Source organism: Pyrus communis, chromosome 2, assembly GCF_041283825.1.
Source record: "Pyrus communis isolate YQ-2024b chromosome 2, ASM4128382v1, whole genome shotgun sequence".
In the NCBI taxonomy this organism is placed as follows: Eukaryota; Viridiplantae; Streptophyta; class Magnoliopsida; order Rosales; family Rosaceae; genus Pyrus; species Pyrus communis.
Genome location: NC_142566.1, coordinates 1,493,329 through 1,610,946, shown reverse-complemented (window position 1 = coordinate 1,610,946; position 117,618 = coordinate 1,493,329). Strand labels below are relative to the sequence as shown.

The 117,618-nt window shown below is 37.9% G+C and overlaps 11 protein-coding genes and 1 pseudogene across 14 annotated transcripts; 6 read left to right on the top strand and 6 right to left on the bottom strand.

Moving 5' to 3' along the window:
- Positions 1 to 1,785: 1,785 nt before the first annotated feature.
- LOC137747391 (zinc finger CCCH domain-containing protein 53) lies at positions 1,786 to 7,212 on the bottom strand. The gene is made up of 10 exons (XM_068487496.2): positions 6,258 to 7,212; positions 4,624 to 5,805; positions 4,326 to 4,508; positions 4,031 to 4,210; positions 3,804 to 3,895; positions 3,439 to 3,684; positions 3,163 to 3,352; positions 2,841 to 3,053; positions 2,655 to 2,747; positions 1,786 to 2,548 (listed from the first exon to the last, which is right to left on the bottom strand). The coding sequence occupies exons 2-9, from the start codon at positions 5,601 to 5,603 to the stop codon at positions 2,669 to 2,671; spliced, it is 2,163 nt and encodes a 720-aa protein (XP_068343597.1). The 5' UTR covers positions 5,604 to 5,805; positions 6,258 to 7,212; the 3' UTR covers positions 1,786 to 2,548; positions 2,655 to 2,668.
- A 31,814-nt stretch (positions 7,213 to 39,026) lies between these two features.
- On the bottom strand, positions 39,027 to 40,702 carry LOC137748838 (basic leucine zipper 23). Of its 3 annotated transcripts, none has more exons than XM_088680465.1 (3): positions 40,655 to 40,702; positions 40,132 to 40,300; positions 39,027 to 40,042 (listed from the first exon to the last, which is right to left on the bottom strand). In XM_088680465.1, the coding sequence occupies exon 3, from the start codon at positions 39,981 to 39,983 to the stop codon at positions 39,246 to 39,248; it is 738 nt and encodes a 245-aa protein (XP_088536591.1). In that variant the 5' UTR covers positions 39,984 to 40,042; positions 40,132 to 40,300; positions 40,655 to 40,702; the 3' UTR covers positions 39,027 to 39,245. The 3 variants fall into 3 exon arrangements, with proteins under 3 accessions (XP_088536591.1, XP_088536581.1, XP_088536584.1); XM_088680455.1 differs by having other exon boundaries at positions 40,440 to 40,656; XM_088680458.1 differs by lacking the exon at positions 40,655 to 40,702 and adding an exon at positions 40,552 to 40,630.
- A 15,408-nt stretch (positions 40,703 to 56,110) lies between these two features.
- On the top strand, positions 56,111 to 59,586 carry LOC137747522 (pheophytinase, chloroplastic). The gene is made up of 6 exons (XM_068487651.2): positions 56,111 to 56,293; positions 56,697 to 57,465; positions 57,824 to 58,050; positions 58,251 to 58,442; positions 58,541 to 58,697; positions 59,165 to 59,586. Exons 2-6 carry the CDS (start codon positions 56,713 to 56,715, stop codon positions 59,390 to 59,392), a joined length of 1,557 nt encoding a protein of 518 aa, XP_068343752.1. The 5' UTR covers positions 56,111 to 56,293; positions 56,697 to 56,712; the 3' UTR covers positions 59,393 to 59,586.
- An 861-nt stretch (positions 59,587 to 60,447) lies between these two features.
- On the top strand, positions 60,448 to 62,844 carry LOC137749064 (Excinuclease ABC, C subunit, N-terminal). The gene is made up of 3 exons (XM_068489247.2): positions 60,448 to 60,803; positions 61,657 to 61,763; positions 62,388 to 62,844. The coding sequence occupies exons 1-3, from the start codon at positions 60,580 to 60,582 to the stop codon at positions 62,579 to 62,581; spliced, it is 525 nt and encodes a 174-aa protein (XP_068345348.1). The 5' UTR covers positions 60,448 to 60,579; the 3' UTR covers positions 62,582 to 62,844.
- A 459-nt stretch (positions 62,845 to 63,303) lies between these two features.
- On the bottom strand, positions 63,304 to 64,794 carry LOC137749046 (acyl-CoA--sterol O-acyltransferase 1). The gene has a single exon (XM_068489233.2). It carries the CDS (start codon positions 64,726 to 64,728, stop codon positions 63,502 to 63,504), a length of 1,227 nt encoding a protein of 408 aa, XP_068345334.1. The 5' UTR covers positions 64,729 to 64,794; the 3' UTR covers positions 63,304 to 63,501.
- A 3,565-nt stretch (positions 64,795 to 68,359) lies between these two features.
- LOC137748304 (serine/threonine-protein kinase-like protein At3g51990) lies at positions 68,360 to 70,336 on the top strand. The gene has a single exon (XM_068488440.2). It carries the CDS (start codon positions 68,534 to 68,536, stop codon positions 70,034 to 70,036), a length of 1,503 nt encoding a protein of 500 aa, XP_068344541.1. The 5' UTR covers positions 68,360 to 68,533; the 3' UTR covers positions 70,037 to 70,336.
- A 2,903-nt stretch (positions 70,337 to 73,239) lies between these two features.
- LOC137746715 (protein transport protein SEC31 homolog B) lies at positions 73,240 to 84,088 on the bottom strand. 2 transcript variants are annotated; one of them, XM_068486719.2, is made up of 22 exons: positions 83,297 to 84,088; positions 82,620 to 82,674; positions 82,377 to 82,499; positions 81,752 to 81,848; positions 81,623 to 81,659; positions 81,415 to 81,520; positions 81,290 to 81,347; positions 80,431 to 80,528; positions 80,173 to 80,292; positions 79,618 to 79,660; positions 78,638 to 78,738; positions 78,434 to 78,561; positions 77,750 to 78,308; positions 77,503 to 77,595; positions 77,097 to 77,282; positions 76,777 to 76,990; positions 76,400 to 76,509; positions 76,111 to 76,284; positions 75,444 to 75,569; positions 75,088 to 75,355; positions 73,880 to 74,118; positions 73,240 to 73,785 (listed from the first exon to the last, which is right to left on the bottom strand). In XM_068486719.2, exons 1-22 carry the CDS (start codon positions 83,614 to 83,616, stop codon positions 73,693 to 73,695), a joined length of 3,348 nt encoding a protein of 1,115 aa, XP_068342820.1. In that variant the 5' UTR covers positions 83,617 to 84,088; the 3' UTR covers positions 73,240 to 73,692. The 2 variants fall into 2 exon arrangements, with proteins under 2 accessions (XP_068342820.1, XP_088536558.1); XM_088680432.1 differs by lacking the exon at positions 75,444 to 75,569 and having other exon boundaries at positions 83,297 to 84,060.
- Positions 84,089 to 87,509: 3,421 nt separating this feature from the next.
- Positions 87,510 to 99,030, bottom strand: LOC137748080 (glyoxylase I 4 pseudogene; annotated as a pseudogene).
- On the top strand, positions 91,329 to 97,302 carry LOC148698336 (uncharacterized). Its single transcript, XM_088680429.1, has 2 exons — positions 91,329 to 92,766; positions 97,232 to 97,302. The coding sequence occupies exons 1-2, from the start codon at positions 91,341 to 91,343 to the stop codon at positions 97,300 to 97,302; spliced, it is 1,497 nt and encodes a 498-aa protein (XP_088536555.1). The 5' UTR covers positions 91,329 to 91,340.
- A 1,313-nt stretch (positions 99,031 to 100,343) lies between the features above and the next one.
- LOC137748761 (uncharacterized) lies at positions 100,344 to 102,299 on the top strand. Its single transcript, XM_068488942.2, has 2 exons — positions 100,344 to 100,583; positions 101,951 to 102,299. Exons 1-2 carry the CDS (start codon positions 100,440 to 100,442, stop codon positions 102,071 to 102,073), a joined length of 267 nt encoding a protein of 88 aa, XP_068345043.1. The 5' UTR covers positions 100,344 to 100,439; the 3' UTR covers positions 102,074 to 102,299.
- Positions 102,300 to 106,232: 3,933 nt separating this feature from the next.
- Positions 106,233 to 110,163, top strand: LOC137747362 (protein PNS1). The gene is made up of 5 exons (XM_068487460.2): positions 106,233 to 106,565; positions 106,685 to 107,098; positions 107,375 to 108,295; positions 108,908 to 109,141; positions 109,302 to 110,163. The coding sequence occupies exons 1-5, from the start codon at positions 106,548 to 106,550 to the stop codon at positions 109,479 to 109,481; spliced, it is 1,767 nt and encodes a 588-aa protein (XP_068343561.1). The 5' UTR covers positions 106,233 to 106,547; the 3' UTR covers positions 109,482 to 110,163.
- A 4,501-nt stretch (positions 110,164 to 114,664) lies between these two features.
- Positions 114,665 to 115,651, bottom strand: LOC137748287 (N-terminal acetyltransferase A complex catalytic subunit NAA10). The gene has a single exon (XM_068488416.2). It carries the CDS (start codon positions 115,520 to 115,522, stop codon positions 114,872 to 114,874), a length of 651 nt encoding a protein of 216 aa, XP_068344517.1. The 5' UTR covers positions 115,523 to 115,651; the 3' UTR covers positions 114,665 to 114,871.
- Between the last annotated feature and the right edge of the window lie 1,967 nt (positions 115,652 to 117,618).

The following is a 117,618-nucleotide window of genomic DNA, read 5'->3' as shown; positions in this document are numbered from 1 at the left end:
TGTTATTAATACTCAAGGACCTTGATCAAAAATTAAAAAGAAATAATATTTTAATCAATGAAATAGCAAAAAGAATGATAAGAACGTAATTTCTCCTTTTTGATACTACTAACTCTCCTAACTAGCAAGAATTTAGCAAAACTATTAAAGATACTCTTGTGTCATATAAATCATTCACATTTTAATCAAATTATCATGTACTTGCTTTAACTCCTTTTACTCCAGTCACTGTCAATTTCCACAAACGTAATTCAATTTAGACCTGGTTTGGTACTGAGTTGATTCTGAAAAAAACTGCTATCAAAAAAAGCTGGGAGCTGTTTTTATGTTTGGTAAACACTCAGCTTCAGCTTTTTTTCACAGTTTTGGATAAAAAAAAGTCAAAAACAAGAAGCTGCAAAACCTAGCTTTGAAAAACCGGCTTTTTTTCACATCTGTTTTACATAAAAGTTTACCAAACACTCTAATACTGCTTTTTTTTTCTTTCAAAAGCACTTTTATAAAAAAGTTTACCAAACACTCTGCTGCTTTATTTCACAGCTGCTTATTCTCACAGCACAGCAGAAGCAGTTTTTTTTCAAAACACAGCAATACCAAACCAGCCCTTAGTCTACCGGAGTTTAAACAACGAACCCAAAAAATGTCTTAGTCAGAAGGGACCAAAGACTTTTTAACATATTAATTACTCATCCCTTCATTCCAAAAACCCTAATCATAAATTCCCAAGAAACCAATTGGGAAAAAGCGCAAGGATATGGTAAAATAGTAACTTTGCAGTTACCGAAACATTTTGCCCAGCTGTTTCTCACTCGAGAAATGCCTCTAAAAAACTTTCCACAAATTCTGTCACTTCGTAATTTAATATTAATTTTTATATTAATATTATAAAATATTGTAAAAAAATTATAAAATAGTAAAGAATCTAATAAGAATTTCACTTTTAAAAGAATTTCATTAGCATGTCTCTTCTCACTATATTTATCCAATGTAATATTAAAGAGATTAAAATTTTAAACTAAATAATATATTATCAACAAAAAAATAAATACATTAATCACGTAATAATAGTCCAATATCTATCACACACGACATTTGATTTATAAATTTATTTTAAAAATTTTAGCGTCTTTAACGTTAACCATTCATCTAACTTAAAATTTTTTCACTGGTCAAGTACGTTAGCTACAAACTCCGAGGGAGGCAGTAAATATTATCTCTCACAGCTACTGCCAATTTAGTCGCGCATTCACAGGAAAGGCCACGGAGCCCAAAAGATTCGAGTATCCGTGCACCTTTGTCATACGTGTGGGCATTACATCTGCTTTCACATCTGTGCATGTCCTCTCTCTCTCTCTCCTGTCAATACAAAGAGAAAGAAAGTAGAGAGAGAGTCCCATGGCATGGATCACTCACATGGGTGGGGTTCTTGGTTTGTGTAGTAGGGACCCATCCCCAATCTGGCATTAGATAAATGAGCAGGACCCGCTTGCAGCGTCAGCTACATGGTGCTTTGCGGTCCCCACTCAGCTTTAGCTTTTGGCCCCTCCCTCCGGGCCCCCCCCCCCCCCCCAACCCCCAAAAAATAAAAACAAACAAGAATTGAAAAATTAAAAAGACAGTATCCCACCACTTACATGCAATGGAGGAGAGTAACTTACGTGACATACCGATCTAAGAACCTTATGCTATTCGAGGTAGAACTCATGAGAATATTTAACCATACCACACTCCCGATGATGAACATGTTTTATATAAGTCGTTATCATAGAGGCAATGAGACTATAATTAGAGTAAAAAGTAAAATCTTGACTTGTTTCCTTTCGGATTTTGTTCCTAATTAAACTTTTCTTACTGTTTGATAACTACAAGTAGCAGGAACTCATGATCGATAATGGTAAAACAAAAAAGCTTCCCAATATCTAACTGGAGCTCAGCTGACTAATTTCTCCTTCTTCCCGAGCTTTTCCCTTCAATCAGTGAATCAGCCATGTAGTTACAAATTTACTTTTTACTTCTTTCCTCAGCTAGCTTCTTCTGGGTTCCGCTGCTTCTGCTGTACAAAGACTTCGAGTACACTAGAAAAGACACAAAACTAACAGTACACTAGATTTTTCGGCAATTGTTTTCACTTCGAAGGGTGAAAATTGAAATTACAGTGCCAAAATTTGCAACAAACAAACATATTTTTTGACCGTCTTCTTTTGTTTTTAACCTGTGGTACTACGATTTCTTCCAACTTGATGAAGCTACTACATAAAATGGGGGAGTAGATGTTGATTGATCAAAATAGTACAAACAAGAAGCAAAGAAAGAAAATGTAATGGGATGGGGACCCAATTCTTTCCTTTCACTGCCTTTTTACGTAAGCATTTTGTATGGTAGTAAGTAGTATTGTTGGTATTTGGAGATGATGATATGATGGTGGTGGTGCTGCTGCTGCTGCTGGTGCCGGTGATGATGGTGGTGGGGAAAGATTTGATTTCTTTTGATTCTCTACAGATTTTTTATGGTGGTTTTTGTTTTGTTAAACTAAAACATGTTGATCCTCCTGCCAAAAAAAAAAAGTCAAATTATCATATAGATTACGTTATCTATATGTTTAAACAAAACAAAATACAACATAAACAAATTTTAGATTTGAAAGTAACTTTTACCTAATTAAGCTTGATTAGGAAGTTCCTACCGGGCATTTTGGCCCAGCTCCTGTGCCGGCGTACATCCCTATGGCTCCGTGACCGGAGTTCAACCTGAAACTCAATAAAAAAACCTTCCAAGTCTAAATATATTTCACTTTACACAGTGATCAAATGAACAACTTTACAGTAGGGAATTAGGGTTACCTTGGAATTTGGCAGTTGAAAGACTTTAAGGATGCCATGTCCAGGGATGAAGATGCTGGAAGTAGGGAAGTCGCCAAGTTAATGTTAGCGGCTGCAAATGAGGCATCCGAGCCATTGGCCTCGCTAGTCACGTTGGGAAAGGCGGAGGATGTGTACTCTCCGGCAGCCTTTGTTGGAGACGCAAAAGGACTATCAGGAAGATTGTGCTCCAAACTGTATGCACTCAATTATAAGATCCATTAGCTTCAACACATTGTCCAAAGTCCATAAAATCTTTCACTATGGGCATATATCAACAAAGAATATGCAAAACCCGGCTTACCCTTCAAGCAAATCACTGATATCGTCTTGGGGGCTCTCCTTACCACTACCATTGCTACTTCGGCTACCACTACCACTTTCGTCATTGTTGGCCATCATATCTTTACCTAGAACAGCGGCAGCTGCTTCCTTAAGAAGCTGATCAGCATCCACTGCTGGAGTCATGTGTGGCATCGGAGAAGAACAGTTATCTGCAATCAAGAGCATATAAACATTAGCAACTGCATTGAACCATGAAATCGTTTTGTAATCACTGTATGAGTGACAACATGAGTACCGTGGGGAACTTCTTGGCCGTTATGAACCGAAGGAAGCACTAGGTTTCGACTGAACATGTTGGGAGACTGGGTAGGGGAGTGAATCGGACTGCTGGCAGAGAGCGCGCGGTGGTGATGCTTCTTGACATCAAGTAGCTGCAGGCCCATCAGTCTTCGACTTTGAATTTCAAGTGCTTGCAACTCAGCTTGCTCCTCCAGCTTCCTCCTCCACAGCATGTCTTGAGAATTGTAAAACATCTTTGCTCCTATAATTCAAAATAAATAATTTAACTAATTTAACATGTGACTGAAGGAATTCATATCTTCCATGCGTCTGGAAATTAATAAATAACAGAATGTAAATAAGTTTGTTTAATTAGCTAACCTAGCTGGAGATCGTAAGGGTCTCTACCATCCAGCCCAGTAGGTGTACCACAGGGAGACAAATCTCCTCTTTCCACTTGTTGCTGTTGTTTCCTGGAAAATTAATAACATGCAAACACCATTATTAGCTTATTATCCACTAAATTATAATTAATTTTAGGTAATGATATAATAACTAGTGGAATAAGTAGAACAAGATCAAACGAGATTGTGAGAGAGTAGTTGTACTTTTCATGAGCTTTGCCCTTCTCCTTGTAAGGCTTGACAAGCACTCTAGCATCACAAACAAAATGAGGGTTCCCTTTGGCCAAAATCAGCTTCACCGTGTCCGGGTACAAGAATGTAACGAATCCAAACATCCTCTTCTGCTGGTATGGGATTCTCACGTCTTGGACCGGCCCGTAAATGCTTCAATTTTTTGGCAATTAACAACAGCAAACTAAGTCAGCAATACGAAAACCTGTTTCACCATGACCTTCAAATGACACTAATACAGGTACACAAAATCAAGTAAAAAAATAACCTGAAATAGTTTGAGACATCTTCCTCTCTGAAAGTGCTATCGGCCGGGAAAGTCAAATATATCTGCCTTGAAGCCGGGTTCACAATCCCCGCACCGCCATTCATCGACAAATCGGATCTTTCGAGGCGGGATCGGCTGAACTTGTGCATATCATCACCCATCATCAAGGCAGCTGCCGCAGCCCTACAAATACAAAGAACAAAAAAGATCAACCTAATAATTATTCAACACAAATGATTAAAAGATAGGAGCTTTAATTAATTTCCAAAAACGTTAAGAACTTCAGTAAATCATGCACCTTTGGGAATCAGTTTGTTGCTGCTGAAGAAGGAAGTTCATGCACTTGGAGGAGTAAGGGAAGGAATTGGCTGACGCTGCCATAAGCTGAGATGCAGCAGCAAGCCTCTGCTGCTGAGCGGTTTTAGATCTGAGAAGCGCTTCATGGTCCATCATTTCCAGCTTGCTCGGCGACCCAACAACCACCTGTCCACCGCCGTCGACGACGGGGTCTCCAAGCCCGCCGCTGTGCAAGAACCTGCAGCTGGCTCCGTTCTTGCAGTAGCCTCTGGCGAAATACAGGCAGGGTTTCCACCCAAACCCTGAGTTGGGGTCCTCCAAGCACACGTCGCTGACTGAGCAACTTCGTCGGTCGAGCGGCCCACCACCGCCACCGCCTCCACCACCCCAATTAGCAGAGCCGTGCAAGGAGGAGAAAAGGTTCGGATCAGAAGCGGTGGTAGGACTGGAAGACAAGTTGGACTGTGGGTAGAAAAAATCAGGCGACTTGGGTCCCACCATTGGTGGTGGACAGCCATCGTTGAGGAAGGAGAGCTGCTCTTGGAGCTGAAACTCATCCATCACATCAGCTGGAACTCCTCCATTACTACCTCCATAGAAGCTGCTGATTTCTTCTTGGGTTCTGAGCTCGGAGAGAGCAGCCCAGGAAGCGGAGGAAGAAGAAGGGTTGGGGATAGTGAGAGAGAGCCTCGAGGCGGAAGAGCAAGAGTTCTGCCTGGAGATAGCGATGGGGTTTGTGAAGGGGGAAGGAGAAGGAGTGGAAGGAGTGGAAGGAGAGTTTGATGATAAGGGCACTCCCAGCTCCTTCCTTGACTTGAGAATGACCGAGTGGAGAAAGGCTTCAGGTCCAAAAGCTAGCCTTATCATTTCCTTCTCGCCATGGTCTTGTATCAGAAGCAGACCCATGATTTTTGAAGCATTTTCTGGGTCCAAATTTTGGATCCTCGAGAACACAATTCTTGTAGCTTCATAGGAGTCCATGGCGGATAGAGAAGTTGGGTTGGTGTGTGTGTTGGAACTGGAACTTCACTCCCACCACCAACCCTAAAAAATTTGTGTTTCTTGAGAGGAACAAGCGAAAGTTTCTTTTTCCCAACCCTTTCACCCACCAACTTGTTTTTGTGACGAGTGGGAGGAGGCAGAGCACAACAGAGAGAGAGTGTTTCTTTCTATCTTAATGTTCCTGCAAAACCCAAGAACGGAAGAATTAATTAACCAAAGGTATAGAGAGAGAAGAAAAAGAAAAGAAATATATATATATATATATATAAATATATATAAAAGTTGGAGTGTGAAAAGTAGTATTCTCGTGTGGTTTGATTGATTAAAAGGAAGGAACAGGCAACCAAGCTGAAGCTGGAGAGATGGGGGAGAGAGAGAGAGAGTTATCCTTCAATTGTTGAAAGGAAATGAAAGGAAAACAGAAAAAAGAAAGAAGCTTTGGGGGGTGTGGGGGTTGAAATTTTCTCCAAGCAATTAAAGTGGAGGAAAGTTGGGAGGACTCGGTAAGCATAAAGAAATAGCAATAAAACTGAAAGTCTGAACCCAAATGAAATGAAAATCCCCAACAAATAATCAGTCACTAAAAATAATTTGAAACTAAAACCAAAATCTGAGACTAAAAGTAACGCTTACCCGCTAAGTACGAAAGGAGTAAGAGTGTTCTGGTTTCTCTGCGTCTTCCTGCAGCTCAACTACTTGAAACATATTATTTGCTATAAATTGTATAAAATCCCAAAGCTTATAGCTATGGAAATCCCAGTCAAATTTTTACTACAAAAGCCAAACCACCGCCTTTTCTTGCTAGTTTCTAGCCCCTCTTTTGCTGCAGCAGAAGAACCATCAATCCCTTCGCTGCTGCCACTGTTTCTGCTGCTGCTGCACTACTGAGTTTTTGGGTTCTGAGCTCACTTTCTCTCTCTAGCTTTGGTTCGGCTTGGATTTTCTTCTCCCTCCTTGTATCTCTTTATTTCTCCGTTGCGTTTCTCTGGCCCTTGAAGTTTACAGGGGACAAAAACCGACTGATGAGAGACAGAGAGAGAGATAAAGTATTCGGGGTGTCCGAGTCTGGTGTATTGAGTGGGATCCAGATCTGTGTGCTTGCTTCAAATACTGCACGTTCTCTAGCCCCTAACCTCTGACACTCTCTAAAACTCTATCTCTCTCTAATTTCTCATTCTAATTTTATTTTTATTTCCCAACCCAGAAACACCCTGGTTTGACTCCACGCGATCGTGTGGGGAGGTCAAGACACGCGCCAATGGTGATGACTTAGAGCAGTTCCACCGCCCAGTACCACCGGGGCTGATGTCAGCCACTTTTTTTTTTTTTTTTTTTTCCTTTTTTTGGCGCCAGAGAGGGAGTTGTTGTGGAGGCTGATAGCAGAGTTGGTCGAGGCGGGAGAGGTGTCGGGAGGGAAGGAGCCACAGAGGGAGAAAGACGGGAGGACAAAGAGGACGATGAAGAGGTGTGGAGATGCAGTAGTTGAAGCTCGTTGAGGGTGTAGAGGACCTTGTTGTTGAGGTCGGCTTGGGATTTGAAGGACAGGAAGGCGACTACGTCGGAGGATGGGAGGAGGAGGTTTGGAGGCGACGATGGGAATGGAATGGAAGTGCAGGGGTGGACGGCAGTGGGGACAAGAAAGAGGTGGAAGATGAGAAAATAAAAATATTTTAATAATATTATTATTAGTTTATTTTTTTATAAAGTTAGAAATTAAAAATAAAATTATTATTTTATATTATTTTATAATAAAAATAATAATATTTTAATAAAATTGACTAAACTATTTTTTTGTTAGAGACCAAGATGCATTTGATCTATTATTGTTTGTTAATGTCTATTACTATTCACTAAATGGATTAAATAAGCTGGATAATGACGTATTTTTTTAAGGACAGATTTGCTCTCAAGGGCGGGACCAGGGTTTGACAGAGGGAGCATCTGTATGGTGATTGCAGTGTGTGGTTGCACGCTCTTGGGGTTTGGTTTCATGGACGGATTCTATCTGTGTTTTGTGGGTGAGTCAACGTCTCTACAAAAGTTTGAAAGTGAAATTAGAAAAATTAATAAACTATCAAGCTTTATTAGGTTGATTGATCTACAAATGGGATTTTCTGGGTGTCTTGTTTGGAATTGGGTAAAATAATTAAAAGCAATTTTGGATTACCGAAAAACATTTGTTATCATAACTATTTGAATATACTTTTAAATTAATCAAAAACGTTTCAGAACATCAAATTCGCTTCTAATTATGTTTAACAGAAACACTTTTACTAAAACTGATTTTAAACGAGCTTCTTTCAAAGAAATAATTCTAAATGATCTCTTAAAGTGAGTTTTCAAAAAATTACATGTTTTGTTAAAAAATTGCTTTCAAACGAGGTACAAAAGTCAAAAATTTTGCCAACATCTGGCTCATCATTAAGGGTCACTGGTGGTCATGTCCCACTCTCTTTAAAATAATTGACACATTGGTGGTGGTTTATGATACTATAATGCCTAAATATGTGACAAGATGAGAAATTTTTCAATATATTTAGATTACAATTTTATACAATAAGTGTTATAATATAAGTGGTTAAATTTTTTTTTTAGTATTCAACAATTTTTTTATGATACTTAATGTACCAGATTGTATTTTCAGCACACTAAAAATTTTCTCCAAAAAGAGAGAACGGGTTTTGAACTACAAAAGGTATGGGGATTTGTATAGGATAGGGAGGCATGGTTCTAGCTCTTGCATTTTTGCTCTCTCACTTGTTTTTGTTTTTTAAATTTTGAACAAGATGCCCCACAAACAAATAAATGATGACTGAATCCATCCCCTATCTCCTCTCCTTTTTCTCACTCATCAAACACCCAACTCATACCACATTATAATTTTGAGGCAATGAGCCTCAATCACTTTTCTCCCCAACCTTTTTTATGTTTATTACTCAGTTATATGCACAAAGAAAGATAAAGGAGGGAGCACAAAATTGTTGCCTCTTGGTTGTGAGTAACAAAAGTAGTTGGGACTTGAAAAGTGTTAGCTTTCCTTAGAGAAAGATAGGGAACCAGGAAGCCTCCACATGGGGTGTGTGACCACTCTCATAATTCTACTTTCAAGCAAATATTCATCTTGTGTGGTTATGTATTAATGTACCCTTTTCTAATTAACATGTGGGAGATGTATGTCAATTTGCACCACACATTTTAGTCTTACATTATGAATGTATTAGGTATGGTGATGGAAATGAGTAAGTTATAGATATCATGAAATCGTCAATTAAATTTGTATGGTTTATTGGCTGAAACAATCAGTTATACATGCTTATTATTGAAACGGTTACTTTTCAATACTTGGTTCATATATCGTCTGGATTGATATGGCATGTGTACTTGATTTTGACCAGTCCAGCAGTTAAGATTTATAAATGGACCGTTTCAGTCAAGTTCTCAAATTATTATTCACGTAATTAGTATGAGACTTACAATTTGATGACATAATATATCAAACTATTCAAGTAAATGACCACTAATGAGGAAAAGTAAAGTGACATTTAATAATTAAAATAAATTCAGAATACAATTTCACGATAATGTAACTGAAAAAATATTACACAATCAAATAAGAGATCATTTCCAAACATGCACACATTACCAATACCAAAATGGTGATGATCCTTTTTACAAGGAGTACTTTATGCTCCATGACCTTGTCTTTATTTTATCTCCCTAAATTCAAAACAAAACAATTGCATGTTTTTAGCTCCCTAATCACAACATTCTTTGCTTGTCCATTCCGCGCGTGACATTTTGAAGCTTATTACAAGCGCGTGGGAACTCATACACTTTGTTTGTATAATCTAGTGTATGATTGCCACTGGCCCATGAATGTATTTTTAAAATTTAATGTGCTTTGGTGGTGGGGTCATATGTATCAATTATCAAAACTGTTCTCTATCATTACCAGGTGCAGACATAAAATATAAAAAGGTGCATTTTTGCGTATTATTATTTAGTGTAATGTATATTTATTATTCTATTTATTATTGTTAGATAAGTTTGAATTTTGATATTTGTACTTATTCACTACACAAATCTCTAAATTCAAAATCATCTAACGGTGATAAATAGGATAATGAACATATACCACACTAAATAATGGTGAGCAAAAATGCTCTTTAAAATATAAGAGCTTATTTGAAATTATTAAGGAGAAATGGCAAGAGATTATATCAAAATTTTGATAAGACTTTTTACAGATTATTTGTAATCTTATATTTTTTTGAAAAAAAAATTATTATCAGCACTTCAAAAATTTCATTCTACACTTCTCACAAGTGTATTTTTCTTTCTAATTATAGAAAGTTTGAAGTGCCAAATGAGATTTTTAGAGTGATAATAACAATTTCCTTTTTAGATAATATTTTATGAGTAATGATATAGAGATTAAAACTTTAAATTAAATTTTGTAAATCAAATAATGTGGATGTTAATGATTAAATTATTACTTAAGTTGTTGATTAACGTACTTATTTTATATTGGTGAGACTTCATTTGATTTGGAAATTTGATTTTGGTTTGAAAATTAGATTAAAATTTTGGTCTCCTGAGTGTTATCCATATATTATAATGTTGCACATAAATTAATGTTAAATTGTGAAGTGGTTGGGAGTCCATAGAAAGATCCACTTTAAGAGAGTTTCCTTATCAATTCTCATTACCAAGTTGCATTTAGAAGTACAAAATTGTTATTAGCTCTCAAATAATCTCATTTTGCACTCTAAACTTTCTATAATTAGAAAGAAAAATACACTTGTGAGTAGTAGTTCCCTAGCCACTTTTTTTTATTTATTATTTGGTCAATTAGTTCTCTAGCTACTTAGTACTAGTGATATTCCTCTTCACTTGTAAGTGAGAGGTTTTAGGTTCGATTCTCGTCAAATGCGAGTTTGAACTACAGTATTGCTAATTAGGCTAAACTCACCACTTCTCTCTTAGTATAGATATTATCGTTTGTTGAAAAAATAGCAATTCTCTAAAAGTACATTGTAAATCTATATTTGCATATTGTCATTTTAAGCTCTTTTAAAGTATTTTATTTTAAAACAAGTAGTGGAGTATTTTGGTGGTTTAATTTTTAATCCACTGTGTTTAAGAAGTTCAAATTGTCTTCTTTATCGAAGTGTAAGTTAAAATAATAATATTGCTTGTACTAAAACAAATATTTTCTTTCTAAATGCCCTCAAGTGACTAAGTTTAATGAGTCATCTAACTTTTTGTCGGAAAACTAAATATTTTATAATTTAACCCTTCTACAATTTGTGGACCAAAATGATATTAGTTCAATTCTTTGTTCGACCTTATAAACTTACATGTCTGTTTCATCAGTCAAATTTTTATTTATAGAAAATTGTTATTAGTGTTGACACATTACGACTCCGATATTTCTAAATATCAGGTTCGATACGCGTTAGCCGACACCCGAGGGTGACGAAGCTATTTTAAACATGCATACAATTAAAATATGTAATTAGAAAGAAATGCATTAATGCAAAATCGTGTTCAGAGCATACAACTAATTAAGAATAATGTGAGAGAATTATAAAGATACGAACAAATAAATGGGTCCTAAACAGAGAAGACTCAAAGATACCTATGCGGAAGTGCCTTGACACCAGGATCAGATGCCTCGATTCTAACTCCTGAAGGGGGCGCAAAACAAAGGGTGAGTGGACTAAATTTTATAATACTAATACTATAATAATAAGAAAACCATTTTATTTATAAACATACTAACCCCTTGTTTTGAAAACACATATAGTACTACATAGTAGGTTTGTTGAAAACTCTAACGTGCCATGAAAAACGTTCATAAAACAAGTACGTGTAAAATAGTGCTCAGTAATGGGAATATTGCCGCCCAAAGACAAAACCCATGAATCTCATAAATCGAAACAATAGTATGGTCAACTAGAGGTATCATAGTCGCCCGAAGGCAGTACCTGTCCATCACCCGAAGGTGAAGCTGTATAAAATATAACATCACACATCAACACTAGCCGTGGCTAGTGAAGCTGTCCGACATTGGTTTCGCCAGTGAAGCTGATGGTATGTCATAAATATCTTTAACTGTGTCATATGGCCATAAATGTCTACATACTTGTGTTGTGTGGATGTGTTGTATGATAACCCACTAGATAAGCACTGAAAACATATTTCAAAAACTCGTATTAAAATGTCGGAGCTCAAAAATTCAAAACCTCATTTCATAAACCATGATAAATCATATTCGTAAATCCATAGAATTTCATTTACGAAAATCGAATAACTCTTAACCTTTAATGAAACGTAACTTCGATAAATCATAAATATTTCATAAAAGCAATTTACATAAATCATAAATCCTCTGTAAACCATAATTATAGAAATCTGTAAAATATAATATAAAACGTATTCAATTCATGAAATATGAAATGCATGCAAGCCTAATATTTTATAAAAACATGCAATTCGAGAAGGGGTCCACTCACAAATATTCTATTGCCCGGGTTTGGCACATCGAAAACCTAAAAGGGGACCTCGGGTTCCCCCACTTGCCGCCGTACGAGTCGAGATGGGTCGCTAGAAAATTCGCTAAAAATTCGCTGGCACTACAATACCTCCGGCGAATGCGCGTGTGCCCTACACGCTGGCCATGACGCGCACCCACTCGTGGCCCACGCATTGACCCTGGAAACTAGGTATTGGGTTCGGATCGGGTCGGGTTGGATTTGGGCTTTGGGTTGCTGGGTTGGGCCGATTGTTAGATTAGGTCTGGGTTGCTGGGTTGGATCTAGGTTAGGGTTAATGGGTTGGGCTGGTTTAGATTGCAGGTTAGGTTTAACCCGTTTGAACTCGCAAATTGATGGACCCAACGAAGGAGAACACTGGTTTCTGGGGATTTTAGCCGGGAAACCTCCCTGGCTTTGGTTGGCTTCAAATTTCAACTAAATTTAGTAACCCAATATATCAGATTGAAGCCTAAGAGACAAGGAATCGAAATATACCTTTGGTTTTCTCGACTGTGGCCAGAGAATGGCTCGAAAGCCGTCGAACCTCGCTAAAAATCTGGAAAACGTTTCCCCAAGTTGTTTTCTGCATTAACTTACCTAAAGCTCGCGTGTATGCTCAAAATCGAGCTAGAAATATAAACTATAACTAAATAGAATGACATGAGTCCTTACCAAGGCCAAAAAATAAGAGGGTACTGTTGGTCCTTGTCGACGATGGTAGGTGGTTTCTACTTTCTTGTGCAGCGTGCACAAATAAGAAGGAGAGATAGGGGAGATCAGAGAAAGACAAGGGCTAAAGGTGGCTGAGTTGGTGGTAGTGGTAGTGGGTGTATTGGTCGCTGGAGCTGCAAGGGGTAGGTGGTGGTGTGCTCGAAGAGAGGGAGAGAATGGTGAGAGGGATATAGTTTTCCGAGGAGAGAATGGAAAGAAGAGAGGGAAAAAGAGAGAGAGTTCTAGAGAGAGAGAATCAGGGAGGGAGGACACGTGGCAGAAAGAGAAGTCGGCTCACAAAACAACATACACTCAAAAATATATTTCTGGATGTAAAATTACTATAATACCCCTACGATTCGAATTTCGTAAAAAGTTCATTGTAACTCCAATTTCAATTTCGTTTGTGCCCACGCGTCTGCAATGTCGAGTACTATAAGGATACGCCAAGGAAACGAATCTTACGTGACACGACAAGGTGGTCAACAAAAGTCAACGTTTTTGCCTCGAAGGCATTTTCGTAAATTCACGCATTAAAATTATAAAAACCAAAATATTTGGGGACGGGTTGTTACAAGTATTCTAAAAATTTCATTTTGAATTCAAATTTTTTATAATTAAAAGAAAATTAGATTTGTGAGAAAATAAAATAAAATTTTTAGAGTGCTAATAACTGTTTTAGAATATGCTCCTTAGAGCTAGAATTGTAGAGTGTTCAAATTTTAAGTAAAAAAAGTAAATGACTAATTTTAATGCCAATTTTTTTCCGTTTGTTTGACATAGAAATGCGAGTCCTCGTTAGGAATTGGAAAAATAAATTAAAATGCCTATAAATCAGTTTCATTATGAAAAGGATGGTTTCCTTCTATTATGTAATGGTAAAACACTGCTGGATTCTTGGTTAGGGTTCGGCACGGATGAGTTTGATTCAGTTTGATACAAAAAATATAACCGATCAAACTAATATTCAACGATTTGGTTTGATTTAGTTTTAACCAATATCACCACTGAAATCGAACCAAATCAAACCACTGCTAATTGGTTTGGTTCAATTTGGTTCGGTCTGGTTAAACTTATTTAACACATAAATAAAGAACGTTAAACATTTCAAGAGTTTTAATATTCTAAACGTCCACACATCTCATGCACTCGATTGGATTGGAAGATTAAGTTTTTGGGAACATAAAAAGAAGTTAAATGGAAATAAGTTTTAATTAAATAAAATCGCATGCTAATAAACGATTTATTAATTACCTTACATAAGCATAATATATATAAATCTCCTAATTGTGAATAGTCACCTCAACTTATAGTGTTGAGACTTGTAATGTGTACGGTAAGACCTCAAAATAAACACTAATAAGTTGACATGCGCAAAAAAATTGAATTAATAAAAAAATACATGATCGGTTCATTTTGATTTTGGTCTGTTTCTTTTTTTTTTTTTTTTGGTCAGAAAATTGATGAAATCAAACCAAACCAGAAGTAAATCGATTCAGTTAAGTTTTTAAGTTTTTTGACATTTTTCTTGATCAAAACCAAACCAAACCAACCAATATGTTTTCGGGTCGATCGATTTGTTTGGTTTGATGCCGACCCCTATTCTTGGTATTAAAAAGTTCTTTAACGATAGTGTTTCATATTAATTCACATCAGAGCTTTATGTGCATTTCATGACAGATAGTTATTAGATATGGATTAGTTGGGTTTGAGTTTTGTTAAACATAAATAAAAAAATTACAAAAAGAAAAAAAAGAGTAATGTTACCCTTACTATTCTATTTGTACTATAATTTTATACAATCTTTAATAGAATCTTAGATGGATAGTCACATCATTTAAAATAATCTAACATTTTATTTAATTGGAGGGAAAAAAAATAAAAAATAAAAAATAAAACTCTAGAACCTAGGTACGTGAAATTTGTTTGCTTTTGTCGTCCTCCTCATCCCTTCCCCCTCCTTCTTCCTTCCCATACCCTTCACATTCACCGTCTTCCCCATGAAGCTCTACTTGTTTTAGTTATTAAATTTCTCACCTCCACTTTGCCTATTCGTAGGAAGAATAGTGAATATCACTTTGCCTATTAGGTTTTTGATTTTTGTTTTGTTTCCATAATTCTTCTAATTGAATAGAAATTGTTACTTTGTAGTATGATATAGTAGTATTCATCTTCACTTGTAAGTGGAAGGTTTTATGTTTAATTCTCGTCAAAGATGAATTTGAATCACATTGTTATGGTTAACCCATTATGAGGCTTATCTCACTTCTTTAATGTAGATAATATTGTTTGTTTAAAAAATAAATAAATAAAAATTCAACTTTTTTTAAATGATGTGACCGTCTACGTCAAGTAACACTTAGAATAGTATACAATATAATACAAATATATGATAAAAATATAATTATTGCAAAAAGAATGTAAAGAGTATTGCACCATGACATATTTATTACATTGCGAAATAGTAAATCTAAAATGGTTTGTTTTGACTCACATTACACCCAGTTTATATTTTTCAGATTCTGTGCTGGTAGATTTAAACATATAGTGAAGAATTGTAACAAGAATGTGATTGGGAAAATAAAAATTAGGGTAAATTACATTTTCATACCTCAAGTTTGAGGCCTATTTTCAATTCTTTACAACATCTTCAAAACATTTCACTTTCATACCTTAAGTACTATTTTATTTCAAAATAATACATCCGTTATATTTTTCATCTATAAATCCGTTAAGTGCTGACGTGGCTGCCAAATGTATGTTACGTGGCAAAAAAAAATTTTTAATTTTTTTTTTAAACCTGACTTTTCCCAAAAAAAAAAAAAAAAATTGAAACCCATCCCATCTCCCCGCAACCACCCCACACATCCCTAAACCTGCAAAACGTGCAACGACAAGAAGAAGGAAGAAGGAAAAAAAAAAAAAAAAAAAAAAAAAAAAAACCTAGGAAACACAGATCCCATTACGCCACCCCACCCCCGGCCGAAACCCCATTTGAATCTTCAACGAGGAAAGAACCAAAAAAAAAAAAAAAAAAAAAAAAAAAAAAAAAAACTTACAAACACAGAACCAACCCCCCGGGGCGTCGAAGCCCCATCCCCTTCAGTCGTCATCATCTTCCCCCCATGTTTCCCATCTGTAACCCAGAAGAGAAGGGGAACAAAAAAAAAAAAAAAAAAAAAAAAAATCCATCCCATCTGCAACCCAGAAAAGAAGGGGAACCAGAAAAAAAAGAAGGAAAAACAAAAAAAACCCATCCCCCTTTCCCTGCAATCCAGATCCCGTCTTCCCAATGGTTGTGGATTTAAGGAGTGAGGTGTGTAGAGAAGATGAGAGGGTGGGTGCGAGGGTGTGTGTGGAGGAGGATGTGGAGGATGAAGATGGGGTTTTTTTTTTTTTTTTTTTTTTTTTAAACTCCTTCTTCTTCTTCTGGGGTGGGGGGTGGGGGGTGGGGGGGGGGGGGGGGTGGGGGAAGGGAAGATAAAGTGGGGGTTGCGTTTTGTTTCTGGTTTTTTTTTTTAAAGAAGATTTAGGTTAAAAAAAAAAAATTAAAAATTTTTTTTTTTTGCCACATGGCACACATTTGGTAGCCACGTGACATATATGTAGCAGCCACGTCAGCACTTAACGGATCCATAGATGAAAAATGTAACGGATGTATTATTTTGAAATAAAATAGTATTTAAGGTATGAAGGTGAAATGTTTTGAAGATGTTGTAAGAAATTGAAATAGATTCCAAACATGAGGTATGAAAATATAATTTACCTTAAAAATTAGGAAAAATAAGTTGTTGCTGTAGTTCAAGAAAAAACTATGACTGCATCCCCTCTAACCTCGGATATTTTGAAGGAACAAAAATTAGACAGCACCTTTGCTTGTTACTTAGTGAGAACGAGATTTGTGGGCTCAGAAAGCTAGAGCAAATTGGCTTCAGATAGGAGATAAAAATACTAAATTCTTTCAAACGTTTGCTACTATAAGAAAGAAGAAAAATAAAATTCATAAAATAAAGGTTGAAAATGGTTTTTGCTGGTATGAAGGGCCTATATGAGATTTTTGTGCAGGAGTTCAAACTGCGTTTTTCTTGTCAAACCAATATAATCAGGGTTATTAATGTCATACAACCTTGTATCATCAGTGACCAAAATGCATGGTTTTTAAAACCCATTTCAGATACCGAAATTTGGTAAGTTGTTAACAGCATTAGTGGTTTAAAAGCTCTTGATCCGGCTGATTTGCATGCAAGTTTTTATCAAGGTTATTGGCTTGTGGTAAATGTTTCGGTGATAGCTAATTAATCATACTAATATTGCCCTTATCTCAAAAGTGGAAATCCTGAGACTGCAAGTAACTTTCCGCCTATTAGTTTGTGTAATATGGGTTACAAAATTATCACTAAAATCATAATAAAACGTCTAAAGCCTTTATTTAAATTTGTATATCATAGAACCAGGGGACTTTGCTCTTAGAAGGTCTATTCATGATAATATTCTTGTGGCTCATGAAATCTTCTCTAACTTTTAAGACTAAAAAGGGAGATTGGGAGATATGGCTCTAAAGTTATACTTACAAAAGGTCTAATTGGGATTTCATTGGGACTGTTTTGTTAAGATTTAGTTTCCATGAGAAATGGTCGAGGGAATGTATAACTTCTACTTCTTTCTCTATCATTATTAATGGTACATCTCATAGTTATTTTTATCCAAAAAAAAAAAAAAGAGAATCAGACAAGGTGACCTACTTTCACCATATATTTTGATCATCGGTATCGAAGCTTTCATTAGAGCAACTTCACCGGGACACTTAGCCCGATGGACCCGCGACTTCACCAACCCAATAGCTAAAGCTGCAAGCTCCAGCCCAGAGGACGATTGGGCAGGCCCCGGGGGGGGGGGGGGAGTGAGAGGCTCGGCTCAAATCGGTGGCTCGAAAGCCCGAAGGCAACTCACTATTGAATAGCCTCTAGTGAACAATAACATCTAAATTCTCTAAATATGGTGACTAAAAATCATGCTTGTCTACTCACTTCTCCCCTTGGTTTTAAAGTTTCCATTTTGGTGTTTGTGGATGATTGTCTAACTTTACCAATGCTTCTTCTAGGGCTGCAAGGAATATTTTGGAGGTGCTAAATGATTTTGCAAGAGCAAAAGATAAATTTTCACAAATCCTCGTTTTTCTCAAATAATACCTCTATCCAAACAAGGATTGAAATTACAAACATTCTTCAAATTCAGCATAAAACTATAATTGGAAAATATTTGAGTATTCTAATATTGTGTTTTGGAAAAACCCTATAAATAAAAAAGAACTAAGGGTCAAGAATAAGTTAGCTGGTTGGAAGGGTAATACTCTTTCTAAGGTAAGTGTGGTTACTCTTATCAAAGCAAATATTTTTGGAATACCTAATTATGTTATGTCCTACTAGTCTTCATAGTAGCCTAAACGAGGAGTGCATGAATTTTTTCTGGGGTAGTGACACTAATAAGGTTTGTTCAAGTAAGGCTACAAGGGGTTTGGGTATTCGTAGATTGGATCATATTAATAATGCTAGCCCGGCTAATTTAGGTTGGAAAATTCTTGAGAAACCTAACAACTGGTGGGTTCAAATTGTGAAACAAAAATACTTGAGGCATGAAGATTTCTTACAGTCTAGTGTGAGGTAAAATCATTCCTTAGCTTGGAAAGGCATCCTTAGTAGTAGAGATTTGATTCACAAAGGAATGAGGTTGATAGTGGAAGATGGTAAAGATATCCTTTTTTGGACCCATAACCGGTTTTTCCTTTTCCTTTTTTCCATCTTATCCCGAAGTTGATGGACAAAATTTGAATTGGAACTTGAAAGTGAATTAATGATTTCATTGACGGGAAAAATTGGGTGAAAGATAAGTTGGCTAATGTTCTCGAGCATAATATAGTGAATAAAATTTGTAGCATTCCTCTTCCTTTACAACAAGTGCAAAGTTCATTTGGGGTTAGTCAATAGTGGGGAATTCACGATCAAATCTGCTACTTGGTTGCAAAACGACCATTTGCAGATGCCCGACGGGTAGAAGGTGTTAAATAAAATGAGGAAACTAATTATCCCACAAAAAATAAAACTTTTCAGTTGGCTTTTTATCAAGAAAAAAAACTAAAAAACAAGGAGTAGGTTGAAGAAATTTATTCCAAACACTCATAATTTCTGTGTCTTATGTGGTCAAATTGATGAAGACCAAGTTCATTTATTTTTTAAGTGCAGCTTTGTTACTGAGGTTTGTAGGCTTCTGCCTGATTTAGTACCAACAAATCATTTAAGTAGTCATTTGTGTTTCCTTGATAGCTGGATTCTGTCCCTAATGAGGATTCTAATAAACTATCCAAGCTAATAAAATCTTGCTAATTTGTTGGCAAATTTGGAACTTTATAAATAGTGCAGTTTCCAAGAAGGCTAACTTCAACCCATGGCCTAAAATCTATAATTCCCCTTCTATTCTCCTCCCAATCCATTCCAACCCAAGTTCTAATTTGGACCTAAAACCTAAAACCTAAAAAAAAAAGTCAGATTTAGCTCAGGATTTAGGCCAAGATTGGTGGTGGACCCCCACCCACATGAGTGTGTTTCCCTCTTGTCTATCAATAAAATTGAGCTCAACGGCTCACATTCAAATGGGTTATTGGTTTTCCAATGGTCCACATTTAATTTAGTTAATATTTTTGTTTTATATTTATCAATCTATTGAATCCAATGACTGAGATCGAATATAATCAAATCTAACGGTAAAAAAGAGATCTAACAACCTAAATTTAAATTCAACGGTTAAAAAAATTATTAACTAAAAATTCACCCAAAAACTCTATAAATACCTATATATTTGTTGAAAAACATCCACACAAAACTCACTTTTCTCCTACAATTCTTCCAATTTTTCTTTCTACCATCTTCCAAAACCATGTGTTTGCTCATGTGTCTTGTGTTTATACATCTCTATCATGTCTTTCATATTCTTCTATAGTGTTTCATGAGTTTCATGTGTTAGTTCAGTGATTTTTCAATATTTATCAGAATCTAAATATTTTTAGGTTAAAATATTCATAAAATTAATTTAGGATCGTCTACATAATTTTTTTTTAAAGTTAATTTAAAAAAAAAAGAGCCTAAATTCATTCTTTAATAATTTGGGACTAAAATTTTAGGTTATAAGGGTTGGAGCAGAAAAATTATTTTTGGGTTAAAACTTAAATTTTCTGGGCTAAAAATGATAGGTTTTAGGCCAAGGGTTGAAGATGGTCTAAAGGTTCCCTCCTTGGCTGCTGCTATTGGTTTGGAATTCTCTTTTAATTGCAGACAATAAAGACGCAAAAGAAAGGGGCTGAATGAGGTCATCAAATGGGGAAAAAAATGCTCACGGATCCTTTTTCACGGGATAGAATCCCGTGATCGTGACCGTTTATCGTACATCGTGTTGTTAGAAATCATTTTAAAATTTAAAATTTAAAATTAAATATAAATAGTACCTAACGAAAACTGACCGCACGATGTACGATAAACGATCACGATCACGGGATCCTTAAGATCCCTAGGAAAATGATCCAGCGAGGATGCTTTTCCATCAAATGGCACCCCCTGATCCGGCTTTTGTCAAGATAAATTTTGATGGTTGGGTTTTGTGATTCTTGATGAAAATGGTTGCCCCCTCATTTCTGGTGCCTGATCCCATGGTGAATTTACGATATGGGTGGTTGAAGCTTTAGCCCTTAGAGATGCCTTCAATTTCGCAAGGCAAAAAGGATTCTAAAAATTCATTGTAGAAGGTGACTCAAAGTTGATTATTTAAGTTGTGGAGCGTAAATGTGGTACCCTTTGGAGAATTAGAGATATAATTAAGGAAATCCAATGGTTGGCTTCCTTCTTTTAATGTGTGACCTGGAAACATATTTTTTGTGAAGTAAATTTTGTGGCTGATGTAGTCACTGATATGGGCTTATCCCTTGTTATTTGATTGTGTTGGCATTGGATATTTTGGGGGTTTCTCCCTTTAATCAAATTTCATTTTTGAGCAAAAAAAAAAAAAAAAAAAAAAAGAAAAAAAAAAGAATGATTTTGATACAGTTTCTCACCTCATACACACATCCTTAGTTTTGTAGTCGTTAGATTGAACAATTAAAGTAAAATTAATGTGTTAATGCTCAAAATTGGGAGATCGACAAATACCAGTGAGGTCAACCTTGGATGGCCTCGGGGTAAGGACTTTAAGTAATTGACACCAAGATTTAAGTGGTTTCACATTTAAAACTGGGTTACGGCCACTGTAGCACTTCAGATATATCTAATGTAGGTTACAAGAAGTGTTTGGTAATAGCATTATATTTCTCTTTCTTTATGGGTCCGACCCTCATAAGAGGTACTTGTCCCTCTTTATTTATGCCTTCAATGAGCTCAAAAGTCTTGGCTCTCAGGTACTCTATCGTTCCTGCATTAAATGAACTGAACACACAGACCTGACCTAGTGGACGTTCCCCCCATCATCCAGTCGACACATGGGGGTGAAGTGTCATTCGTTCAAGGCTAATTACAAGGTTTTATTTGCCAACATAGACGCTTGGTGTGATAACACAGACCTTACTCTTGTTGTTGGCCAATACGTGGCTTAGAGTTGATGCCCTAGTGATTAGGGTCTTCTTCTACGACCCAGACATCCCAAATTCAATTTCTCCCCCTTCCACTAATGTAGAATATCGCTTTTACTAAATAAAGGAGGCACAATGACTATGAACCAACAAAAATAGTTTTTTTTTAATTTTTATTTTTTAATAATATTATTAAAATTGTAGTAATTAATGCTAAAAGCCATTAGGAGCTATCTTCTACTTTCTCAGATATAAGAGTTTTTAGAGGAGCATAATAGAGAGTATGATTAGAGATGAATTTTTCTAAGTTCTCACTATATTATTTTAGGCATGTGCTCATTTTTTTTATGTCGAAAGATGTGCACTCATATATATATATATATATATATATATATATATATATATATATTTTTTTTTTTTTTGTCAAAAGATGTGTGCTCATTAAGGGAGCCTATTGGAAATGCTCTTAGTGGTGGTGTCTTATTAAAAAAATTCCGAAATATATGTGTGTTTTATTGATTATGTGGAAAGTTATGCATGTATATGAAGCGATACATGGACGTCAAACAAGTAAAAAGCTTGTGTCAGTTCTTATTTTTGGTTATTAAGGGCCTAATATATATGTTTGGTTAATTGAGCATTCGAAATTTCTTTTCAAGCCCTTTTATGATAAATTGATAATATTTCATCCTTATATGCATGTTTATTCTAGCATACGTCTAAAGAGCGTTGAATTATTTAAACTTTTTGACTAAATAAGAAAAAAAAATATTCACCTTCTATTGCTTGGTGTACTGCCATACATCAAACTATGATAGAATGCTCGCGACTACTATATTACCTCAGGAAAGCGGAGTAGGTTAGAAAACATAAATTAAAAGTGACAATTGACAACCATAGAATTGTTGTCGTCTATATTTAATTGACAAGGAAAGGGGGCCGGCGGTACAAAGAGAGATGTGTTTGTAGGGTTGTGTAGGTTGTTGTTATTCCCCCTACTCAGTGCCTTTATTTATAGTAATAAGATAGAGAAGAAATCCTTCTCCTCTAAGGAAAAAATGCTCCTAATCATAGGAAAAAGAGTACATTAAGATCAAGTAAGTATACTTCATGATACTCCCCTGAGTTTGACATAATTCCAAAGAGAATTAGCAATGTTACAACTCAGAAAGTTTACTCCCCCTGAGTTTGACATAATTCCAAAGAGAACTAGAAATGTTACAACTCAGAAAGTTTATGCATAACAATTCCTTGAACAAGCTTCTGAAATGTCGCCTTGGGTAGTGATTTGGTGAAGAGGTCGGTCATATTATCTTGTCAACGGATTTGCGTGACTTCAATCGTCTGATGATCTTGTTGTTGATGTGAGAAGATAAACTTCGGCACAATGTGCTTAGTGTTATGTCCTTTGACAATGCATGCTGCGTTGTCTTCATAGATCGTCGTCGGGACATCAACGATGGGGTCAAGATCACATGAGCTTCGAATATGGCCCATAACTGCTTTTAACCAAAAGCATTCCTGAGTTGCTTTCTGTAAGGCGAGAATTTCAACAAGGTTAGACAAAGTGGCTACTAAGGTCTGTTTAGTTGACCTCCAAAAAATTGCGGTGCCTTTAATGGTAAAGACATAACCTGTTTGAGAGCACGCCTTGTGCGGATCAGAGAAGTATCATGCGTCGACATAACCAACAAATAGAGAATCAACTCGAGATAAGGGGGTGCGGCATCATTCTAGGATCCGTAGGGATAGAACAAGTCCAGATCCGTAGTACCCTTAAGGTAGCGGAAGATGTCTTTAACACCAGTCCAATGTCTGCATGTTGGTGCATTATTGTATCTTGCCAAAAGATTAACAGCGAAAGAGATGTTAAGTCTAGTGCATTGAGCTAAGTACAATAAAGCATCTATCACACTTAGATAAGGAACTTCAGGCTCTAAAATCTCTTTATCATCCTCATTTGGATGGAAGGGATCTTGTTTTGCATCTAATGATACAACAATCATAGAAGTACTTGAAGGCTTCACTTTATTCTCATTAAAGCAGTGCAACACCTTCTGGGTGTAGTTCGTTTGATGTACTAAGATTCCATTTGAACGATGCTTTATTTTGAGATCGAGATAATATCAGGTCTTTCCTAGATCTTTCATCTCAAATTTTGACTTCAAGTGCGCGGCAGTTCTCGTGAGCTATTCAGGAGTTCCGATGAGATTCATGTCATCGACATATACTGAAACAATTGCAAAACCGGAATGCGACTTCTTAATGAACACACAAGGGCATATTTCGATGTTCACATATCCCTGACTAGTCAAAGACCCACCCGGACGGTTATACCACATTCTTCCGGATTGCTTCAAACTGTAGAGTGAAAGCCTCAGCCGAATTAAGAGCGTGTTCCGGGGTTTGGAAATATTTGATCCAGTCAATGTAAGTCCTTCAAGAACTTTCATATAATTTTTGTATCAAGATCCCTATAGAGATACACAGTTACTATGTCCATCAGCTGCATACTTAATTTTTCGGAAACTACCAAACTGATAAGGTAACGAAAAGTAATCACATCTATAACGGGTGAATAAGTTTTGTCATAATCAATCGCGGGGCGTTATGAGAAGCCTTGCACAACAAGATAAGCTTTGTAACGCACAATTTAGTTTTTCTCATTACGTTTTTGAACGAAAACCCACTTGTAGCCAACTGGCTTCACATATGGAGGAGTAGGAGTTACACGTCCAAACACTTTACGTTTCGCAAGCGAATCGAGTTCGACTTGGATTGCTTGTTTCCAATTTGACTAATCAGTTCTACGTCGACATTCATCAACGGAACGGGGTTCAATGTCATCGCTCAACATGATCTTAATAGCTACTGTATATACTAATGTATCGTCGATGATCATCTCATTTCTACACCAAACATCATCTAAGCTAGCATAGTGGACCGAAATCTCACAATTCTTGGGAGGTGGATTCGTCTCTTAAAGGACACTTCCGTAATCTAGAATTTCCTCATAAGTTGGATAAAATGAGTAAGCTACAGTCAGATTCACGGTAGGCTATTCATGTGCTTATGTTGTGGGTTTCCTCTTCCAGAGGTGTGAATCATTTGAACTAAGTGGTCTGCCACGCTTTTGTGTACGTGGAACGGCCTCCGGGAGGGAAGTGCATCGTACATTTGGTACATCCATCTTTGCAGGCACATTCGCAACTAGAATATGTGATCTTGTTACTTGCGCTCGATCGGTGAAAACATCTGGCATACTCTGAGCTATGCTCTGGAGATCTAATATGCGCTGCATTTCGTCCACGATAATTCGCGTCGTTCTTTAGGAACGTTGACGTTCTTATCTCTCCCTAACGACGGGAAGACTGTCTAATATAAGTGACAATCCGCGAAACAAGTGGTAAACAGATTACCTATCAAAGGTTCTAAGTAATGAATGATCGAAGGAGAATCAAATCTGACATAGATTCCTATCATTTGCTGAGGCCCCATTTTTGTATGTAAGGGCGGCAAAATTCACACATAGACCGCATAACCCAGCATATATGATATGTCAGGTTTGTATCTAGTAACCAACTGAAGGGTGCTATATGGTTGAGTCACAACAGGCCTCATGCGGAGCAATATGGTTATGTGCAATATTGCATGACCTCAAGTAGTGATTAGGAGCTTGGTAAGTATCACCAACGATCGAGCAATCATTTATAAACGCTTAATGAATGCCTCTGCCAGGCTGTTCTGGGTGTGAACATGAAATACTAGATGTTCAACTTCAACCCTAACCGACATACAATAGTCATCAAAAGTTTTAGATGTGAATTCTCCAGCATTATCCAATCGAATAAATTTGATTGGATAATCATGGTGGTGAACCCTGAGCTTGATAACCTAAGCCAACAGTTTAGAGAATGCAACGTTCCTTGTGGACAACAAGCACACGTGTGACCAACATGTGGAAGCGTTAACCAGTGCCATAAAGTATCTAAGTTCGTCCAGGGTATCCCAAACTATCATGCCAAAGTGTAATTTCATGCGCGGTCCCAGAGGTAGGGCCGGCTATATAGTCGTTTTCTATAGGGCGTGTGTTCGTAGTATACAAACCATTCGGGATACGCTCAATCTTCTCTAGCATATGCTTCTGGCCATATTCGTAGGAAGTTATGCACATAAATTCAACTCCATTTTCTACATAGGTTTCAGCGTGGTAATTATTATCTCTAATGTCCTTGAAACTCAGCAACGTTCTTTCGAAACGCAGAGAATAAAGTGCATCACCAATGGTCAAAATTATACCATTGGACAATATTATACGTGCCTTACCGTATATTTCGATCAAGTTGGATGAGCTTGAAAGGGTTGTTAGAGGTGCATTCTTAGGTATGAAGTTAGTGAAATAGATGCGTTCACGCAAAACGATGTGCGTGGTTGCACTATCTGCGAGACAACTAACTTTCCCACTAGTCATACATTGAATAAAAATTAATTTAAATCGGTCACATGCATAAAAGTTCTAAAAACAAATATCCATACAAAATAATTTAAGTATTCAAGGATGGTAATTAATAAACTTAATATCCAAAAACAAATCACCAACAAATAATTCAAACATAAAGGAAAATTGTTCAAAATTAAACCACAAAACAAAGAGGGGTTTGGCCACTAGGTGGAATTCAGCATTATTGTCTAAATTTCAACTAGAAAAATAGTTTAGAAAAATAGTTTATGTCTAAGATTCTAATCTTCCATAGAGGTAATAACCTCTTGAAAGTCAGAAACTTCCATCTTGGTACTCTTTGGTTCATCCACTTGCAAAAAGTTTGATTCAAACTTCTTACAACAAGAATGATATTCAGCTACAACCTTCTGAGGAACTTGGCAAACATGGGACCAATGGTCCTTTGAAACACAACGATAACACATGTCCGTATCCATAGTTTCAAGTGCTTTACCCTTATTCTTGGGCCTTGGGAACGAGGTTAGGGTGCTTCTGGGCTCGGTTTCCTTCCTTAGATGGGCCTTGGCTGTGTTGACCTTGACGGGGTGGCTTCGGGCTGCCCCTACCACGCCTATTTTAGTGTTTTAACCGTTTGTTTAAGCTATAATGTGCTTTGGGCACAACAGTTGCCCTAGTATGCCAAGCTTGATGATTTTTCATCAACAACCGATTCTACTTTTCAACAAGAAGTAAAACAGAGATCAAATAAGTAAACTTAGTGAACTTATAAGCCCTATATTGTTGCTATAGGACAATATTAGTACAAGAGAAGGTTGAATAGGTCTTCTCCAAGAGATTCTCTTCGGTCAAGGTTTCGTTACAGAACTTGAGAAGTGATCTGATTCGACAAACTTCATAATTATATACATTCATAAACTTAAAGTCTTGGAAGTGCAAATGCTGCTAGTCATGTCTAGCTTCAGGCAAGAAGATGTCCTTTTGGTGATCAAAACGATCTAGAGTGCTCGTGGATCTTCCTCAGCAAGATACTCAGCTTGCAGTGCGTCATGAATATGTCTTCGGATGAAGATCATGACAGTGGCTTTTTCAGCTTTGCCAATTGGGTTGTCCGTCTCATCTTCAATGGCGGGACGCAAATTCTTTGCAGTGAGATGGAGCTTCACATCTTAGACCCACTTGAGATAGTTTCTTCCAGAGACCTCCAAAGCGGTAAAGTCGAGTTTGTTCAAATTCGACATGTTACTATCACAAAATAATGGACAAGATGTGGTTAGTGTAATGGAGAAAACTCAATCCTTTCACATAGGACTAGAACATTCAAGTTCTAATAGACATGTATTGGTTTAAATTCACATAAAAAAAACTTCGGGTTTTTCATGGGTAATGTTTTTAAGGAAGACTTCAGGTTTTCAAACAAGGCATGTTTCTAGAAACTTCAGGTTTCAAAATAATTATGAACTTCAGGTTCATATGTTCCTGCAGACAAATGCAAATATATATGCATAAATATGCAACAATAAAATATGCAAATAGAACTTCAGGTCTATAATTATAATTGAATTAATTATTTAGACTTCAGGCCAAATTTAAAGTGTGGTTGAAAAATTGTAAAACCCAAATTATCTAAAAATAATAAACAATTAATACTGGGCGTGGGCTGAGCGTCGTCCAGGTTCAAAAACTAGGCTTAGATAGACACAAGGTGATCAGGCCCCAAACAGAATTTGGGTTGCAAGCCTAGTAGCAGCAAACGGGCTGCAAGAACTGGGTCCAAAAAACAAAAGCCCAGATGGGCACTGATCAGATGCAGCGCGGTGTAGGTGCACTGATGCACCAGCTACAGGCTGGGATTGTGTTTATGCGGAACATGGATGCACTAGCACGGGGCTGGGATCCGGTGTATTGCGGGCATATGGGACAACATAACCCTCGGGTTGGTGTCACGTGTTAGGTTGAGTCGTGGTGTTGGGCCACTTCAAGCGAGCCCAGTTAAAAGAAAAAAAAAATCTTTTATTTATTTATTTTTTTTATTCAGCCCGAGTTAAAGCCAAGCCCAAAAACTGGGGTCGTGCTTGGACCAAAAAGTCCTAGCAAAGCTAGTTTTTGCCGGAGAAGATGACCGGCGCCGCCACTACCACATCTTGGATGGGGAGACTCGGGGGTACCCTTTTTGGGTGTTTTCGACCATGGTTATGAACAGAGATTTGGAAATTTCAACGAATCAACCAAAAACCCTAGAAATTAAAATCCGGATTTTGAAAAATCCGATGAGATTCGAAGGAATCTCAGCTAATTGACATTGGTAGACAATCTTCAAGTCGTCGGGGAGGGAGCCATTGTGGTCGGGCATGGCTGCAAGCCATGCATCATGACGGTTCAAAAGGCAACGCCGTCTAGGCGTCTGGTTTTAGGGTTTGGGCCTGGAGCTGTGGCTCCAGGTTTGGGTTCTCGGCTTAGGGGAAGGAAACCTATCGACATGGATGGGTTTTCAACGAAACCCTAAAAATTCTTTATAATTGTTTTTTTTTTAATTCCAGATTAATTCACTACATATTCATATAAAGAATTTAAGCATGGATATATAATTTGATGCAATTCATGGCAATATCAATTCACATAATTCAACAATTATAGATATAATGCATACACAATTTATGTAGAATCTAAAATTTGAAAAACGTAAAGTTGGGTCATGCATTATCGTGAATGTTCATGCTATTAGGGCTGCAAAAATATTGAGATGATAACCGTTGTTTTGGAAGAACCTGATTGCGTGATGATATTGGTGAACTGATTTGATGCAGAAAGCTTCCACATCAGATTCCTAAGTGTATCAGTAAGAGCGTGCTGATAACGTGTTGTGGCCTATATTTAACTGACAGGGGAAGGGGGCCGGCAGCACAAAGTGAGAATAGAGAGAGATGTGTTTGTAGGGTTGTGTAGAATGTTGTTATTCCCCTACGTAGTGCTTTATTTATAGTAATAAGAGAGAGAAGAAATCATTCTTCTACAAGGAATATAAGTCCTAATAAGGAAGAATAACTAGAATAAAATATAATCTAAGATTTACAAGATTTACACAATCACACTTAAAGAAGAAGTTTATAACAATAATTTAGATTTTAAAGATTATATTGTATACGCAAACAAAGAAAGCACAATAAAATAAAAATTATTCTAAAGTGATGAAATAATAGTATTCCCATGTACAGACTTCTGGGGTGTCGTTGTCACACTAAAAGTCACATCCTAACAGCATTAAGAAATACTGCTTCAATCAAAATTGTTCGGAATAATTCAACTCATCATGAATTGAGCTCAAAAACCTTAATATACAAGTAATTAACAAACGACTTGACAACATTACCTTTGAGTTAACTTCACAATCAGCCTCTTATGAATGAACTTATTAATTGGTGTATTGGGGTATAATTGAGTTTAAATATTCTTCTAAATTATGATCACCATGTCCTGCGCTTATGTATTTATTCATTTTTTCTAAACCCTTTAAATTTCCACAGCTAGCCTCCTAAATTAGAAATTATACATATATAATCTTGCAGTATAGCAGTTGGTAGCCTCCCGATTAGTAAGTGGGGCATCGATTCTCTGCAAAGAGAGATGAGTAACTTGGGAAATATTCTATCACAAAAATTTAGGAAATATTTATATGGAAATTTAATCAAAAAGTAAAAACATGGTTTTATTGTACAAAGGAAGATACTGCCTTTTTTCCTTAACTAATCCATATATCACATTTCCAATTTGACAATGTGTGTGTGTGTGTGTGTGTATCACATTACCAAAGTAGCTAAACACGTCCTCAATTGCATGGTTACTATTTGTCTCCCGCCAATTGGGCATGGCACAAAGGCACAGTTCCAAGGACTTAAAAAGTGATGAGAATTAGGGTTCACGGACGCTCCTCAGTTCTCACGTGAACCATCGTCAGCTTTCTCTATTTGCTTTATTCCTCTCACATTTGTTTTCGTTTCTAGAGGGGGCCAAAAGCCATGTGGTTTGTTTCCATTAGCAACAGCATCTCCAAAAAGAAGTAACTACCAAAATAGTGATGGCAACAGTGGGGGCAGTAGAAGTCAGCTTTGCACTCTCCATCTCCACCTCATCGATCATCAATCGGTGATATATGGCCTTGCTTTGCTCTAGTACCCTCAGCTGAAGCAGATGGTTGAGCTCATACAAAAATCCAAATGCATACGATGTCAAAACCAAAGCGAAAAACGTACATGAAACTCAATACTTCAAGTTGCAATGTTGTAAAATGCAGCTAGTCATTAGTCGGTGATTTTTTATGGCCATGCCTAGATGGTTGAGCTCGTAGAAAGATCTAAATAGATACGACATCAAAGCTGAAGCGAGAAAAAATAATTGACTTCAGTTTACGAGATTGTAAAATATAGTCAGTCATCAATTGGTGATCTATGACATTGCCTTAGTACCCTCAGTTGAAGCAAATGGTTCAATTCATAGAATGAGTTAAATCCATACGACATCAAAACCGAAGCGAGAAAACGCAATTGAAACACAATACTTCAAGTTGCGAGGTTGTAAAATGCAGTTAGTCATCAGCTCGTGATCTATGGCCTTGCCCAGATAGTTGAGCTCATAGAAAGATATAAATAAATACAATATCAAAACCAAAGCGAGAAAAATAATTGACTTCAAGTTGCGAGGTTGTAAAATGTCGTTAGTCATTAGTCAGTGATCTTTCACCTTGCCCTATCACCCTCAGTTGAAACATATGGTTCAACTCATAGAAAGAGTTAAATCCATACAACATCAAAATCGAAGCGAGAAATGTAACTTAAACCCGATACGTCAAGTTGCGAGGTTGAAAAATGCAGTTAGTCATCAGTCGGTGATCTATGGCCTTGCCAAGATGGTTGAGCTCATAGAAAGATCTAAATAGATATGACATCAAAACCGAAGCGAGAAAATATAATTGACTTCAAGTTGCAAGATTGTAAAATGTAGTTGGTCATCAGTCGGTGATCTATGACCTTGCCCAGCTAGTACCTCCATTGAAGCAAATGGTTCAACTCATAGAATGAGTTAAATCCATACGACGTCAAAGCCAAAGCGAGAAAACGTAACTGAAACTCGATACTTCAAGTTGCGAGGTTGTAAAATACAGTTAGTTATTAGTCGGTGATCTATGGCCTTGCTCAGATAGTTGAGCTCATAGAAAGATATAAATAGATACGACATCAAAACCGAAGCGAGAAAAAAATGATTGACTTCAAGTTGCGAGGTTTTCAAATATAGATAGTCATCATTCGATGATCTATGGCCTTGCCTTAGACCTGATTTGGTACTGAGGTGATTCTGGAAAAAGCTGGTATCAAAAAAAGCTGGGAGCTGTTTTTGTGTTTGGTAAACATTCAGCTTCAGCTTTTTTTCACAGTTTTGGGTGAAAAAAAGCCAAAAACAAGAAGCTGCAAAACCCGGCTTTGAAAAATCGGCTTTTTTCACATCTGTTTTACATAAAAGTTTACCAAACATTATAATACTGTTTTTTTTTTTTCAAAAGCACTTTTACAAAAAAGTTTACCAAACACACTGCTGCTTTATTTCACAGCCGCTTATTCTCACAGCACAGCAGAATCAGCTTCTTTTCAAAGCACAACAATACCAAACCAACCCTTAGTACTCTCAGTTGAAGCAGATGGTTCAACTCATAGAAAGAGTCAAATCCATATGCCATCATAACCGAAGTGAGAAAACGTAATTGAAACCGGATACGTCAAGTTGCGAGCTTGTAAAATGCTGTTAGTCATCAGTTGATGATCTATGGCCTTGCCCAAATGGTTGAGCTTATAGAAATATCTGAATAGATATGACATCAAAACTAAAGCAAGAAAAGATAATTGACTTCAAGTTGCGAGGTTGTAAAATGTAGTTAGTCATTAGTCAGTGATCTACGACCTTGCCCTAGTACCCTCGGTTGAAGCAGATGGTTCAACTCATAGAAAGAGTTAGTAGATCTGTTTGGAAATTCATGTTGATGTATATAGTTCATACTTGTTTGATGCACGCTGCAGATGTAGAAAATTTTATTTGAAACTACACAAAATAACTTGAAGGAGGTCAAGTATGATTAGAAAAAGTAGGAAGAGCCTTTTTTTTTTAAAGCAAAAACAATGGGAGAAAGACGTGATTTCTTATGAGCTGCGGCTGTATATACTGTATAGTAGAGACTTGAGTGGATCTCCTCATACAAGTCCCCATCAGCTTAGAGAAAGGGACTTTAACATATGTATTGAGACAACATATCTATAAGGATATGCGAATGTCTTAGGCTAATACGTCAATTTTGCAAGCAGAAGCTACATGTCTTGTACAAGGACTTAATTTTATGGGTATTAATACTGGGAATCACTCGTTTTCAGTAGAAGGAGATTCACAAATCCTTATCAACATCATTTGTGGCAAGGTGCAACTTCTTTGAAGAATAAAGTCAGCTATTGAAGACATTATTCACCTCAGGGAACCAATTTTCAGGAATATAATTCACACATATATTCCACAAAGCCAACATGACAACTGATGCAATCGCTAAATTGGACATCACCATAATCATAATTGTATTTAGTTTCGCAATTTTTTCATTCCGTTACAAGGTATATGTAGTATGGTTGTATGTCTGTAAAGATCCTACATCGTTGTAATTCCAACTTGTTCTGAAAAAAAAATTATTTGATTGAATTTTTGGTAGAGTGATTTTTGAAATGATATTAATTATCGTGATATTAATTGTAGGTAGGCTTGGGATTCGTGATTTAGTTGTTTTGAACTTGACGGCTTTGCTTAGTTTGTTGGGATGCTTTGCAATCGTCTTCTTTGTGGGGTTCTTTCGCTCGTCAACATTTTCTTCTTGCACCTTACAAAAAACAAGATACTATTTTATAGCCTTCTGAGTGGCATGGTTTGAAGCGTGCTTTGCCTATTTTGAATAATAGTGGTCGTTGGATTATTCATGATAGGAGGTCAGTTTCCTTTTGGTTCAAAAAATAGCTGGATGACTCGATTATTAGCCCTTTATTATCTTTGGTCATTTCACTGCTTACAGATCTTTCTCGGCTTCAAATGTTATTGAAGCTCAAAGTTGGTCTCTACCAAATTATTTTATAGATTTATTCTCTTTTTGTAGTGCAATATATTCTACATTTACCTAAATTGATCTGGAAGCCCTAATCTACTGGAGACTTTTCATTTTCTTTTGATTATCATCTTATTCGAAGAAAACATAGCCATTGTGCTTGAGCTAAGTTATTGGGCGACATTTTATTTTGAGTCGACTATTTATTTTGGCTTGGCGGCTTTTTCACGATAATTTTTTTACCAAAGGCGACATTCCATTTGTTGTTTATGCTATATTACGAGGAATCTATTGTTCATCTTTTCTTCCGTTGTTGGATATTTAGACAGCTTTGGAGGTGGTTAATTAGCATGTCAATTTGGTACCTCTTTGTCTTTTTCAAATTCTCTGGTTGCTTTTTATTTTTTATTTTTTATGTCTAAGTACATAAGCCATTTTCCCAATAGTTATACAATGTTTGAATTTTTGCAGGTCGTTATACTATTTCCGCTATTTGGAAAACTCAAAATAAGTCTATTTTTTAGGGTCACCCTATCTATTTTCATCACCTTTGCATGTTTATCAATTCTAGGATTGTTCATGGTGGGAAGTTTATTCCTAATTGCTCTACGAGTTTTAGCACTCGTATCATTTCTTTTTTGGGTATCCAACATATTCCTCGCAAGGCACCAAGTTTTGTTCCTGTGCTTTGGTCTTCTCCTCTGTGACATCCCACATCGCCAAGGGGAGTGATCCTTAAATGTATATTCTCATCCCTACCTAGCACGAGGCATTTTGGGAGCTCACTGGCTTCGGGTTCTGTAGGAACTCCGAAGTTAAGCGAGAGGGGGGCTAGAGCAATCCCATGATGGGTGACCCACTGGGAAGTTGCTCGTGAGTTCCCAAAAACAAAACCGTGAGGGCGTGGTCGGGGCCCAAAGCTGACAATATCGTGCTACAGTGGTGGAGCGGGCCCGGGAAGTGATCTGTCCCGGGCCGGGATGTGACATCCTTAGTTTCCTTGGATTAAACTTAATACAAATGATTTTTGTAAAGGAAATCCTAGTCCTACTACTTGTGGATGAGTTTTCAGGGATTATCATGGTCAGTTTCTTAGTGGTTTCTGCCAAGGGATTGGTTATCGCAACTCTTTTTCGTAAAATTATCATCAATTATTATTGGTGTAGAGTTTGCATATTAGCAGGGCTGACAATATCGTTGGTTGGAAAGTGACTATTCTAGTATTGTTTATGCTCTCCAATCTACTGATTTTAATTATCCTTGACGTCTTCATGTGCAACGGTCTATTTGTTTGGACCGCATTTGGAAGATAACTTTGTACGTCTCTCACGTATATTGTGAAAAAAATATTGTTCCGGACAATTTTGTTAACATGGGCTTGTCTTTTCCAACTTTGGTATGGCCTGGTTCCCTCGTTGGCCACTCATGCTGCTTTGTTTTTAGACTATATTAGCTTTCCCGGCTTCCACTTCTCAAATTAACGTGCCTCTCAGCATACAGGTTTGTCTCACTTTCTTGTCTTTTCTTAACCTTGTGATGTTGTTCAATTTGTTCTGCAGGTTTAGACCTTTAGGTTTGACTTTAGAGGGTTAGGTTTCATGTTCTCCCTCTTTTCCTTGTACATTTATTGTTTTCGTTTCTAGAGAGGTAAGGTTTATGTCTCCTCCTTCTTTTTTATGTATTTTTTTAATCTTTTTTTCTTATATTATGAAGCATTAGGTTTATGTTCCTTTTGATTTTTTAGTGATTTTCCTTCTAATTAAGTATAATGTTTTTTTTTGTTATCAATAAAATTATTCTTGTACCATCAATGTTTTATAAAGAAAAGATATGCTAATGGAAAAAAATAAAAAAGATGAGAAGGAAAGGTCGGAAGATGAAGTTATAAATTACAGAAAGGGGACAAAGTTAGAAAGCAAGAGAGTAGGGAAACCATGTGCCCTTTTTTTTTGGTGAACTGGAAGTTCTCATTACAAGGGCAAAGATGCCAAAAGTACAAACGAAAGCCTACTGCGAGGCAAGCAAAATAACGAGGATGAAAACTAAGCAGTGTAAGGGGGTGAAAGAGAACCCGACGCCGCTACCAAAGCTAAGACATCACCCCTTATACTATCAATACATAAATTTAAGGGGGGCAAGGTAACCCATCATTATTTAGGACATGAACAAGAGAAGATAGGGGTCGATCGACCCAAGTAAAGTCACACATCTCCAAACATCTTTGTGATGCCAGATGGTCTGCCACCATATTGGCTAATCTTGGGATCCAAGACCAACGACAGTCTTGAAAGGATTCTCCCAGTTTCTTGCTCTTTACCAAAGCGGGAAAAGCCTCCCAACTGCCATTTGTTAGTGTATCCCTAAGGCATTAAATTGACTCCGATGAATCGGATTCAATGATAATTGAGTTCAAACCCAAGGAAATACACAACTCTCACCCATGAAGAATGGCCAGTGCCTCAGCCGCCGCAACGCATGGAGCGGAGAGACAGTACCTACAAGCTGCAACGAAGCTACCATCTAAAAAGCTAGATGTTGCTTTCTTTTCCAACAACAATCGATCAACCCGAAATAGGTGATTGGGGCCATTTCCACCAACACCAGTGCGTTTATGGAAGCTTCTCGTGTTCCCGCTCTAAATTTGATGTCAAGTAGTCACATCACTCCGACGACAGCCCAATGGTTTCCACCGGGCCCCCAGTTTGTCAAAAATAATGTTGATGCCAGTTGGTAGGCTGCTTAGCATGCGGGGTTTGCTGGGGTTGTTGCCATATGCCCTTCTGTTGTCCAAGAAATGTCTCACTCGAGGTTTATGAGGGAAATAGTTGTCACCGCTAAACTACAATATTATGGGGCAAAAAGTTGCATGAACAATTTATATGGGTCCTTCGCAATATCAGTGAGATCTTGAAGATGGTGAGATGTAGCAATTTCGTGGATGTAGGTGAGTGACTAGGGGCTGCTTCACTTTCTTCTTTAGGAGCGATTAGATTTTTTTTTTTTTTTTTAAATTTTAATTTTAATTTTTGCTTCAAGTTTTTATAAAAAAAATTGAAAATAATTATTAAAAAATATTTTTGTTTTCGAAAAAGTGAAAATAAAAAAAAAAGCAAGAAAACAACTTTTGCCTCTTAATTGAGTAATGACAATAAAATACTCCTTTTTTTAGGTTAAAAAAATAAAATTTCATTTAATGAGAAAGGTCCAATACTTTCTCATCAAAACTAGCCCAATAAAGTGGGGATAGTTAAAGTCTATCCAGCAAAAAGGCTGAAAATAAAAAAGAAATCAGAATCCTTAACCTGCAAACGCCAACTGCCATTACCGTTTTCACCACCTGTCAGTGATCACAAAGATAGCCACCTTAAAAAAACTAATTTCGTGTTTAATTTGACGAAAGCATCACAGCGCAAAACAATTCAACCCTCTTACCCCATATAACTTTTTTTCTTTTTATTACTTGTAAACAAAGGATATTTTTTAAATTATTTGAATTTGTAATCATAAAACCTTTTGCCTTCAGACCAACTCTAATGGTGGGCTAAAAGCCAAATTACCCCCCCAAAATTTCCCTCCAAACCCACTCCAACCCGAGGGAAATTTTGGGCTAAATGCTAAATACTAAACCAATGCCAAATTCCTCCCAAAATTTAGCCCAGAAATTGGAGTGGACTCCACCCAATATTTATCGGAATTTTTTAGATTAAAATGTTCATAAAATTAATTTATGATAGTCTATATATATATATTTTTTTTTAAATTAATTTAACAGAAAAAAAAAAGTATAAGTTCATTCTTTAATAATCCCGAACTAAAATTTTAGGTTAGAACGATTGGAGCAGAAAAGTTATTTCTAGGCTAAAAGCTAAATTTTTCGGGCTAAAAAATTTGGCTTTTAGCCCAACCATTAGAGATGATGTCATAAGATAGAAGAAGATAAATACAAATGGAATCTGACAAAATGAATAATTGACATTTTTAAAAGATGTCCCCTTTCTCTCCATCATTATATACAAGTGAGAGAGCGGCCGATGCATATGTCCACAAACACAAGTATTAATTTTCTCCATTACTGTTGAGCAATTGCAGAGCTGATTTCGCTTCACAGGGAAAGAGAAACCATGCACAATTGCAAGCTATCTTTTACGACAAAGAAAGAGGTAACTACACACTAAGCTTTGGAGTCACCTTCTTCAAATTAGAACCCCAAGACAACTACCTAAGATCATGCCTTCAAATAGAAGCCCAAGACAAATCACCTGCCGAAGGTCAAATATGGTCGTTAGATGTCATTACATTACATCTGACAATTAATCAGTGATTGTACTAGGTACTTAGATGTATTGTAACCAAGTTCTAAAGTCACAATATGTCAAATATTCAGTGAGACGTGGTCATTATCCACTCCTAACCACATCGATGTTGTCCCAACTTAACCACCTATTTATTATTAGATGTTGGATTTTAATCCTAAAGACCTTGATGTTATTAAAAATGGAAGCATACATTTATATATTGTGTTTTCTTTTCCCAATTTCCCGTTGTGGGACTTATATTCAATACAGTGAACTTCACAATTTAGCCTCTTTGGTCCTCCCCGTTCTTTGAAATTCGTCAACCTTCTCCTCACATAGTCGAAGGACAACAAACAAAATTGGAAACAGGAACAAAATAATAAACACAGGAAGAATCATGTGCAAAGGTTGACTAAGAAGGACGAGGATCCTCTCCGGATCTTTTTTGTGGGGATCCTGGAATTAATCAATCGTATCCGTTCATCGTACATAGTGCGGCCAGTTTTCGTGGGGTACTATTTATATTTAATTTTAAATTAAAATTTTAAAATGATTTCTAACCGTACAATATACGATAAATGGATACGATTGATTGATCCTTCAGAATCCCACAAAGAGGATCCAGAGAGGATCCTATTTTGACTAACAAAACTATCAGCCATATAAGAAGTAGTGGATTGTCTAGTGGTTAGGTCTTCCTTTTTAATCCATTACATCTCGGATTCAAACTCTTCTCTCTTCCTTAGTGTATATTAGTGTAGGTTGATCACAATCTTGATTGATAGGATTTATCCTTTTCAACTTACTGCATCTCGGTTCAAACCAATACTATATATAGTAGGGTTGTGACTAACCATAGAACGAAAAAAGAGAGACACTAGTGTAACCAAAAACACTATGTGATAAGCATCTATTTGACCAATGTTGTATTTTTTGAATACATGGCAAGCATTTATTAAATGTGTGATTCCAGTAAGATTTTGTCTTAATTGCAAGAGAGAATTTCTCTATGGAAAGGGCACCAGAAGATCGAGTTCGACGTCATCTATTCTTTTTTGGAGTAAATCATTGAAAATGGGATTTATACGCTACGGAGTATAATAGTGTGGCACCCTCACCGCCCTTCATTTGTGAAAACCTAGCTTTCTAACATGAGGTCTGCTCCTAGCTCAAGGGTTTAACAATTCCAGGGAAGCAATTCAGACAACCAGAGACTGAAACGATGAAAACGGAATCGTGAAAAGTTGACTGAGAGAGAAGAAAGATAGGAAGAGAAAATTTAGCATCTTCATCTTGTTGTCTAACATCATATAGATTAAGTTACTGACTGAAGGGACTTCATTTCTGATTAAACTCCTCCATCCACAAAAGCTTTATAACCATGCATCAAGAAACAAGAGAGCAAGCAAGTCTTATATACGTGATATATATATATATATATATATATATATATATATATATATATATATGAACATGAAACTACATGTCTTGCACACCGTATTAAACTTCAACCTAAATATGCTAGAACATGTTTACTTCCGTTTTCGGGAATGAGAATCATACGAAAAATATAAGGGACGATACCCAAACTGTTCAGTTATAGGATAAACCCTTGTTAGGAGTCCCCTTTTAATAATACCTTGCTGAAATCGGGAATCAAACACATATTTACGACACGAGACCCATTTTAATTTTCGTTCCTAGTGTTTTAGATTACGAATGATACATATGTTAGGAATGGGAATGATACCCATACCTTTTATTCTCTTTCTTAAAAAGTAAACATGCCCTTACAGACTCATAATAATATCTAGGACTAGTATACGGATAATTACCCTGGTATATACAAGAAACTAACATACTAATGCAATAGTTGCTTCAGTAAGTTACTTGGCTTGTGTTGACGCCTCATTTGTGTTTGCTCGGCAATCAATTACTGCAGGCTGACAATTTCCTCCTGATGGCACCATTGTTTCCCCCCTTGCACCGATACTAGCCTGAACGGATGACCCAACAGGTGGACAGAAGCATGGTAAATCGGTTTGACAATGAAGTCCCATTGCCCCAACACTAGACTGCAGATTACACTGGCTGTCCTTGAAATAAGTATTACTGTTACATTGTTTTTGGAAGGGGAAAGCACCCAACTCAGTATCAATCTTTCCTCTAAGTTCCAGCAAAAGGCCTCTCAGCCTTAAACGCTCTGCTTCGAGAATTGCCTGCCCCTGTAATTTCCTAACAAGTTGCTGGTTCAACACCTGCAATTTCTTGACTTCCTCTTCCAAATAAGCTGTATGTGCCTTCTTTTTCTCCCTGTACTTCCGAACTGCTTCTCTATTTCCCGAAGGCCTCCTTCTTCGTGATCTCAGGATGGAATGCTCTTTATTCTTTGAACCATCATCATCTTCCGATGGAAGAACTTGGGTGTGTGTGTGGTAGCAAGTGTGTGTATGTGCAGCATCAGGGCCAGGTGGGTTGCAAGTGTGAGTGTGAGTGCACGTCCGCGCGGTCTTCAAAAATTCATCGAAAAATGTATCTTCATAAGTTGAACCATGAAAATTGCTAGAGGAATTGGGATTTGGAAGCAAAGCAGGGTCTGAAGTAACCACCTCCCCATCATCCATGTTTTCTTTTATTACTTGAAACAAGAACAATTTGAAGCTAAACACACAAGAAATATTATCTGCAAAATACACAATTTGGTCAACTCCCATTTTATTGGTATACAAATTTAATAACTTGATGCATAATTAAACCAAACTTAGTTCTTACTCAAAAGTATGAGGGCTTGACTGCAGGTACGGGATTCAAAATTGAAGTGAGATGAACTTTGAAGACAAATTTCATTAGCGAAAGGACTTTACCGAAATATCTGCGGAGTCCCCTTGGACTGCATCCAAATCAAATATAAATCAAGAACATATACAAGCAGCAGATCCCTCTGAAAAAAAAAAAATTCAATAACTTATTCGAACATATAAGCAGAAGATCAACCATGAGCTGAACTCAGAAATAGAGGGCTTGAAATGGAAACAAGTTTTTTTGCAGAAATATATATTAAAGAAGATATAAAATTCAACCACAGAAGTAGAGGGTAATTGATAAATTCGATTCCACTGCTGAAGAGAATAAAAACTTTTAAGTGGGGCAATAATATATATGATGGAACAGAACAGAATATAGAAAGCAGACTTTTGTTGCAGAACATAGAAAAGCAAGAAGATGATAGCTTGATCAAATTGTGAGCCAGAAAATTGTGGAATTCTTTGTGAAAGCAGTATGATTTATTAGTTACCTGATATTTGCGTAAGATTCTGTGAACGGGATCTATCTGCCACCCTCAGAAGTCAAACACCACTATTTCTCGGTGGACCCTTTTCCTAGTGAAGTTAGGTATCCTACAATCGTGTTCGTTTATCGTACATCATACGGTCAGAAATCATTTAAAATTTAAAATTTAAAATTCAAATATAAATAGTATCTAACGAAAATTGATCGCATGATGTACGATGAACGGACAAAATTACTAAATTCCTAGAATCCCTAGAAAAATGATCCGACCTATTTCTCTAGCACTTTTGTTGGACGATAAAATGTCAAACACTTAACAGTACCAACGGTTGCAGTTTTACCAACAGGATCTTCGGATTCCTTTGATGAGGATCTTGAAGATTTGTGAATCGTATTCGTTCATTGTAAATCGTACAATCAATTTTTGTCAAGTATTGTTTGTGTTTAATTTTAAATAAAAATATTTTAAATAATTTATGATCGTACGATATACAATAAACAGACATAATTTACAAATATTTGGAATTCTCATAAAAAGATCCAGCAAGGATCCGAATTTGTAGTTTTATTCCCAGCGTTCAGATTATACACATGGCATATTTTGTATTTTTATATGTGCCAGTGTGACAGGGCCTGTAACGTGCTTTTCAGTTCTGGAGCTAATTTTCACATCCATTATTTTAACTTCTTACACATCCATTTTTTCATATAATTAAATATAAGTGTGTAAAATACTATAAATAATGTGTATTTATTATTTTGTATTTATTATTTCTCTTTCTGCTTCTTCCTTTAAATTTCTTCCTTTAAATTGGGTTGATTATCATAATTTGTAGCATAAAATGGAGAATTGTTGAGGCTTGGCAACCGGACCACGTGTCCATGCTGACTAAACACAAATAAAAATCAGTACACCATTCCCTAATTTGGAAAGGTATCATCTTCGGATCCAATCCTTCTAATTCATCAAATTAGAGATTTCATGCGGTTGAAATTTGATTTAACAGTTGAAAATTATTATAACTTTTAAAGTAGATCCATATTTGTAACTGTTCAATCAATTTTCAACGATAAATATTATCTGATTTGGTAGATTATGAGAAAGGATCCCCATATCCTTTCCCCCTAATTTGACATGCTAACCCAACACACGCACTGGTCTCAACCAAACCCACGCTCCCCCCAACCCAAAAACCGGGGCCTCCCTCTCCCTCACACAAACTCTTTAATTTAACACCTGTACAGAAGGCCACCTCCATAAATTATTAAAATGGCCAATTTTAAACTTCTTTGGTAACCGTTTTTAATTTTCAAATTCAAAGAAAACTGAAAGTTGTATGAAAATAGTTGGGTAATTGCTAATTCATTATGAGACTAAGCACACATCATCTTTCTTAGTGTAAATAATATTATTTGTTAAAAAAAATTTAAAAAAAAACTGAGTTTTCCTTTATATCTAAAACTTGTAAATGAAATTCTTTTTGAGATCATAAAAAAAAAGGGGTTTTTATCACAAATGGTCCCTTGAATTGACCCAACACCATCAAGATGGTCTCTGAAATTGAAAGTCAATCAATGCAGTCTTTGAAAATAAGTGTCGCAAATCAATGTGAGTCTTCCATCATAATTTTGTAAAAAAAATTTTGGTATATGTTAATGTGGCACATAAATCGATCCCGCAAGATTGACGGGCTTTTATCATAAATGGTCCCTAAAATTGACCCACACTATAAAGATTGTCCCTTAAATTTAAAATCAATCAATGTAGTCCTTGAAAATAGGTGTCACAAATCAATATGGTCCATTCACCACAATTCCATAAAAAATTTTGTTATACACAATGAGATTATCTCAAGGCAAAGCTCGTCATTCTTCACATCACTATGATCACCGAGGGAGCGCTCAACAAGCTCTCCAAGATTAAGGTTGTAAGGATGTTGATCATCCAAATGTCGACGATGATGTCAAAGAAGTCGTCGCCAAAGGTGGTCTTGATCCTGGTCAATTTCGGTGAAAGGTGTCGAAGGGTGAAAAGATGAGTGTCTTGAGATTTTTTTTTTTTTTTTTTCCCAGAAAAAAAGATGGCGAAGGCTACCATAGATGGAGGTAGAAGAGTGGGTTGGGATTGGAGGTAATTGCCGGACTAAGTTTATGGGTTGACAAACTTTTTAATTAATTATTAAATTATTAAACTTATTTCTAATTTAATTAAATTTGTAGGATTTATTTATGTATCGCATCAGCAAATAACATTTCGGACCTAGGAGATAATACAAAACATTTCCACCCGGAAGAGAAAGGAGATTTTCGAGCGTGCTGCCCAGTTGGATGTCATTGTTTCAGTAGTGTTTGATCCAAGAATATTTTCAAATCTGGTCATGTTAGCGGACATGAAGTAATCCATGTTTCATATTGTAATTCAGAAACGTGATTTATACTATTAACTACATTGCAAAATATAAAGTTGGTACATAGGAAAAGGAAGATGGTAGAGAGAAAACCAGAGAGATTGTATTGATTGAATGGATAAAATGTATACAAATGAACTTAAGGAAATGATAGCTATACAATCCCTTATATAGTCATATAACCTACTTACAATAATACCCCTCTAACTATATTTCTGTTATATCAGTTATTACTCCCCCCTCAAACTAAATTTGGAGGATCCAAGTGAAGTTTGAGCTAGCTAGGTATTTGAGACTGATCTAGAACTACGAAACGAAGATGTCTGCACTGCTTCAACCCCTGTCTCTTGCAGTTTGGAGCAGCGTATGATAGTCTGGAGTTGTTGACATTAAGGCACTGTGTGACTAGACCCTTTTTGGAACCTCTGATTTGCTGCAAACTGGTGACGTGCTTCTTGAATTTCCCTTAAATGCAACCAAGAACTCACTGAATACTTGGATAATGGCACTCCAAGAAACTAAATCTACCAAGGAGAATGACACTCCAAGAAACTAAATCTAACAAACTAAATCTTCCAAGGAGAATGACACTCCAAGAAACTAAATCTACCAAAGAGAATGACACTCCAAGAAACTAAATCTACTATGGAGAATGACACTCCAAGAAACTAAATCTTCCAAGAAGAATGACACTCCAAGAACCCAAATCAACCAAGGAGAATGACACTCATTTTCACTTCTCTGACATGAAACTTAACAACAACAAAAAAAAAAAAATTATACCGGGAGATTAATACTCTGTTGCTTTTCTCAAAATACACAAATCTCAGATATAATACTCCTCAGTATAAACAACCTTCTTCATTCTTCACACAAAACGAAATCATAGTGAGTCCAAGTCACAGAAATTGTAGATCAACCTGCACAATACCACCACGGCCGAGGCCAGAGTTGCCTTCAACACTACCTGGACGCTGCGACATAAACACAAATCACACAAGCCTCATAGATCACATGTGACCAAACTCCACCAGGGTCCCAGAAGTTCCACAGAAAGAGAAGAATACCATCTAACACCGAAGGACGGAAATATACAAAGCCAAACCATGCTGCTCAATGGAAACGCTTTGCGCGTAGATTCATCCAGGATCATTCCTAGCTTAAACCCTGTGTATGTAAATGCATCGGAACCAATTTTGGTCGGTCCGTCCTCAATGTCCCAAGAATCGTCAAGATGATTTGTGAAAATGATGAACCTGATGTTGAGATAGGCATACCAGCTGCTCACGAAACCATTAACAACCACCAAAAAACCCAGAAAAGATTCATTCTAATTGTTCAGAATTCAGAGAAAATGAACTGAAAACATAACATGCGCAAAAAAATCTTGAGTTGTACATTTTGTCAAACATATGGACTGCACAAAGTTTTGAGATGTCCTCCACAGCAGAGAGCAGAGCATTGATCAAAGCCACAGAAAATATAATTCAGAGAGTTGATCTGGGAACACCACCAAGAATTCAGAAGCCTGATCTTGCACCAAGACACCAACATAATCATTCTTGCTCTCTTGCTTTTGTCCGATCAAAACGCAAGGGCAAACATTAACAGACATATCAAGAAACGGGGTTTCCATCTTTCTATCTCTCTCTCTGGTGTTAATAGACAACCATTCCCTTCGTGCGGTTTCCACTTCAAACCCACCAATCAAGAACTCATCCATCACTTCCTCCGCGACTTTCTGATGAACAGACCGCCGCTACTGCTGCCAGATCCGAACCCTCTGAGATATGGGAAGCCTATGAAACTTGATTTTGAAACCTTAGACGATATAGTTGAAAACCATAAACAATTCATCTCTGGAATCACAGATAACTAGCGGAAGCAGTAAAGATCACACCACTAATAGTCATAATCCCAATCCGAAAAAAAAAAAATGAAGAAGAAAGAAAGAAAAAGAAACTAATGAAAAGCAAAAGGGAAAAAGAATCGACCACCAGGATCCATAACGTGAGCCTGGTGGCTCTGATACCATGTTAACTACATTGCAAAATATAAAGTTGGTACAGAAGAAAAGGAAGATGATAGAGAGAAAACCAGAGAGATTGTATTGATTGAATGGATATAATGTATACAAATGAACTTAAGGAAATGATAGTTATACAATCCCTTATATAGCCATATAACCTACTTACAATAATACCCCTCTAACTATATTTCTGTTATATCAGTTATTATATACCATATATTTCATACAAATGCTTTCGTTGTTAACTTGTCGAAACTTGAATTATATAGTTCTAACTCTGAAATAAACATAAAAGAAACAATAAATCAGAAAACAATGTTATACTCTAGTTGAAATTAGGGAAAAAATCGCAACATACTGCAAAACACTATAAATATCAAATACTAAAAATACCCTAACTTAAAAAGTAAATCAAATTGCAAAACTTAATTAGCTAACTTTTCCAACCTATACGATCACTTCGGAGGAGGTCCTTCTAGTTGGATATAGTCGTACATGATACCTGAGAAAGGCCTATTTGCACTTCTGGACTGAGTAAGATTGATAGTGTTGTTTCCTTCTCGTAGTCGAAAGCTTGGCACAACAACACTGAGCAGCCGGTGCAAACCATGAATTCCATACCTTGCAATAGCATTGTCCTTCCCCATTACCCTAGTTGTAAAATGATGTCCGCCGTTGGGGCTCTGGTCGTTCAATCGAACCTGAAGTTCTGCACCGTTTGCTGAGGCCAATACCAACTGGAGTATATAATCTCAGGTGTTATTACATTTTGAAGTTGAAATAAAATTTGCCATGTGGTTCCCGTATACATATCATTTCCGATATTCCTTGTCACATGAGCGAAAAACCAATCATCACAGTGATTGTCAGTACCAACGTTGTAGATGAGATCATGGTCAGGGTATAAATCAGCATACCGATCCCACAAGCTGTATTGTCTAAACTTGTTTGTGTGACTGTTGTTGAACAAATGGTTTGCCAGTGATGGATATGGATCCGGTATGTAGAACTCGTCTGCAGATTGATCAGGGATGCCAATTTCCCACAGGGTTGGACCAATTCTCGGAGGTTCCAAGGTGAGATTACCCAAATTTATTTCACTTGTTGGTTCTATTGTAACGATAGCCTCATATTTGTATTCCCCAATAATTCCAGGAACAGTTGCATACAGACTATAGTTCCCGGGTCGAACATTTTTAATGAGGAAATTACCTTGATTGTCGGCTCGAGTCCAGAACTGATAGCCCTTGCATTCCCTTTGCCATGATCCCACGTCTCCAGGTGCAGCCAATCCCACATAAGCTGAACTAGCCCCAAATACGCCCTCGTTAATGTATGAATCCCGTATTAGTAGTTGACCGGCAACTGATCCACGTCCATCGGAGCTAGGAAAGTCTTCGGACTCAATGAAATTGTATGGCCAACTATTTACTTCTTTAAGCATCTGCTCTTTAGCATTATTCCACAGCGAGAGGGACATATTCGACTGATTCGAGCCTGGAACGTCTGAGTTAAGATGCACATAGACTGGCCCAAAAACCTTCCCAAAAACCTTCTTCCATGGCTCCCCTTCTGCATAGCTCATCCCAACGTAGTGACCACTGTGAAACTCGGAGAGGGCAGTTGGGCCGACATGAGATGTAAGTACCTGCTTGAATGGCCCCGCTGTGAGAAACTCATCACTGGGTGTGATGATCCAAAACCCTACAGCTTGGTCAATGCAAATCCAACCATGAACCTTAGTGTCTTTGTTCTCCCTCGAGTACTGGTACTTGTCGTCCACCTCTCCTCTAAACTCAGGATTGCTTGGATTCGTTAAAAGAACAGCTTCTTTATAGGCAAGTTGCCGACCTTTGCCACGGACTTCGGCTGTTGGCATGAACCTTTGTATGTTGTCTGATACAACCATGAACTTAAATTTATCTTGTCTAAGCTTGAAAGCAATTCTAATCTGATCGATATGCAATTGTGGCCACCCTTCTAGACGCTCAAATATGGCGGACGTGTAAAACCCAGTGAGACCACGCTGCATTTTATACCTCTTGTCAACATTCAAGGGAAGTGTCACGTTACCGAGGGAAACTCATAAGTTTTAGTAAAAGATATCTCTATTTGGTCTGGCGTCGCTGTAACAATCTTAAATTTTGTTCCATATAGATTGTAATAACCATAGTTCCCGGCGTTAAGATCCCAGTAACCTCCTTGTGGTTTAGTTTTGACTTCAAGCTAGTTTTCAATTCCCTTGTACTGGATTCCAACCACGTCTCCTTCGGGAAAAGAAAAGGTGAGTCGAACAAGGCCATTATTTAGCTCCACCAAGTTATGAGTCCGTTGCAGCATCTGATTTTCAAAAACGTTTCCTCCAATTAATACTACCATGCCTGCTCCTTAGAGATCTCCTTGCAGAAATTGTCTTCTCAAAATCACCATTATTAGGAACAAGAGTAAAACAAGCACCGCCACTGCTGATGCCCCAAGGATGCAACTGCTCCATTGCCGTACCTTATCCATGAAAACTCTATTACCTGGAACAATGTAGTGTTGTTGCAAAAACCACATTGATCGAAAGGAGATAATGTATGAAAATTCAGCAGTATGATCGTAAACTCAAGTCCATGAAACATTCGAGTGAGATAGACGTCTATTTAATATACCACAATCACAACACATATGCTACGATCGCTTTACATGATAGATACAAATAGTAGAAAAAATATATATATATACCATTATGTAAATGGATACAAATAGTAGAAAAAAGTATAAATACCATACTAATATTATGTAAATGGATACAATACTAGAAACATATATTATAATAGATACAAACACTAGAAACATTAAATATCGCGAATAAAAATACAAGTACAAAAATTTTTTTGTTCGACTATTATAATGTTTTTGTTATCAAATGTAATAATATAACTAGTAAAACATGTTTCTAGTATTTGTATCCATTTAGGCGAGTCGAACAAAAAAATACATATACTAATATCACGTCCTTGATGACATTTTGTTAGCTAGTGTAAATAAGCAATTTCTAGTAAAATGCTTGTCTCTGTAATTTATTTAGACTTGTGTATATTTTGTATGTAACCATTGAGTTTAAGTTTGTCTCTCGTAGTTCAAGAACATTAAAAAATTTAAAAACATCTGCACAGGACCGGTCTTGACATTTTTGAGGCTCTGGGCAACCTTAAAAATGTGCTTTAACCTCATATAAGAAAAATTATTTGTTTTCACATGCAAGACTTTGATAAAATAATACTTAGAAAAACATTTCAAACTCAATAATTTAGAAATATGGAAAAACTAATTTATTTTGTATTGAGAGAAGGGAACAAAAAAAACTCGGGCTTACAAGTAGATGGATGATGAGTTTTGTTTCCCTTCTATCTGAACTTTAAAAGAGTATTTTTTTATATAACTCGTGAGATATTTTTTCTTATTAACTAACCTTGTCAATACGAGACTAAAAAGATAATCATATTTTCAAGTCTTTAATTGATATGTATAAGTAATGAATGAGCACTAAATTAAACATAGTATTGGTCAAGAATACATACATTAATTTCTTGAAGGCTAATGCTAGGGATACCAAATTTTTAAATCAAATTGTGTCAATCTTATGATGTGATTGTTGATAATTGAATTATTAATTTAAGTGTTGATTAACATGCTTATTGCCTATTGGTGACACTTCATATGGTTTGAAAATTTGTTCTAAAAATTTGGTCTTCACATTACTCTTTGTTGAAGGTTAGACTTGAATTGGAATAAATGTCTAAAAACTGCAATCCACATAACAAAGTAATAGCCCCTCCCTAATTTTATGATTTTATAAATTTTTAAAATGCGAATTTACAAAAATGCCCCTTAAGGCAAGGATTGTTGACTTTTGTTGATCGTTGTTTAAAGGGATGTACGACCCATTCTTTTAATGTATTTGTGTAGTGCTCGACGAGACAAACACGTGGGCACAAGTGGAATCAAATTTGGAGTTACGGTGAAGATTTTACGGACTTTCGAACTGGAAGGGCAATTTGGTAAATTCATGTTAAGAGATATGTTGTGTGTCTCCCTCTCTTCCGTGTCTCCCACCTTCTCGGCCTACCTCCCGTTTGTCACTCACTCTCTTTCTCTCTACCTTTATACTCTCTCTTTCTCTCAGCTCTTTCTTATCTCTCTCTTTCTGCAAGTGTAGAGAGCACACGCTACACCATACCACCCTTGCTGGAAAGGCGAGCACCAACCCACCACCACCAGCCACTTATGATGGTGGCCACTCCAACAAGCGTAACAAATCTAGATCACCACCTCACCCTATTCCCTACATGCAAAGTCTTTTATCTTCATCTACTTGCACCGAGAGGGCGTAACAGTAACACCGCCACACCACCTCATCACTCTGGCGATCCCTCTAACCACTAAACCACCACTATAGTACCAATTACCAACCTCCATTCGAGAACTGAGCTCTTTGGGAGTTTGCTGACCAACACCAACCACGATTAGGCTTCCACTAAGTATAGACCGATTCCCTACATTTCTAACTTCAAATTGGTTTTTGTATCATCGATTTTGGTGGTGAATTGAGCCAGATATTAGCTTTGGAAATTGGCCTAGAAATCAGGCCGAACCTGTGCTTCGGGAAAAATGCTAGTACGTTTGTACTTACAGATGGATGGGCGCACGTGGGCATATGAGGGTGATCGACATGAGCGGCGGCTTGTAGAGGAACTCGAGGTCCACCTCTAGGTTTCTCGACGTGCTGAACCTGATTCTACCATTCATTTTCTGAAATTCAACCGTTTTAAAATAGTTTCTTTATTACTCGTACTTTGTACAAAAATGTGTATATAAATTAGTATGTTATATATTTACGTAAATGGTTTTGTTTCTAGGTGAAATGCATCACAAGGATCTTCAATGGCCACGAGATGGGTTCGACCTGGCGACATGATTTGTGAGTGGGTCTTTTCTTTTATATAGCATATATATATATATATATATATTGGTTTAGTTTTAACATATATATTTAATAATGAATTTTCTATGTGATTGCCATAATTAAATTAACATTTATAAGAAAAGTTGTAATGTTGAGAATTATGAAATTATTCAGAATCCTGCGGGATCCACATGTATGTGTACTATTATGGGATGCCTTAATTATATTTGCAGCCATGAATACTATGTTGACTAGAATTATCGAATCAATGTGGCATGACTATATTTACGTTATCTGCTCATCATGTGCTGCACTGGTGTTAGTACTCGCCCAAGGCTAGGGCTAGTCTTTCATGCGTATGTTCACATCGCATCGTACACTCACTTTAGATCCATTGGTAGATGCCAGTCCTATCCTAGATTGCTACAGGCAATTAGGACTCGTATATGATGCGCGTAGCGCTAGTCTTCAAGTGATTGTAGTACTATAGCATAAATCATTATTACACCCAGTCATGTTCATGTCAGAATACCTCTGCATGAACCCGTGTGTCAGCACATGTCGATGAGCATCTGATATTATATGTTCGTTCATTCGAGTTATTGTGATTACCGGTTGTCATGTAGTTTATATGTTGAATATCGTGAATTATTGCATTCTGGTGATATTAATGTTTACAAAAACATTTCATACCATATGTAGTATATTATATGTGGAAACTATACTTGTTTTACGGCGATGGGTTATAACATTTTCAAAAGGGTTTTACAAAGATTCATTTCTTTTAGGCCCACTCACCCTTATTTTTCATCCCTCCAAGTTTTAGTGGTAGAGCTTTTGTGTCGACGAGGATTTTTGGCAAAACATTGTTATGGGAATACTCCTAACGGTATAATTCCTCTTTTACTTCTACTGTGCTTTACTTATGCTCTGACATCACATGTGAAATGGGTTCATTCCCACTCACATGCACACTCTTCCATTTAGGCACTTCTAGGTTTAAATTTATTCACATATTTCACATCATTACACTCTATGACTTCGTCACCTTCCGGTGTCAGCCAGCACAACTCGATTCGAAGTCCAGGTGAATCTTCCAGGTCGTGGTGTGTCAACAACTAGCTAGTAATTAAAAGAAATTAAAACCAAACATAAATTCATAAAAAATGGAAAAATAAAAATAAAAAAGCACATAGCATTTTGAACTCGAGATATTTTGTTAATTTTAAACAACAGAATCATTGCTTCTAATTAAACTTTGAAAAGAAATTCATAAAAACTGGAAAGTGAAAAAATGCACATAGCGTTTTGAACCCAGAATCTCCTCGTTATTTTTAAACAACATAAACCACCACTTCTGGTTAAACTTCTTGACCATTTGACCAAATTTCATAAAGGTATACTCTTATGAAAGAAATCCGTAAAAAAATTGGAAACTAAATAAATACACATAGTGTTTCTTGTTAATTTTAAAGAACCAAAACTACTGGTTCTAGTTAAACTTATTTGTAATTTAACCAAATTTTATAAATTTATACTCTTATACAAATATATACGAATATACCACCTAAATAATTTTGATGATCCTAATTTTTTGGGGCCCCAAACAGTCACCCAAGTTGGGTGACCCAACCCGCACTAGGCTGGACCGGCCCTGCATGTACAGGGTGTAAGTTCGCTGCCATGAATATGCATTAATGTAGTATAAAATGAGCTATTTAGTTGTGGGTTCATTTGTATGATTAACTTAACTAGGTTTTAGTTAAAGCCCATATGATTCTAGGTCTCCACAAAACCCTAGCATAGGTGCTTGCCGCATGACTAGTTTTATGTTTTTGTGCAAATTTAACATGCAAGATAATTAGTAGTGGTTTTTGGTTTTATCCTTTCACATACTTATCTCTTCATAAACTCTATCAGACTATGTGATTAGGGTTAGTATGAAGATCTTGCAGTTTGTAATGAGGAAGAACAGTTTTAGTACAAAGAGAAGAAGATGAGAGAAAATATGTATCTTTGTATATATATTTCTTAATGAGCAAGTAATACATGAAAGTTCTTATTTATACAAAATAATCTCAACTAGTTAACTAAAAGAACTTCTAATCTTATGACAAGTGGCACAATCTCACTCATCAATTCATATACTTTATCATCCCCTCAAATTCATGTTTTGAAGATCCAAGCATTAGATTGTTACAATGAGTTTAAAACGACCATTAGATAGTGATTGAATGATAATCTGCAATTGGACGTAAATCGAAGTCCTAATATTTAAATTGAACTGAATATCGATGATTAGAATTGGAGATTTTCTCTCTGTTGGCTGGGTTTAGTCAAAGTGTAAGAGAGAGAGAGTAGGAAGCTAGCTCAACGACAAGTCCAATGACACGGTTTGGGGGTCTCAGCAATGTGGAAGTTGTTGGGTGATGGGGATTAGACAGTTAGGTGTTGTTGGTATTTTAGGTTTTGGAATTTCAAATACAAATAATAGAAGTTAACAACGTTAACTCGCTTTTAATTTTACGAAATGTACGAAATAAATCAATATTGATGAGTTATTACCTGATCTATTTTTATTTAATAGTAGAAACATAGTACAAGAAGATGTCATCGAAGTATACTTTTTTCGGTGATCAAATTCTTGATATGATCTGAAAAGAATAAGCACACAACAAACAAGCATAACAAATCTCTTACGTGGTAGGCCACAGTAAACAAAGAACACACAAGAACTAACGGTGAAAATCTGCTACAATAGATTATTATTGACATCGAGAATCACAGAGTCATCGTTAAAAAGCGAGGCCACACAAACCTCTAGGAGGTACAAATATACACAAAAACAAGTAAGCCAAAAAATAAACCAATTTCGACTCATCTCCACAATAATAAAACAGGGCACGCTCATCTCGACCATTTACAACGTCAGTAAATCTGCCATAGTCACAAACTCAATCAAGATTCACCTGTCACTAATCTGGGCATGGAAAGTGATTCGACGACAGATCTTGACCATGGTCCAAGACCATCCTGTGTCAATATAATCCGCAACATTCATGGCTCAAACAAGCTGATTCTAACTCGAATATGGGCATGGAAGTTGAGTCAGCCGTAAAAACTGTCGAGAGCAAAGAGATGGGCTTGAGAAACATAGAGGGTTGCGTACATTATATATACAGACTTATATACACCATATATAGGTCAAAGGGAGAAAAAATACGTATTGGGAATTCTGCAAATACTTAATTCTGGCACAGTTTCAAAGCAAATATCTTAAAAATTTTGCTTTGCTTAAACCATAGACCTTAATACCGAAAAATAAAAACAAATAGAAATTTTTGTGCCACAATTACGATCGACGACCATCCTTTTCTCAACTCTTGGCATAACTAATGACAATTCTTCAAGTACCCAAGTTTAGATCTAACTTAGACTCATACTCATATTCAGACCTTCCTAGATCTTAAATTCGATCATGACCCCGATGACATCAATGACCTTCACAATTTTGGCACATACCAAGATGACCCCAACGTCTCTGGTGATTTTGATGACCTAGAAGATGATTCCGTCAGTACCTACTTCGACATTACCAAAGATGACTTCGACAATACCCCGCAACGTCTTTATTGCCACACTGGCGAGCAAATGTAGTTATCTTTCAGTTTTTTCGGCCAGTGTTTTTTATCTTGTATAGAAAATTAACTTTAGAACGATATATTATATGATGTTTGACCTAAAAATAGTCTCCAAGCCTTTTGTGAGGATGTGAAAGTAAAAGAATTTCACATCGGTGAAAAAGTGTAGTGAATGCTAATTGTGTAACTTTGCAGTGACTTAAGTTACTCCTTATATTGTTGATTTTATGATAGAGCCCCAACTTTTTCATGATACCAGAGCAGTTGACCCACATTTGAGGCCCAACGGCCACGCGCATTCCACGTCACCCAGTTCGTATTCTCCACACATTTCACTTTAAATGCCCAACAACGATATGTACTCAATGTCATCCAATTCGTGTTGTCCATGCCTTTGGCTTGAGATATGTTGAGGATGTAAAGGTAAAATAGTCACATCACTGAAAGGAATAACCTTTAAAGGACTTGTAAAAAATTGGGCTATACCCTATATTACCAATTGATTTTATAATGAAACCTCAACTTTCTTCACCTTTAATACTTAGCCTTCTTATGCTCAACCATGACATTACATGCAAGCCTTGGATGTGGTCCGAGGCCAAAGATTATTGATGAATCTAAGTTGTTATTTCCATTGCTTGTGGTTGATTAAGATATTTATCGTGTATACAAAAGACATTATTTCTGCAATCATAAATAACATTTGGAAATACGATTGCAGTCTTTTTTACTAGTCTAAACTAGAACAATACTTGTTGTTGAATTCCTGTTTTAATTCAATTAGATTTGGAAATGTGTCCAAATAATTTAAATTACAAACACAAACTAGATACATACTTAAAACTAATTGAGTGAAAGCAAGAGTGGCTACTGAAAATATTGTTTTCCAAACTAAACTGAAAACAACGTTGAACAGAACACCATTTCAAACTCAAACGTGTCAAGCAAGACTAACCTTGAATCCTCCCCTTTGCGTAACGATAGAGCTAACTCGCTTCGGGTAGAGCTCTGCTGCGAATGCAAATATTCATACGCGTTACGGTGGGACACATGTCATCACCATATCAAAACACGTTAGCACACTTGAACCCAGTGACAATGATCGAGGAACCACTGCCGTGTTTGGCCCCACTGAACAGTCACTGATTGGAGATGGCAGCCGAGTGTAGTTGTTGAAAGCTATTTCGGTCGCAGAGAAGCATAGCTCTTAAGAATCTAGTTGAACCAATGAGATTGATGTTAGGTATTCAGTTCCATGCAGTGGGGACAGCGATTAGGAAGGGAAGAACAAGTTCGGAGAGTTTCCACACACTCTTGTCTTCTTTACAATTTCTTCTTGCTTCCCTTTTTTTTTTTTTTTTTTTCACCGAACAATATTATCTACACTAAGAGAGAAAGGATAAAATTAGCCTCATAATGGTTTAGCAATAATGTGGTTCAAATTTGTCTTTAAAAAGAATCAAACTTAAAACATTTCATACATACATTATTTGGAGCCACATGCTCTTCTTTAGCACACTGGTTGACCCCCACCTCATTTAGATACCCGAAAATTATAGATGGGGTTTAGTTGGTGGCCAGTAGTTGAGAATGAATTCCAAACTTGCATTCTATAAGGTATATTTTGAATTCGATTCTTGACGCTAGTGAATCGCATAATGATCGTCGGGGATGTTGAAATGTTTTTGTGAGTTTTTTTGCCGCTAAAAAAAATGAACTGTCGTAGTAAAACTACCGGCTGATTTCTTTTTCTAAGATAAAAAAAAATATGGGATTTAGTCACAAAATTAAATAATCAAGAGTATAATTAATCAAAAAGTGTCAGAAAACAACGTTTGCTTTGGGCCGGCTCTATTTTGGTGAAAATATAATTTTTTTAATAATAGTTGCATTTACTGGGAATGCTTTTGCGAGTAACATATCTTTCTAGTATAAACTCTATAATTGGAATTGTTTAATTTTTTAATTTTCATTTGAAGATCATTTCTACAAAAATATTATTCAAATTAAATGTCGTTTAGTTATATATATGTAACGGTTATCCATTCATTCCGTAGGCCGGGAAGACTCACAGAGGCATTTCAGCCTCTGTCTGGCCACAAGTCAGGCTTCCACACGCATCAAGTTTCGAACCCAAGATCTCTAATTTTTAGTTTTAAAAAAGTCTCATAATCAGCCATTTACTACTGGACCATCAACAACCGGGGTTAGGGGAACACTATTTTTTGGCAAGTGAGCTTTCCTATATTCATAAGAAGATATAGAGAAATTTTTAATTGTGACAAGAATACGGGTGGTACATTACATGTTTTTATATAAGTGGTGGAAATTTTACTTTTTAAGTTATTAATATTTTAGTACATATATCATATTATTTGCATAATAACACGTGATGTACTACCCGTGTCCCGGTCACATTAAAAAATATCTTATGGGACAACAATTTTAAAAGCTCGTATTTTACTTGGCTTCAAAGGGAAGAAGAAGCGTTTAAGCAACCGCGCTCTCTTTTGTCTCTCCCTCGCTAGATTTTGGCCGAATCTCCTAATAGTTGGAGAAAACAGAGCATATTTTGCATCGCAACTCTAATGACACTTCTCTTCTCACCTTGAAGGTAACCCGAAATAAAAAAAATATGAAAATTTTTGTTCTTTACGATTTCTCTTTACCAAGGAAAGCTAGTTTTGCTTGATCTTTTAGTTAGCTGTTTTGAGGCGTTAATTTTTTTTAGGATTGGTAAATTAACAGTGAGTTTTGTTCATATTAATTGTTTTTGCTGTGCTATTATTCAGTTAAATGAAAAGGGGTCTCTTTTGTTTGAAATTGTAATATAGGGATTTTATGTTCTTCAATTTCTTGTAGTTTCACAAGTTATATATCATGATTTATTGCTTTTTGTTTCCTAATTTTGCAAATTATTTGTAACTTACTAGTTTTTGTTTTCTGTATTTTTTTTATGTGGAATAGAGGGTAAAGTTAAGCCGTTTCTGAATCGTTGATCTGGTTGATGTTTGCAGAATACATTTTCTGGTTATGGAAATACTCTCCTACAGTTCTGCACCATGCTGTGATGCTGTAAGTTTAAGGGCAAAATTAGTCGAGAAAAGCTCAAATTTACATCGATCCGGGTTCCCAGATTTTAGGAAAAAAAGAGTTTATGGTGTTCGATTTGATTCCAGAAGTAGGTTGTTGAACTGTCGTAGTTTAGATCAGTCTTTCTTGAAGCAGCTAAATCGCCAGGGAGGTTTTAGGTTACCCAACACCAGTGAAAACTTCAAGCATGTTGGTCCGATTTTATCTAGTGGAAGCTCAGATGGCTATGTAATTGGCACGGCTGAGGATGCAAATGTTTCAGAAACGGGGGAATCTGTTACTAAGGTTTTGATTCCTGGTCTACCTGATGAACCCAAAGGCGAATTTGGTGCCCCAATAAGTAGTTGCTTTTGGGAATGGAAGCCCAAATTCAATGTGCATTATGAGAAAGCCGGATGCGATAACTTGGGTTCCCCTCCAGTATTGTTTCTTCCTGGTTTTGGGGTTGGCTCTTTTCACTATGAGAAGCAACTGAAAGATTTGGGGCGTGATTTTAGAGTATGGGCAATTGATTTTCTTGGGCAGGGTAGGTCATTGCCATTTGAAGACCCTGCCCCTCGTATTAATGAAGAAGGTATGTCCGACAGGCAAGATATAGCATGGGGTTTTGGAGAAAAAACCGAACCATGGGCAAGCGAGCTTGTCTACTCTATTGATTTATGGCAGGATCAAGTTCGTTACTTCATAGAAGAGGTACACTATAGCATTAAATCTATTTCCTTGTTCCATTATTTGATGGATACAAAGAATCATATTTATAGGTTCTTTTTAGTAGATAATAACGATATTGTAGCTCATGGATCCTCTGTTTGTTAAAGTTCGGTAAGCATTTTTGATAACTTGGTCTATTTCCTTTCTTCTCTTTCCATTAGTATTCATGCTAATTTGAGCATTTTACATGGTTCATTTGCTTGAGTTTGCTATGACTTAATACTTTTTTGCCAGGGAATATCATCTAATTTTAGTTTTTTCTTTATGAGAAGTAGCTCTCGTCATCACTTCCTTGACTGTCTACGCATGAGCAATATAAATGCAACCATTTTTCTTGCAGGTAATTGGTGAACCTGTCTATATTGCGGGGAACTCACTAGGAGGATTTGTTGCTTTGTATTTTGCCGCATGTAACCCTCATTTGGTGAAAGGTGTTACATTGCTGAATGCAACTCCTTTCTGGGGATTTCTACCTAATCCCATAAGATCTCCAAGACTAGCAAAAATATTCCCATCGGCAGGATCATTTCCGTTACCTGCCAGTGTGAGAAAGCTCACAGAAATACTGTAAGTTCTTATAGCTGGCATAATTCTATAAGATATGTTTTACAATTCAGGTTGTAATTTAGTATATTTTAGATCAGTAAATGATAGGCTGTAAAACATCTTTGACATAGTTAGGAGCTTTGCATGGATGCTGCAATTTATCTTTCCATATTTACCAGCAATCGAGTTAAAACTGTTTGAGCTTGCTTCATTGGTTTCAGTTGGCAAAAAATTAGTGATCCTCAGAGTATAGCGGAGGTACTCAAACAAGTTTATGCAGATCATTCAACAAACGTTGACAAAGTATTTTCCCATATACTTGAGACATCAGAGCATCCAGCCGCTGCTGCATCATTGGCCTCAATTATGCTTGCTCCTCAAGGAAAATTATCCTTTAAGGAGGCTTTGTCCAGGTAGACATTATAACGTATATGCATGAAGACAATTTTGTATGTGCTTTCGTTTTTCTGGTCCAAGTTAAGTGAGAAGCACCAGCACATTTTTTCTGTAGATGTCAAATGAACAACACACCGATTTGTCTTATGTATGGAAAAGAAGATCCATGGGTGAAACCTATTTGGGGCCTTCAGGTGAAGCAACAAGTGCCTGAAGCTCCATATTACGAGATCAGTCCAGCTGGTCACTGCCCTCACGATGAAGTTCCTGAGGTAAGCAGCATTTCACTAATTAGCACAGAATTATCCTTTTACGCATGTTGAATATTTGCTTTTGCAGGAATAGTTGGCATATATTATCGCTGTTATCTATGCTTTAATTTGGGTACACATTAAAAGATTGTGTATTTTAGGTCAGTAAAGTAGGAAAGTAAATCTTGTGTATTTTTTGTGATTTTGTGTAAAAGTTTCTTACACAGCAAGAGTAACTCTTGTTAATTATTTGTAAATTTTTCTTGTACTGGAATCATGAAAATAGATATATAGATATTTCATTCATCCAAGTTGAGAGATTCAGCAAAGTCGATTGGTGTGATTTTTTGAAGAAGAGAATGCATGTATAAACCATATTCGCTATCAGCTTTTCGTTGGAGCACTTTCGATTGGATTTTTGGATTTCCCGTTTGATGATTCCTATCTTGTTTTTTGTTCTTAGAAGACTTATTGTCATCGTAATGCAGGTTGTGAATTACTTATTACGCGGGTGGATCAAAAACCTAGAGAGTCGGGGTTTAGTTGCATTGCCTTTGATTGATGTCCCAGAAGGTACGCAGAACAACATTGCCAGGGACTTGGAATTTGTGAGAGATGGATCGAAAAAGTCAGTAAACGTTCGGTTCTTTGCATCCAACTTCTCACTTTGGGACATGATCAGTTCTTATATCAGATCCCTCTTTCGGAAGTTATAGCTCAAATCATAAAGTAGCATCAGATTCAAGGGAAAATCATGAACATGAAACGAATAGAATGTAGATGTTGAAATGTATCATATATATACGACGTATATAAAGTTGTTATATGTATTACTTGTGTCATTGTAGCCACTTTGTCTCGCTGAATATTTACTTATAGCAAGAGTGACGATATTGTCACTTCCAATCCACTCACTCCATCCAACTACCCTTCATGCTTCCCACCCTTTACAGAGCATCTGGGTAAAACTAGCTCCCCAAAACCGATTTGTAATGAACAAAAATTCTCTCCAGCGCACGCGGGGTGAGGGCATGGGTTGTGCGCATATGACCCGTATTGACAAGGTATGCCACCATATTGATTAATTTAGATTTTGTATCGTTATTATACTATATTATACTCCTAATATGGTGCGATGTATTGTCGGGTCATGCCAACTCATGCGCACAACTACAGGTGCAGGAGAGAATTTCTCGTTTAAAGAAACGGTGCTCAAAAGATTTTTAACTACTAAAAATTACTTGTCAATGCGGATAATTTGGTTATAACATTTCACCACAATTCGCACTCAACCTCCTCTTTGGCCCGCTCCAATGACCCTGGCCCTACAATAGGGTTCTTAAAAACTTGTATCAATGGTCAAGGTTCTTAAAAACGTTAGGCGCTAGTCAGGCGGCGAGTAAGGGTTTAGCGCCTAGGTTGGTTTATGTAAATTTATTATATATCTTGTAAATAAGTGCCTACTTACTCTTTAAAAATATTTATAAAAAGAAAAACTAAAAAAACTGTACTTGTATGGATAATAAAAGAATGATAAATTCATCCAACAAGTTCAATATTTGAAAACCAGTAAGCATATAATCATAACGAGAAGTATTCTTAGATGATTGACTAAATTCTTCTTACTCATGATCCTTCAATTAGATTTAACATAGACTAAATTATTTAAACTTGTTATTTATAGGTGGCCGCCTAACTCTTTTCAAAACAAGTTGCATTAAATCGCGGTGGGTCTGCACCGTCTAGTGCCGAGACGGCCGATTTTTAGAACACTGACACCTACCAAATCTAAATCATAGCGTCAACGGTATTTTCAGGTGCATGCATAGTTATATGGAACAGTTCAAAAACGTTCCGACTTTTAGGCCGATCGAGCAGAGAATTGATCTGCTCACCTGAAATTATGCGACGGCTCTCGAGCACATTCCCTTCCGTCAAGTTCCAGAACCCTAACCCCCCAAAATTATCATCATCCTCCTCGCTCTCCCTGTCGATCAAATCAGAAGCATCCTCGAGCTCTCCGTCCAAATCAAAATCAAAACCAAAATCTTGGTCTGTGTATCTCATTCTTTCCACTAATTCCCCAATCAAAACCTACGTTGGCGTCACCACAGATTTCTCTCGCCGGTACGTCTGATTTCGTTTCAAGTTTTATCCTTTTCATCTAATATGTTGCATTTATGAATAAATTCTTATCTGGGTCTTTCAGAGAATCAAATTTGATCCTTTCTCTTAGCCGTTTGATAAATTTGTGAACAAATTCTTTTCTGGGTCTTTCAAATTTATGCTTTCCCGTAGAGATTGATTAAATTTGTGCACACATTCTTATCTGGGTCTGTATCATTCTGGGATAATTTGGTAGTTCTTTAGTAAAATGCGAAAGAATTGGTGGCTCTGTGCTCACCGTACGGCTCCGTGATAATTTAGGTTAGTTCTGATTCTAGCTAGCCCCTGAGTTTCACAAAGGAGTATACTTTTGGTATCTTAGATTCCTGTAATGTTTCTTTTCGGCTTTTGAAAGAATTAAGGGAATGAAACAATGATCAGTGTTATGCACATACATTGGATTCGATTACGAATTATGAAGACGAAAAAAACCGCCAGTTTAAGGAATGAATAGTATGCAAGGTGAATTGTTTCGTGATCACTTTAGGTTTTCTGGGTGGGGAAAGATGTTGAAATTTTTTCCCTGTGTGGATTTGCCTTCTTTGCTAGCTATATAGTTGTTGTAGGAATTTAGAGGAACTTTGTTTTAGCATTCAGTTTCTTGTTTTGCTGCTGGAGTTAAGAGCAACTTTGTTATAGCTTTTTGTGTATTTACTTATGCTGTACTTGGTGATGGTGTCCCTCTAATTATTCTCCTGAAAATAAATGCTTATGTGTTCTTATGATCTGGTTTTTTGTTTGCGGACTCAGTGATTTCTGGTAATCTTTTGGTCAAGCAGTAACTATAGTCTCTTGTTATATAACTCTTATGCAGTTTGAAACAACATAATGGCGAGCTCAAAGGTGGTGCAAAAGCATCTAGTGCTGGAAGACCATGGATTTGTGCTTGCCTAATACATGGTTTTAAGGGCCAAAGTGAAGGTATTTTATTTGGAATTGGAAAACAAAGATTGTGTTTTAACATATTTAATCCTTTCGTTCAGTCAATTTTTGGTCAATTTATGGGCTCAATTTGTATTGCTCCAGCTGTTAAAATGTTGCTGCCTACAATGGCACCCATTATTTTGAAGTGCCAATATAATTTTTTACATTTGTCGACCACAGGGATGATTGATCAGGAGCTCCTTCCATGACGATTATTTGGATGTGAAAAAATGTCTAGTTAGCTGTTAACTTAAGGGGATACCTTAGGATCGGGAGCTCTTTAGTGGATGAATTTTCAAAGAGTTTTTCAAGAACTAGAGTGGGAGGGATGAGCATTTTGTCCCCCGCTTTTTATCTGGTGGGATTAGCTCCAGTGTGGAGTCTTTTTATGTAGCTCTAAGGGGTTTCGTCCACTTATGATTAGTGACTCATTTTTCATGCAAATTTTGTATAAGATCCTAATGAAACTTGATATCATATTTTATGATTTACTAAACTGTACGCAAAAGGAATGGTTAATCAGATTTAGCTTTTTTCTCTGCAATTATGATCTTTTTATGCAAGCTAATCTCCGCATCTTCAACGCAAACAGACCAAGTAACTCTTTGTTTTCTGTTGTAGCTTGCGAGTTCGAATCAAAATGGAAAACTTTATCAAGGCGTTTGCCTCGGAAAAGAAAGAAACACGACGAGGAGGAGCAAGCAAATGATTTGTCACTTCCATTGCTACAACACAGGCAAGCAGCTCTGGATAGAGTTAAAGGTATACTTGATTGCACCCACTTAGAAATTGACTGGAAACTGGACCCCTTGTGATTTCTAAGTCGCATGGTCTACGTTTCTTAACAATTTTTCATTGTAAATGTATAGTGTTTAAGTAACAAAAAATGTTGTAAAACTCAGGAAGATGAGTCATATTCATATAGGATAACAATTGCTAGTCAAGAATGGTTGTCTACTTGTACGATAACACTGTATCATGAGATTGGTCAGTCCGATGGATGGACGCATGTCTTAATGTATGTTTTTTCTCTCAAGGAACGAAATAATGAATGAGAAAGGAAGGGACATTTGTTTTATGTTTGCTTTTGTTATTGTCATCTCATGGAACACACCGAATACAACGTCGTCAATTCATACTCGCATTTTTCAAACAATGGATTGTTTTATCAGCCATGAAAATGAAAATGCAGTGCCATGCCACCTCCAAGATGTATGGGGGGAAGTTCGATTGTACCTCTTTTATGCTTTGTTGTTTATGTCCTTAATGTTGATCTGTTGGTGATGGTGAACAAGCAGGAGATGGTAGACTGACGTGATCATGGACCAAAATCAAATATTACATAACTGTGTTAATGCTTGATTAAGAGAGATACACTCTGTAAACTTAATGTTGGATAAAACTAAGACACTTCATGAGCCAAGATCTTAAATTTCATGATTTTGGGTGATTTTGGGGGGTCGCATAGAATTCTGTCACTTTCCTGTTGTCATGTAGTGTCTGATGAGTTCCTTGAAGATGATCAGAGTATATTGTGAGTAAAAATGTTGTGCTCTTCTCATGGTGCAAGAAAATTGTGATTCTTCACCGTACGATCTCAATACAACAGAGTTAGTCATTCTTCATACTCGCATTATTTCTATTTCAAACTTGAATTAAAATCGAACAGTTGATAACCATAATTTTCTTGAACTATGAGGTTTAGGGGGGCGCACCAAAACAAACCTTTCATATATTATCGGAAACTTGGAATGACATTCTTCAAGAACGCGGCAAACTCACCGTACTCTTGAAGCATTCTAACGTCAGCCTTGCACCGAATAAACTGCGGAAAGAACAGCCAATAAGAGGTCACCACCATAAACCCAAGGGTGAACGGCACGGAGATCACCTTCGGCAACCGGCACCTGCCCTTCAACGCCTTCTCCAAAACGATCTCAACCGGCAAGCACACTCCGTGCAAGACGAAGAACCACGTGACCTCCCACGTGGGCCTCACCCGCCCCATGCAGTAGTAGATGTGCTCGTGCATGAGCCCCGACACTAGAAAGCTTCTGAAGACAGCCAGCAGATGGGCCCGCTCGCGGCCAATGACACCTGCAGAGTAACCGCGGGTGGGTTCGTACACGGCGGAGCGCAGGATGCTGTGAGCCACGAGGTTCCATCTACGGCCCCAGAAGTTTTGAAGCGACGTGGATAAGTTTGGGTCGTTGAAGTGGGGCTTGAGGTCCAAACCCGACAGAGATCGAGTCAATATTGTTACAATGGCCAGTAAGTTTTCCAGATTAAGGTAAATGGACAAGCAATGAAGGACCAATACGAGCTTTTGGTGGAAGTGCTCACTATACTTAAGGACACCAATTAGAATGACAAAAAGTATGCCCTTTATTGCTTGATTTAGGGGCAATTTTTGGGCGTTTTGGGGAGATGGGTTGGTTTCAATTTTAGAATTTTGGGATTTTTGAGGTGGGTTTTCTCCGTTTTGACGATTTGGATTGGATTTTGAGGGAGATGGGTAGGTTTCAATTTTAGGGTTTTGAGATTTTGGAGGTGGGTTTTGTGTCATTTGGCCATTTGGGTGGGATTTTGAGGGAGATGGGTAGGTTTCAAATTTGGGATTTGGGGATTTTGGAGGTGGGTTTTCTTGGAACTCAATTGGAAGGCAACCGATGGCCAAGAAACGTCCAATAGAGATTGGTGGATGTGAAGCCAAGGGGCCTTTGCCAAAAGCAAAGAGTAGGAGCTTGAAGCTGCCGAGCCAAGAAATGAAAAAGGCAGTGCCACCTTCAAGATGCATGGAGGAGAAGTTGAGAGGAAGATAAAGGAAGAGGAAGACAACTGGGAGGACACAGAAAAGTCTGGTTGTTCCCCTTGGGACAAATTTCCCAATTGAATGGCTGTAGAAGAAACATGCAAACACTGAAGACCATACCTGAATGAAGTTGAAGAATTCACCCTCCATTAATTGTTGTATGATCTGGCTTTCTGCTTTGTTGTTTATGTCCTTGATGTTCAACTGTTGATAATCGATGAGGAACAAACAGGAGATGGTAGATATATAATTATTATGTAATTATATAGGTTTATTATATTAACATCTCACGTATTGTTGAATAAACCTCACATAATTAATATATTCCACATTTGCTTTTTCAATGAAAATTATCTTAGTACACCTCACATACTTCTCCATAATACCCTCACACCTCACATTCTTAATATACACTGTACATTTTCTACTTGCACGCCATATTTTCTATACACCCCACATTTCTCAAATCTTATAAAGCTTTTAATTTGGACAAAAAATGTCGACTAGAATTTTGAAAAAAGATGACTCATGGGATTTAAAGTCTATGTGGGTTGTTTTTAATTCCACTATTAAAACTCATGTCGTCTATTTTTAATATTTGGTGGTAATTTTAGGTGTTTAATTCTTCATGTAATTCCTATGATCCCTAAAAAATGAATACGAACATAGAAACTTGAATAACGCAACAAAAGCAAGATTAAATAATTATTGATATCGTCAAAATCACTAAAACAATAAAAAATTATGAAATCTTACCTCATGTGAAACTTCATAAAACATTGATTTCGTGTTTCATTCGTCAAAAATAATTTCTCAATCAACATGTTTGTAGTTTCATTGATTAGATTTTTGTTCAAAAATAGAGGGTATGAGGGATTTTGATAGTTGAAGAAAATAAATAATACGTTAAAAGTGATTTGGGGTGTATTTAGAAATTTTTTTATTTTTATTTTTTAACCTAATAACATCAAAATTATCATTGCATAGTTGAGTAAATAAATCATTTAATATTAAATTTTAATGTGGAGTGCATTCAAGTGCTAATATAGCGACAAACACAGGCCGTTGGATTTCAATCAAACGGCTATAATTATTATAACTTTAAAAGGGACCTTCTACTTGTAACTATTAGATCGAAATCCAACTGTCCGTGTTTGTCGCTCAGCAGGATCCCAAGAATTTGCCTCGGAGAAGATCCAAGTCCAATATAAAAAGCCATTATATATTAGGTTAAAGTCAGAATATCTTGAACTGTACACTATAGCTAGGGTGCCTAGTGTGGGAAAATTTTTAGGTGTGACGGGAACACGGATGGTACACCACGTGTCTCAATGCAAGTGGTGGAAAATTTTAATTTTTAAATTATTAATATTTTAACACATATGACCCACCATTTATATTGAGACACGTGGTGTACTATCTTGTGTGACGGGAACACTGAAAAATCTCTCCCTAGTGTGGTGTGGTCTCATCGTGCAGTACACGTGTTTGATATGAATCCGGTGTCTTTAAATATTGCACCAAACAGGAGATGGAGATAATCCTACCATAAAGAGAATCAGGAAATAATCCTATTCCTAGCATGTTGGGGTCTTCAAATATTGCACCAAATTACATGCTAATCTCGTGGGGAAAATATATATCTCACGCTCCTTCGGAAATGGAGCAAAGTCAAAGGAATATGATCCTCTTTAGATTCTCTTTGTGAAGATACGGATGATCAATCAATTATGTCTGTTCATCATATATCGTCAGCCACTATACTAAATATCGAACTCAACACAATTATATGAGAATATTGTCATTTATGTGAATCGAACAAAAAATCTCTCACTTAAAAGTGACGAGAAGTACAATTAGACCATATGAATAGTTGTTATGTTTGTTGAAGGAAGGGATAAGTTGAAATGGAAAAGTAGGAATAAAAATGACGATTAACCAATCACAAGGTTATTTTTAATTTTATTAATTTTGTGAAACTAAGCTCACCCCTTCTCTTTTAATGTAAACAATATCATTTGTTTAAAAAAAATAAAGGTTATATAATCTTTACTGAGTTTAGGATCCTATAATCCTAGGATCGGCCTAGCCCATTCTTAGCCTTTTTTGGGCCGTTATCTTTAAGTTGTCATGCACAACGTAAGTTAAGTCTATTGGGTCAAAGCTCAATAAGCCTAGAAATCGAAACTAATCTTAAGGCCCATTTCAGTGTCGTATGCTCATGTAATTTACTAACTTCTATTAGGTTTAATTTATCCATCCTTTTAACTCAGTCATTTTCCATTTGGTTTTTCAATTAAGTTATGGATGTGAGATCTATTAGGTTTTAATTAGTGAGGCTAGAACTCTTACTATTCGTTAACGAATTAAATGGTCATTTTTTATTCTCCCTTTTATAAGAACTTAGGGCTCGTTTATGAAGTGTTTTTAAATTACTGAGAACATTTTTAGAATGTTTTTGGGTTCCAAAATCACTTGAAGTGCATCCTTCAAGAACACTAGTTATGTGTTTCTTCCAGAATTAAATTGCATTTTACTAATGATTGATTTCAAAACCTTTTTTTTTTTTTTTTAAAGCGCTTTCAGTCATTTAAAAATACCTCCTAAACAAGCCCTTATGAATAATTCTCAAAGCTTCTACAAATCATGAGAACCACCTAGCAATTATCATGGCTACTCAAGCTAAGAAAAATAGTAGGGAATACAATTAACTATAAGTGCAATTGAATACGGTTCATCTCTAGTGCATGTTGAGAATGAATCATACATCATAGACAAAATGGACCTTGCTTCTAAGTAATTGGGCTACTCTCATGGTGTAACCTTAACTTTCTTTACGGTATTAGAATAACAGGTTGTCCCATGTGAAGAGACGTGTTAGATTTGAAAATTTGTCGCATATGAAGAAACGTGTTAACAGTGAATCCCACCCTAAACCATAGAACATGTTTCTTATTGTACACTCACATGCCTCTATGAAACAATAGAGAGTCCAAACAATAACACGTGCCACATTCTTGATTGAACATGTCTACATATCATTATTGAGATTGTATCCATAAGACAATCATGTTGCCTCAAGTCTAACAAAATTTGCATCATTGCAACTAAGAGAATACCTAATGCATGAAAACCAGCCTTGACATAAGTGTAATTTAGCCTCGAATGATAAAATTCAATTTCTAATAATGCATATCAAACGTGACGCTTAGTACTACGGTCTAGTGATATTCTTTTTTATTTGTAAATAAGATCTTAGATTCGATTCTCGCCAAAGACAAATATGAACCATATTTTTGCTAGTCAATTATGAAACTTAACCCAATCTCTCACCTCCTTGATATAGATAATATCGTTTGTTTCAAAAAATAAGTCACATCTAACCTACGCTAAAATAATACAATGGCTCTTCACAGGTCCAGTTTAACGAGATAGGATCCTCTAATCACATCCGTTCATCGTACATTGTGTGGCCAATTTTCATCAATTACTGTTTATAATTAATTTTAAATAAAAAAATTTACAATAATTTCTAACCATACAGTGTACAATGAATAAATGTGATTTTAAGATCTCTAAAATTCTCACAAAAAAAATCTAATAAGGATCCGGCGAGAATCCTTGCTCCAGTATAACCCAGACTCTTGCCCAATACTCTTGAAGAGTCAACTTTAAAAAAAAAAAAAAATAAACTAATAGCCAATAAAAACTAAGTCAGTAACACTTTTTACCCCCATGCCCAAGCGTGCTATCTTACTTGTAATATATAGTACCGGCACCGCACAAACAGTTGTAGAACACGACGCCAACAAAACCCAATTTTCAACCAACTTTGGTTCTGCAACTTTCATAGAATCACAGTCACGTAATATATCATCACACCAAACTCTCGTCTCTCCCTTTCAATCGATCCAAAAACACAAACACACAAAGTTGAAATCTCGATTTTCCTCTTATGGGGTACCTTTCTTGCAGAGCTGAATCAGCCATCTCCGTCGCCAATTCCCAAACTTCATCGTCCAAAACCACCGCCACCGTCACCGCTGAAAAGCCCATCAAGATCCAACACTTCGACTACAGTGATCTTGTGGCCGCCACCAATGGCTTCTCCGAACGGAAGCTTTTGGGCAAAGGCAGCCATGGCTACGTCTACAAAGCTATGCTCCGCGGCCGTCTAGTTGCCATCAAAAGACCCTCCAGAGCTCACAACCAGACTCTCCGACCCAACTCGTGTTCTGGGCCGGAGACCGCCAACGAGGTCGACAACGAGATCGAGATCTTGTCCAAGATTCAGAGTCCGAGGCTGGTCAATCTTTTGGGGTTTTCGAATGATTCGAAAGACAGGCTTTTGGTGGTGGAGTTCATGAGCAACGGTACGCTGTACGATGTTTTACATTCGAGTACGAATCGGCCTCCGAATTGGGGTCGTAGGATTAGATTAGCTTTGCAAACAGCTAAGGCAATTGACATTTTACATTCATCGAGCCCGCCTGTAATTCATAGAGATATTAAGTCTGCAAATGTTTTGATTGATCGTAGTTACAATGCCCGGTTGGGGGATTTTGGATTGGCTCTGAGGTACTGCCTGTTCGACGAATATAGGCTCCGGTCGACCCCTCCGGCGGGGACGATGGGGTACTTGGACCCTTGCTATGTGACCCCTGACAATTTGAGTACTAAAACTGATGTTTTTAGTTTCGGGATTTTGTTGTTGGAGATTATAAGTGGTAGGAAGGCTATAGATGTTGGGCATTCTCCGCCTTCGATTGTGGATTGGGCTATCCCGCTTATAAAGCGAGGGAAGCTGATAACGGTTTATGATCCGCAAATTGTACCTCCTAAAGACCCTGTTGTGAGGAAGCAATTAGCTGTCATTGCAGCCAAGTGTGTGAGGTCTTGTAGGGAGCGTAGGCCAACGATGAAGGAGGTTGTGGTTTGGCTTACCGGGTTGAGTAAACTGGTTCCCCTGCATTCGTGGAATGGTTTTAACAATCCGTGTACAATGGTAGAGACCATGGGGCGGCCAGTTGAGTCGAGGATTGTGCATTTGAGTTCGAAGCTAGAGGGTGTTGGAGAAGAGAATTTGGAAGCCTTGGAAGCTAAGTTGACTAGGAAAGTATTGAGGAATTCGCAGAGAGTTTATTCGGATTTGGGGTTTAGTAGCAATCTGATGGAGCTTATGGCAGGTACTGATGGGGAGCCTGACTTTCATGGTAATGCAGATGGAGATGATCGCAGTTCAAAATCAGCGAATCAGGTTTCTAGATTTGGTAGCGGACGATACATTGGCAGGATTAATAAATCAACTCCTGGTAACGGGAAACAAGTCCCTGATTTGATGCAAAATCATTCTTTTGGGAAAAGGTCGTTTACATGTTCAAGGAGAGATGATGCAATGCCTCATGTGAGCGGCAGTTCCCGTGCATCTGCTGGTATACAGCTTGCTGCAGAAATTTGATTTATGTGAATAGAACAAAGGCATGTAAGCTTCCTTGCTAATTTCACATTGATGTAGATTTGTTGTTGGTATCTCATTTGTCCCGGGTTTTGTTATCTCGCCTCTAGTGGTGTATTCATTAATTTGTTCATGTGCTGTTAATTACCACATGTATGTCAGTCAAGGGTACATTGCTGATGTCCCCAATTGTAAGTTGTCGATCATTTTTGTTTTTCGTCCTTGTAAGTTGTTTAATGTCGATGCAAGTGATACCGCTGTTGTTCTTTGTAGTTCTGCATCTATATTACTGCATTGTTCCAATTTCCGCGAGGTTATGATTTGCCGAATCTCGAGTGTTTTGAAATGGAACGAGGATAAGATTTTAGCACAATGTTTTGTATTGTCTTGTTTGTATTCAAATTCAAATAAACAGAAGTAGAGGCAATCTGTTTAAGATTCAAGTGTTTGCATCCCAAGAGATCTATGTTTAGTTGTGAGCTCTAGATGTCTATGCATGCGGCTTTCTTTTGTTGGTTTCAATTGGTGTCAAGGATTGAATTGGATAATTCACTGGATTCAATGCGTGTCAAATGAAGCAATGGATACTTTTGAGGAAGCAAAATTTGTGTCCAAGTTGAAGGTTGAAGTTGAATAAGTCACAAAGAAAACTCATCTCTTGTAATCCCCGCAAAATTGTAGGATGGTATCAATCTACAAGTTTTTATTTTATTGTTATTTTTAATGAAAATTTCCCTTGTGTCCAATATTACTCAAAAAATTTCCTATCTTTTAATATGTTTTCTCGTCCTAGTTTCTCAAATTTTCTTAATCTTTGACATGAAGTAATACCCATTTGAAATCACGATTTAAGTTAGATTTTTTCACAATGCAAGTTCAAATTGCATAAGAATACATAGGAAGTTGTTAGATCGATGAGTTCATCCATTCTCTTTTAGGCGAGGATTCTTTTTATGGGGATCCTGATAATCTCATGATCGTGATCGTTCATTGTACATCATACGGTTAATTTTCGTTAGGTACTATTTATATTTAATTTATAATTTAAAATTTAAAATAATTTCTGATCACACGATATACGATAAACAATCATGATCACGGAATTCCTGAAATCTTCACGCAAAAAATCCGGCAAGAATCCTTTAGTATAGATTGATCATACTTTTTGACGAACTTACGTTGTACGTGATAGATAACTTGTTGATTGTAGATGGGTTTGACATTAGGTCGACAAGGAAGAATTATCTTCTACCAAGAAATATATTAAAAAGGAATGGCTCAACTTTCATCATGTCACTTTGAATTCTTGTTTGACTCTCATGCAGTATCACACTGTTTGCTTTGCTTACCCATCATGAAAATGTCCTAGTCTTGTCAGTTAATTTAATTTGTAAAAGTATCTTTATTTCCTAATCTCTTTCCCATTGTGATCCTCTTCGGATCTCTTTTATTAAATTTATCAATATGAGCTTTTGAAATTTGATCCAACGGTTAAAAACAGGGGATCCTTTTAAAAATTATAATAATTTTAGCCGTTTAATCAAATTTCAAGAGCCGGATTGATGGATTTGGTGATATGTAACAAATAAGGACCTTTCCGAATAAAATAAAGACAGATGACTCATTTACTAATTCCTAATCGAATTGAGAAGAATTGAATTGAAGATGAGTTTGGAATGAGAGTGGAATTACAATTAGATTCCTCCGTCTAAGTAACTAAATTTAGAAAGATTTAGGACATTCGATTACCGATACTAGGTGATCCCCAACTATTTTTTGATTCCCTAAATGCTAGTAAATGCTCGAATGCGTCTAGACGAGTGTGATTCTGTTTCTTCCCACTCTAATCTCATTTGTTAAACACGCCCTAAGTGCTAAGAAATCAGATGATCATTGACTCTTCATCCATAAATCTCATGTAAATAAATCATACATAAAATTGTTTGATTTGCGAATAATACTAGATGTACTACATCTCTTGATTACAATAGTTGACTACATTACATGACAACTGAAAAGCACTTGTTACATTTTGAGTTCGAACACCCTCTTTCCCCTCATTCAGTCCGACGTAAAGTAAAAATATTGCTAATAATAAAGAAGAAAATGGTTAAAAGAAACTCTTCGTTTTCCTTGGAGAACCTAGATTTTTTGTGACGCATTTTCCGGGTACAGGAACAGCAGTGCTGTGGTGGTCCAAGAAAAAGGACCGGACAAGTGCAGCAGCCGAACACTCTCTTTAGTGGTGACAATTCTTTATGTCGTAGCTGTTGCTATATCTGCTGTTTGTTTCCCTTTGGATTGGATAAAACAGTCAAGTACAAGACAAACTGAAGTTTGAAAGATGAAAAGATTCCGGAGCACTACTAGCTAGCTCCCCAAACACGGTTTCGAACTCAAAACGTATCCTGGAAGAGGAACTCTGTTTTTAGGTGTTTGGCAGCAAGCAGAAACAAGTATATTAGGTATCCGTCTGTCAAGTCTTTACACCTACTCCCACTTCTTGGCCCTTACTTTTTTGAAATTCTAAAATGAGGAAATTGTGGCACGGTCTCTCAGATTTAACTCAATTAGAGCAATGGTCTTTCAACTAAAAATCTGATCCCTTAATTCTTCAAAACGTGCAGCTATGGTCTTTTTCGCCAACTTTGTCAAAACTTCTATAAAAACTAGTTATGTTCGAAGAGTTATTGCTCCAATTGGGTTAAAGTTGATTTAGCCATTTTAACAGAAGCTTTAACGGAGTTGACGATAATGATAGCTGCACAATTTGATGCGTTAAAGGGACCAATGGTCATGGATTTTGAATTTAGGGACCATTGCACCAATTGATTTAAAGTTGAGGAAGCCTTGCTAATATTTGTTATAAAATTGGAGAGGTCTGGATCTTTGTGGCCTAGCGTGTGCACAGTTCTATGTTCTTGGGGCGCTTGAACTCGGCCACATCTGGTCCTGCCATCAGACATGAACAGGATATCCAGCGTATCAAAAATGTCTACCAAATACACATCTGGTCCTGCCATCATACAAATTTGCATCATACAAGACTCGGGCAAACACAGAACAACCATGGAAGAAAAAACCTAGACAAATGGGGTTCCATTGACATGAATGTCAAAGGCCCCTTCAAATTCGTGTGCCCAAACCAATACAAAAAACTCAAATTGCGAAAAAAAATAGCATATAAATGATACACATCCAATCAGTTTCGACAAAATTGAAGTCGTCACTCTAATATCTGTTCATATAATAAAAACACAAAGGTGTGGGGGGTACAATTTCATGCCATTGGCAAATGTTACCACATCACTAGGAAAAGCTCGAACAGCTTCGTAAATGTACTATGAATTTATGCAAAAACGTCGAAAGAAAACAAAAAATCAATGCTATTTCTATGCACTACAAAAATAAAACTGAAACAGTCAACAAGATGTCCTTTAATGTGCGACTATCTTTTCTAACCGCGTTCAAACTTCAAACCCACTAATTGCCTTCCAAGGTAGAATTAATCCAAAGCTAATCAAATCCCCAGGCCAAAATCTAGAGATGCACTTTTTGAATGCATGAAAACAAACCGTCATGTCTTCGTGCAGATAAGGCCATGAAAGATTTCTAGGAACCAAACAATCCGAAACTTGGGTAATCACAGCGTTCATAAGTTATAGTCTCACATTTTGCCTTGTCTTGATCATCCTCTTGAGAGTTGCAAGCCAAAAGTTGCACTCGTCCCATTCACTAGTGGTAAGAAGCACCTGATAGCAAGCAGAAACAGAAAGAGCCCCCTATTAAAAATCACCCTTTATAGTGTAAAAGTAAAATATAAGAGCAAAGTTTCCATAAACGTACCTGGATTTGCAGGGCAGTACCGAAATCACCATTATCTAATGCCTGGCAAAGCTGAACAAGCTTATCAGCAGCGTTTCTAGATATGTCCCCACTGTTGAGTTTGGCAAACAATGCACCTATCTTCCTCGAATTGTCTTCTATTTCACGCTTCTTACCGGGATTTGCACGTGCACCTCCCAGCGCCTCCGATGTCTCATTGAAAAGTCTTGTTAATGTTGCGATTACCGATTTTTGATGGGCTGTACCACATTATCCACAAATAAGCAAAGATTGTCACATAAATAGCAGTCTCCTAACTGTTGTACTTGTTTAAATACACAATTAACACACAATTAACACTAAGTCTAGATGCCAAAACGTCTCGTAGACCATATCCCAGTTCAAGATTTAGGCCATTCCATGAAATTAACTGCGATACAAACACTCGACTAACCGCACTCTCTACAAATATTTCATTCCCTCTACTACTCTTGGCCAACAATTGCACGCCACAAAAGAGGACGGCCCAAATAGTGTAAATAGCCCACCATTCAGGTCAGGTCGATTTTAATTTTAAAGTAGGGAAACAGCCTACACTATATAATACCTAACAAACACAGAACCTAACTAGAACTCAATTTTGGACCCTCTATTACACAGAACCTAATTAGAACTCAATTATAGTTGTAGTTCTCTCAACTATAATTGGAGTCAACTGCACAAATCCTCTTCCTCTACCAATCTGAAACTGGACAATACTTCTGTTCCAAGTTGTACTTTTATCATATATCTCGTCATTACCTCCACCCATAATACTTGTCTTCATCATCCAAATGAATATCAATGCAATTTGTCCATAACCACTCATGCTTGCAGTGATCATGGTGTTCCAAAATTCTCATGTCCTTTTTGTCAGTTTTCCAAAATTCTCACGTCATCGAGATCTCAATACCTCAAAGAATCCGCATCTTATTATTTAACAAATACTTCAATTCAAAATATTGCAATCCTACCAGCATATTACACTAATTGCATGTTATATATTTCATGGCCCTCTAATTTTGGCTGCATTACTCTGTTTCTAAGTTTGAAACTGAGGGAACTACAACCAAGAGAAAATTACAACACAAAGCTTGCTTTTAAAACTGCACAAGTTAAACAGACAGAGCAAGACAATTCTGGAGAGAAGTTAGCAAATTTCTAAAAGATAAAAAGAATTCTTGAATTACCAGGAACACTGGATGTATCAACTGTCTGTATGGTGGGTGGTGGAGCTGCTACTGCCACAGGAGTACGAGCTGGAGATTGGTGAGTAGGACTAGGTGGCTGCAGTGAACCCGCATGAGGCCCCTGAACAACTCCTGGATTAGGAACTGGCATAAATCCTCTTGGAGGAACAGAGGGAGCTATACCATGTGGCTTATTTACAGGAACTGGAGCGACTTGTGATTGAAGAGGAGCAGTTGAACCAGGCCCCGGTTGCATAGGTTGGAAAGTCTGAAACACCACCAAGAAAAAACTTAGAAAAACAGTCATGGACATGATTTCTGATATTTAATTTGACATCAAACGAAGATATACGGACAGGATACAGCTGAGAACCCAATGTTGGCTGCTGATATTGCTCCACATTTTTTAGCACAGGAGGAGTTGAAGGAATGAAAGGCCTTACTGCAGGCTGAGAGGAAACGGGAGGTGCAGAAAAAGTCTCCTACAGGTACACCATGAAGATTCCAATGAATCAGACCCTTGAACATTGAAAAATGTGGGAAGTGACCAGTAACTTCTCAATAACAAAAAGTTAATTACAACTAGGATTTCATGTCCAAGTGTGATTAACAGCTAAATTTCAGATAATCATTAAAATAACAAGTGCATGTTTGAAGGCTGTAACGAACAATTTTATAATTTTGTGGCACCTGCAATTTACCAAATATGAAAATCCTAATAACCCTTGACCAACAAGAATACACATTGGCAAGTGGCCCTCTACCAGTGGTGGAGGAGTGTTGCCCTTGCACCACGGCGTGGGTTTGGACCCCGTTGGCTCCCTAATCTAACATCTAATCTAACAAATCTATCATTTGACAAAAAAAAAACGAGAATACACATTGGCTCTACTTCTAAGAATGCAATTTCAATTGGACACTGGTTCCAAGAATATACTTTTCGTGGTAAAACTATGTTATAGCATACTCATAAAGTAAACAAATTAATTACACTTATAAAGACCCTAAATAAGAACAAATTACCTGTGGAACCTGAGGTGGTTGGTTAGGAAGAAACATCTGGGGTTGGGATGCAGGCTGATACGGGGCAGGAGGGCCATATCCTCCTCTTCCATACGAAGGATTCACAGGTTCTTGGTAGCTCTCGCCATAAGGACTTACAGGAACACCTGATTGCAAATGTGATGGCACTGTTTCCTAACCATTTAAAGAGAAAAAATAAAAGGTCAATCCACATTGAGGCAACAGATTTGGCAACACACGACAAATCAAAAAAATAAAATAAAACGGCAACGTAAAACTTTATGAACACCTGATAATATGGAGGAGAGGCCCCCACAAAAGTAGATTGATCAGCCGCATATACAGGCCCGCTTGCTGCAGGTTGGTTTCCAAATGTTTCATTCTTGGCAACTTTTTCTACTGCAATAACACAACAAATAATATGGGGAGGAAATAAGTAATGCAGGTGACAAGAAAGAAGCTTTTGAAATTTTAAGAGCTTTAACCATCGTATTTTTTGCATATTGAACTAATTAAAATATCGACTACCAGTATTAACTTTGATAAGATTAATATCGACTACCAGTATTAACTTTGATAAGATTAATTGCCATTGATCGCAATCTGCAACATACAATAATGCATATATTAAAACGTCACTTCAGCAACTTTTTAAGATGCACATACCAGGTTCGGTTGAAAGAGAAATACGATCTCTTAAGATAACAAGCTCAGGTGACAACTCATCAGAACCCAAGAGTTTTAGGTACTCCATTGCTGTTGTTAAAAGGCCTTGACTAGCTAAAATTTCGGCGTATTTCTCAACAAGTTTGCACAAAGATGCACTAAACCGCTTCTGCCCAGATGCCAAGGCAAGGACAATTGTCTTCTCCATTAATTCCTAAACCAAATAACAAAACATATTTAACCTCTTTCTCTCTCTCCAAAAAAAACACATATTTAACCTCATGGCCAAGAAGAACATGACTGTCTAAATGAAAAATTACCTGGAGGAGGTCGACATAGGATCTCCCCTCATGCTCAGTGGTCAGACTTCTTGACCAAATCTCTACGGTTTTATCAATATTTCCCGCACATATATAACAAATAGTTGCCGCCAGCGTATTACCAGCTGCCACAAGTTTGGAAGCAAGTGTATCACAAAGCACAGTCCACTCGTCTCTGGAGGCAAACTGTTGATTCAAGAAACATAGAAAAACATAAATCAATTGGTGGATACACAAATTTCAAAGTTGACTTGTTAATGGTATTCTCTTATGATACAGCTATTAAGAGCGCAGTTTAGGGTGAGTCAGGAACAGTAATGAGCCAAATAACCAAAACACTTCATTTACAATGTACAATGGCACAATGCATCACGGCATTAACATTTTGAGGAGCTGGGAAACTTACACTACACAGAAGAGCAAGTGTTTCCTTCCAGAACTTTAGAGGCCTGGTGTTGACAAGACTCAAGAGATTGTTGCTCACCATTGCAGAAACAATCTGAATGTAGGAAGTAGTCATGTTAAGCCTGAATTATGGGAAAACTTAAGACACGGTACAATCAATCTTTCACATCTTTTCAAGAAGTTTCAAATATTATCAAATATGAAATAGGAAGTGTTCCGAGCCTCTTAAGAAAGTAGATTTTAAATACCTTAAGGTAAGGCGAATGGCTCATCTTAAGATACTGATCCCGTGTGCTCTCCCACAATGAAGAACCACCAGCATGAGCAATAACTAAAGCATCAGCCATTTTATTTGCTGAAATGCATTTTGCAACAGCGCCCTTATAATCTCCTACAACTAAAGCATGTTGAACAGATTCATCAAATGATGGGTCAGCACTCTCCTCCAGTCCATCAGACTCTTGTTCCGTTTGTTCCGTAACAGGAATTGTATCCCCCACAGAGATTTTGTCACCAGAGGTTGACACAGGAGTATCAGCTTTAGGACTAGGAAGATTATTGAAGAAATCTTCTCCGTTGTCAGAAGGAAAGATGGTGGCTTCCTTATCACTCCCAAGACCCCCTTTATCAGTTATAGTATCCTCAAGCCCAAGTGCATCGACTTCTTGTGATAGATCCTCTGGAACATCTTCTTTTGTTTCCTCAGGCATACTGAAACCAAGATGAGTGATCAGTTTCGTCCTTGCAGTCCCATCATCTTCAAACAATACCCTTAATAAGCCCCATGTTTCCTGGTCATCCTCAGATCTGCCGAAAAAAATCATGCAAACAGAAGCAAAAGAGGATGTTAACCATGACACGAGAATTAATTTTCAAGAGATATTAACTCTCATGGAGCTCATAAAAAGTTATTCTTCTGGTAAGTGGCATACTCAGACTCCTGTGATTTCTTCTCACACAAGGCTCGAAGTAAATGCCTTTCCCCATTTTGGATTGCAGCTTCAAATTCCGATGAGCGATTCACCAAACTGTGTTCAGTAACCAAGCTGTGTACATAAACCTGGACACAAGGGAGGAAAATGAACTCTAAAATGCATCATTGCAGAAGACACAGGGAGCATGCCAATAAAGTCTACCTCCGAACCCGCAGAAGTGTGCTGAAAGGACACAATCTTGCCTCCAAAGCCAAAAGATGCCCCAACTGGGCGCTTATACCATTTCGGAGCTCTCAGAGGTCCTGAAAAGAAAGGATAACAAATGAAATTTCGGAACACAGCAGATCTACTGTTCTGTACAAATTAAAAACGTTCCAACCTAAAATCCAAAAGAAACATATAGCCAAACTTTATTGCATGCTGTAAGAGATAATCTATGTACAAAAAGAAACAGAGAAAAAAAACAGCCAATGAAGTGCTGTTGTTAACAGAGTTCAGCAACCCAAAAAGAAAATACTAAAATTGTCAAGGCAATATTTAGGCATGTTCGGTATCTAACTTTTTAAACTCAAAAACAATTTTTGAGTCCCAAGCTCGTAACTCTTGTTTGCTCAACCCATTTTCAAAAACTCTAAACTAAAAACTCACTAAAAAAAACCCACTTTTTTAAAACTCAAAAAAGTTAGGTTTCTGAGTTTTCAATCTAGCCACTCTTTCTCCCTCTCGAATCCTTTCTCCTCTCAGTCCCTTCTCCATCTCTTTCTGCTCTTTGATTATCATTGGCTCTGCAAACAAGTACTAGTTTCACACTCTTCTGCAGTAGGAGTTTCTAGTTGCTTTTCCATTTTCTTGTTCCACTTCGTTCTTTGTAATATTTTTATCACTTTCCCCTTCTCTCCTCTATTCCTTCTTTTCCGTTTTCTGTGAACTGTGGCCAGTTTCACTCTTCTGGGCCGTTAGATCTGGGTTTTTTACCTCCTTAATATTTAAGATTTAAAACAGTTTTCTTCACTAAAGATTTACAAAAAAGGTTTCAAGTTCCATACCAACCGACCTTTTTAATAAAAAATCTAGTATTTGAAAATTTGTGTGTTTTAAAGAAGGATCATAGTTTTTTTAGTTCAGTTTTTAAATAGAACCCCAAAATGTTACTATGCAACGGCTAATTAATTGTGCATTACCTGCACCAAAATCACTTTCCCCAACTCCATATCTGCTGCAACCCTGTGAGAAAAATATAAAAGAATAGAAGAGATTTAAAACATGATAAGTTCATGAAGTAACATAAACACAAGGATGCACACACCATTTATGTGCAGTTTATAAAATAACAGTAAATGTAGTGGTCTAGTAGCTGGAAGGTATTCCAGATTACATAACAGTATACATGCGCCTAGTGTCTCGTACAAATTGTGATCCTCAGTTTGATAATGCAGTAATAATAATCAAACAAAATTTGTTGTGTATATATAATAATCATAAATCGTGGATTTTAGCACAAGCATTCACTAAAAATTGGAGTTTGCCCATTGCCAATTTAACAGATCACCTAACATTTTGCTACTTTACCCATCTACATATCAGATACCACAACTAAGTTTTTTTAATAAACAAAAGCAAGCAACAAAGCATATGTAGAGTTTTCTTTCAACCTATTTCACATTCCTTACACCCCATGATTCTTCAATACTTGTGCAGTACAATAATTCAGAAATATAATAAAAACCTCACTATACCTCAATATTGTAAATTCCAATTTTTCCATCAAATGAAGATGCCGATATCACTCCAGGTACTTTTGGATACCAATGCACATCAAAATTCCAATTGGTGCCTGCCGGCAATTCACATACAATCTGAACCAATATATTACAAAAAACAACCCCACAGTCAAGACAATGATACTGAAACCAAAAGTACAGGAGATATTAAAGTGCGGACAAGGTGCACAATGAAAAATATTGGCCTCCTTGATGAGCGGGTAAAGACCATACCTCTGCAGACACTGTGTCCCAACAAATAGTTCGATTATCCTTGGCACATGTAAGCAGATAGGAGCTGTCATTCGGACACCAAGACATTGCAATTACACCTGGGGCAGGATGTGTACGTAACATAATCATAAGCATATCCAATGAACTTCAGATCAAAATAATATCATTAATACGGTACTTTTGAGTTACAAAAATAACAAACTCGTCAAACTGAATGCAAGTTCAACCACATGGAATATGAGGTTGACACAACAATTCCTAAAAGCATAAATAGAAGCATAATGGAGAAACTTATGTACTACTTCACACAGCTTCAAAGATGTATCTTTAAAAAGTCACTAATCAAGTACAATCACGCATAAAATGGCATGATATCCGGGTGACCCATTGAAAGTCTTGTGCTTTCTCGCATGCCCACTTCCACAATTAGTGACAAACAATAACCAAAATGGATTAGCTTGTTTACTATAGTAAAAGACAACTCAAGTAGACTAGCAGTTTGAGGATTTGATTAAATGAATAATATGTGCCATTCCCTGAATTTCATAAATCCTTCCAGGTTCATAAGACTCATTATCATGTTCATATTTGAATACAGTTTGATTTTCAAACCACATCGGGAAGGGCTGTACAAAAATCTCTTAGCATATTAAGCTGTAGAGAAGAATATTTAAACAGCTATCTCTGATCTGTTCCTATGTCCAGTAATTAGTTAAACAACAATGGAAATTAGCACTGGAGTAAAAATAGCTTTATGAAACCAAAAGAAAGAAACTGCTCCCAACCAAAAAGAAAGGCACCAAAGAATCATTAACAGGTAGTATGTCAAGAAAGAGATGATTTTTTTCTGTCTTATTACCTTTTGTGTGCCCGACAAACTCTTTAACTGGTGACATTATATTACGCATATCCCACAGCTGCATGAACAGAAATGTTAAAACGTTTGACCACTAACCAAATAGAATGGTACTGCAGTATCATTACCCTAAGAGAAGGTGAACCATCTTCATCTGAAGAAACAATTAGCTGAGTGGCAATATCAGGATTCCACTGCAAAACAGAGCACCGTCTTCTAACTGAATCTGTAAAACTGCCGGACAACCAATGTCAAGTTAGGTAATGGAAATGACCAATCCAGATAATCATTGAGATTTTAATACAACAGCTTCACAGTAGAGAATAATCAAATCACCTTATTACTGGCTTTTGCTTTTTCAGGTCCCAAATCACTGAAAAATTCAAAATGTTAGATTTTCACACTAAAAAAAAGTTATAAAACTACTAGACAACAAGTACCTAAAGAGAATAGTATATTTCTCACCAGTTGTCCCATTTAATGAAGTGGATGCTAATATATGTTGGACCTTGCTATTCCAAGATAAAAATGACACCTCACCCTGGGCAGCAGATCCACTACCCTGCATAAAGAACAAAACGAGAGAGAAAAATCATTTCATGCAAAGCTGGAGACAGAAAAGACTAGAGGGATCTAATTATAGACTTTCTCTTGTACAATAAGGAATACGGTCAGAATTAACATAGGTCTCTACAGGTTATGAGAATAATTTGTAGAAAGGGACCTTTCATCCTTTCCACTTCTCTATGTTTATTATGATTATACATTGCTTAGTACATCCACCTTGCGTCTCATTCATTGTGATGATAATTGTACAAACTAGTGGTGTTTACTTTAGCTACCTTTTGGTAACAAAATTGTAAGCATCTTTAATAATGTCTAATTATTCTACTCTACATGTGCATTTCATCATAGACTGTAAGGTGAAGCATGACAACCAAATCAAAGGCTCTAAGGCAAGAAGAGTAACTAAAAATTAGTGTGGCCAAAAAGATAACTACACCAAAAATTGAGGATAAATAATACAATACAGACTCTAGAGAAAGAGTTTGCAATATTTCAGATAAACTGACAACTAATTAGCACAAACCTTGAGAGGTGGGAAGTGAGAGGGTTCTGCAGGATTGGTCAAGTCCCAAATGCAAATTTCACCATCATCAGCCCCAGATGCAAGTAAATTGGGTGCAATTGCATTAAATTCAAGACCACGAACCTGGAACAAAATAACAAGACTCAAATTTAAGAGTTTGAGAACTAATCTACGTAATGATCAGTTGTCCAAGCATTGAAAGAACCGCCAAAAAGACAAGCATTCTGAAAGAAGAAAACTTACAGGGCCTTTATGTCTTGTGAGATGCCCAACTGAAGCACTTACACCCGCCTCCGGACTAAGGATAAGAGAGAACAAAAAATAAGGCCTTTCCAAAGCATACCATAAAATGCTTTCTCAAATACAAAAATAATGTTTCACAAAACCAGAGGGCATGTATTTCCACGCATATTTTTGTAAGGGAAAGATCAAAACCAAATAAATCTAACAGGAGGTTCAAATTATTGCAAATAGTTCCGCAATACTAACAAAAATAAATAATGAACAGAAAACGTCCAGAGAATACGCCCAAGCTTTCATCTTCATAGATAGAATTCATGAAAATCCCAATTCACATTATCTCCATGACAAATAATAAAAAAAATAAGAACTGGGTATAAAAGCACAGCTTAAAATGAGATCTAATCACTCACAACAGAACAATAAATACCAATGTCAGGTACCGTTCACCCCATTTCCCGTCACCCCAAACAGGCCATTCACTCAGATCAAAGTCAAGCACCAAGAAACTACAGAATCTGTTAACTTCTCCACTTTCCCACATTGTTCCAGCACCCAAAAGAAAACCCACAATCCAAATCCACAGAAAATCCGAAATTTACAAGCAAAACTCAATTCATATCCATTCAATTCAATCCCAATCGTAACCAAAAGCAAATGCCAAATTCAAATCCAATTACCGGATCAGAGTTTGTGGGTTCCAGATATCAATAGTGCCATCAACAAGTCCACCAGCGATGAGCCCAAGCCCGAATTCTTGCGACCCCGATCCAGTGGGCTTGGCCCATGACAACCTGTTGAATCTCTCAGAGCTCGTCGACTCGCCCACTACCGGGAGATCACGGTCGTCTGACTGTAAATCAAGCTTGAAGATCTCAATGTTGGCGGAGGAGCTGAAGGACAGATCCACTGCTCCGGCCATCGTCCCTGCCGCCATGTATGGGGCGTCCGGAGCCAGCGCCACGCAGGCTGATCGATTCACCCCCTTTACGCACGCCATGGCTAGAAAATTGAGCGAAACCCAAGAACCCCAACTCAATCTTTATTGCAAAACGGAAGAATTGGGGGATTTGAAGGCGAACGAGGCAACAGATCTGAGAGAAGAAATGGTGGATTTTATTGGAAATTGAAGAATTGGGGATGATTTTGTAAATCCAGTCTGTAAATTTTTTGAATTTTAGGGTTTGGTTTTGAGTGTGATCTCTGCGTGTGAAAATTTTATACCGAGAAGGCGAAAGATAAGCACTTTGGCTTCTGAGTTGAGGCCTCTCTCTCTCTCTTCCCCTCCTCACTCTCTCTCTCTCTCTTCCCCCTCTGATATTGATATGGCAATCGTTGGCGTTACGAGATGGTGTGTTAGCGGGTTTGGGTTACTATTTCTCTGCGGTCGGTTGCACTGTGTGCCTTCGGTGTTTGTGCTGTTGATGGTTGTACGGTGAAAGCTGGGGTTTGTGTACAAGCGGGAAGAGCCTGGTTTAGGGAGGTTGAGGTGAGTGCGTGGATGTAGACGATAATTTTGTACGAATGACTGACGCACCTCCAGTTAGATGATGACAAGTGTAATTCTAGGCATTGTCCTATGGTTTGCATTTTTTTGGGGACCAGAGGGTATTTTGGGCCATAGGGAAAGCGCTTCTCTTTCTTTCTTTTTTTTTTTTTTTTTTTTTTTTTTTTTTTTTTTTTGGAAAAAACTGGGGAATTGGAATTGGTAAAGATGTCAAGATAACACAAAAAGCCTACGCCAAGGCAAACAACTAACTAGGTAGAAAATAATCCGAGCAGTGCAGGGAGGTACAAGGAGGAAAGACGCTGCAACTAATGCTAATACGTGGCCCCCTGCACTACCATTACGAAATTAAGGTGGACAAAGTAAACCATCATTGTTAAAGACATGAACCAACGAAGATGGATGTTGGTTGACATCGCACATCTCCAAAAATCTTGTCGACGCTAACAAGTTCACAGCCATATTGGCTGATCTTGGAATCCAAGACCAACGACAATCCTGAAAGGATTCCCCTAAGCGTTTGACTTTCGTCAAAGTAGGATAGGCCTCCCTACTGCCATTCTCCAACGAATCCCTTAAGCATGAGATAGATTCGAGAGAGTCGGATTCCATAATAACCAACCTGTGGGCATAGGTAGAGCGTGTTTGGACAAAACTTTGAGCCTTTATTTTTGCGGGATATGAATAATAGCCGGCCCAAAATCATTTTTGCTTTTTCTATGAGGGGAATGACCTTAAGAATTTCAAGTCATTTGTAATTTTGTTTGACACCAAGTCAATAAAGCTCATCGGTTTGCGAGAATCAGGGAATGAATGTCTATTGTATGCAATCTTATCATTACTTTAAAGAGATTGTTTCCATGACTCGAATCTATGACATTTCAGTCACAAATGAGCAATTCCGATACGTCAAGGCTTGCCCTCATTTGTAAGCAATTTAATAAGTTAATTACGATATTTTAGCGGGAAAGGAAAACTTGAGGTTACTTACGTTCATCCAGACAGTGGAAGGTTTGAGGTCATAATACAGTCCTTCATCAACATATACACCTCTCGGATTTGAGCTTTCATTTTGGTTTGAGTCACTCACATCAAGTTCGATCCGGATTCATTGTAGCTTTTCATAGACTAAGTCCTTGAATCAGTTTACATCGATGTCTTTTTTATGTCAAATGTGTGATTTTCCATATGTATTTTATGATTTCATTAAGCTTTCAAGTTTGTATCGTTTTTTATAAATAGTGTTTCTCATATCGATTTACTTGTAGTGTATATGTTAGTCTTGTTCGACATCATGGTTAAGTTGATGTTAAAGATGTGTATATAAATTTGTTTATTTTTATTCACATGATGTTTGGCTTGGTTTTTAACAAAGAGATAGTAACTTTAAGAGTAAATTGTAGCAATGGTCTTTCAACTTTAATCAAATTGGAGCAATGGTCCCTCAACTAAAAATTTATTACCATTGGTCCCTCAACTTATCCAAAAATGTGTAGTTATGGTCATTTTCATCAACTTCGTCAAAATTTTGTCAAAATGAGTTATGTTGGAAGGACCATTACTACAATTGGGGTCCCTCAACTCATCAAAACGTGTAGCTATGGTCCTTTACGTCAACTTCGTCAAAATTTTGTCAAAACGAGTTATGTTGGAATGACCATTGCTCGAATTGGGTTGAAGTTGAGGAACCATTTCTCCAGTTGGATTAAAGTTGAGGGACTAATGGTAATGAATTTTTAGTTGAGGAACCGTAACTGCACGTTTTGATGAGTTGAGGGACCAATGGTAATGGATTTTTGGTTGAGGGACCATTGCTCCAATTGAGTTAAAGTTAAGGGATCATTGCTACAATTTACTCTTAACTTTAAAGTTGAAATTTGACGCATGCATGTTGCAGTCGACAAACTTATTGTTTCACTATCGACTATAGTTCTGGTGTACGAGTGAGGAAGGTATAGCGTTAAGCTCTTGCCTAGATGAAAAACACAATCCTGGGGAAGATTTTGATGATGGTCATTGCAATCTTGGGGTGATTATGAAGTTGTTGCGATGTGTTTGAGGATATTTCGGGGCATAATTTGCCTTACGAAATGACGGGTTTATGCAACTAAGCCTAAATATAAAGTTGTTTGGACCTAAAATTATTGGGTTGGGCCGAGTATAGAATTGTTCTCGGCCCAGAAGCTCTGTTTGAGGATTTCTACAAACTAGCCGGTTCATGGGCCGCTTAACTAAAAGCCGGCCAAACCCTGTTTGGAAAAGAATATTCCAGATGAATAGGAAGTAGGTGGGCCCTATTGCGAAATAGATGAATGAAGTGGTTAAGTCCTGATGCAGTAAGGATTCTCGGCCAGATAAGGAGTCCTAGTTTGAGTATGGTTAGGATTGGTTTTTGTTGCTATAAATAGAGAAATGAGGGTGCAATTCAGGAACAAAAAAATTCAATACACAATTGCTCTGCGCAAACCTCTCAAACAACTTGAGATTTTTCGTTTTCTTTTTCCGCCGACACATCTTCAGTTTGGATAAACAGCACTGTGGAGGCAACCGGCGAACATCTTCAGTTTGGATAAACAGCACTGTTGTTGTAAAATCAATCGACCGATAAGCATCTTCAGTTTGGATAAACAACACTGCGTTGAGGCTGACTGGTTATCTATCTAAGTCTCGGTCGAGAAGGGTTTCCAGATCCTTATGGGCAAAGGTCATCTTATTAGCCTTCTCGGCAAAGTAAGGTGCTACGAGTTACGACATTCGGCACATTGAACGCCGAGTGATTTTATGATTGGATACTCACAAGTGAGTTTCAGAGTTCGGCATTTGATGGCCAAACTACATTTACTATCAAGACATACATTACCTTTGAGTACTCGTGTCCATATAGTCTGGTGTCGATTCGACGTGCTTATACATTCACGAATATAATCACTGTGATCGAATCAGCGCCGACGATTCGTGAACTTCGCAGAATTAGCAGCCTTGTCTTCAGGCTCGAGAATCCAAAGGCCGAGACTTGTTCTTTCCTCGGCCGCAATTGCAAGATAAAAAAGTCAGCAGCGCGCTCAACGCAACATCAACAAATTTTACTCCTTGGCTGAGCTTGGCCGACGAGTTGGCACACCCCGCATTCAACCGAAGAACGTAGTTAGCTTATTAGTTACTCGGTCTGCGCGCCACGTAGGTTTTGTAATTTTTAGAGTCAACAAAAGTATACGTGTACAAGTTACGTACTATTTTGCTTAACGGTGTCTTTGCAATTGCAAATAACAGTGTCGCACCTCTAGTTCCAAGATAAGAAGAAATCATCACGTTCAGGTTTAGCATCTATCTCATGAATGAAAATTGGTGACAAGAAATATTTCTCATAATATATCATCCTTCAAAGTTTATGCCCTTAATTTAACAGGCGGAGTATGCCTGTCAACTGAGATCTTTATTTTGCCCAAGGAAACTGTAGGAACAAGCTTGAGATTCTCAGCAGGAACAAGCTTGAGATTCTCAAAGTTGCACATCTCAACCATGAATCCATCTGGATCGTTGAAAAAGAGTTGGTCGATTTTTGTTCCGTTTTCATCATCCTCTACTGCTTTTTTTATGTACTTTATATCAAGCTCCTTCAACTTCCGCTCTATGGCTTCAATGTCTTCACACTGCAAGTAATTTAGTACTTATAAAGTAAAGAAAAGTTGCCACAAGAATGACCTCTATGTAAATGTAGAAAAACCGTGCTATTCATTGTTCTAAAAATCTCCTCCTACGCGCTAGGCAGTTGGCTACCGCCCTAATTAATGCTCAGACGTTTCAAAATTAAAAAATGGTGCCTAAACCTGCTAAGGCACCCGTCTAGATCGCCTAGGCATACGCCTAGCCTATCCAGACCAGCCTAGGTTACGACTCATTTAAACAAAAAATAAATAACTTTCATTTTGCATTTTATTTTTTTAATAAATTATAAGAGACTTGGTGAATACTTAAATGAATGTTTTCATTATGTTCCAATACTTCATAATATATTTGTCATTCTATTTTGTGATTTATTATATATATATATATATATATATTAAGTATAAACATATATTTATTTACACGAAACATAATCGATTTACTTAAATCCCCTAAGTACTCGCCTAGGCCTCGCCTAGCCGTCTAGGCGTTATGCCCCAACCCACCGTCTGACTATCAACTAACATCTTTTAAAAGCTTTACGTGTACTAAATTACAAATTCTAATCGTATCAATCACATTATATATTAACGAAGAAAACTTAAACAAAATAGTTATATATATATATATATATATATATATAGATGCTAGTCCATTAAACCACGAGGACGCGTATGGCAAATGGTGGATGACGCACTCACGTATTGTAGGCGTATTATATTTGCATGTACTTTTAAAAATGTTTTATTTTATGTACACTTCTTAATAATTCGTAAAAGTATAATTTTTATAGGAAATTTTAACGAAAACTTTCGGTATTGTTCACTTTAACGGAAAACCACATTTTTATACTAAAAAATCAATCTTGGTACTATTTATTTTACCCTTTATTTTATCATTACCGTTAAAACTCAAAGTTTTGAATCCCTAGGCAAAAAAAAAAAAAGAAAGGTTTTGGATCCCTTTTCATTATTATTTTTTTTTTTTACAACTCTAACATATTGTACACGTACTTACACACTTTTCATGTTTAATAGACGTAGTAAAAACATTTTCTCTACATACAAAATTGACTTTTTTTATACGTCATTATTAAAGAAATAGAAATAAATAAATACTTAAAATAATTATTTTTAAAAATTTATAACATGGCCGAATTTTTCAAAATAGTATTCTAGCAAAATGATCGAATAATTTTTCACATATTATACTCGTTCAGTAGTATTTTATAGTATGTTCCATCTTTTACTAACCATCTGTGACATCCCGTCCCGGAAGCATCGGAAACGTGCATATGAAATGACCCTTTTACCCCTAACTTGTTTCGTATTATTGTTTTGGTTGTTTTGTGTGGTGTTGGCAAGCTTAGGGCCACACACACACACCTGCACACTCCCTGTCTCTCTCTACCCTTTCTCTGTCTCTGTCTCTCATCTGTCTCTCTCTTCCTTCCCGTTATCACAAACACATACGTACGGACACACACAAAACCCACCAAATCCTAGTGGATCGAGGAAACCAAGCGTACAGTTGTGATCGTGAAGTCGAGGGGAACACAGACGTACCGTTTTCAGGTAGGGAAACCACCACTTTCACGTCGTTTCAAGGTTTTCCGATTTGAGCACTGTTCATACAACATTAATTTACTTGATTTTTGGACATTTGAAGCTTGTAGTTGTGTTGGTGAGGTTCCCAGGAGCATTGGAGTAGCTCGTTGGACGAATTTGGACGTCGGGAAGGCCTGGTTCGAAGTTGGCCGAGCTTGGAGTTTTTGGACAGGTATAATCTCTTAGTTTTAGCCCTTAAAACTTGTTGGGATATGTTCTACTAGTCTAGGGCTTTCGTTTGGTCCAAGAATCACGAAAAACGGATGAAAAATGAGCGAGAAAACCCAAGTTGCAGGTTTTCCCAGTTTCCGGCGCCGGCGACGTCGCCGGCGATCGAATGAAGAAGGCGATGGAATATTCCGTCAATTCTGACGGAATATTCCTAACGCCGTTAACGGATCCGGTTAGTTTTAACGGAATATTCCGTCAGTTTGACGGAATATTCCTGACGGCGTCTGTTGACACCGTCAGTGTGCCTGGCACGTGGCCGCGCGTGGGGGCGCGTGGGTCCGTGCCTGTGCTGGCGCGTGGGGGGCGCGTGCGGGGTCCAAAAATTATTTTAAAAATATGGTTGTGATTCTGAGGTTGTGTAGAGCACGTTGGTATATTCCTTTGTCCATTTTGAGCAATGTATGAGAAGTTTTTACGAGAAACGGGTTATGTGCTTTAAAATTAACGTTTTTATAGTTGTTTCGCATTTAGGTGACACGTACCCCGAGGACGAGCGTGCACACGCGAGACAGGGGGGCTACGACCCTTCTACATACCAGTGAGTGGGCTTTTGTTTTCCGTATATACCTATATACATTTATATTCCCAGAAATTGATTTAAAAAGGATTATTTGCCTTATGCCATGCATGTTATTATTATCGTTTATGCTTCATTGCACGCATTAGTAGTGGCATACATATATATATGCATATTGGGTGCTGTGGACGCACAGGTAAGTGCCAGGTAAGTGGTATTCGCATTTACTTTCAGCAGTTGTTTGAGATGTTTAGAGAGCTCATAACCTGCACCCCCGGTGTTAGTGCTCCCGCCCTGAGCAGGGCACATGCTTTCACGTGATGTTCACCTCTCGCACCTTAGGCTCAGCTTGGATCCAAGCTAGGTGCACAGGCCTGTCGTACAGACCACATTAGGTGGTTCCGACTTGTAGGTGACCCGCGATTATTCGCCCAGGCTTCACATGATCGTAGCACTTATTTACACCAGTCCTGTCGTACAGACCACTTTAGGTGGTTCCGACTCGTGGTCAGGTTCAGATATTGAGATTGAGATTAGAGCTCTATATGCAGCCGTACAGGTCACGTTAGGTGACTCCGGCTGCCAGATTACACGATGTTGATAAGATTATACCTGAGCACTTGCATATCTTTATGAGATGTCGGCATGACATATTATCGAGCATATGGCATATATTTGAGCATGCTTAACACATGTACTATGCGTATATATATATTTTCTGGGAAGTATACAGGTTTTACGGCGAGGGGTTAGAATGTCTTTTGCTAAATGATTTTCAAAGAGCTTTGTTTTTGCCCACTCACGCTTTTGTTTTGCGCCCCTCCAGGTTCTAGTTTGCTTAGCCGTTGCGGTGGTTTCCCTTGAGAGCTTTCCGGCGTTCTGACAGACACTCCACATTGTAGGGTCGCTTTCGGGCATACTACTGTTGTCGTTTTTGTTGGGCTGCTATAGACCTGCTCTGAAATTGTATCTCACTTACTAGCACTTATTCTAATACCTTGTATGCTAGTTTTTATTTATTCGTATCTTTTATTACTGTTTTATTAGCTTCCGCACGTGCACATGGCTACGTCACCTTCGTGTGACGGCCAGCACGCTCCGATCTCGGTCGGGGTGTGTCAGTTTGGTATCAGAGCCTAGGTTTGGCAGTCCTGTGTCTGTGTGAGTATTCTAATGGTTTGGTGTCTTCTGTCAGAACTATGCCGCCTCGTCGGGAACCTCGTCGCTCTTCTGAGCCTAGTTTCCCCGATCTTACTCAGTTGGGGGAAGCTTTTGCTACAGCCCTTCAGTCAGTGATGCGCCCTCCCCAGAGGACTCCTCTGGAGACTATGTATAATCTGAAGTTGGATAAGTTTAAGGGCAGTGAGGGGCATGAGAATGCAGAGCGCTGGCTAGAACACGTAGAGAAGACCTTCCGTGTATTGCATAACCAGGGAAATCTCCCTATGGAGAGGTGGGTCGAGACGACCACATGGTTCCTGGATACTGAGTCTGCAGCTTGGTGGGAGCAGGCGCTTCGTAGGTTGACTCCAGAGCAGAGGACGGATTGGAATGTTTTTACAGATTTGTTCAAAAGGAAGTATGTTCCCCCTGAGTACATCGATAGAAAGAAACAGGAGTTTACTGAACTGAAGCAGCGGAAGATGTCAGCGAATGAGTACTACCGCAAGTTTACGGATTTGTCTCGTTATCATCCTGATGTCGCTGGTAATCCGGCGGAGATGCTCCGTCTCTTCCGCCAGGGTACTAAGAAGAAATGGCGTTCGATGGCGACTGCTGTCCACAGCGGGACTTACCAGGACTTCTATGAGATATTGTTGAGGATCGAAGACTCTGAGAATATGTCGAGCGATAGTGATGAAGGGAAAGACGGTAATTCGAAGAAAGACGACAAAGGCAAAGGTCAGGCATCGCTCGGGCCCCGTCAGACTCAGAACTTCAAGAGAGGTGGAGCTAGCTCGAGTTCTTCGAGTGGTGGCTTCAGTGCCACTGGACAGGGCCGTGGAGGTAGATTTTCTGGTGGTGCTAGAGGCCAGAGGCAGGGCGATGGTGGGCGAGGCAGAGCCCCAGTTTGTCGCAGGTGTAACAACCGGCATTTCAGCGAGTGTAGACGTGGTAGCAGTGGTTGTTTCACGTGTGGACAGGTGGGACATAGAGCGGCGAATTGTCCCCAGGGCCAGCAACAGCAGAAACCGCAGCAGACCTTTATGCCACCACCTGCACCACTTCAGCAGATCCAAGGTCCTAGTAGTTACGGCCAGACGAGTCGAGGTGGTGCTTACCACTATCAGGGTGATGCTGTCCCTTATGCTCCGGGGCAGTATCAATACCCTCAGGATCCCTATTCCCAGGGTGGCTATCCCCAGTATTCAGGCGGCTATATGCCGTATCCTCCAGCCCCAGCGGGTGGTTCTCAGTGGTATCAGGGAGGACAGTTTCAGCAGGGGGAGATTGCCACTAGCAGTGCAGGGTCTTCGAGACAGTCGGGTCAGCCCAGTCAGGGGCGTGGTGCTCAGGGACGCGGCGTTCAGGCGAGCAGAGGCCGCGGTGGGCGTCAGCAGGGACAGGGGCGTCTTCACAATATTTCTCTGCAGGACGCTCAGAACAACCCGGATTTGATTATGGGTACGTTGAACATTCTTGGTTGTTTCGCTAGAGTCTTAATTGATTGTGGAGCTACGCATTCCGTAATTTCTCATACATTTGCTCACGTGACGCAACCTCGCCCCACACCTCTAGGGTATGACTTAGAGTTCGCTATGCCTAGAGGAGAGACATGTGTTGTAGATTGTGTGTACCCAGGGTGTCCAGTAATCGTAGAGGGTGTTGTTTTATCAGCCGATCTTATCCCGTTAGATATTGTGGACTTTGATGTGATTCTGGGCACGGATTGGTTGCACTTCTATCGTGCCAACATTGACTGTTACGGGAAAGTAGTTACATTTCACCGATCTGGACTACCCGTGGTTACTTTCGTGGGTGAGCAGAGTGGGGTGAGACATGGTGTTATTTCGGCGCTGCGAGCGAAAAAGTTGTTATCCAAAGGTTGTCAGGGGTATCTGGCTCATGTGGTGCTAGATGAGGCTGTTACTAGCAGAGTGGAGGATGTGAGACTGGTCAGACACTTCCCTGATGTATTTCCAGAGGATTTACCTGGTTTACCCCCAGATCGAGACGTAGAATTCACTATTGAGTTACTTCCAGGTACAAATCCTATTTCTCTAACTCCTTATCGTATGGCTCCCGCGGAGTTAAGGGAATTGAAAGTTCAGCTGCAGGAGTTAGTGGATAAGGGATTTATTCAGCCTAGTACTTCGCCTTGGGGCGCTCCAGTTCTGTTTGTGAGGAAGAAGGATGGAACTTTGAGACTGTGCATCGACTACAGGCAACTGAATCGGGTGACGATTAAAAACCGTTATCCATTGCCTCGTATCGATGATTTGTTCGATCAGCTGAGAGGTGCTTGTGTGTTCTCTAAAATAGACTTGAGGTCTGGTTACTATCAGCTGAAGATCAGTAGGGATGATGTCCCTAAGACGGCATTCAGAACTCGTTACGGTCATTACGAGTTTCTGGTTATGCCATTTGGTTTGACGAATGCACCAGCCGCCTTTATGGATTTGATGAACCGGGTGTTCCAACCTTACTTGGATAGATTTGTTATTGTCTTCATTGACGATATTCTGGTGTATTCTAAGTCAAAAGCGGAGCATGTTCGACATCTTACTTTGGTGTTGAAGAGGTTGAGGGAACACCAGCTATATGCTAAGTTTAGCAAGTGCCAATTTTGGTTAGATCAAGTTGCGTTCTTGGGGCACATCATTTCTGCTCAGGGTATTTTGGTTGACCCTCAGAAGGTTGCAGCTGTAGAAAGTTGGGAGCAACCGCGAACCGTCACCGAGGTGAGAAGTTTCCTTGGATTGGCAGGGTACTATCGGAGATTTGTTAAGGATTTTTCGGTGATTGCCTTGCCGTTGACGAGGTTAACGAGGAAGGATATTAAATTTGAGTGGGATGATAGGTATGAGCAGAGTTTCCAGCAGTTGAAGCATTGTCTCACTCATGCACCTGTTTTGGCACTCCCAGACGATAGTGGTGATTTTGAGGTTTACAGTGATGCTTCTTTGAATGGTATGGGATGTGTATTGATGCAGCATGGTAGGGTGATTGCTTATGCCTCGCGGCAGTTGAAACCTCATGAGTCGAATTACCCTACACATGATTTGGAGTTGGCTGCTATCATCTTTGCGTTGAAGTTGTGGAGACACTATCTTTACGGAGAGAAGTGTAGGATCTTTACAGATCACAAGAGCCTCCAATATCTTTTTACTCAGAAGGAGCTTAATCTTCGCCAGCGGAGGTGGTTGGAATTGCTCAGCGATTACGATTGCACGATTGACTACCATCCGGGTCGTGCGAACGTAGTGGCGGATGCACTTAGCAGGAAGTCTCAGGGTCGCATTAATGCGTTGTACGCTAGTCGTATTCCTCTATTGGCGGACTTGCGTGCTACGGGAGTAAGGTTAGAAACAGAAGACCGAGATGTGGCTTTACTTGCTAATTTTCAAGTTAGGCCAATACTTGTTGATCGGGTGCTTGAAGTTCAGGTAGCTGATCAGGAAACTCAAGAACTAATCCAGGCTCGAGAGCAAGGAAGGAGGCGAGACCTCAGAGTTCGTGATTCAGATGGCATGTTGATGTTAGAAGGTAGAATGTTCGTGCCTAATAGTGGGGAATTGAAGAAGGAAATTCTCGATGAAGCACATATCTCGGCTTATGCCATGCATCCAGGAGCTACTAAAATGTATCATACCATTCGACCGTTTTATTATTGGCCGGGTATGAAGAGGGAGATAGCCGAGTATGTGAGCAGGTGTGCTGTTTGTCAGCAAGTTAAAGCGGAGAGGAAGAAGCCGTTTGGGTTGTTGCAACCACTTCCCGTTCCAGAGTGGAAATGGGAAAATATCACCATGGATTTTGTGTACAAGTTGCCGCGTACACAAAATGGCTTTGACGGCATTTGGGTGATCGTTGATCGACTCACTAAGTCGGCTCATTTTATTCCAGTGAGAGAGAAGTATTCTTTGAGCCGTTTAGCGGAATTGTTTATCTCGAAGGTTGTGAAGTATCATGGTGTCCCTGTGAGTATTATCTCGGATCGTGATCCACGATTTACATCGAAGTTTTGGGTGGCTTTTCAGGAAGCTTTGGGCACGAGATTACTTTACAGTACGGCGTATCATCCACAGACGGACGGACAGTCAGAGAGAACTATTCAGACTTTGGAGGATATGCTGCGAGCTTCGGTGTTACAGTTTGGTGACGCTTGGCACCAGCGGTTAGATTTAATGGAATTTGCTTACAACAATAGTTTTCATTCGAGCATTGGCATGGCGCCATTTGAGGCCTTGTATGGCAGAGCTTGTCGCACACCGTTGTGTTGGTCAGAGGTTGGAGAAAGAGTTTTAGTGGGTCCGGAGATTGTCGAGGAGACTACTCGGAATGTTCAGGTAATCAAGTCTAACCTGAAAGCAGCTCAGGACAGGCAGAAGAGCCTAGCGGATCGGCATGCTAGGGACAGAACTTATGAGGTCGGAGATTGGGTATTTCTGAAGCTTTCACCGTGGAGAGGTGTTGTGCGGTTCGGAAAGAAAGGGAAGTTGAGCCCCCGGTACATTGGACCATACGTGGTCACAGAACGAGTTGGTGAGGTAGCTTATAGGTTGGAGTTGCCTCCGGAGTTGGCGAGAGTGCATAATGTTTTTCACGTGTCTATGCTCCGACACTATGTTGCTGATCCATCTCATGTGATACCTCCTCAACCACTTGAGATTAATCCGGATTTGACGTACGACGAGGAACCAGTGACGATCATCGATTGGAAAGAGAAGGTTCTGAGGAACAAGACGGTGAATTTAGTGAAGGTTTTGTGGAGGAACCATTCAGTTGAGGAAGCTACGTGGGAGACAGAAGATCGGATAAGGGATTTGTATCCTCGATTGTTCTTTGACCACTAGGGGTTATACTTGGTTGTTTTGAATTTCGGGACGAAATTCTAATAAGGTGGGAAGGTTGTGACATCCCGTCCCGGAAGCATCGGAAACGTGCATATGAAATGACCCTTTTACCCCTAACTTGTTTCGTATTATTGTTTTGGTTGTTTTGTGTGGTGTTGGCAAGCTTAGGGCCACACACACACACCTGCACACTCCCTGTCTCTCTCTACCCTTTCTCTGTCTCTGTCTCTCATCTGTCTCTCTCTTCCTTCCCGTTATCACAAACACATACGTACGGACACACACAAAACCCACCAAATCCTAGTGGATCGAGGAAACCAAGCGTACAGTTGTGATCGTGAAGTCGAGGGGAACACAGACGTACCGTTTTCAGGTAGGGAAACCACCACTTTCACGTCGTTTCAAGGTTTTCCGATTTGAGCACTGTTCATACAACATTAATTTACTTGATTTTTGGACATTTGAAGCTTGTAGTTGTGTTGGTGAGGTTCCCAGGAGCGTTGGAGTAGCTCGTTGGACGAATTTGGACGTCGGGAAGGCCTGGTTCGAAGTTGGCCGAGCTTGGAGTTTTTGGACAGGTATAATCTCTTAGTTTTAGCCCTTAAAACTTGTTGGGATATGTTCTACTAGTCTAGGGCTTTCGTTTGGTCCAAGAATCACGAAAAACGGATGAAAAATGAGCGAGAAAACCCAAGTTGCAGGTTTTCCCAGTTTCCGGCGCCGGCGACGTCGCCGGCGATCGAATGAAGAAGGCGATGGAATATTCCGTCAATTCTGACGGAATATTCCTAACGCCGTTAACGGATCCGGTTAGTTTTAACGGAATATTCCGTCAGTTTGACGGAATATTCCTGACGGCGTCTGTTGACACCGTCAGTGTGCCTGGCACGTGGCCGCGCGTGCGGGCGCGTGCGGGGTCCAAAAATTATTTTAAAAATATGGTTGTGATCCTGAGGTTGTGTAGAGCACGTTGGTATATTCCTTTGTCCATTTTGAGCAATGTATGAGAAGTTTTTACGAGAAACGGGTTATGTGCTTTAAAATTAACGTTTTTATAGTTGTTTCGCATTTAGGTGACACGTACCCCGAGGACGAGCGTGCACACGCGAGACAGGGGGGCTACGACCCTTCTACATACCAGTGAGTGGGCTTTTGTTTTCCGTATATACCTATATACATTTATATTCCCAGAAATTGATTTAAAAAGGATTATTTGTCTTATGCCATGCATGTTATTATTATCGTTTATGCATCATTGCACGCATTAGTAGTGGCATACATATATATATGCATATTGGGTGCTGTGGACGCACAGGTAAGTGCCAGGTAAGTGGTATTCGCATTTACTTTCAGCAGTTGTTTGAGATGTTTAGAGAGCTCATAACCTGCACCCCCGGTGTTAGTGTTCCCGCCCTGAGCAGGGCACAGGCTTTCACGTGATGTTCACCTCTCGCACCTTAGGCTCAGCTTGGATCCAAGCTAGGTGCACAGGCCTGTCGTACAGACCACATTAGGTGGTTCCGACTTGTAGGTGACCCGCGATTATTCGCTCAGGCTTCACGTGATCGTAGCACTTATTTACACCCAGTCCTGTCGTACAGACCACTTTAGGTGGTTCCGACTCGTGGTCAGGTTCAGATATTGAGATTGAGATTAGAGCTCTATATGCAGCCGTACAGGTCACGTTAGGTGACTCCGGCTGCCAGATTACACGATGTTGATAAGATTATACCTGAGCACTTGCATATCTTTATGAGATGTCGGCATGGCATATTATCGAGCATATGGCATATATTTGAGCATGCTTAACACATGTACTATGCGTATATATATATTTTCTGGGAAGTATACAGGTTTTACGGCGAGGGGTTAGAATGTATTTTGCTAAATGATTTTCAAAGAGCTTTGTTTTTGCCCACTCACGCTTTTGTTTTGCGCCCCTCCAGGTTCTAGTTTGCTTAGCCGTTGCGGTGGTTTCCCTTGAGAGCTTTCCGGCGTTCTGACAGACACTCCACATTGTAGGGTCGCTTTCGGGCATACTACTGTTGTCGTTTTTGCTGGGCTGCTATAGACCTGCTCTGAAATTGTATCTCACTTACTAGCACTTATTCTAATACCTTGTATGCTAGTTTTTATTTATTCGTATCTTTTATTACTGTTTTATTAGCTTCCGCACGTGCACATGGCTACGTCACCTTCGTGTGACGGCCAGCACGCTCCGATCTCGGTCGGGGTGTGTCACCATCGTCATCTCAAAGATGACTAAATTGACTATTAGTCAAATGATAATGTTAAAGAGACTAAATATACAAACTAAATTTTTGTAAACTAAATGACATGAAAGTTGATGATTAGATCATTAAGTGTTGGTTAACGTGCTTATTTATTATTGGTGACACATCATTTAGTTCACAAATTTAGTTTACATAGCATTACTCTTAGTCAAAACTAAATTCATCTAAGTTTTTTTTTTTCAATAGTTGAATGACTTAAATTAATTTCATTTGGAACCTGGAAGGAGATATTAACCGTCCATGGGATCCAAGTGATCTGGATTATGTGGAAGCCTCTCCTCATCCTCAGACTGCACCAAGTGAATCCCAACTCCATAATTAAACAACCAAGCCCCATCAAAATCAAAAGCTGGCGGCCTCTCAATCTTCACAAACCCTGACACTTTGGTGTAGAAATCCACCGACTCCTCCACATTTCTGCACAGCCTGGACATGTGGTTCAACGCCATTAGGGGAAGTGAGTCGTCTTCTTCCTTCTGCTCATCTTTTTCCTTGCTGTGTTGCTGTTGTTCCTCATGGTTGCTTTTGCTTTTCTGATCATTCCTTCTCTCGCTGGGTTTTTCCAGCTTCCTCTGCATCGACAGTTTCTCTTAATTTTACTTTCTTTGCTTTGCCTTAGCCAGCGGGGTTTGGGGTTTGAGGTTTAGGGTTTAGGGTTTAGAGTTTAGCAGCGTTTTCTATTTAGAAATCTGTGAACCAATATTGACACGTGGAGTAAGCTGCATGGGAAGTGAATTACATGTGTATAGTCTGCAGAAGACCCCTGGGTTATGGACTGGTGGTGACGAGGTTACTTTGGAGAGATTTTTCAGTGTAATCGTTACATGGGGTGGTACATGATGTGTCAATAAATAGTGGGATACGTGTGTTAAAAAGTTAATAACTTAAAAAATAAAATTTTTCACCACTTCTATAAAAACACGTGATATATCATCCGTATTCCCATCAGAATAAAAAATTCCCCGTTACTTTGAATTGAAAAGTCCAAATGCTTTATTTGCTGGGACAAACCTAGCTAGCAAAGTATCGATGATCGTTAACTCGGAACCTCTTGGAGGTAGTTCAAGTTGTGAAGGAGAGCCGACTATTGAGTTAGGATCAAGATACGAGGATATTGATTTTTACAAAAGTAACTTCCTACTCAATTCTTCAACTCATACAATTGAGAATCAACTTTCGTTTTCTAAAATGTCAAATTATGAATTAGAATTATCCTAAAGAAGGTTTTGGGTAAACCGCACAATAGGTTAAGCATAATTTTTTGGTATCAAACTTATTATTTGCGACAATTGAACTTATACAAGATCTTCAACATACGAGTTAAGAAGTGTACATTAATGACAAGTAACATTTCTTTTTCAGGAAAGAAATTTTTGCAATCCAAAGATTAAAGAAATAATTGTTTACTTGGATGATTTTTTTTTTTTTTTTTTTGGGGAAAAATGAGGGACAATTAGTGGCAAGCCACGGTTATCCATCCCTTCCAAGAGCCGAGAAGATTCACAAAGACATTTTAGTCTCTCCCTAACCACAAGTCTAGTTTCCACACCAGCAACGGGTTTTGAAGTTTACTTGGACTATTAGATAACTACCAACTAGGAGCACAAAATTGTCATTTAATTTGTACTTTTACTTCATATATAAGTGAAATGTCTTAGACTCGAATCTCGTTGATGACGAGTATTATGCTTTTATACTAATTTATTTTCTCATCCTCTGTGCAACATTTCATTATATAAAAAACGAAATTAAAGGATAAAATTGAAAAACGCTTAAACTAGGATGGCAAAACGTAATTTAGATGTTCGATCACAGGGGTATATCTGGGAATTTGATAATTTATTTGGATTGCTGGGTTAATTGAGCATAACATTGGGTGCGGAGGGAATTACCCTAAACCTAAAACCCTGAATAAAACCCTAGTCCCGGTAGAAAAGAACAGAAAAGGCTGAAGCGCTGAACGGAGAAGTGACAAGTCGGAAGAGAGATGACGCAGAAAGGGAAGCTGTTCAAAGGGCAGCAGAAGAGGAAGACGATTCCTCCCAACCGCCATGGAAAAATGACTCAAATTCGCAAAGGCAAGCGAGTAATTAAGCCTTCGAAGGTCACCGGTGACATGGATTCCGATCGGGTTTGTTTCTTCCCTCTCTCTCTCTCTCTCTCTCTCTCTCATGCTTTTGTATTATTTGATTTGATTGGTTATGATTAATTTCAGTCCAGAATTGTCAATTTCTGTGCTAATTTCACAGAATTGTAAATTGCGAGCTTTTATGATCTGTTTAATTGGTTTTTGATTAATTTGAATTCCATTAATTTGTTCTTTATTTTTTAAAGAATTTTTTGGTAGTAATTATGCAGTAAAGTTGATTGAATTAAGAGTATTCAGTTGGGGCATTTGATTGAGGAGTTGCGCTAAGTGAAATTCTTTCTCTGAGGTAGAAGGTTGTGTCTTTCATTCGGTTCATATATCAGGAAAAATCAAATCCTCTTGCACTGATATTTCCATAGGATTTTGTTTGGGATTTGCTTCAAAAGCACTTTTGGTTGCGTTTGGAAGAAAAATTTGAACTTTGAAGTGCTTCTGGTTCATAGAAGCACTTTATGGAGAAGCACCTCCCAGATGCTTATTCTGGGAGCACTTCTAGCAGAAGTGCTTTCTTTCTATAGAAGAAATCGCAAACAGGCCTTTGGCCCCCTTCCTTGCTCTGTTTCATTTCCTTTCTTATTTTTGGGTAAGTTTATGTTTCACCAATGTACGGAATAGCTTTGAAAACACAACTTTATTCTACAATGCTACTATGGATTTCTTGTCGAACGTGTGAAGTAAATAGGAAGAGGTCGTCTGTGTTTTTGTTTTCCTCAACTACGATTGTCTGCTGTTTGCTACATCACATGTTTATAAACTGTCTTTATTCATGATGCAGCCCGCAAATCTTAAATGATTCTGACTGTAGCTAATCGATATATTCTGTAGCAACCTTGGTGCTATTTTGGGGTTTCTTTTGATGTGTATTGTGTAACATAGTTTCTTAAGTGAGTAGTATTTGTGCATTACCCTTTTTTTTGTTTTCCATTTATTCTCATAATTAACGAGTACCGGAAAATTGTATATGTCATCTGAGGTTCGTGGAGATGAGGTTTGTGAAAATTTGTATATGTCATAGTGTGGGAAGTTGATAGTTCCAGTCACCTTGTTAGATCCCTGTTAGTACAAAAAATAAACCTTTGAAGTAAACAACTATCCATTCAACTTCACTAATCTAAGTAGTTCTTTCATCGTAACACTTTATTGGATGTGCTCCTAGATTTCGTCATCAGCATTCATCCGTTTTTGGATTTATAGGATTCGGAAACCTATATTATTCTCCGGATTTCTTTCTATTAGGTGGTGATTCAGTAATTTCATTATATGGATAGCGGCTGCTATTTCCTTGTTGCCAGTTGCTTTACATCCCTTCTTGCTTCTTACCTTGTTACTTTCTTATTTGATGAATGCAGGAGATAACAAAGTTCATAAACCACTGCAATGAGGTGAAGGCGGCCACCGCTGCAAACAAGGAAGGTGGCCAGTTAAGTATAGTCAAAACACCTCAGGACTCCGGTAATAATGCGAAGCAATAGTAATTGCCAAAGCTTGTGAAACTATGGATGCGGAGAGTGATAGGTTGTCTGGAAACACTTGAAACAAACCCTTGTTGCAAATTTTGTGGTGTTATGTTGTGCCCTCGTTATATAGTTTGTAGCATTTGATTGGGTCTTAAAGTTTCGGAACGTGACCTGTTTACTTGTTTGTATCAATTTTAATACAGCTTATTCTGTTTCATCTAATTTAGTCTTGTTAAAGATCCCTCGTTTGAATCGTTTGATACCCGAAACTGAGAAGCTAACATTAACAATGCTATCCGATTTCAAATTTCCTTTTGTGTAGACTGCTTTGAGAGAAACATGTTATCTAATGGGATCTAAATAATTGTAAGTTAATATTGCAGATCTGTGTTTAGTCAATTTGGGTGAAACAGTGTAGTTCACTTTCTATGCTTAAGTTTGAATTTTTCCTCTCTAAAATTTGAACAAATTCAATATCTTTTTACGAACTGGATGAATAAAGTGGAAGAGTGCATTAGATATGTTGTGCGATCTTCTGTGCCACTAAAGCTCAAGGGAAATTTTACAAAATAGGAATAATACCAACAATGCCTTATGGCACGGAATGTTCGCCGGTCAAAAATTAACATGTGCAAAAATTGAGTGTAATGGAGATGAAAATGTTTCATCGGATGTGCGGGCACTTGAGAAATGTTAGGATCAAGAACGAGGATATCCAAGGTAAAGCAAGAGTGCCCGCAATTGAAGTTAAGATGAGAGAAAATCGGTTAGGGTGATTTGGACATGGGAACCGAAGACCTACATATGCTGCAGTTAGAATATGTGACTATGAGATGGAGGTTTGGAGTAAAAGGAGTAGAGGAAGATCTAGAAAGAGACTTTAAGAAAATATATGAAGTAATTGGAGCCAACGCAAGATAAGGCGCAAAACTGAGCGGAGTGACATTCTAAATTCACACAACATACCCTACTTAGCTCAATATAAAGCTTGATTTTTGTTGTTGTTATTATGTAATAATTCTATCAATATTTTAAAAAGGCCTATTTGTCGAAATCCCCCCTAAACTTGTAACCTACTGTCAATTTACCCCATGAACTTTAATTTTAGTCAATTATCCCCCTAAACTTTTATTTATGGCCAAATTCCCATATTCCGTTAAGTCTCACACATTTCATCCATGGTTCCGTTAGTTTGGAGGTCAAAATCGTCATTTGGAACATTTTAGTTTCCTTTTTGAATTGGCATATGGGATTCGACCAAGAAGAAAGGATCAGCATCTGGGACTTGTCGGAGGTTGTAGGTGGGCTTCGAAAACTGTCAGGGGGGGGGGAAAGAGTATTACGATCCCACATCAGCTATACAAGCAATTTGTGTAGTGATACTTAAGTCCCTGGGTCCTCCCACCTATCAAGCTAGGTTTTTTGGTTGGGCTCTTTCTTTGGGCTTGAGTTCTAACATTGGTATCAGAGCCAAATGAACCAATGTTGCAGAGGGGGCGACCTAGAAAGGGCTACCTTAACGGGACGATTAGAGGGCGCCGCCATTAAGAGTGAAAGTCATCAGAGTAAGAGCTGTCATGGGCGTCGGCTTCTAAAGGGGTGGGCAATGTTACGATCCCACATCGGCTACACAAGCAATTGTGTAGTGATACTAAAGTTCTCCCACCTATCAGGCTAGTCTTTTGGGTTGAACTCTTCTCTAGGGCTTGAGTTCTAACAGAGAGAGAGGGAGAGAGAGAAAGAGAGGGCAACAATGAGCTATTGGTGTGGCGGTAGCTGGCTTGCAAGAAGATGGGTTCACACGAAGTAGGGGAAGAGAGATCACGGCTTGACTCGAAAATCTGGGACCTGTCGTTGGAGATTATGGATTGGGTGGGTTGTGGCGGGGTGGTACTGGGGCTGAATTTGAGGGAAGGAGCATGGGGATGAATTTCATCTAGGATTGAGGGTGACTGGTTGTTTGAGGTTTGGGGTGGGTGGGAAAGGTTACAATTGGGTAGAAGAGGGAAAATGCGATAAAGATGTGGTTTCTTTATCTTTTTTTTTTTTTTTTAATTATAATTAATTTATTTCTATTTTTATATATGAATCATGGATAAAAGGTGAGAAATTTAAGTGGCAAGGGGGAATTTAGCCATAAACAAAAGTTTAGGTGATTAATTGATAAAAATGAAAGTTGAAGAGGTAAATTGGCAGTCAATTACAAGTTTAGGGGGGATTTAGACAAAAACTTCTTTTATAAAAACCAAACAGGATACATGAGAGAAATATGAGGTGTCTCTGAGTCATCCATGTCATTTTCTATCCTTGAAGCCATAAGGACAGTGACGCAGACAGATAAGAGAAATTGAGGTGTACATGAGTCATCCAATCTAATGGCCCAGGCCCACTACCATTAACCACGTTTGCATTTTCACGGCCGAAGTAGACAGTGCCCACATGTGGTCTGTCACATCCACGTGGAGTTTCCAGTCCAACTAGTTCTCGGATTCCACATTGACTATCTCAAATTTTAGTCGTCAAGCTCTCGTCCTGGTCAAACCAAGCATGCAATAACTCATTATGATTTGAACATGTTCATAAAGTACTGTTAACTGAAAAAATAAAAGGAACTTTAACTAAATACTTTCCGTTCATTTTAATGAAAAATTATATTTTTATTTTAAAAAATCAATCTTAGTACTTTTTATTTTGTTATTTTCGTTAAAATTCAAAATTTTCAAGTTTTTTTATTAGTTTTCCTAAAAATAAATAGCTTTTATTATTTTTAAATAATAAAGGATTTTGTAGGTTTGAATAAAAATGTTTACTTTGGATGTGAACGTTTTAAATAATAATATAAGCTCAAACCAGGCGTTCAAAAAAAATATAAGCTCAAACCAGTTTTATGCCAGTTTTATATATAAAAGCCATCATTACATGACACAAAATCAACCGTTGTGAGTCGATCGATTACAATCACGAGTAGCAAACACAAACGTTACTAACCTTAGTTGTTGTCTAAAGAAAATAACTTAATAATATGGAATTACTAACATCAGTAATAGTTCGGTTTCTTTTGTTTTTAAACGTTGAAACTACCATATAAAATCATCTTGACATAATTTAATTTGGGGACTAAATATATTTTGTTTGCTTCTTGTTGTTTGTTCCCAATCTCAATTGGTAAACGTAAGCAATTTATGGATGTCAAATAACGTAACGTTTCTCAAAACTGACATAAATGTAGTAATAGTGAGAAGTTTGAAAATTGTAGCAATGAGCAAATATGGAAAATTAAATAGGTAACGTACCATATATGAGGCTGAATCAAGGGTAAGATACGAAAATTCAAATGAAAAAAATTATAATAATGATCTCTCAACTTTAACATAATTAGAGAAATGATCATTAAACTTGAACTCCATCGAAACAATAGTCCCTTAACTTTTATTTGAAAAATTAAACGAACAATGATCATGAATTTTTAATTGAAAGAATTTACCTTAATTGAATTAAAATTAAAGGAAAAATAATAAAGATAATTTGAAAATTTTGAGTTTTAACGATAAAGATAAAATAAAAGGTAAAGTGTATAGTACCAAGATAACATTTTAGTATAAAAATATAATTTTTCGTTAAAAAGAACAACATCAAAATTTTTTTATTAAAATTCTCTAAATTTAATCAACCATTACAATTCTCAAAAGTAGCAGAAATGTAGCAACAGATTTAACAGTTCGACGTGTCTTTGCTTGCACGGCTTGGAATTTCGTGTAACAAAACACACAAAAGTATACATTAAAAGGACGATGAGGTGGGGTTTCGTTTCCTTTTTGCTTACGTCTCTCTCTCCTTTCCCACACAAAAGTCAAAACTTCTTATGCAACCGTTACTCATTTCCATTATTTAATCTCATCCGTCCAATAATTCCTCATCCGCAAAACATTTCTTAAAATCATTTACGAGGATAGAATAAATTCGAAGCACAAATTAAAACATCACGTATTATAAATAAAAACATGATTTATATATTTTACTCTATGCTTTTTTTTCAAGTTTCTCTTTAAAAATACCTCAATAAGTAGTGTATCGCCTTGAATTCGATTCACCAAAGAATCTATTTACTACAACATGTTTCAGGTACATTAAAAAGTTTTCTTCTATAAACAAAATAAATTATTTTATCGAACATGACGCACGATGAACTGACATGTACCACAAAGTTCCTCTCCAATTGGTCATTGGCACACGCGCCTCAGAAACTCTGAGGTAATTAAGTTTGTGAAATGAAAGCTGAAAGAGAGAGAGAAGGAGCCGATAAACATCAGCATCCACCAGCACCGCCATGGATACATAGATAGATGGATTGTCGAGAGATAAATACACGAACACGTACAAAACACACCTAACAAAACACCAAACATATATTCCCGACAACAGCACCACTACCACCGCCGCGGCGGACTTCGACATCTGCTGCCACCCGCGCCACGTCACCGCCGTCGACATGGGTGCCGCAGAGCCTGTAACACAACCCATCTTTCTTATTTCTCATTCCTTATTTTTTATTTTTCTCTTTGCTGTTAATTTGCTCTGTTCATTTTAATTAATGTCAAAAGGTCTGAGCTTTGCCATGGCGTGCAGGTGGAGGCGAGAGAAAGAGAGGAGCTTGAGGAGAGAGAGGAAATTGGGAGGAAGCAGGAGGAGGAGGAGGTGAGAGATGTTGAGAGAGGGGAGGTGGGTTTTGAAGAACAGGCGGTGGGAGCTCAGAGAAATATTGATATTAATCATGGAAATAATAATATTAATCAGAACGAGAGAGAAGGAGATGTTCACGTGTCAATGCTGCAGAGGCTGAATCCAACAAACCCTTTGAGAATTGTAATAAATAGCAAAACCAGAACTGCAACTCCGCCGCCGCCGCCGTCTCGGATCTCTAATATCAGAGGCGGTGGCGGCGGTGGTGGCGGTGCCACTGCTACTCCTTCTCCTTCTCAGTTCTCCTCTCGCACTAACAGTCCCCAGCATTCTCAGCCTCGTTCTACACCAACCCCACAAGTAAGTTTTCTTTTTCTTCTCTTTTTTTTTCTTTCCCATTAAAACAAAAATAAAAGATTTTAAGTGATGTTCAAGAAAGATTAAACAAAGATATCTCATTTTTGTTGTTGAAAGTTTGAACCATATTAATTTTTTTTCTCTAGATATCTTATCTTTAATCATTTTGGAAAGGAAATGATACAAGCTATTTATCTGGTAGAGCATGGATTTTCTGGGGAGAATTTTTGAATTAGCAATCTGATATTTTGATGGGTTTTCCCTCGATTTTTTGGTCAGCCATCCATCCAAGAAAATACACTGAATTCCAGAAAATACACCAACAAGATATGTTTGTTCCTGTTTCTTTTTCACACGGTTGCCGCCTTTGGGCTAGTCGGTTTTCTTGTATTCCGGGGAGTTCAGGGGCTGATAGAATCATCAGACAACAAGGTTAAAAGAGCCGAGAAACGAGTGTTGAAGTTTTTTCTACCGCAAGTCGAAGCTGCATCTTTTTTAAGCATTACTCTTGCATTTGCATGGCAAAAGGCAGTGAGGCTATGGCCGAAGTTTTTTGTTCATTTCATACTATGGACCACTTTTCTCATGTCTCTATCTGCCGGAATTCTGCTAATTTGCTTCCAAAAGCCTCCCACCAATGGCGTTGGAGTCTGTTTTATTGCCTTTGCAATAGGCAACGGCTTATATGCTTGTTGGATCACACAGCGGATCGGATTTTGTAGCAAGATATTGATCAAATCACTCGAACCAGTATCAAAGTTCCCCGATTTGAACCAACCCACTTATTGGATGCTTGGGGTCGGATTTCTGTGGATGTCCCTGTGGATTCTAGCTGTGATTGGAGCCCTGAATTTCTACTTTCCTCCATTGATCATAATTTTATTGGGCTTGAGCTTAGCTTGGACAACTGAAGTAATGAGGAATGTTGCAAATATAACCGTCAGTAGGGTAATTTCTCTGTATTATCTCAGAGGAATGCAATCTAATACTCAGTTTTGCTTCCAAAGAGCCTTGAGTAAAAATCTTGGAAGCGCTTGTTTTGGATCTCTCTTTGTTCCTGCAATTGAAGCCCTGAGAATTGTTGCTCGGGGTTTAAATTTACTCGAGGGAGAAGATGAGTTCATGTTCTCTTGTGCACATTGCTGTCTCAGAGTCATGGAGGGCATCTTCCGCTATGGCAACGGCTGGGCCTTCGTACAGGTACGTTTATAAACCATTTTCTATTGACTTTGTGATTCCATTTGCATATCATACAAAATACAAGTTACAGAACAAAGAACTATAACTTTCGTTCCAGCTTCTTTCTCAACAAGAAAAGCATTATTTTGCACAGCAAAGTGTACTAATTTTGTCAGCTGATCAATATTTCAATAACACAATATGACTACTGCTGTTTGTATATCGTGTTTGAATAATTCGGATAACAAATTATGGTGACAGCTAAACTAACTTTGTCTGCTACTTGTGTCGATGAAATCATCTCGAAATGAGTTATTTCCAAAATGTCCTACTTGCTATGAGAAAAATATAAATTTGAAGTCGTTCGTGAATGTCAAGTAAGATCATGATTGGCTATCTAGTTTTCTGAAAGATTGTTTTGGTTTATCTAGGAAATCTTTCTCAAGTTGGTTATTAAGTTACTATATCTTGTGATCTCCCCATATTTTTGAATTACTTACGCTGCAGTCACTATCCAAATCCTAATTTTCAATTGCAAGTCTCTAAATTGTGTATGAACTCCATCCGTGGTCACTGTTTAAACACTAAATTATAAGTTAAACTTAATTATTTTAATTAAACCAATTGCTACAGATAGCAGCATATGGGAAGGGCTTCGTGAGGGCGTCACAAGACACTTGGGAGCTCTTTGAACAGCAAGAAATGGAACAAATTGTTGATTCCGACATTACCAGCTCAATCTGCTTCCTCACGGGTGTCTGCAGTGGCTCTATCTGTGTCATAGTTGTGGCGGCTTGGACCGCTAGAGTGCACCAAAGTTTCACAGCCACCATTTCCCTCCTTACATTCTTCATTGGATACCTTATGGTTGGTGGCCCCTTTTTGACCAGTTTCTTTTCACTCTATTATTCATTTGATGCATATGAACCATGTGATCAACTTCTTAGTTCTTTAATCTTTGTTGCTTATTAGTTAATCAAATACCTAATTAACCTAACCAATTTCTATTAATTTTATGCTTGTTCAGACGAGGATAGCCATGGCACTACCACATGCTTGTGTTGGTAGTTACTTAGTTTGCTACGCAGAGAATCCAGACAACAGATTGTTCGACAACACAATCAAGGATCGCCTCGCTTTGATGAATTCCGGTCGAGATGCAGCCGTTCCCACACCTCGAGTCCCCCGCCGGTTTGCAGCAAGGTAAAGCATGGTTAGTCACACTGCCATTAACTCCTCAAGTCTCCTCACTCCTTGTCGGAGTGCAGCACCGGCCACCATACACTCTCTCGCGTATAAGTGTGGAGGATAGTACTCCCCCAACATAATTAGAGCCCCGATTTCTCCAATGGTACGACACTATGAGGGCATCGGATACAGTTCGGATGAAGTTTTACGTGTGAGTTATATAGAACCTTCCTCTTGAAACATGTACGCGAGGTCTGTCACGTAACAATGAGGCCTCCGTACATACGAATAGAGGAACACTTCATCTAACTAGCTCATACATTTATTTTCCGGATACTCTCCTCGGAAACTCGGACTCGAGGAATCGGCCAAATGAGCTCAAGTTACAAATTTCCTGCAACTGCTACAAGAGTGATATAGTGGCGGTGGCGACGGCGGTGGTGGTGGTGACGATGAAGATAATTTTGAACGAGAGAGTTGAACCATTATTGGAAGTACTGTTGGAAGGAACATGGAGACCCCACTTACTGAGATTCCATTAAACAAGGGGCTAAAAGAAAAATGTCTCTTCGTGCTGTCCATTTTGTATGGTATATACTTTTGGCATATAACATGTGTTGCTGAATATGCTTCACCCACCACTATTTTTTCTGTAATTATTCATTATTTAATTTTCTGCAATCTCTTAATTTTTGAAGATATCTTTTCGAGTTTCTCATCTTCTATGGTAAAAAAAAATACTGAAAGTTAGGGTTTATCTTTATTAAACTAATGCACATACTGCCCTAGGTTGGTTGGATCCTATAAAGGGGTGGTGCTACTCACACTTTTTTTATTTTTTATATATTTTTTAATTTTTCGCTGTCAGATTTAATGAATTGAAGAAAATCAAAAGACAGAACTGAACAGAATTTGTAGAAAGTAAAAAGAGGTGTGAATGGTATATCCTTAAAGAGATCGAGATGTGTGAACGGTACGTCGGTACCTTCTTAAAGAAATCCTCTTTAGGGTTTTCTTCAAAAATTTATCCAACTTTTTGATCCTATAGTATTTTTTATCAATTTCTTATTCCTTTTCCATGCCTGCATGAGAGGAAATTTTTTAATATGATGAAAATACGATTTGGTATATTAAATGTTATAATACCTAAAGAAGAATCTCTCTCACACGAGAATCAAGACGATGAACTACCCAAAGAAGTAGCCCTTGTTTATTAAACAATTAGTAAATCACCCTCTGTCCAACAAACGGTTTTGCAAATTTAAGAAAGTATGGTCATTTTTGTATTAAGTTTGATAATATTTTTGAAGAAGTTATACCTTTGATTACTTTTGAAATGTATGGTTGGTTAAGCATCGGCTGAGAATCTTCTCTCCATTGTGTTTCGATTTCAAACAAACGAAAACAAGTGATTGAAGTATGCGTAAACATGTGGCTTTAACCAAAAAGAGAGCAAACATCAAATGATTGGATCTTATAAAAAAAAAAATCATGATAGTTTCCTTCCCTTTGTTTCTCACTTGTGCTTTCATCAGAGGAAACTTTACTTTTTTGAGAAAGAACCAATTAAAACACTCACTATTGCCTTGTTATGGTGGCAAGCACTCAAGGGAGAGCACCAAAACCATGATTGAATTGGATAGTGCTATTCAATATTCACACATCTATTTTTATCTTCCATACATCTTTGTTAATATGGTGCCACATGGATTATGAAATCAGCCCCCAACCTTCGTCTCCTTCGCCGCCTCTCCCATTCGAATGACTTCGGCCCCCCCTTGACCCAACTTCGATCCACAACCCACACCCACCCACCCCAAACCAACACACACTCCCCTTTGCCTCTTCGATCCAACGCCAAGGCATAAAATGCGCTAAATCATGTGCCACGTCATTACGCTAACATAAAACTTGACATAAACTGAAACATCGTCAAAAATTTGCTCATATTGTTCCATAGTCTAGTAAGACAAGAAGTAGATGATAAGAATAAGAGATGATATTCCATGACAATTCCTCCTTAGTTTGCTTGTAGGGTAGGGTAAGGGTAGGTGCCATCCATCTAACCTTTGCTCTTTATATTTTTATTTCAATCATAAAAGTAAGGGTATTGTTCATTTTTAACGAAAAACCACATTTATACATTTTTCTAGTACGATTCATTGTACCTTTAAAAAATGTTTTTCATTAAAAATGAAATTTTTTTGGACTTTTCTTTAGTTTTCCTTAAAAGTAAAAGGTTTGATTAGGAATAAAAAAAAACTTAATATATAACACGTGTGACATTATACTATTAGAAGGATTTATACCATAAAATGTAGTGATCACACTCACCCACCTATTTCAAAATTATCCATATCCTTCCTTCATGAAAGTATTTTGCTTTTTGCTACGTAAATGAGCAGGTCTTGCTAGCATTCTTCTTGTTTGTTTAGATCTGCATCCTAATTCCATTGCCTCGACTTGAGGCCTAAAAAAGAGTAATGCTAGCGATACTAAAATTTTAAACTAAATTTGTAAACTAAATGACGTGTTATTAATAGAAAATAAACATGTTAATCAACACTTAAGTAATAATCTAATTATCAACACCCACGTCATTTGATTTATAAAATTTAATCTTTCTAACATTATCTTTAAAAAAAATTGTCCGGTTGAAGAATATGACAGCTACCAACGTTGGCATAATGCGCACTTCTTAATCATATATTAATTAGCACTCAGACTATTCCCTGCCAACAATAATAACTATATTAAATTTAATATTAATGTGGCATTGGTATGTACAGATGGAGAGAGGATCCGACGTGACAATCCTAGAAATCTTCCAATCACATCCGTTAATTGTATATCATACGGTCAGTTTTAATCAGGTCCGCGTGAGGATCCTCATTCGTGCGGATGTACTTCAAAAACAGAAAGTTTTGCTTAGTCCTCTAAACACCCTAGTTTAAATTTTGAAATTCGTGTCTTGAATCAATTAAACTAAAATAATTTAATGATAACACTCATCCTCAAGTCCAGTGCATAAATATCATCAATGCCCAACTTTGTTGAGTAAGCTATGACAAACTCCACTAGTCCTCAATAAGTAGGGGTGGGGCACGGTCCAATTCAGCCCAGTTCCGCCCTTGAATAGGAACTAGAAAATATCAACAGTTAAGTTTAATATGATTCCACTTAAATTTATTAATAAATCTGTACGGTTCAGTTTACGCAAATTTCGTTCGATTTATGCCGGTTTAAGGTTCGAACCAAAACTATATACATATATATTTTATTTTAAACTTCTACTTCCAATACCTACACACATTTCAACCAAAAATTCAAACAAATTTGAGTTCCCACTGTTAGATCCCACTGTTAGATCTTCAAGATTTGTGACTGGAAGATGAAAAGTTTACATACAAATATAATCAAAATATAGCTAGCTTCGAATCAAAATATACTACGCTAAAACATGTTGGGAACTGAATACTTCACTCTTCCTATGAGGAGGTAATGAGCGTTCTCACCAACTAAAAGCCCGAAATCAACCAAACCAAAGGCCTGAAATTGCAAAAATATCCTCCGAAGAAACCATTCCAGGTCGACCCACTTCACACTTATCAAATCCGAAATCAAACCTGAGAGATTACCCAACAAATCAGAGAAAAGCAATGGGAAACAAGCAGCCAACTATCGACAGAACTGACATAGACAAGGAGGTAGTGCGAGCACCTAAGCCAAAACTCTACATACCTCCCGACATATATGTGACAACTCGTGTTTATGATCAGTAGCTGCAGCCATTGATGGATGTTGGAGTGAGGGAGAAAGGAGAGGACCCGAGCACATGGGAGATCTGAGACAAAGCTAAGAGCCTAAAAGCAAAACAACCACCTAAGAGGGGGAGAGAAAGAGAAGTGAGTGGGCGACAAGACGAGAGAGGGTAGAGAATAAGGGTGGGTTGCCACCGTCCCCTCAACCAAAGGCAGGGGCCAGCCAGTAGGGGGTCGCTTCTTGTATTTTTCTCATAGGGCGAGAGTTATGTCCTCTCACAACGTTTACTTCCTGACGGTAGTTTAATAACAAAAGAAAAAGGTAGACAGAAAGAAAGAAACCAATAGTCCTACATGAAGGAAGTACATTAGCTATATCATTACATCCAAAATTAACAGCCAAGAGAAGTTAACCTCAACTTACATCGGTGCCAAGGCTGACTTTTCACACTACAACACATGTTTTCTGCACTGTTCCCTCTTTCCAGAAACAAACTAGATATTTTAGCACGGCCACAAAAACTTGAACGGAGCCCTAACTGGTGTAAAAATTTTTAGTAGGAACTTCTTATTGCGTGGGTGCTCATTTCAGAATGTCAGTTGAAAAAGATCCTATTTTCTATTCGAAATCTTTGCCTGCTGCATTACATATCAGAGCTTTGTTCTGTGCATGAATACAAGCTTACTTGCTTTAGTGATTTTCCGTCAACGCTATTATTCTATATGTGGCCATTTCTTTATGCTAAACTTTACTGGAGCAGTTTAGTCAATCGACACCTCACGGTGCGGAAAGAAATCCACCATCAGGGCAGATTACTTTGGTGATTAACTACTTAACGTAAAGACTAAGCTCTGATTTAAAACATTGCTCAACAGCAACTCATGTTTAAAGAACAAATGCCCAAAATAGAAAAAAATTCCATTCCTCTCCCTTTCTGAAAAGGCAGGCAAAGAAGGATAGCTAATCATCAAACAATTTAACTTCAGACACAATCTCACACTTCAAATACTACTGTTTATCATTTTCAATATTAAAACTCGTACCTTGTATGGCACGGATGTGTTTCTCTCAAGAACATAATACATATATATATATATATATATATATATGTATGTATGTATGTATGTATGGATATATGTACATATGCAAACTACAGAAAAGAGTAGTTCGTAATCCAGTGCCAAAGTCACTTCGGGCACAATAGCACCTGTTCCACCTTAAGGGCTAGGCTAAAGGGCGAGATGTGGGCTAGGCTAAAGGGTGAGATGCGGGTTTAGTGCAGTGTGGGACTATGGGAATGTGGTTTGTTAACTTGCGACTTATGAGAAATGCTATTGTGATTCAGCACTCCATCAAATTACAAGAAAAACTATTTGTATACGACTCAAAAATAAATTGAGTGACATAAACAAAATTGCCAAACGGTAGACACTACGAACAGAAAATAAACATGAAATCACAACATAAATCACTCAATTCAGAGTAAGTATTAAACATCAACAACTTATAACAAAAACTACGAAAGTTCCGAATCCTCAAATGCATTTGTCAAATTGCAAGTACAAAAACTAAGCATCAAAACCATAGATAAAGTAAAACAACCGAAAATACACTGTCCCCAAATAACCCAATTTACCTCTCTCACTCTCATACCGCTTTGGCCTCCGCCTTAGCATTCCCTCTATCGACCTTCTTCGCCTCCGCCTTTTCTGGTTTCGCTGCCTCCCCTGAGCAACACCCACCTTCATGATGGTGATGATGGTGGTGATGCCCATGCCCGTGCCCATGCCCATGACCATGCCCATGTCCATGCCCATGACTATGTCCATGCACCTTCTTCCCCTTGAGCTCCTTCCTCATATCATACGCATCTTCCCCATCGGCATAGTACTTCGCCTCCACATCATGAATCTTATACCCCAAAGTCCCCGTGTACAAATTGAACGCCGCCCGATTGCTCTTCCTCACGTGAAGCGACACGTACTCCGCCGCGAACACCTGTTCCATGGCGTTCTGGGCGGCGCTCATGAGCTTGGTGGCGAGGCCGAGTTTGCGGTGGGTGCGGAGGACGGCGAGGGAGGTGATGTGGCCGTGGCACTCGTTGCTCTCCTCCTCCATCTTGGCGAGGACGTAGCCGACGATGCGGCCGTTGTAGTCTTCGGCGACGTATAGAAGCTGCGGCCATGAGAGGATGTGGTAGAGGTAGTACTTCATCTGGTAGTTCTCAGGGAGGCAGAAGAGGTTGCAGGCTTGCATCGCCAGGAGGTCGTCGATGGTGGCCTTGCGTATGCACACCATGTTTGGAGCTTCTGGAGTTTCGAGGGTTAGGGTTTTGGGGTAGGAATTTGGTTTTGGGGAGGAAGAGAAACAGAGAGTGTTTGAGGTCAAAAGCAATGTGGGGGTGTTCTGGAATTTTCCATGGGATTGGGTTTCGGCCGAGTCATGGGCTTATATGGGCTTAAGTCTACACTTTTCAAACAAATATAAGTTGAAGTGAAATTAAAATTATGGAGGATTCCAGTAACGTATTACAAAATTTCTTTTAAAACAACTATTTTGTAAAACTGAACAAGATAAAACGATATTCACATTTATGATTTAAAAATGCATCTGGTAGTTTAATCCGGTAATGATTTTTCAGAATGATAACATAGAAAATCCGTCTGGTACCAATATCTAAAATGTTAAAAAAAAATGCTACAAATTTGTGTTTGGTAGTAATGACGACAACGGTGGCAGAGGTGGGCTGAGTCATGGGTTTGATGAATTTAAACATGGGTGATGCGAGAGACCAAATTTTTAAACCATCTTCAATAAACCACATGATGTAGTCACTGATAAATCATTAACAAAGAAATTCAAACTCGAAAGCAACAAAGCAACGGATTAAGAACTCGCACGAAAGCCGTTGCGCGTTACATCAATCGATCTAAAAAGTTTGTTTGCCTAACATTTTTCTTTAGGCTTATTTGTCGATTTTCCCCTGAACTTGTAAAGCATTGCCAATTTTTCTTTTGAACTTTAATTTTAGCCGATTACCCCCCTGAATTCTTATAATTAGCCAAATTCCCCCATGCGGTTAGATTTCCTAATTTTTCATCTGATATTTTGTCCATCCTAAACAAAAACGTATTTTTATAGGCAGATTGACTCGCTCAACTCAACTCACCACAACCTCTTCCTCCTCCTCCTCCTCCAAATATCTTACGAGCCCTTTTCATTTTCGATGCTTCTCTCTCCAAAGTTCACAACAGATTACACACAAAACAATAAGAAATGCCACTCCTACAAAATTCCCCACCGAATTTGACAGTTAAATCCCATTTCCAATTCTTTCCACCCCATGTCTCTAGACCTCAACCTCTCTCCCAAAACCACCTCCAAAAATCTACTTCCACCAATTAACACCCAAATCCCAACCTGCTCACCACCCCATGCTTATTTTCTCTGCAACCACCCCACCAACACTTATCAATTTCCACTTTTACCCACCTCTTTCCCCATTTCCCACAAACTCCCGCATCCCTCAAACCCAACGCCACTTCCACTCCCCCCCCCCCCCCCCCCCCCCCCATGACCTCTTTCACCATTAACGCCTTCACACCCTCATCCCTCCAAAACTCTGGAAACCCCCTCGTCCCACCGCCAGCTACGTCACGTCACTTTGGTGCGACCCTAATTCCAATTCCATGGTCACTTGGTGTACGTTGTCGCCTTCTAGCTTCCACCTCCCCCATCGACTTCTTGTAGAGGTTCGAGAAGGACTAGAAGATCGTGCCCAATGCCCTTTTCTAGAAACTTTGCGTTCAACAGTTACACCTCTTTTGCCAAATCATTGACCCTGATGCTCTCTCTCAGTCAGTTTGGCTTTTGTGAGTGGCCAAATTACTTTTATGCCCGTAGAATTTTCTAGCGTTGACAGATATTGAAGGAATATTTGACGGAAAATTAGAAAATCTAACAGTATAGGGGATTTCGGCCAATTATCTATATATATAAAGTGAGAAGGATTAAAAGGTGAAACATTCAAAATACCAAAAATTGTCCTTTAAGAATTCTTAAAATTACAATTGAACCATAAGAATTTAAAGTAATTCACCACATTTTAATTTTGAATGAATTTTAAATTTAAAACTTTAATTAAAAAAAAAACTCCCATGTTAGTGGGCGGTTTCATGGTTTTGCTTCATTTTTTTTTATGAATAATTTTTTAATAAAAATATAAAATAGTTATTTAAAAAAAAATTAAAAGACATAACCTAATATAAAAAGGTCAATTGCCACACGCGTATGCGTGTGGCAAGAGGCTAGTAATAGTTTAAGTGAGTAATTGGTTAAAATTAAAGTTTAAGGGAAAAATTGACAGCACCTTATAAGTTTGAGGGGAAAATCTA

Excerpts from the sequence above, each read along its gene's own strand:
- LOC137747391 (XM_068487496.2), bottom strand. The coding sequence starts at position 5,603 with ATGGACTCCTATGAAGCTACAAGAATTGTGTTCTCGAGGATCCAAAAT. Across the intron at positions 3,685-3,803 it reads CCCTTACGATCTCCAGCTAG|GAGCAAAGATGTTTTACAAT; the intron begins GTTAGCTAATTA and ends TTTGAATTATAG. Across the intron at positions 3,054-3,162 it reads ATCAGTGATTTGCTTGAAGG|TTTGGAGCACAATCTTCCTG; the intron begins GTAAGCCGGGTT and ends GAGTGCATACAG.
- LOC137748838 (XM_088680465.1), bottom strand. The coding sequence starts at position 39,983 with ATGGATGATGGGGAGGTGGTTACTTCAGACCCTGCTTTGCTTCCAAAT.
- LOC137747522 (XM_068487651.2), top strand. The coding sequence starts at position 56,713 with ATGGAAATACTCTCCTACAGTTCTGCACCATGCTGTGATGCTGTAAGT. Across the intron at positions 58,051-58,250 it reads AGAAAGCTCACAGAAATACT|TTGGCAAAAAATTAGTGATC; the intron begins GTAAGTTCTTAT and ends CATTGGTTTCAG. Across the intron at positions 58,698-59,164 it reads CTCACGATGAAGTTCCTGAG|GTTGTGAATTACTTATTACG; the intron begins GTAAGCAGCATT and ends ATCGTAATGCAG.
- LOC137749064 (XM_068489247.2), top strand. The coding sequence starts at position 60,580 with ATGCGACGGCTCTCGAGCACATTCCCTTCCGTCAAGTTCCAGAACCCT. Across the intron at positions 60,804-61,656 it reads ACCACAGATTTCTCTCGCCG|TTTGAAACAACATAATGGCG; the intron begins GTACGTCTGATT and ends ACTCTTATGCAG. Across the intron at positions 61,764-62,387 it reads TTTTAAGGGCCAAAGTGAAG|CTTGCGAGTTCGAATCAAAA; the intron begins GTATTTTATTTG and ends TTTCTGTTGTAG.
- LOC137749046 (XM_068489233.2), bottom strand. The coding sequence starts at position 64,728 with ATGGAGGGTGAATTCTTCAACTTCATTCAGGTATGGTCTTCAGTGTTT.
- LOC137748304 (XM_068488440.2), top strand. The coding sequence starts at position 68,534 with ATGGGGTACCTTTCTTGCAGAGCTGAATCAGCCATCTCCGTCGCCAAT.
- LOC137746715 (XM_068486719.2), bottom strand. The coding sequence starts at position 83,616 with ATGGCGTGCGTAAAGGGGGTGAATCGATCAGCCTGCGTGGCGCTGGCT. Across the intron at positions 81,660-81,751 it reads TTCATTAAATGGGACAACTG|TGATTTGGGACCTGAAAAAG; the intron begins GTGAGAAATATA and ends TGAATTTTTCAG. Across the intron at positions 76,510-76,776 it reads TTCTCTTTCAACCGAACCTG|TAGAAAAAGTTGCCAAGAAT; the intron begins GTATGTGCATCT and ends GTGTTATTGCAG.
- LOC148698336 (XM_088680429.1), top strand. The coding sequence starts at position 91,341 with ATGCCGCCTCGTCGGGAACCTCGTCGCTCTTCTGAGCCTAGTTTCCCC. Across the intron at positions 92,767-97,231 it reads CAACCCGGATTTGATTATGG|GTGACACGTACCCCGAGGAC; the intron begins GTACGTTGAACA and ends TTTCGCATTTAG.
- LOC137748761 (XM_068488942.2), top strand. The coding sequence starts at position 100,440 with ATGACGCAGAAAGGGAAGCTGTTCAAAGGGCAGCAGAAGAGGAAGACG. Across the intron at positions 100,584-101,950 it reads GTGACATGGATTCCGATCGG|GAGATAACAAAGTTCATAAA; the intron begins GTTTGTTTCTTC and ends TGATGAATGCAG.
- LOC137747362 (XM_068487460.2), top strand. Across the intron at positions 108,296-108,907 it reads ACGGCTGGGCCTTCGTACAG|ATAGCAGCATATGGGAAGGG; the intron begins GTACGTTTATAA and ends CAATTGCTACAG. Across the intron at positions 109,142-109,301 it reads TCTTCATTGGATACCTTATG|ACGAGGATAGCCATGGCACT; the intron begins GTTGGTGGCCCC and ends ATGCTTGTTCAG.
- LOC137748287 (XM_068488416.2), bottom strand. The coding sequence starts at position 115,522 with ATGGTGTGCATACGCAAGGCCACCATCGACGACCTCCTGGCGATGCAA.